General features: G+C 41.3%; 1 protein-coding gene and 1 long non-coding RNA gene across 7 annotated transcripts; one reads left to right on the forward strand and one right to left on the reverse strand.

The window, feature by feature from the left end:
• Nucleotides 1-9,651: 9,651 nt before the first annotated feature.
• Nucleotides 9,652-19,784, forward strand: LOC131140745 (uncharacterized). Of its 2 annotated transcripts, XR_009132458.1 has the most exons (6): nt 9,652-9,709; nt 10,142-10,251; nt 15,186-15,284; nt 17,083-17,262; nt 18,306-18,442; nt 19,475-19,784. It is a non-coding gene; the product is annotated as an uncharacterized LOC131140745 (long non-coding RNA). The 2 variants fall into 2 exon arrangements; XR_009132457.1 differs by lacking the exon at nt 19,475-19,784 and having other exon boundaries at nt 18,306-19,389.
• Nucleotides 12,523-108,745, reverse strand: meis2a (Meis homeobox 2a). Of its 5 annotated transcripts, none has more exons than XM_058091429.1 (13): nt 108,018-108,742; nt 107,509-107,735; nt 106,663-106,804; nt 106,515-106,565; nt 106,382-106,432; nt 105,782-105,931; nt 94,941-95,055; nt 66,062-66,204; nt 42,144-42,220; nt 21,935-21,993; nt 19,644-19,754; nt 18,209-18,308; nt 12,523-14,120 (listed from the first exon to the last, which is right to left on the reverse strand). In XM_058091429.1, the coding sequence occupies exons 1-12, from the start codon at nt 108,027-108,029 to the stop codon at nt 18,250-18,252; spliced, it is 1,197 nt and encodes a 398-aa protein (XP_057947412.1). In that variant the 5' UTR covers nt 108,030-108,742; the 3' UTR covers nt 12,523-14,120; nt 18,209-18,249. The 5 variants fall into 5 exon arrangements, with proteins under 5 accessions (XP_057947412.1, XP_057947411.1, XP_057947414.1 ...); XM_058091428.1 differs by having other exon boundaries at nt 66,062-66,207; nt 108,018-108,740; XM_058091431.1 differs by having other exon boundaries at nt 19,644-19,733; nt 66,062-66,207; nt 108,018-108,737.
• Nucleotides 108,746-144,179: the final 35,434 nt, after the last annotated feature.

Here is a 144,179-nt window from a genome sequence, read left to right on the forward strand (position 1 = left end):
TATTTTGTGGGTTACAATTTTAGTTAGTTTTACAAGTTTAAACATTTTTCTTAACACTGAATACATAATTTTGTCTGTTTGTCTAGATAGCTATCTTTTTTTGCAAGTCACTATAGCTAGCTCCATAACAGGATATTGAATATGTGGTTATGTATTTTTCAGGTAAAAAGTTCAGGTTTACCCACATTTTTTCTTAATGTGGCACATACTGTGTAACTGTTGATGTATATGTTTATATCGAGCTAGCTGGTTAGCTATCAAGTAGAAAATATATGTTTGGTATACAACTTCTCAACTTGGTCCCGGCATTGTAGAATTGCCTGGTACTGTTTGTCCCGCCTCTGTTACTGCTACGGCTGTTACAGCTCTGGTACTATCTGAAATCCGTAAATTAGCATTAGGCATTAGGCGTAAAAATGCCGTCTTTTGGAGGCTGCGTAAAACAGGCTTTTATCTCCACTGTCCCTAATCTACTTCACTTCCAAAACGGAAGCTAGTGCGACCTTAGAGAATAAAAATAAGCAGTTCTATATTTGTTCTGTGCACTCACGCAGTCCGAAAAGACACGGTATGTGTGCTTGAATACCACTGAGGTGTTGCTTGATTTGTTACCCTTAAACCTCTAACCCTTAGCCGGCTCCCATCCAGGCCTTGATCCCTCCACGAGGAGGCCACCGGGTCACTGCTGGGTCACCAGGCAGCCATGGCTTACCCTCCTTACCCCCCCTTCTCCTGGTGGTACAAAACAACTGTCCCCATGTGTCCCGTTAAACTCAAGCCTATTGCCTGCCCGTGGAATGCTTAGACATCACTTTATGGCTCCTGTCGGACACAAAAACAGGGCTATTTTACTCACACGGGGAAAATTCTCAGTTGAATACAACCAGAAAGAAAGAGAAAAAAAACAGCAGAATCAGTTCCTCTCAAGTTTGGAGCCTTCCTGCCATTGTTTTCCAAGATGGCTGTGGCACAAAAGAGGAGTCGGGGTCAGCTCCTATAAATTAGCTTGCGCACACAATGCCAACTAAATACTGCTGCTCTCAAAGCTCACTTCAAAGTCACGGCAGCTGACAAGATTCCACGACACAAGCACAAGTATAGAAAAATAGCCTCAGACTAATTATTTATAATAGCAGCTCTATGGGCGCTCTCCAAATAAGGCTAGTTGGCAGAGGTCATGTTATGGACATCCACTGAGGAAATGAGACAGTGTTTCTCTTTGAAATATATTTTAGTACACATTGGATATGTTACATTTTATTAATGACATGTTGTCAACAATGTCCATGTTATAAATGGAGTCAAATATTAATATATACCAGGGATCTCAAACACGCGGCTCACAGGCCAAATGTGGCCCGCAGGACACTAGTTTGAGGCCCTCGCCTTGATATGAAAGTTTAATGTATGGTATCATGTACCCAGAAAAATATATTACGTTTGATTAATGTTCATGTTAAAGGTTAAATAACTGTTAATAGTTATCCTCACTATCTGTGTGGAAGTGGTAAGTTTTTGGCTATTTAAGTTTAAAGGAAATAACTTGAAGGCTACCGTTTAGGCCGCTAGCTCTCTAGTTTGCGAGTTAGCATGTGTCTCAAGACCCTGCAGTTGCGCAATATGTTGTAAATAAAAAGAGTATAAATGTGACTATAGTCGTGTTTTGTCATGTCTACAGGGCTCTAATAATGCTTTGTTCATTTTAATCTGAAAAAAATAATTTGTCAACCCACCAACTATATGTGGTTTCTTAAGTTTTTATTATTTATTTAAAAATAAAAAGTAAGATATTTGAGAACAGTGGAATGTTTTATCAGAGCTTTTCTTGTAGAAAATTGGAACCAAAGCAACGTTTTTTTAATTTTTTTGTTTTTAATAAATGCGTTTTTTTGTTGTTGTTTTTTTTTTTAAACCTGATGCGGCCCAGTCTCACCCAGACTCGAGCTCCAGTGGCCCCCAAGTAAATTGAGTTTGAGACCCGTGATATATACATATATAAAATGGAATCTGGTATGCATTCTGTTAACTTGAAACTCCACACAGTGATGGCCAATGTGATGCTAACCACTCGGCCAGAATAAAAGACATTTAATTTATTTAATAACTAACTAATCACTTTCAAATTAGATGTTTTCCTTGCTGGTCTTTTTGATCGGGTTTTAGCAGGACATGCATGTCCTCTAAAAGACTCAAAGAAGGCAGTAATATAATGAGATAATATATTTAGCACAATTTTTGACTAAATTCTCCTGACACCGGATTGTTCCAATATCCACTATGGAACCTCTCAGATGTCCATCTTGGTTTCATGTTGTTGTTTTTTTTTGTTTGTTTTTTTTATGTCTCTTCAAGAAAACTGCTGAATAGCCCGTTGAGATTTCACACAGACTTGAAGCAAAAGGTTTCATTCCTCCAGCAGACCACCAGACAGACTTCCTCCACGCTTCTGTGTTATTTATGTGGAGAGAAACGCCGCTCTGTTTCTGCCCCAGGCAGCATGGAGCTTTTAGTCAGGGATCCTCTCTGCCAGGAAGATATCACAGGGTGGAAATAAATAAAAGTTTTCCTGGAAGAGCCAGAGGAACTGTTTTAAAATGGGGGCATGGGGCATGAGAACATGAACTGGGGGAATGAAAGAGGCCAAGTTTGACTGACAGGAAGAAAGTTTGACGGGAAAATGAATACCATTGGGTTAGCTCTATACTAATTATTAACATCCAACACTGTAGTTCCTCAAAAGTGGTTTACACCCGAATAGACGCCATGTTTCAATTATTGCACAGTTTTAATCAGTGTGCAGTATTAAATGTCATGTAAAGGCTGGGATTAGTTTTGTGTAAGCACCACAGTGTTGTGTGTGCGCTCCACAATGTTGTGTGTGTACACGCTACATAATATTGTGTGCACACTAAACAATATCATGTGCATGCGCCGCAGTGTTGTGTGCCAGCTCCACAGTGTTGTGTGTGCGCTCCACAATGTTGTGTGTACACGCTACATAATATTGTGTGCGCCCTCTACAATGTTGTGTGTGTACACGCTATATAATATTGTGTGCACACTAAACAATATCATGTGCAAGCACCACTGTGTTGTGTGTGCGCTCCACAATGTTGTGTGTGTACACGCTACATAATATTGTGTGCACACTAAACAATATCATGTGCAAGCACCGCAGTGTGGCGTGCCAGCTCCACAATAGTGTGTGTGAACGCTACATAATATTGTGTGCACAATAGTTCCACAATATGCACACTCTTTGCATGTTCCACAGTGTTGTGTGCACTCGCAACAGTATTATGTGCACATTCCACGATACTGTGTGCACTTTCCACCAGTGTGTTCATGCCCTGTGCACACTCCACAATGTTGTGTGTACACGCTACATAATATTGTGTGCGCCCTCCACAATGTTGTGTGTGTACACACTACATAATATTGTGTGCACACTATACAATATCATGTGCAAGCATCACAGTGTGGTGTGCCAGCTCCACAGTATTGTGTGTGCACATGACATAATATTGTGTGCACAATAGTTCCACAATATTGTGTGCACGTGCTGTGCATACCCCACAGTGTTGTGTGTACTCACTACAGTATTATGTGCACATTCCACAGTTCTACAGTACTGTGTGCGCACTCACAGTGGTGTGTGTGTGCTCCACAGTGTTGTGTGCACACACCAATTCCACAGTATTGTAATGGTAATGGTTTAATTTCATTTGAACATGCATCAGATTACAATTGAGTGCATCACATAATCAGTTCACGTGACAATATTGTGTTTGCGTTCCACATTGTTGTGTGCATGCTCCACAGTGTTGTGTGTGAGCCACAGTTTCACAGTATTGTTTGCGTGCTCCACAGTGTTCTGTGTTTCATCTCTCAGGAAGCTACACACTTTGCGATTGGCTACTCTGAGGCTGCCTAGGCCTTAGCCATTTGGAATAGCTTTGTAGAGATGTGCATGTCAATAACCTGCGTGCGTGTTCCACAGTGTCAAACATGTAAATTTTTAGGGTTACAGGACGTTATGAGCATTCAGATTAATGCCGCCCCCTACCTCTGGCCCACCTGCTTACGTGCAAGTTTAGATGACTAAAGAGTTTACAGAGTCAACTGAATCCGTGCCCAAGTGTTGCGCGTTCATTTTTAAGTCCTGGAATGCTTCACTCCATCAAATTAGCCCATACCCCCCCAAACCCCCCCTCGCCAACCAGCCTCGGTTCTTGTTTCGTCAATGCATTTTGTAATATAAAATATATATTACTATACTGTATTGAACTCCAGTTTTACTTGACATAATTTACTTTGTTGTATATGACACACTTTTGATGCTCGCTGAACTGAGGTTGCATAAGGTTGGCTGTGGCATATTGTTTTCCAAAATTTTACAAGCTTCATCAGCAGTAACATATTTGGACGTTCCTCCTATAACATTTGATACTTGAGTATCAATCCGTGTTTTATGGATTGAGTTTTTTGCTTGCTAATGTAACGTCAAAGGGAGAGTGGTTTTGTGGCAGGAACCGCAGGAGGGGTGACAGCCCGCACGGAAGCTGCATACTGCCAAAGTCGTCTACTCGAAAGGTCAACTAAATTCCTCCCGGACCTGCTACCTCTGCTTGTGTGGCATTTGGAGTGTGACAGGAGTGACCCACAAATAGTGGACCAGAGGGAGGAGGAGAGTCTAACAGTATCCACAGGTACTGTAATACTATATCCTCAAATGCCTTAGCATTATAATATTGACTTTCACACTGTATGTTGGTCATATTTCTGTTTGTTTGTTAGCAGGCAACTTCATATATATATATATATATGTGTGTGTGTGTGTGTGTGTGTGTGTGTGTGTGTGTGTGTGTGTGTGTGTATATGTATATGTGTGTATATATGTATGTATATATATATATATATATATATATATATATATATATATATATACACACACACACACACATTAATATATATATATATATACATTAACATATATATATATTATATATATATATATTATATATATTATATATATACATTTCTATTTGTATTTTGTCACTCTTGAATTACTTTTTATTAACTGTTTAATAACTGTTTTATTAACTGTTTACACTTGTGAAAAAATATATTTATTTCTTATTTCTATATATTTATTTCTTATGTTTTACACTTCAAGAGGACCTATTGTGCTAATTTTTCTGCCCTTTGTATTGAGTTGTGGAATTCTATAGAGAAGCTACACACAAAAACCAGCAGACAAAGCTTTATAGTTCTTCCAGAATCGGCACCTATTCAGCTGTGTTTCTTTGGATTTGGTGGAAAAACTGCCTGTTTTCCAAATGCTCAAACCCCATTATCTGAAACTGCATGCAAAAATACAACCAAATCAGATATTTCACTACAATTGCACTACAAAACGCCAGTGATAACCTTAAGCAAAAGGTTAAAATAACATGCTAGTACCATGGCTGTTTTACCCAGACATGGTGCTTCAGTTTGGTTCGGAATGATCGCATTAGCTACACACGGTAAATAGGTAACATCCACTCATACCCTTGAAGTGATTGTAGTCATTCTTTGCCATCACGGCCATTTGTTTGAATAGTTTCTAGTAACATCTATGTGGCAGTATCCATGCTTGAGCAACGGTGATTTGCGAGGACAGTGATGCGCCGTATTGGCAGTGAGTAGCCTAGCTTTTGCACCCCCATTCCTAAACCCAACCCTGCCTCCCCAATTTCACCTATTTCCCATGCAAATGTACGGTGCTTATCCAACTACAGGGTGCCAAAAATTGTTGTTTTTTTTTTGTTGTTTGTATATTAAAGAAAATATGTACCAAACTAATGAGAAATGTACTACCAGATGAAAAACTGTATGAAGTCATTTCATCAGCTCCACACTGCAGATTGAGGAAAAATGTGAAGACTCTGGGTGCGTTTATCATGTCATGTGACAACTCATTCTCAGCACCCAAAACACTGTGTGGCTGCATCGTCCTTGACTTGCTGCCAGCAAGTAAATATACAACTCTGTCCAAACGTGCCGGAGGTGTTGTCCGTGTGTTTGACTTATGAGATGTGAGCCCACAATGGATCGATTTTTGCTCTTCAATTTTAGGGGTCTGATGATGTCACGTTCGTAAATGCTACACGACTGCAGGACCCTGATTGTGGAAATGATTGCTGTTTAACTGTGTCTTGAAGCAGGTGAGGCAAGATACAAAGGAAGAACAGCATGACATCAGGTAGGGGAACTACAATAATCCCTCATTTATCGCTGTAAATTGGTTCCACACAAATTTCCACTACGTAGAATTTGCTATGAATATATAGAATATTTTTGCAGTTAGAGCACAGAAAACCTTTTTATGACTTTCTAAATCAAATTTTCCACATTATTAGAGCCCTCTCGACATGAAATAACACCCCTATCATCACCTTTACACTCATTTTACCCAATACAGTCGACATAATAATGTTGTTTCGTTTTAGCTTTCCATGGGTTACGGCTTCAACAGTAATTCAATCCTGCAATAAAAGCCTGTTGTTTTGTCAATCAAGTTTGGTGCTTGTGTCTCACCAAACATTACAATAGACACCTAGTGACCAGTGTAGAATACTACACATCATCTTTGAATGTACTGTATCTTATTTTAGTTGATTTGAAAATGCTTAATTTAGCCATTAAATGAAGTTTAAAAAGTTTACAGTGAAAAAATGTGAACAAGATGGAAGTCAGCCATCATCATTGTGCGGATGAAGGGAATGTAGTCCATGGTCCATCCCTACCGTGAACTCCAACACCTTGAGAACTTCTTATCTCGTTCTTTGCTGTAACCTCAGCACGTCCCACGGGGATCCCCGTCGGGTCACCTGGGTGGCGTGAATGAATGGCCAGGCCGTGATGTTGTCATCCGCATCACTTGAGCTCGGTGGCCCCTGCTGTAAGCACCCCCCCTGTGTTACAGACCCGCCATGTGCTTCTCCCACCGGCTCAGAGGGCGAAACCCAACGCCGTACGCATTCAGGTGTGCAATAAAGTGCTTTTCACTTTTCGACGACTTCCTGTCTCCAGTGGCGTCCTCCATTAACCCGAACAGACAGACAAGAGATGCTTTCTATTGGTTATCCCCCTCCCAAAGGTGGGCCACTACCTGGCTTGAAGATAAGATAGGGGACGCCGGCTGCCTGTCAATATTGCCTCATGAATGTTGATGTCGCCATTGGCGCTCAAGTTGGACTTGAAGTTGCACAGTGCGTTTATTGTCTACGAGAGATAACAAACCAAGACACTCCACCTCCACCACCCCTCCCAACTTTGCTGGCTACTATTTACTAGCAGCAGCTGTAGTGATGTGCCAAAAAAAGTTCTGGACATCAACCCTCGCTTTTCATCACTGCCGCTTCCGACTGCTAACAGGGATCAGCCCCGATTTCCCTCCCTCTCTTCTATTCTATGCCGCAGCAGGCTGGATGTTGGTGAGGTCACTCCTGGAATCATATGGCAGGAATTGCCCACACCCAAATCATCTAAGAGGCATTGTCACGTTCCATAACTTTGGATTTCATGCAAGTGCTTTTGAAAAAGTGTTTGCCGCCTTCCTGATTTTTTGTTCATGTTTATCACACTTAAATGTTTCAGATCATCAAAGAAATTTAAATACTAGTCAATGACAACACAACTGAACACAAAATGCATTTTTTTTTTCATGAAAACTTGTATTATTACATGAGAAAAAAAATCCACATCTACTACTGTACATGGCCCTGTGTGGAAAAAGTGATTGCACCGTTAAAACATAAATTAACAGAGAGTAATTGAGATCTATGAGTCTGGGTCTAACAGTCAGATCTATCAGACTCCAGCAAACAACAGTGAGAGCCATTATCCACAAATGCAGAAAACACGGAGCAGTGGTGAACCTTCCCAGGATTGGCCGGCCAACCAAAATGACTCCAGGAGCGCAGCGACAACTCATCCAAGAGGTCACAAAAGACCCCACAACACCCAAAGAACTTCAGGCCTCACTTGCCTCAGTTAAGGTCAGTGTTCATGACGCCACCATAAGAAGGACACTGGGTAAAAACGGCTTGAATGGCAAAGTTCCGAGACCAAAACCACTGCTGGGAAAAAATAATCATTCACAAGATCTTTGGGAAAATACTCTGCGGTCTGATGAGACAAAAGTTGACAAAATATGTGTGTCCCATTACATCTGGCGTAAAAGTAACGCATAAAAAGAACAGTAAAATATGGTGGTGGTAGTGTGATGCTCTGGGGCTCTTTTGCTGCTTCAGGACCTGGAAGACTTGCTGTGATAAATGGAAGCATGAATTCCGTTGTCAACCAAAAAATCTTGAAGGAGAATGTTCAGCCATCTTTTTATAACCTTAAGCTGGAACCAACATGGGTTCTTTAGCAGGACAATGATCCAAAACACACCAGCAAGTCCACCTCTGATTGGCTGAAGAAAAACCAAGTGAAGACTATGGAGTTGTCTACTCAAAGTCCTGACCTGAATCCTATTGAGATGCAGTGGTATCACCTTAAAAATGCAGTTCATGCTGGAAAAGCCTCCAATGTGGCTGAATGACAACAATTCTGCAAAGATGAGTGGGACAAAATTGTTCCACAGCGCTGTAAGAAACTCATTGCAAGTTATCACAAACTTGATTGCAGTTGGTGCTGCTAAGGGTAGCCCAACCAGTTATTAGCTTTAGGGGGCAATCACTTTTTCACACAGGGCCAAGTATGTTTTTTTTCTCTTCCTTCGTAATAAAATGTTTCATTTAAAAGCCGCATTTTACATATATATTTTACATGTCTAATGATCTGAATCATTTAAGTGTGACAAAAATGCAACAATGCAAACAATAAGAAATCAACCATACATGCAAACATATCTGTGGTTCTGAAATTATACAGTGCATAGCAGCTGTCTAGCTTTAGCATTTTGTAAATCACGTTGACATTTCGTACTTTCGCAGCTGTCGAAGCCATGCGATTACAATTATTGACATTGTTGGCATTTCCGTTTTGTTGGCACACTACACAGGTTAAAATAGTATTAAAAATGTATCTCAAATGCTGGGCCAGAGCTTAGCAACAGGTAGTAGAATTATGTATTTATTTATTATCCCATCCGTCTATTTTCTATATGCCATTTATCCTCACTAGGGTCACAGGGTTATTTATTATTGATTTGCTCAATCAATTATTAAATGTAATAAATTGTGTTAAAATATATTTGAAAAAAGTATATTTTTTCTATAATTTGACTTATGTCTGTTATATATTTATGTGTAATATTTTATTATTGTTATTTATGTTTATTTTTGTTATGTGTGTTCTGCACATTTTAGTTAAAATATGATGCTCTGGGTTGTTATATCTCGGTATCCAACATGAAATATTTAAAAACAGATTTATTGTGGCCAATGGATGCGTTTAATTGTATTTATTTGTAGAAAATGCTCCCAATTAAAAAAAAAACAAAACAAAAAAACAAGCTGCCAATTGAAAAAGGCCCCTTAGCCACATTTTGGATAGCCCACATCTAAATACAGTAGCTAGCTTGTAGTCTACTTTTAAAATACAATACAAAACTGGCCAGTATTTGTTTACAGCCATTGTTAACTTCCGGATAAAAGACGTCACATGGTGGTCAACACGTGACCGAACCCAGGAAGTGGAGCAATCCGACAAAGTGAGTATTTCAGTGTTAATTCCACAGCATATACCGCTTTTTAAAAAGATGTATGTATGTGTTAGTGTGTTAATTAATGTTGAAATTATTCAATTAATAATACAACAAATAATTTCGATACATGTTCGTGTAAAAAATATTTATGTCATAAAGCGATATATATATACATATATATAATGTAGAGGTTTTTTTTCGCCCTGTTCAGGCCTGAGGCTTTCTTAATTAAATCTTAACTGTTTGAAATGAAGGATTTAAATTGCTCAAGGCTTCAACACTACACTATTTGCCTCTTTTTTCTTTTAACTGCGCTTTATTTATTCTGCACCAAGTGGTCACTGCATGCCTTCTTCAAGCCGCCTCCCCGCGGCTGTGCTATATTTGACTAATTATCTTCTTTAACATCATTAACATTTCTATATTTTTTTTCTCAAGGATGGAGTGGGGAGGAGAGTGTGTCACTCATTTTTAAGAGGACAAGCGTCGGCGAAGTGTGAAAGGAAGGAAGAAAGAAAGAAAAAAAGAAGGCCTGGTTTCTTCAAGAGGTCAGTTAATTCATTTAATTAGGAAGCACACTCACAGAGGTTCGCTAAATAATTTAATTGAATCATAATAATCTGCCTCTTCTTCTTCTTCTTCTTCTTCTTCCCCCACACTATTTCTTTTTGTGTGCGAAACCTCTAAAACATATTTGAAGCGGTGCTTTTGTGCGTGGAGGAAATAACATCATAAATAATGACGAGCAAATGGTGCAGATGCACAGCTGCGGCATTCCTGCAGAGCACCAACAACAAAATGCACACAGGCAAACATTTAAAGGTCGGCTTTCTGTGCCTATTTTTATTTATAGTGCAGTATTTGGAATTTTGCATATATTTTGTAATTCATCCACGGGAACGTTGTGTGTGTAATTAATTAAAAATAATAATAAACAGGATGTTTTTAGCTAATCTTGCACAAAAATGCATTATTATTATTAACCAGATGTGCACTGCATCTTTTATTTTAAAGTTATTCTCCTGCAAAAGTCTGCCTTTTCTTCTTTTTTTGTTTTTTTCTTGCTATAATAAAGCATTTCTCCCTGGGCTTTATTGATCACTCACTCTGAGCTAATGTAATTATCCTCATCAATAGGGTGACTGCAGGGAGAATCATTATGTGGCTGACATTGATAAATGATCAGGCCAAATGCGGACCTTTTTCTCCCAGGAAGACCCCCCCGCCCCCCCCACCCACTCCGCACACACCCCTCAGCGCCCCCCACTCCCAGGCCCACATAACGTAGTCATAGAAACACCTTATGGTGAAGAAAAGTGCTGAAATGTTCAAATAAAATGGCGAACTAACCTCCCGAATTAACACATTTTAATTCTCCACCTTGTATGAAAACCTTGACTAAACAATAGACTAAAAAAATAGTGCTTTTTCTTGGATTTGTGGTGTATTGTAGGGAATTTATGTGGGTTTTTTTTTGTGCGGGTGGGGGCCCGCCTGTGACAGGGAGGAGATGAAGGGGAGGAGTTGTTTGGTTCGGCTGGATCATCCATCATTCCCTGTCAAGACACATGGGCACAAGGAAAAACAGCAGAGGCAATCTACCTTCTGTCTCATCGGGAAAAAGAGAGGGGGAGGGATGATGTGTATGGAAAGAGAAAGGGAAACTAAACCATTCATATTGAAAAAATCCACACCTTTTCCTCTTTGGAAATTATATTTATCGAATAATCGTAAATCTGCTTCAATTTTTTTTAATAACAAATGTGCTAGAAAGTGGCTAAAAACAAACAAAAAACTGGCATTTCACGAGGAGAAAATGTATTAAGAAGACGAGTCGTGCGAGTCGGAATAAAAACATTTTAGCTGCAGGTGTCAAACTTCCTCACTACAAATACTATTATTTATCAAATATACATACATACGGCAAAAATGGAGGGGAAATGCGAGCTAAATTAAACATGTACATTTCGATTTAGATATGTTAAAGGCTATTTACTTTCATAAAAAAAAATTGTATTTAAAAATGAACGGAGACAACCAAACCACGTGCTGCAAAACTGTGCAAACAATTTATAATTAAAATATATATTTACATAGAATTAGAACAGGTTAAGGGGTGGCATGGTTCGTTTATAATTTAAGGCCTTTAAAAAAACAATGGAACATGTCGGTTTTGTTTGTAAAAATGTAATTTAAACAAATAAACGTATGGAGTTTGAAAATACTCCACGTACGTCGTAATTAATTTTAATTATAATTTATTGAACGCCGTTGGGGTTATTTACGTGGGGAGGGCACGTTTAAAATAATTCGTACAGAATATTAAATAAATGAAGTAAATAAAAATAAAAAAGGCAGAGTTTGAAATGGAGTTTAAAGGCCGTCCTCGTGCCGGGTGTTGGTTTCTGTCTCGTGCGAGTGTGCCGTAAAGCAGGAAAAAGGCCTGTTGTTGCATCTGCAGTTCCAAACTCGGCCAACAGGCGTCGCTGCCAAACAGGCGAGGGTGCAGCAGCATGCTCCTGTAAAAACATTTTCACTGCTCTTCCTTAAAAACTCCAAATATTTTCATTTTTTTTAACTCCACGTGATTGACAGCTATTCATAATGCATGTGTATATTTTCCTGAGAGCTAAATAATGCTTTTTCCTTTTTCTTTCCATACACAACCACTATAAATTATAGTGGTTCACTTTTTTTTAAAGCTATGGTGTAAGAAAATGTAAATTTGTGTTAAATCTACCACAATAATAATAATAATAATAATGGAAAATGTGGAAAAAACACAAGCTAATCAGGCAAAAATGTACCCCCCAAAAAAATCAAAAAATGAAATATTTATTACAGCATTTGTGACTGAACACCTTTTTAAAACAATACGTCACAGTCCTCATACAAGTATTTTTAATGTATTTTTTGACAAAGCTTTTAAGGGAGACGGCATCTTATCTTCTAGTGAGGAACACGTGCTGAGAGGGGGGGTGGGACAAAGTAAAACCAAAAATAAAAGCAGGAGGAAGGAATTCATGGACATATACAATATCAATGCCACAGCAGATCTGAAACTAGCAAAAAACATTCTTTTTTTTCAATTGAGGTAAACACATAGAATATCTAACATGAAACAATTAATAGACTGAACTCTGTACGAAGTTTGTTACAATAGTCTCTCAGCTTTTTTTCTTCTTTTATTACCCCCTCCCCAAAAAGCATGAGTTTATAATTTAAGTGTTTTTTTTCTTCTTTTTTTTGGCTGCATAAACAGCTTCTCTTCAGTGCCGCAGAACCAACATGTGTACAGTCCGAGAGTGTTGATCTGCAGATAAAAAAGAAGCAGAGTGGGATGTCACTTTTTCTTTTTTTTTCCCCCCTCCCACTGTGGAGCTTCCTTCCTTCGCTCTTCAGCAAATAAGAGTCCCAGGTTAAAAAAAAAAAAAAAAAGTATAAAAACCAACACAATCCAGTGCTTGGGCAATTTTAACAGGGCAACATTCATTCATGAGCCTTTTATAGTAAAAAAAAAAAAAAAAAAAAAAAAGAAAATCTTCAGGAGAGATCCGGTGTCATCTAGTCAGCCTTTTCCCATCATGCCCTGCTCTTAAGGTGGGGTGGGGGGTGTGGGACAGGATCTGATGGCCATGTGTGGTGTTTTTTTTTTAGATGTTCCATCTTCTTCTGTTGTTTCATAATAGTGCTGTGCTGCTCTTCCAGGAGAGAAAATCCTAAAAACTAGCTCAGAAAACATAAAAATCCAAAGTTTTAACTTATTATCTATATTTTCATACTACAGTAGTAATAACTCTTGGAGTTGTTTCTTTTTAAAGTCTTCCAGAGTGATTTTTTTAAATGTTTGAAAGCGCCAAGACTGTGTTTTGTCCGCTCTTTTTTGAAAAGTTTTGAGTTTGCGTCCTCTGGTGTAGCAAAAAGCCCAAGACTTTACAAGGTGTCAGCTTGGTCCTCCACTGGGGTGAAAGTGTAACAAAACAAAGTTAGAAAAAAGAATTGTCACAGTTTGTCTGGAATTCTTCAGTTCCTTTTTAAGAAGAAAAAAAAAAGTCATCATGGAGGGACACCGCCGCCTTAGTCTTCTTTTTTTCTTTACATAAAAGCAGTCGCGGGCTCTCCCTTCAGGCGTGGATGTCCAGGCCCGCTCCTCCAGTGGCGGGGTCCATGGGCGTGAGCAAGGGGGGTCTCTGCTGCGCAGATACGGCCATCCCTGGGTGGGACGAGGGTCCTCCGTGCATCAGCATGGCGTGGTGGTGAGGGTGGTGGGGGTGGTACGTGTGAAGAGGAGGGGGTCCGTGTCGCAGCTGGCTGGGGTAGGAGGTCATCTGATGGGGGTTGCTGTAAGTAGAGGGGGCCATGCTCACGCCCATAGGACCGCTCTGAGGTACGTAGTCGCCCGGCACGCCTGGCAGACCTGACAAGAAGAAGAAGAAGAAGGCGTTATTTTATGTATTTATTTATTTTAACGTTCGTTCCTGCCAGCTAAAAGACACATTACTTCAGCACACTATTTCCAAGCTTTACGATGCCCAGTAGCATTGCGGTCAGCCACCATATTGACGTGCGTCGCGTGCCTGCCCCCTGCGGTGTTCAAAGAACATGCATGCTCGCTCTCACACGGGGGCGTTTGATTTAGGGTGTGCTCGTTCTAGGCCATCCAAAGGGCCGTGCTAAAGTTGGCTTGACTTGCGTGAGTGCACCCAACCTGGACATGCTGTATCATCTAATGCGGTGCTTCTCAAATAGTGGAGCGGGGGCCCCCTGGGGGGGAGCATGGTGTGGCAGGGCGTGACAGGCCCTCGTAAAATTTCTGCAAGGTCGGCACGTCTGATGGCATCTTTGTTCATGCTTGAATGACACTAGTGCCAGCAACTCGTACAGTGGTTTGTACAGATTCATGGTCACCTCCGCCATGACTGCCAAAAAACCAAAAACGTGAGTGGTGTGGGGGTGGGGGGGGGACAATATGATTTTATTTGTTCATAGGACCCAGAATTCCTGGCGGTACCCCTGCCACTGCCTTGTGTAATAGAAATAAACAACCACTCAGAATAAGCCACAAAGTAAAGTTGCAGTAATACTTGTGTATTGAATAGGAGTGTAGCAATTCATCTACTACATCATGTATCGATTTATATTCCTGAGTCAACTACATGGATCTAGTTGATCTAACATCGTTTAAAAGGTAATCAATCGATACTAGAAAATGCAGAAAATGCAGTAGATCAAAGCACAGCATGTTGTTATATGGATGTTTTTTTTTTTTTTTTAGCGCTATGTTAAACGTTACTCGATTCAGTTTTACCCGTCTGTGATGTCATCGCCACACATCAGCAGACAACATAATGGGGAGGATGGACGGCAGAGGACAAGCTGGCTAGCAAGAAATGATCAGGCCACCATTGTTGTCCAGTGTGTGGAAACACTTGGGTTTTTGCAAAGGCGGAGACGGTCTAAATAAGTCTCTCTCTGTTTGCAGGATATGTAAAGGCCAAGTGAAATACCATGGCAACACGACAAATCTCTCCAATCACCTACTAGGGCGCCTTGGGATTTCACGCAACGCTGAACGTCGCAGGTAAACCTACTGTTAATTCACCCTGAAGAGATGTTGGTAGCACTGTATTTGGATATGATTGCATTATGTTGGAAAAACAGGAGTAGCTGCTAAGCTTATTGTAGAGTTGTCGGTTGCATGTACTCTGCTTTCGGAAATACTTCGAAAATATTCAAACAGAATGTGAATGCATTTTCCATTATTTGTTGTTTACTTTTTGCTTTATATTCATAATTAATGTATACCAGATTCCCTTATAAAAACAACAGGGAAACTTCACTTGCACTGTCCGATATCCAAGTATTTAATTTGCTGAATCATTTCTGATCGTATCATTCTAAATGAACCAACATTGTCCTTGAATCGTATCGGCAACCTTAGCACTGAAGTGACGATGTGGAGTAGTGCGAGTTCCCCTAAAGCAGCTTTTTATTCAAGGAGATATCACAACATATCAAAGCAATCCCATTTGCAAATACAGTACATATGTCCTCTAGTGGCTGTAAGCAGTATAAAATGTACACATAAATACACAAAGGCACTGTTAGGATGTCATTACAATTATTGATATTCTCAGCTGCTACTTGTTGAGTTTGCATGGCCTTGGCCCCAGTGCGGCAGGTACAGTTGATTTTTTTACAGTGAATTTTACTGTACAGCACTTGTTAGCCAATCAGGTCTTTGAACAAGAAATGAAGGGTCCCCTGACGTGATGGTAGCATACTGGCTTTGCTAAGGTAATTGTGGTCATGTTTGCTGTAAAGTATACTACTAGATGCAGAGGATCGTGGGTGGAAACGGGAGCGGGTTGGTGTGGCGTTGGTAGGAAAAGTTTGGGGTCGGCTCTACAGGCCTGCACCTTCAGGGAAAGTACAGCGAGTACATGGGATATGTTAATGGCGGTGCTGGTTGTGGGGTCACACTGGAGCCAGGGGGGCCTAGATCTGGGCTGGGGTCTTGGGGGGGGCGGCCCGCTCTGTAATGTGAACCCCTGGGGGATTAGAAGCTGTAATAGGAGGGGAGAGGTCGCTGCAAGGTCACTAAGCATGCTCGCTCTCTGCATTCCTGCACCTTAGTACACTGCAATTAAGAAATTACACTGGAGGGCCCTTGTGAGGGGAAGAGGACAGAAAGGAGAGGAAAGGTGGGTTGGGGGGGGTGGGGGGACAGCGCAGACCTGAGATTAATGACCGATCTCATTGGCTGAGAGGCTGGGCCATTTTCCAATACTCCCCACTTGCATGTCACATCATTGGGAATGCACATATTTGTGAGAGCAGGTCTCTTAAAACCTCACTACCGGGGTCATAAAATAAATAAATCATTCAAGGAGGGGGGGGCGGCCGCGATGGTACCCCCCCCCCCCCCCCCCACCTTCCCCGCCTCTTATAACCTGGAGCAGCTCCTGTTAAAAGACCCAGCAGATGTTTTTGACACTGTAAACTGGTAATCTCCACTCTTTGGAAGAAGCTGCAGCCATTCCATTATGATGCAGACCGCCTCCTTTATTAACAAGAGTGTTAAAACCATGTGAGGACACACTGGACGCCCCCCCCCCCAGCTTGCATGCCTGTTGGCTGCTGTTATGGCACAGTGCTCAAGCTCAATGGCCGGCCGTAATTAAGTAGCAAATACGCCATATTGTGCGGCTGTGTAATCAAATCAAGAGAGAATAATATTCCTCTGTATTAAGCTATTAATGTAATTGGTCATGAAGCGGAAAGTGCTTGACGTAATTAAATAGTCTCAAAATTATACGAGCGCCCATATTAAGAATTAGCCAACCTGAGCTAATGTTGTCGCTGTGTGGCTGTTTTAGGGAACATTGCTTCCGGATTTTTCCAAGCAGAGATGAGGAGATTAGGAAAAAAAAAAAAAAAGAGAGTGAGAAGAGACAAGGACCGGAGGGGTGAAATGATCTCTGTCGGCGGAATGGTGTCTTTGACCCATCGGAAAAATCCAGTCGTCCATTTACATATAAAGAGTTCTTTTAATCAAGGTAAGTGCTATTATATTGTGGCTCATTGCGCAGCACAGTTTAGGTGTTAAGATAAATTATCCTCCGGAACCTCGGCCGCCCTTTGGGGCTCCATTTTTCAAATGTCAGCAACTGTGGTGGGAAGCGGGGTCCTGGATGGCTACCTCAATCAGGCTGCCTCCATTTAGTTGCATTCCTATGTGTGTGTGTGTGTGTGGTCCTTTAGCAGCTATGCTAACAGCTACATAAATTTAACGCAATGTCTTGTCTCGGGGTGCCCCACCACTACCCCCGCCCCCCTTCTCACTGCCCCTTAAATTGTCACCATCCAGTAAAAAATAATCAAAACACATCTCTGCTCAAAACAAACCCCCTCTTGTGAAGACTCAAGCATGCCACCCCCAGGCCCTTGTATATCTTGTTCTGGGAGCTGGGTGGGGTGGGGTGGGATGGGGTGTAATGTACTGCGGCGTTCCCATCTTTGCATATAAGATAATTTGGGCATCAATCCTTCCCCGGACAGATTTATGTCACTCGGAGGACAGTTTCACTTCTCCTTCTTTATCGCTTCACTGGAGCCTGCTTAATTTCCAACCCCCCCCCCCCCCCCCCCCCATCCCAAATAGCCCCATTCCCCAGGAGATGTTATTTTTTCCCTAAATGTCCAACATTTGCATCCTTGGCTGTCCAGAAAGAGAGTGATGGCGCTGTTGTGATAAATAAATGTCTGTCCGTCCTCTTGTTGTCTGGCGCCACAAGTCCCGTCCTCTCCATCCTGGGACGACCAAGGGGGGGGGCTTCTTTTTCTTTTTCCCAACTTAATTCATCCTTAACTACTCCCCATCCCTGCCTCCCATCCTGCTCCGATCCCATATATTGAGGTGGAAACATCAAAGCCCCAAGCCCCACGCAAGCTGGGAAAGAAATAAAAAAGACAAATAAAGATGACAAAGAGCCCAGTACTTACTTCCCCCTTTTTCTTTGCGTTTTTGCTTTACAAGACGGAGGTTACATGTAGTGCCATTGCCCATCCATGCCCATATTCATCCCCATTCCACTCATAGGCCCTGGGAAGAGGAGAGAAACGCCAAAGAGGAGTCAGAATCACAAGTGAAGACCAGACAGGGAAGCTTCAGATGGAAAAAGGACCACAGAAGAGGAAGACATGACCATTAGGGATGAGCGTTTGAGTGCCACCAAAGTATTTATTTTTGTTTGTTTTCTGCATATATTTTTATTGATGTATTTTTTTCATTTTAATTTGTGTAAACTGCTGCTCTTTCATAACTTTATTCTGAGTAATTCCAAAACAATTCCAAAACAATTAATGTATCTCCAACTCACAAACACGTCTTTAATCCGCTCGTCCTAGGAACGACAGTCATTGTCACTAGGTCACAGCGAGGTGCATTCATGGACACTGCCAAATATCACGTCTTCACGATGCGTGCATGCGTGGTCTAAATAAACAATAAGTGCTCGGAAATCCCAAAAAATACATCTACTACTCAAAACATGTGAATTCAACCTGAGCTACGTGATGTCTTTGAGCAGTCAATAATGCAGTTCAGGTGTCATTCAAACGTTCTGCTGCTATTAGAGAGACTGGCATTAGATTAGCTTTTCCCACGTTCGTGCTAGCTTCTTTTTAGCTTCATTTAAACTGTTAAAACATCCAATATACAGTATAATAACTGTGTCCTGTCACTTATGTTTCTGTTCACAAAATACAGCCGTGCATCTGCTGGTTGCAGCCAAGTCGTGCAATTGGTTGAAATTGGAATCATCAGTTTCTCAACAACAGTACATCCTGGCTATTAGCTATTCGAGTTATGCAAATGAGAAAAACTTAAAACCATAAAACCCCTGAAAATGTGCACTTTTGAGACTCTAAACCGTATAAGCTGTGCTCCTAACAGGTCTTCAACAACACATAACATCACGTCTTGTGAAGGCATCTTCTTGCTGGAAAATGTTACTTGAATTGATGTGTGAGACATCAATATTGATTACCATTATTTAATTTAGTGTATCCCCTAGTGTATCCAGCAAATGCTATACTTATCTATTGTAATTTGTATTTATTAATTTTATGGCTAGACACCTGTTGCTACAGACTGAACAGCACCTCTGCTGGTTGCAGACAAGTAGTGCACTGTATTTTTAGCGATCAGTTAATCAATGCATCAAGTAAAATTATCATTGATTCGATGATTTTTGGTCACTTTTGTAGGACTAAAGGAAGAAGGCAACAGAGAAAGTGCTGATATAGTGCTTGTGCAGCTCGTGCTAGGTGTTAGCGCTCATGCCACAGACGGTGTGGATGGATGGATCACTTTTGGAAGGCGTGTGGGATTGTGGGGGGTGGGGGGCCACACTCGACAAGCAGACGGGGAACTCACCGGCCGGTCGGATCCCCATGTGCTGCTGCCCGTCCAGCACGAAGCTGCCCATGGGCTGGCCCTCGGGACTGTACGCTGCTCCTTGACTCACTGAAGGATCAAGAAGAAAACCTGATTGTAGTCAAAACGCGGGCATGAGGAAGGGGGAAAGGGAGGAGGAGGACGAGGGTTTGGTTTGGGAAGGGGGGGTCGGGGGGGAGAGGCGGAGGAGGAGGAAGAAGAAGAGAAAACACACCAGACAATCAGCAATTGTCTCAGCTCCAGCCCAAACATACTGTAAGACATTGTGCTCATGTTTGTGGACTGCATTGGGGGACGCGTGGCATGCATACACACACACACACACACCATGACATATATCACAAACATTGTTCCCACACTACTTGATGGAAGGAGCCATGCGGTAAAAGTCTTAATTGCCAGAAATATGATGCTAAAAATCTATCTGCTTGTATTATCCTGTTTGGATTGTGGAAGAGAATTATCTTTAGATAATCTGCAGTCATTGTCTTTAGTTGGGATAGACTCCATGTACTGCATGTATGGGATGGAAAATACACAATTTGTTTTGCTAATTTCAAGCGTGCTAGTAAACAAAAACTAATTAGGATGAGGGTGATGGAATCATCCCAAAGGATAACATACATATAAATGTGTAGCAAATTCACATTTAATAAACGACGCCAAAAAAAAAAAAGACCGCTATGCATAACATTCAATGACCCCGAGTTTGCACAGCTGGGAATATCGAGAAAAGACGTCGCGGTTCCAACAACCGCCGTGAATGATTCTTTAAAAAATGATTAGTAGAATTTTTTCCATCTCACTTTTAACTGTTTAACTTTTTTTTTTCCACTTTTACACTTCTTTTTACACTTTAGAGTTAAGTGTAAAAATGTCTCTCAGTGGTGACAGCTTGACACTGGAATGGATCATTTCTATGTTTCATTATTTCCTATGGGAGAAATTTGAGGTCAAGCAGTACCTTTTTAGTCTAGAGCAGGCGTGCCCAAAGTGCGACTTGCGGCTGAATTTTTATTGGCCCTCAGCGCAAAAATAAAGTCAAAATATTAGGGAAATAGTGTCATAATATTAAGAGGGGAAAAAAGGTGTAATTTTACGAGAACAAAGTTGTAATTAAAAGGGGAAAAAGTATGTAGGTGAAAAAGCCTCTTATTAGTATCAACTTCAGTCTTTGTTTTTTTTTCTCATCTATTTTTGCTGTTTTTTTCTTCACTTTCTTCTCAAAAAATCATTCCCGTAATATAACTTTTTCCGAATAGTCAAAAGTTTTTGTTTTTATATTTCAGCTGATACAAAAATTACATTATTTTCATCATAATATTACAAAATTATTTTCTTTAAAATTATTTTTCCATGACTAGGATTGGCTGAAGTTGCCTGAGTGGTTAGTGTAACCACACAGTCAGAAGATTGGAAAGACCTGGGTTCGATTCTCTGTGTGGAGTTTAAATGTTCTCCCCGTGCATGCGTGGGTTTTCTCCGGGTACTCCGGTTTCCTCCCACATTCCAAAAACATGCTAGGTTAATTGGCGACTCCAAATTGTGCATAGGTATGAATGTGAGTGTGAATGGTTGTTTGTCTATATGTGCCCTGTGATTGGCTGGCCACCAGTCCAGGGTGTACCCCGCCGCTCGCCTCCAGCAAATCACAGAGCACATATAGACAAATAACCATCCACACTCGCATTCATACCTATGCACAATTTGGAATGTGGGAGGAAACCGGAGTACCCGGAGAAAACCCACACATGTACGGGGAGAACATGCAAACTCCACACAGATATGCCCAGGCAGAGAATTGAACCCAGGTCTGTACGGCCTACATTCTATCCACTCGTCCACCTGTTGTATTGTTATTGTTCCATTTTATTGTTATTGTTATATGTTTTGAATATGGCGCGGGCTGCACTCCTGAATGAAAGTCCCGGAAGTCCCGCCCCTTCCAACATGTGATTTGATGTAAATCTAGGAGCTAGATAAGTAGTTGAATGAAACTTAAAGTACTCTTGACTTACTATAGGAAATCTCCAATTAGATTAAATCACATTGAGAAGATAGCCTGCGGGGGTAACTTGAGGTAACTACCCCCCCACCACCTCCCCTCCTTCCACTCCTTTCTTTGAAATGAAACTGGGCAACAGTGTGCATGCAAGCAGGATTTGTTTTTTGGTTTTTTGGAAAGGACATCTTCACACCAGGGAAGGAAGAGGAGGGAGGAGAAGGGGAGGAAGAATAGAAGAAGACAAGTGTTACTGTACGTTTTTTACCTGCTCGATTTGACTGGTCAATCATGGGCTGTACTATTCTTCTCCTGGCATTAATGAACCTGGCAGAAGAAGAAGAAGAAAACATTCAATCACGGGGCTGAAGGATTGACGACGAGAGACACACACATCCAAACAAAACAGCAACAAACAAAAGGCCGATTGTGTGGCGACTTGGGAACCCAGTGAGGGATACTTTTAATGTTCCTTATGATGCCCCCTCCCCTCCTTCACTCCCTCGTTTAATAAAGCTTTTGATTACGTCGGGTTGCTACGGGCACCGGGGAGACATTCCTCAAGTATTAGTTGCAGAGGGGGGGACGCTCGCGGTGGCACATCCCTTTCTCCGTCCGTCTTTTTTATCCCCCCCTCGCAGACAGTTTGGCCCTGCACACGCCGACTTCCCTGCATCCCGTCTCCAGATCCTTCTTTCCAATCTTAGGATGTCCCTCATTGGAATTTGAAAGTAAGCTTTAATTAAGAAACACAGAGGATACAAATGGTTTCTTTCATTGCCCTCAATGGGACCCCAACTCAAGGGGGGTGCGCCCCCTCTTTCCAGCTGTCCAGAAATGAGGACCAGGCACGGAGTGTTCACATGGTATTGTTATGTCAGCGAGCCCATCAATTAGACCCGTCTGAAGTTTTATCACCGCCTTAGCAGCAAATAAGCTCCACACGCACACAAAAAAGGAACCTCGGGTACATGGAACCCAAGGGTCACATGGAGGTGAGTGGCAGCCGGGGGCGACCTTTTTAACTTGACGCCTTTTTAACACAAACTGACCGCTCGAGCCCGAGAAAGCTCCTTCATTCACGTTCATAAAAATGGTAGGACGGCCATGTGGTTGATATTAAAAGCTGTCCAGTTTTTGCGGTCCTCTGCAGAGAACGAGGGCCTCCCCCACAGCATACGGGGGCCTGGCTAAAGAGGTGGTCATTAGCAGAAAGGCAGTGCTGGAACCAATTTGGGTTCCTAATCCCCCATGAAGTCCTGATACCTGCCCGTACCTTCCCAATGGACCCTAAACACCCTTAATCTGCCCTCGTCCAAGTGACACGCTTAAGGAACAACAAGCTGCATGCTTGGCAAAAGAATGACAAGGGCAGGGCATCCACGGGGGCAGGTACACGGGGGGGCAACCAGCCTTCACGTCCCTCCCGGTGGGTGGCAAAGATGAAAGTATTCAAGGGATTTAGACACTTTAGGTGAAAGTCACATAGCAAAGGATTTGAGGCAAACGCCTGCAAGAGATGCTTCCAGCATGGCAACCCCCCCGACCCCCCCCATCTCCCCGTCTTTATACCATAATGGTTTCTCTCTAAAGACCCCAAGGGGGAGGAAATGTTTACAAGGTGTGCTCTTTTTCATCTGTAAGCGACAACAGAACATGAGGGAAAACTTCTTTAAAAAATTCTGAAATCAAATACTGCGTATAAGTATACATACATAGTTAAATACATAGTTAAATACATAGTTATAGTTATTGGCAAAGTGAAAATAAATAAGAATAAATAATAATACACGTAGCATGTTTGGCCAAGCTACACTGTATGTCACACACTGCCTCATTTGCTATTGTGTGCTTAACTTGTCGCCATGGCAACCAGGAGGCGTTGCGCCTGCACCAAGGGGGCGGTTTGGAGAATAAGGGGCTGTAGTGGTGACCAAAGAACCCCTGCACCCCCCTCCTTTTGGCCTTAGAGCATCTTTTATCAGAGTAGAGCAAAGCCAATTGGGCTTATCGAGGTCGGCCCTGATAACGCTGTTAATGGTGTATGCTTAGGAGAACAGAACCGGGACCAGCTGGGCCCACTGGGACTAACAGGGGCCAGTGGGACCCACTGATGGATGGGTGGATACGAGAACCCAGTGACTTGGGGATCAACCCGTAGCTTGACCACAGGGACTTCACTGTACCCCTGTGCTGTAAATCCACAGAACCAGAACCCCCCCCCAACCTCAAGTCCCCACCTTTTATTATCTACATCTGGTGGAGCTTATTACTGGCTGCCTCTGCTGACTGTTATAACGTATACACACACAGCATGGGAACTCCACGCTGTCTTCAAACAAATAATTAAAGGCAAGGTTAGGGGTCGTGTGTAGGTCATTCCTCGGGATACGCCGCAGAATGTGTACATTCTCCCCGGGAGAGGCTGAAATAGTGTTGAGGACGGATGGGGGGGGGGCGGCGGCGAGGGACTTCTTTAGGCATTATTAAGGTGAGGATGCTTCTGGAGTCCATGTGCTAACTCTGCTTTTCAAGCATGAGTGTGAATGTGTGTGCACGTGTCTCTTATGTGTGTGTGTGTGTGTGTGTGTGTGTGTGTGTCTCAGCACATTCTTTAAACATGAGCACCTACAGTAGCGCTTAGCATGCCCTAAAATGGCAAGATGCTCACATTGGTGCAATACATATGTGGCGAGACGGAGGAGGATCCTCAGGAAGGATTGTGTTTTGGCTGTGAAAATAACAGTCCAAGTATGAATGATGGAGCCAAGGCAGCAGGAGTCCACTTGACACCGGGTCTCCGCTAGGCTGGATCAACACAGCAGCCACGGCGACTAATATGGGCTCACACACGAGGGGGTGGCCTGTTAAGTAGCCTGGCGAGCACACAATGTTGTTTTGTGTCTCACCGTGCGTGTGTGCCAGAAGACTGTCTCCACAGGAGCGTGTGTATTTTTAATATTGTGTATTTTTCTATTCCGTCCACCGGCGAACCAGACTGCGTTTTTAGGTTATCGATATCTGACTTTCACATTTAAAAAAAACACAGTAAGGGGAAATATTTTTAAATTATGTTGCTTCGTTTTGGAAGATGAAAGTCACACACATTTAGAGAAAAAAGTCATATAAATAAAACTTATTTGTTCTGATATATTATATATATAATATATTATTATATATATAATTATTATATATGCATATAAAATGTATTTAATATGAGTAATGTTAAAAAATGTAATAAATATATATTTAATTAAAAAATATATTTAATATGAGTATAAATGTAAAAAATGTAAAAGTAAGATAAAATTACATTACATTATCATTACAAGATAAAATATAAATATGAATAATTGAATATAATTGTAAAAAAATGAAAGGTATGAAATAGAAGCAGTTATATTATATAAAGAACATATTTTATTATAGTTTTATAGTTATATAGGAAGTCCAAAAGACGAAAGTTGCAACATTTTGAGAAGAGAAAGTTATATAAAAGTTATAATATTAGGAGGAAAAGGGTGGAATGTCCCGAGACGGGACAAAAACAGACAGAAAACAGAAAAACATTTTACTATAACAATAAGAACAATAATGTTGTGCTATTTAGTAAAAAAAAAAAAAAAAACAAGTATTGCAAAGTTATGAGATGTTACGAAGTTACAAATGTTGAAACATTAGTGTAAATTAGGAAATTAGGGTAAGTCTATGAGAAATTCTATGATAAAAGTTAAAGTAAGTATATATGAAGAGTATTTATGTTATGCTAAAGTGTGAGGATATGAAACAAAAGCCATTCTATTACAGGAAACGTAATGCTGTGAGATAAAAGTTTCATTGATATGTGTAATAAAGTCTTACAATAAAAAAAAAACATGCATGTTACATGGATAAAGTATGTGCAGTGTGCATGCCTTGTCACGTGGTGCAAAAAATGGCGCAAGCATGCAGTAGATAGTCAACAAAACCGTGTGACAGCATAAAAAAAAGAAAAGTCGTGCTGTGGTTTTCTGCACGCTTGAGTGCTACTCTTGCAGTTTTTGTTTGTCAGGGCAGACATGTTTAGCATGGCTTTCTTCCTCTTTCCATCCCTACGCTCCTTCCTTTCTCCACTAAGTCGCCAAACTAGTGACCCCACTCCCGATTGGCTGGCGGTCTCCACAGCGATTGGCCCAGTTCTCTCTCTCTCCCTCTCTCCCTCTCACGTTTCTCCCTTTCCAGAGAAGGCTTGGTTTGGCATGATGATTTGTCAGCCAAGGAATGCTGACAACAGGAGCCAGTTAGTTAGCAGGTGTGGCTTGGGTCATTTCAGCAGAGGTACCACATGTTAACTAGCAGTGCTTTATCGGCATGGGAGCGCTAGGAAACTGTTTTTCATACGGCCCAAACACCAAAGAAAATAATACAATGTGCGGGTTTGAATCCATGTTGAATGCCAATGAAAGAAAGTCATTTGAAGAAAATACACAATTTCTTTTGCAGAACGTAACTTTCATAACAGTGATTTTTTTTTCCATACAGTAATTTTTTTCATACTGCCGGTTAGAGATGTCATATAGTTGTTATATTTTATATATTGGTATATTTCATATACCAAGTTCCCTCGTATTCAATTTATTTGTAACATCACGACTTTCTAAAATAATATCAGACAGGATTTTTATCATAATCTTTTAACGTTTATTTCAAACTAATTTGTATATTTTTTCCATAATAATAGCTGGTAAGATTTTTGTCCTAATATTGCAACTTTTTTTTAAATATTAATTGAGCTTTTGTCTCATAACCCTGACTTTTTTTTTTTTTACAATAATAACTGACTAGATTTTTGTCATAATATTTACGATTGTGTTTTTTTTTCTTGTAACGTAAATTTAAATAAATAAAAAGGACTTATAGGATTTTTGTCGTAATACTGCACCTTTTTTCTCCTCATAATAATAAGTTTATTCTCAAAATCTTTCAACTTTTTTCATAATAGCTGACAGGATTTTTGTTAAAATATTACTTTTTTTCCTCATTAATTGAGCTTTTTTTCTTGTAAAATTAATTTTAATATAACTTTTTTTTTCCAAATATTCAAACTTTTTTTTCACATAACACAACTTTTATAATGATAACAACTGGTCAAATTCTTGTCCTAATATTCTAACTTTTATCTCATACTAATTTACCGTTTTTTTCAACCTTATGACATTTTATTAGAATACAATATAATAATAACATTGCCACCTTTGTCCCATAACACTAAGACTTTCATGAGATACATTTCCAAAATGTAACTTGTATCAACATGCATGCTATTTTGGACTATTTTTGCCACTTCATGACCACAATTAGCGGAACGCTTACTTATCGCCTCGCCACACAAACAATCCAAGCTTCCACTGATTAAGTCAGTGAAGTATACAACAACCTGTCCTTTGAGCAGAAAGTGCATGAACACGAAAGCCTCAAGGGTCTCAGGTCTCCTGTGAACCATCAGATCTACTGTAGTGACAACAACAGGTCCCATCCTCCAACACGTAGCTAATACAGACAGCTGATAGGATGTATCATACATCGTCAGGCTTGGTTCCTCCATCTCTGCCCCATCAGTGCCCCCTTCGTTTGAGTTGCACACGAGGCGACGTCAGCAGGGTGAGCATGACCTCACCCCGTGTTTGATTTGGTGCAGATGTGAAGCAGAGCGCGGAGGCAGGATTTTTCTTTTTTTCTTTTTTTTTTTTTTTTAAAGGAAGGTTGAGGGCCCACATTTGGGGCAACTGCTGTGTTTACATAGTTTTCTCTCTCGCTCTCTCTCTCCATACTCTTTTGTCTGCCTCTCAAAGGGGGACTGTTTCACCTCTCCTCCATGGACTTTCACTGACCTGTTTTTCTAGCCCTTTTTATGACGCCGCTCATTGGCCTTTTGTGGCACCCCTGCAGCCCCGCAACACATGCACATTAGCATCGCTCCCTCTATTGCTAACACATTACTCCCTAAAATTAAACAACATACAAACCTAGCAAACTATTAAGCTTCAGAGCAAAAAAAAAACAGTACACATGTATTTGTGCTGCAAACAGCGGCGATATAACAAGCAGCTAATTAAAATAAATCAATAGCACTGCGGCATGCTTGCTCTCTGGCTGTGCACGTTAATGTCAGTAAACTGCTGCTATGCTATTCTGCTGACACCTTCACTCTTTAAAGGAAGATTTTGCCCATCATCCGAAATCCTTATGGGAGACACGGACACGTCTTCTGTCTGTCCCTGTTCTGTGCATTCTAAACATACTAAAAACAAACAAAAAAGCTAATAATGCATGTAAACACTTATTATGCCTATGAAGCCTTCTGGAAAAAGTCTCCAGAAAGCGCCAACGTGCATGTCAACCAAGCTACAGCGACATTGTTATTGTTATTGTTAACACTATTGACACCTCGCCGCACCACATCGGCAGGCTACTAGCCGGCTAGAGACTAGCTTCACCACACACGCATCAGACCACTACCAAAAAGGTAACGCTACATATTGGAGCTGCCGCCACTGCGGCCGTGTTTTTGTTTTTCAGCTTGGAAAAGTCAACGTGAATTGTTGGCGTTTGATTCTATGTTGCTATGAGAAATCAATGCGCCCAGGAAGGAAGTTCCAGTAATGATTAAAATGACCAAATACGGCAAAATACTATAAATATTACATGTTATTATGCTATAAAACCGTGAAAGAGAATGAGGACCTTTGAGGATATTTATTGCCAGAGATGGATGAGTTTTATTATATTCCAACTTTTTTACAATATAATTTCCTCCATTAAACTTGAAATTTTTTGTGGTAATATTTTAACAGATTTTTTTTATTGAGCTGTAAAATTTGGATTTTTTTCCTTATATTTTATATGTATATATACCCACACACTTATGTATATTTTTTACACATTTTTTTCCCCCATAAAATTACAACATTCGCTCCTTGTACTAATTGTATTTAAACCTTGTGCTAATGTCACGACAATGTATTTCCCACAATAGTATGACTTTTTGGCTGGGGGGGTGTCATAATATTGTGTATTTGTTCATTTTTTAAATAAAAAATATAAATGAACATAAGTCATATAATTGCTGCTTTACTTAAAATAAGTTTTTCCCTCATACATTTTTTTCATAAACTTCATTTTCTTAATACGTATGTGGAATTTTCCCCAATAATTCGAATAGTATTAATTTATTTATTTTATTACGAATTTATGATTATTTATTTAAAAAATAATAATTTATTGTGTCGAAACTCGTGACACTGAGTTTCCAGAGCCAACCTCTTCATTCAAGCTGCAAAGCTGCAAAGACACTGGTTTATCCCGCGGCCCACAAAGGCAGCATCCAGTGCTCAGAAAGGTGAGGCTGTCTGACAACACCACCAACAAGCTCTGACAACAGCAGTGTGTGTGTGTGTGGGGGGGGGGTGAGGGGACTTGACACGGCGTTCAGGCGCCTCTCATTTGACACGTTGCCCTCCTCCTCCTTCTTCTTCTTCTCGAAGACACACGATAGTTATTGTTCTTATCAGCTAAGGTGAAAAGAATGGAGCACGGCCAAGCCCGCCTGAGGCGTCAACACACCTGTATGAAAGAGAACTTATTGTAGCAACACAGCATGGCCGACTTGCCCCGGCACCGACAAATCTTCTCAGGAGAGGAGGAGTGGACTGACTTTTCTTTAACCCGGACCATCCCCAAATAATCGCCTTCATTAACCAAGCGGCCACCTCTCTGCCCTGGAATGTTTTCACCAATGTTCTTATTTTGGAATCCCACCAGCAGGGGATGGAGCAAAGGGTGGCTCCGCTGGAGGAAGAAAACACCTTATTAACGTGCAAAGGTGCACACACGTTGCCTTCGCCTGCCTTCCTTCCTCAGAGCTGAGGGACCAACAGCTTTGGCTTTCACCTCGTTTGAAGTCAGGCTGGAATCATCCCGTATGTCAATAGTAAGCACTCACTCGCCACCCCCCCCCTCCCCCCAAAAAAGCACAATACCAAGCAGTATTAGGGACTAATGTAAAAGACCGTACACCCACATATTAAAAAAAAAAAAACTAGTTTATTTCACTACGAGTTTTATTTACTACTTTATTTTTGTAAAATTACTTTTTTTTTCTTTTTTCCTCTAAAATAATCTCTCTTATTTTTACATGCAATATTATGATTATAATCACATGACATTAGAGTAATATAATGACTATTATTTCATGGTATAACAAGTGTTTTGTAACTTTTTGCTTTTTACTCCTAAAATAAAAATAATGACTTCCTCACATGATATTTTGTATTTATTGTCATAACTTTATCATCTTCATTCATTCATTCATTTTCTACTGCTTTTTCCTCACGAGGGTCGCGGGGGTGCTGGAGCCTATCCCAGCTGTCTTCGGGCGAGAGGCGGTGTACACCCTGGACTGGTGGCCAGCCAATCACAGGGCACATATAGACAAACAACCATTCACACTCACATTCATACCTATGGACAATTTGGAGTCACCAATTAACCTAGCATGTTTTTGGAATGTGAGAGGAAACCGGAGTACCCGGAAAAAACCCATGCATGCACGGGGAGAACATGCAAACTCCACACAGAGATGCCCAAGGGTGGGAACTTTATCATCTTAATTTTGTTGAATAAAAAATATTTTTATCATAATATTATGAATATTACAACAGTAATAAAATTACAAATAGTAATGTATTCAATTTGAAATATCTATGTGCATAGGATGGCAGCGGTCCACACAGAGATAAGATGGGCAGTCCAGTGCCATCATTAGCATCACTCCTCCTGGGATCAGGAAGGAGGCAACCCATTTCCTTCCTTAGCATCCAGCCTGCAGCTTCCCTGCTATCTAACTACTTGCTCTTCCTTTACTGTCTTTGTATCATCCTCCATCTTTTTCTACTGCTTGGTAATCGAATAAGTGGGTGTGCGACTCTGTGACCCAACCCCCCCTTCCCCATTCCCTCTCTCTCCTTTTTTGTCACATATCAAACAGGGTTGCTTTGTGGATTAGCAGTGGGGGGAGCCGATAATGACATGATAGCGGCATGATATTTCAAACAAAATTGAGTGCCAATTGCCGGCGTCGTCTCGGCAGCGAGGCGGGAAACAAGGACCATGTATTTCCTTTGAGTTGGGATCAAATGTCGCTCTTCTTCTCTTCTTTTACCAGGCTGTAATGGGCAGAAGATGTGGGGAGGGGTGGGTGTACATGCCTTGTATGCACACATAGACACGCATGATCCAGTTCTTCAAACCCAAAGTGGAGCTACAGTAAGCGTACAGGGAGGGGGGCAAGAGGTGCCCTGATTTATCACGTCGCCTCTTGGGTGAATGGATAGATGCCAACAAACAACAAGCGATTAAAAGGCCGCCCCTTTTGCCCCTCACCTACTTCTCATAATTACATCACTAGATGAGAACAGGATTTTTCCACACTGGAAGTTTCCATGCCGCACATTATTAGCGACCGCATGTGCCCCCAGTCATCGCTTTTAAAAATTAATACAGAGTTTCAATTGCACATAATTGCTTTGACATATATTCACAAGGCACTAACAGCAGCAGTAGCAGTGGTCACAAGAAAAGAAGGCACGGTTATAAATAGTTTGTGGAAGCAACTGAAGCAAAGCCAGGACTGGAAAGAAGACCACAGGGGCTCTGATGTGATGGTGGCCGCCCCCCCTAGGGGGGAAGCCTCTCTGATCGGTCCCGCCACTGAGTGTGTGAAGCCTCCTCTGGTCCTTCTTATGCCACAGTTGCAATAAATGAAAATAAATTGATGTGGCCCCTAAATATTAGGCATCTGATTTACAAAAAGTATTGGGACACATGGTTGGTTCATCTACAGGTGGTATGGAAATGTATGGGGGTGGGTGGTGCCCAACCCCGCCCCTTGATCGATTGCTTAATTGATACATGTAGCAAGCACACACCTATTATTACATTTTTTTTACATTTTAATATTTGAACTTGGGGCGGCACGGTGGTCTAGGGGTTAGCGCGCAGACCTCACAGCTAGGAGACCAGGGTTCAATCCCACCCTTGGGCATCTCTGTGTGGATTTTGCATGTTCTCCCCGTGCATGCGTGGGTTTTCTCCGGGTACTCCGGTTTCCTCCCACATTCCAAAAACATGCTAGGTTAATTGGCGACTCCAAATTGTCCATAGGTATGAATGTGAGTGTGAATGGTTGTTTGTCTATATGTGCCCTGTGATTGGCTGGCGACCAGTCCAGGGTGTACCCCGCCTTACGCCCGAAGACAGCTGGGATAGGCTCCAGCACCCCCGCGACCCTCGTGAGGAAAAGCGGTAGAAAATGAATGAATGAATGAATATTTGAACTTCTCTTTACGCTTGTATAATAATCCTACTTTTCCAAGATCTAATCTCTGAAGCTTAACCGACCGCCAGAAGCGCATGCATCACCGTCATATAAACAAGTAAGATGAATAAAAAGGTTATTGTTACCTTTGTTATTTTTAACAGTATGTGGAAAGAGGACAGGAGGACGTAGTTGGAATGCAAAGCGTGAAAAAGCGAGTTGAAGACAAACAGTGAGAGCATGCCTCAACAAAGAGAAAATACCTTGTAGAGGTTCATGGAGTTTAAAGAGCTCAGCCCGAGCAGGAGATCCTGTCCTCTCTGGCTATACACACACACACACACACACACACACACACACACACACACACACACACACCCTCAAGGCCATTCTGTTACACCTGGTCACCTTTATCCCTTTCAGTCCCCCACGCCCTTAGCCTTCCTTACAAACATACGCAGCAAGCATTTCTTTGTGGCTAGCACACGGCTCCCTTGGCTATATCTCCCTCAGCTGATAAAAGTCATTATTGCAAATCTACTCTGTCAGGTCGTCTGATCCGCTGGGGAGAAGCTCTGTCACTGTCATAAGCCACAGACAGAGGGGAAAAAAAAAGCCTAAACAGAATGAACAGTCGTGAAGATACATTCTGTGTAGCATGCTACTTTTCAACTGATGCTACATCAGCATTGAGGTTTAGTTTCTGTTGCAGCAAAAGGACTATAAACGCTGGAATATGAAGGCCAGGCCATTAGCTGGTAAAGAAACCAAGGCTGTCAAATGAACAGATTAATCAAGCATTTTGAATGAATTCATCATTGTAAGATTTTGAGTTGAAAAACAATGGCCTCTTACTAGCCTGGGATAGCCATAGCAGCTGAAAGGTACACCAGACCAGGGCTTGAGAGCTTTTCGAGTTTATTTTACAAGACACCCAGCACACACAACAGGCCTCTCCCAAACAATTTCACCCAGCCCCTTTTACCTGTGAAGGGCCAACCACAGTTCCCAATGAGAGGGTGACGCAAGTCCAAAAGGTACCCGATTTACATTCCCAACACCCTTCATATTAAATATAAGTCCTTCAGGAGTCCCCCACAGATGGGTCACTTCCTGTATATATATACGTATATACACTCACGTACCCTAACAACTTGGATTCCCCAACTACCACCCAGTCAATCCCCCCTCCTCCAGGTGGCACTTGGGAGAGTCCAATTGAGGTGATGTCATGGCGCCTCCATGTTTGTGCCACGACCAATCACCTCAAACAAAAGGAGAAACTGATGAGAAATTAGGAACAACACAAATGACTTCTAAATGGAAAAACTAACTAACTAAAGTGGCACTTAAACTTAAATGGCAAACAAATATAATTAAAGCACTAACCAAAATATATGTAAATAACTAAAGCCAACTATATACACAGAGAAACCGGACAGTGTAGGCGGGGCATACACCTGAAAAGTGAGGGAGGATTGGCAGCTCCCTCACAATCACCATTCCTTTTTTAATCACCATTTACAATTATGTCTGAAAAACTTGATATAACCGAAAGATAAGAAACAGAACAGGCGTGTACATATACAGTATTTGTATGTATTAACAGTGTCACCTGACGCTTACCTTGACTGGCCAGTTGTGTTGGAAGCAGTTATCACGGCCATGTATGTATTTTCGATGCTGACTAAGCACTTGGTTGTGGGATGCTGTGGGTTTGCAGTGTTGTTCTGTGTGAAATGCACTCTAAATACAGAATCTTTACGACTGTTACGGCTATTTTGCGGGATCTCTCTCTGTGTGAAACAACTTTTGTGGGGGTTTTAGCTGAAAACGTTGCGGTGTAAATGGCCCCTCAAGTGACAGAAAAGCTCCCATTTGTCCCAATGATCTCTAAAGCAAATGGAAGCTCATAAACAAGAGTCCTGACTGTATAGACTTTTGCCCTTTTATGAGCCGGGGACCCCTGTAAGAGCTTAGTGTGTGTGTGTGTGGGGGGGGGGGGGGGGGATGCTGGGATAAGCGACAAAAGAAGAAGAAGGAGGTACAGGTTAAGGCAGAGAGAAGAGTGACATCTCGCCTCGTTTGCGGCGGCCTCATTACCAAACAATACGGCTGTGAAATTGGTTTAATGACAAAGTCATAAAATTGCTATTCTGCTCACAGATGGCCCCCGGGCTCATGGAGGATTCTGGCAGGCTTACGTCGGCTGCCCGCGTGCATTAAGCTACTTCTTGTTCAGGAAAACACAGCATCTCTCTATCTTCCTGCAAATGAAAGAAATTAACCTACTTTTCCCTTTCCTCCCTCTTCTCGACCTCTCATCACCCCCCCCCCCACACACACACACTTCTCACCCTGCTGCTACAGAAATTAAGTAGAATTAAAGACAAAAAAAGACGAAGAAAAAGAAAAAGGAGTCTCACCCACGCAAGCGCAGCTCGACTTTATTTCAAACGCGCAGCTCTTGTTATTAAACGACCCCGCCAATAAAACCAAGCTGTTGAGGAATAAAGGAGCCAAAAGGTGCTGAGAAGTACAAAGACACCCCCAACCCCTCTCCCGTACCTCCTCCTCCATCGCTTTCTAATGCTTTTGCTGCAATACTTATTTCAGCTCTCTTTGCAGCCTCACACAAGTACATTTAGTAGGAAACGGGATAAAATAGGAAGCACTATATTACATTCAATTATCGACCGTATAAGCACGGCTGATATTGTGATGCACTGTACTTCAAATGGGCTGCCACATCATGCTATTGTTGTAATAGGGATTATGGTGTAAAATGCTGCTAATATGTTCATTAACTGCAAGGGGTTGGTAGTGAACCTAATTCATATGCACGGTTCTAACGTACCCCAACCGGGGTGTCCTCCAGTAATCTATTACTTTACGGATTGGCCAGTAAACAGATCAGCTAAAAAAATGGTAACTGTCTAATTGAATTAAATACAGGAAAAACATTGAAATGTTAAAATACATTGCATTTTTGAAAGAAAAAAATCCTAAAATTTAACAATATTAAAAAATATAAAAAATCAATAATAATAAAAAATAATAATATAATAATAATAATAAAATAATAATAAAATAATAACAAACAATCCAATAAATAATAAAAAAATATGAGAACATGCTGTAATAATACATCAAATCCAATTAAAAACAACTATATATTTAACTCCTGGGATATAATTACTGAGCTAAGTTTAGTCTCTGAGTATCATATCCAAAAAGCCAGTTTTGAAGCACCAAAATGGTTGGAAATTTTGATCAAAATCCATGAAACAGTTTTTGAGTTTCTGGATCAGGATCAACGGTTTGTGCTACACAGCTAAATTATCTTAAGTCCAGTCTCAGAATTTTTAAGTTATATCTGCAAAAGATCTGATCATCATGTTTGCTAGCTCCATATCAGTCTAGTGTCTGAATATTCTCATTCATGCAGGTCATTGTATTCTCAGGGCAATAAATCAATGGCAACCGTTCGATTCGACTGTTCGGGTTGTCTTTTTCAGACAACAACAACACATCATCAGTCGGGTAAACCTAACCTGTCTCCCACGGCCGAACCCAAGCTCACATTCCGAATTCATGGGTGAACCTTCCAGCGTTCCAACGCGATTTGTGCTCCATACAGTCAAGGTCAACAGTCCAGTTGCGATTGATGCTATGGTCTGAGAAAACAGTCTAGTGTTTTGGTTCCTAACTTTTGGAGGTGTGTTCATTGTACAAAGATGACTCAGGTCCAGATTTAAAGTCATCCTTTCATTTTTTTAGGTATGTTCCCAGAAGTCCCAAATCATGGTGGAAACTGGCCAAAATCTGTAATTTATAAACATTTTGTTATACATACCAATTTTGTGATATTTTCCTTGAGTCATATATCAACGCTACACACGACTAACCCTCAAACATACCCCGCCTGTGTACTACCTGCGCTGCACTGTTGTTTGTATGAAATTCTGCTAAATCCTCGGAAGTGTTAGTTTTATGGAAGTAACAACCTCCCACCCCCCCACCCCGATTGTTGACTCACACAGCTGCCGTGTTCTGACCTGCGATACACTCTCAAGTGTCTGATAAAGTGGGAGGGGGCACCATTAATCACATGGCACATATGCTGGCAAAAAGTGCACACATCAACACAACTGTAGCACACATTAGCATCAGCTGTTTAAAACTCCCCCATGGCTCACTTGCAAATGTGGATGGCAACAACTGCTGAACTCAAAAAATATATATAAAAAAGAAAGGTCTAATCTGCCAATAGTGTGAGTATGCCTCCAGTGGAGATGAAATGGGATTATTATTTGAGCATGGAGGAAAAACAGCCAGATCAAATGAATTTAGCGGGTGGGGGGGGGGGGGGGACTTGCCACTTGGGATCTGACAACAGAGTCAATTCTGCTAATTAACTGCCAATTAGCGCTCCCTAAATGAGAGGGATCATGATGCTCGTGTTGGCATCGCCACAGACTCCCCCTCTCTTTACCAGTCACACACACACACACACACACACACATTTAGGTGGTATATTTAGCAAAGCAGTAGGGGGTACAACATGGCTACTTCCCGAAATCCCAAGTTGTTGCCAAAAAAGACCCTGCCATTTCCATTTGGGTCAAAGTTAAGACTTGGAAAAAAGTAGGGTGTCTAGGAAAGGAAAGGAGGGGGAATCAGCATTGCCTCAAAGCTCATAATAAAAAAAATGGAAAAATGAGAGCAGGAGTCACCATTTTATGATACATTTGGAAAATATGAGTTATTATTATATATATTTTTTCATATTGGGCTCGCCCGCCAAACCAGAGGATCATAAAAGTTTCTTACTGGAAGCCTTTTTTGTTTGGACTTTATCTTGGCAGCGCACACTGCAAACAAGATGTGCACCACTGCAATAATGTTGAACCTGATAATGAGCTTTCTTGTACCTCTGCTCAAGTATGCACAATATATATGTACACTCATATATAAATAAAATAATATGAATCCAAATATAATATTTTTATAATACTGTAAGACTGTACATTTGTTGTTGTTTTTTATGTTTAAATAAATCACATTTTCATTCATTCATTTTCTACCGCTTTTTCCTCACAAGGGTCGCGGGGGTGCTGGAGCCTATCCCAGCTGTCTTTGGGCGAGAGGCGGGGTACACCCTGGACTGGTGGCCAGCCAATCACAGGGCACATATAGACAAACAACCATTCACACTCACATTCATACCTATGGACAATTTGGAGTCACCAATTAACCTAGCATGTTTTTGGAATGTGGGAGGAGAAAACCCACGCATGCACGGGGAAAACATGCAAACTCCACACAGAGATGGCCGAGGGTGGAATTGAACCCTGGTCTCCTAGCTGTGAGGTCTGCGTGCTAACCACTCAACCGCCGTGCCGCCCTAAATCACATTTTTTTCATACAAAATTATATTGATGCCTTTTCCTCATTTCTTTCCTTTGTGTCAGTTTTGAAATTTTCATAAAAATATCCCCCACCCTCCCAATACATGTAAGCTTCACACTTGATATTCATACAGTTGTGTAATCCTTTTATAGTTGTGATAATAATAATAATAACACTAACCAGTGTACTATGGCCTCCCTCAGGTGACTGCTGTGAGATACGGAGTCTATTTCATGTCATCAGTGGGCACAGGCTGCCTGGCGCCGTCGTCTGGCGGATATCCTTCCCTTATCAAGTGACCTGTGCTCCGACAGGGGGCAAAGGTTGGCCGAGAGCCGCCCCTGTGTCTTAATAACTCACTCATTGTATTCCTTTCTGCCGCTAATTACAGCCTCTCCCATGTGTGTGTGTGCGTGTGTGTGTGTGCGTGCGTGTGTGCATTCCCCCCTGGGCTGTAGAGACGAGCCAGAGGAGTAAAAATAGAGTGTGGCTTAGTGCCCTCTTTATTGTTATTAGTGCTCCATTGGCACAGCAGTTCGTCATCATATATGCCAAGAAGTGACATATTTGTCTTCTTCAGCTCACTGTGAAGACGACGGAATAACGAGCGCACTATTTCCTGCCTTTCTTTAGGCCAGCTTTCTTCTCCCATCATCTGTCACTGGTGTCATCTCTCAGGCCCGTGCTGCAGCTTGTCTGTGTGTGTGTTTATGTGATGGCTGCATCGCTGCAGTGGTAAATAACAGCGAATATCGTGCTGGGTTTGACGCAGAGACGCGAGGGGATACGGTCAGGCCCCATTTAGCTCCCAATGACGGCTGACCGAGACAAGAAAACCACACCACTCATTGTTAAGATATTGTCCTCTATTGAAGGCCAAACAATCTTACAATGTCCATCTCATTGTTTTGATTGTTAAACTACCACAAAAATTCAACATCATACTGTATGTGTGTAGCATGACAAGGTATTGTTGGGTAGTCCCACTAACTGGTAAACAAACAGCAATAGCTTTTTTTCTACTACAGTCCAACTGATAAACTTTAATCGTCTTCCTTTTGAGAGCAGCCCTACTGGATGGTAACCAAAGCACTAGAAGCTACTGTACATTCATGCGTATAAAGGTAAGGAAAATGTTGTCAAAGTGTCGGTCTATCCAAACAATAATAGAAACTCTACTGGATGACCAATGCATTACGACTTTGATGCATGTGTAAAAAACTAGTATATGCATAATCCTACACAAAATTATTGGAAAGATTTTGTAATAATAAATGTAATTAGTTATCAACTCCTGCAAATTGATCCAATTACACATCCTGTACGAAGTGTAGAACTGCAAACCGGCGGGAACTTTGCTATTCTTCTTTTTCACTGCAGTACTTCTTGATCTTGGCTTAAAACGTTTCAAAAGTGGGAGGACAAGAATCCAGAATCCAGAATCCACACCCTACACCCGACACCTATTATTGATTGGCAGTTTCTGCAAAAGCATGCCAGGGGAAACTTTGTTGTTGTTCTTTGACCAAAGCATTACAACATTAAATTTAACAAAAAAGAATGTGTTCAACAAAAAGTCATTTTTGGGTAATCCTGGTAATTGCCAAATAAAGCCCCCAAATGTCAACAGAAGCTTCACAATCATTCTTCTCCCTTAATCGTGATAGAAAGACACAGAACCAAAGCGTCCTTGTTGGTGCACGATGCCGTTCTAATATCTCAGTAGACTGTGAGAGAGCTGCCAGTGTCCATTAGAACACACACACACGATATGCACACATAGGCTGCCATTAACGGCATAATCAAGTAGCCGTCAAATAGTGGACTTTAACCTGTCCATGTACTTTATTAACACGGGACCTGCTAATGCCTACAAACAGGTGAGGCTGTTAAGCTAATGATGCAGACGGGAGATAGCGGCTCCAGGAGCCAGACAAACGGTTTCAAAGCGGTAGTGGGAGGTGGCGGTTGTGTTCTTTTCGGTGGTGTGCAGGTGAGCTGCAGGTATAAAAAAAAAAAAAAAAAAAAGGGAGGATGCTTTTTTGAGCTTCCACAGAGCAGCCTTGTGCCCTCGCAATTCCGCCAGAGGACAAAGCCCTGATTCAGCACATCCTTTCCCCATGGGGGGAGAGCGCTGGAAACCGAAGACAGTGACTATGTAACCCCCACCCCACCACCACCACCACCACAACCCTTCTCCATCCAGCACCAGCCCTCTGACTGTCTCTCTCTCCCTGTGTGTCTATCCGTCTTTGGCCCGTCCTGTTGGCAGCGGTAATGCATCAAAGGCAAGCACAGAACAATGCCAGGGCCTAGTCAGGAATTTGAAGGGCTTTTATTTTTAACAGGAATTTCGGACGGCAGTGGTCCGTCATGTCCTGGCTGGACTATCTGAGCAGCCACTTGGAAAGAGACACCAGAAAAGGAAAAGGAAGGGCAAATAACGTTTGAGGTGTGAAACCGTTAAGCTTCTCGTTAATTCACTCCTTGTAAACCGAGGGAGGAATACCGCGGACTCATCTGCAAACTTTCCAGTAATGGAATGCAGGTCATTCTCGATCCACAGACACATGGGACAATCTGTAATATGCATGCCAGACCACTAGTTGGCGACATCACAAAAGGTCTTTTGCACTTTGTAAGATTTCAGATTCCACTTAGGTGAAGTCATTTGTATGTTAAGTACAAATGCTACAATGCACTTGACATGTCGCGCATGTTTTGCCAACATTTGTTTGTAGTCTTAATTTTTTTTTATTTATTATATAAATAATTTTATATTTTATATTTTATTTATTATTTTGATAACTGTTCGTGTTAGCGGACCCTTTTTATGATGTTGCAAATGCATCAAAATCCTGAACTTTAATCCTGAACGCAAATTTGACCAAGCAGGAAAACCTTTGCAACTTTTCTTGTAACTTTTTGAACTTACTACCAATACAAACCCAAAAGTCAAGTATTTCATCGCAAAAGCATATAAACGGCCAGTGAAATCTTGTCTTGTCCCCCCCCCCCAATGATGAAATCGATGCTCCAATTTTCACTTACGTCACCGTCCCTGTTGTGTTAAAAGTTCTTATCGCTGGCTGACGTCTATTTTAGCTGGCATTGACTTTGCCACATGAATGAATATTCATATTAACGACACAAACACAAAATAAGGCAGATGACCCGGCAATTTTCCAACCTCTGAGGTCATGTCAAAGCCTTGACAGTGTTACAGAGCAATCCTACATGGTAAATGGACTTACTCCTTTACTGACTGATGATGCAGCATCGGGTACAGTATACTTCAACATAGTCACTGAAGAGCGAAAGATCGAACCAGCAACCGTCAAAGTTGGGAAACGACCAATCTACCACCTGAGCCATGAATCTGTCATCATATAATTAACTGATTATGGGATGCGCACACAATTGCGTTAACGACACGCTTTTGCTGGCACACTGAGACTCTGCTGTTAATTTTGCAGGATCTCTGTGTAAAAGCTTCTCCAGGTGAAATGTCGCCCCCATAAGAAGCAATGCACTCCTTCTAAAGAGATATAGCTATTGCTTTGTCTGTTTCCCTGTCAGGTTAGCGGAGTCTTTCTGTATTAATCACCATGACACAGGCAAGGCAACTCAATTTTCTGCTCCCGTAGGTAAGGTGCGCGGCATTGCCGGCCCGAGACGGCGGCACGAGGCATGAAAACAGGCAGCTAATCTTTGCTTACCGGTGTAATTGAAATGCTATCCACACTGTAGGGTGCAATAAAGTCTGATAACGGCGGGTTCCTGTGGCCAATTTAAGTAGCTTGACTTCCCCCTTTGGCTGGGAGGGAATAAAGGGGGGAGAGTGGGGCGGCGGTGGTGGGGGAGGTTCTGATAGATAAGGCTGACAAACCAAGCTAATTCTCCAGGCATGTTTCTCATTGTGATCCAGGAAAAATGAGACGAAAGAGAGAGGAGAAAAAATGAATCAGAGAAGCAAAAAAAAAAAAAAAAATCAATTGACCCTCGGGTGGCTTGTCGGCCTGCGCGTCTGATAAACGTAAAAGCTCGCTTAATGTGGGCCCGCCTGTACCCAACAGATAGAGCACTTTGTAAATGAACCCGCTTTGATAAATATATTAAGGAAAGCCGCGAATAAAAGGCACAGACTTGTCATTTGTAAATAGAAGCCCCCGCTACACGGAATTAGAATGATAAAATGGGGCTCCATATAATTAAGTTTGTGTAAGACCTGAAATCCGTGCAAATACCTTCCCGGGATGCTGAAAGGAGCCTGTCACTTCAATTAATCTGAACATCACCCTGAGAATGTACGTGGCCAAATTAAGCCACAGATAAAAAAAAAAAAAAAAAAAAACGGCGGCTAGTATTTTGATAAGTAATTCCTGTATCATTTCTTTGCTTGTGTGATCATTTTATTTAATCCACCACCCCCAGTTATGTGCTAAGCCGTCTACAAAGGGCCCTCACCGGCCTGGCCACCTTAATCCGCCGTAGTGTATATACCAGGAAGGGGGCGGCTGGCGCTGGTGCCGTCTTTTTGTGGGGGCACCGTTGGTACTGGGTTTTTTTGGGGGAGGGTGGGGGGGGGGGGGGGGGGTTGATGGCAGGGCGGGGAGGAGGGGTGGCTTATAATCTTCCCAGTCAAGACATAAAAACCAGAACATCCTTACATGCTGTAATAAAGGTGCTGGAGGTGCAAATGTGGACTCACCAGTTGTTTACTTGTAGGATGGTGAGACCCGTGTCTTGGGCTAGCTGCTTCTTCTGCTCTTCAGATGGGTACGGGTGCTGTGAAAGAAGAAAACACGACCGTTAGCCTTGTGTACTGGACATTTCTGTTGACTTTGTAATTACTTTGTAGGACGGTCATGTGATTAAGCATGCACGATAGAGGAGTCTTTGTGTCCATAACGCTTATGATTGGGCTGTAATCTGTACAAACCACTGTACGAGTTGCTGGCACCAGAATCACTCAACCCCATTGTACCAATTACAAATATTGCCATTATACCATGCAAATAGTCAAATATTCAAAAAATAGCGCTAAGGTCCTATGTCTTCCGCCATTGTGCCGCACCTCTGCCTGACCTCCACCCAACCCCGGCACTCCCTCAGCACCGTATAGCAAAAGATGCATCCGCCCTCCCATCAACACAAACACACACACACACACATATACAATTGAACTAAACCTGTCAGAGCTGGCCAAACAAGTTTGTCAAATGTGTCAACCTTCCTGATCCCCCTCATTCCCGCCCACGCACTAACAACGTATGTATGCATGTATAGGCAATATTTAACATACCTGTCTAATTTTTCATAAAATGACAGAAAAATCCGTGCTGAAATAAAACGGCTTTCTCTTTGGTCCAAACACCACCCATCCACAAAACTTTGTGAAAAGCCTTGATGGAGTCTATCTGATCCTGCTAACTAACTACTTTACCAACCGTGGAAAACAAGATCCCCCTCAGCAAAATTGGCATTTTTTTGGGACCGGAACAATTTTTTTTCCCTTGGCCCATCACTCATGGTCATCAGTCCACAATAAAATTGCTTTTATGGTTACGGGACGCTGTGATGCGACCGATGTGGTCTCCAATAGAGGGAAGATGGGCTGATGTATAAGTGGCAGGCTTTGGGGCTGCCCCGCAATGTAGCATGACAAAACAACAATGATCACCACTGACAGATGTCTTTAAGGGCCAGATTAGGAGTCGGGGCGCACGCAAACGAAACAAATGAGACACTGTTGTGTGTTTCTGCACATAGAGACACACACTCACACACACAAATATTCGTAAATTTGACACCTGGAAATCAGCACACACACAAGAATTCCTTTTAAAAGATGACACTTAAATCCTCCTCTATTTTCAGGTGGTTTCAAGCTCCATTAACATTCTTCCCCTTCAAAGAAAACACCTTCTTACTCTTCTGCTATTTTTTTTTTTGCCCTCCAGCCTTTTTCACCTCTTGCAAGGTCGCAAGGAGTGCCTGCTATAAAAATATATTTTCTATATTATTTTTTCAATAATTAAGAACCAAGAGGACACTGCCTGTCTGTATTCAACGAGGAATGTGCTCAATGAACAAACAAGACTCAGTGTACAGAACAAATAATAATAAGCCTTTCTGCACAGCAGGATTAATCTGATGCTGATATGTTCAATTACCAGCAACATAAGAGAAATTTTTTGATTGCCGGGTGTTGACAAGTCATTGGCTTGGGAAGAAAGAGAGCTGCTTCATTGCATGTGGGTGTGTTTGTGGTCGAATGGGAATTTATCAGAAAATATTCAAAAGCACTATGTTTGTACTGTATGCACGTCAGAAACTCCAGTAGGGACAATTTTCCTGAAAGTAAAACAATACTAGGTAACTCCTGAATATGCCAGTTTTATACCCATATTAGTGCATTACTACACACAATCTGCACATATGGCTTGGACTGGACCCGTGGTGCCCAAAGTGTGGGGCCGGGAGCCATTTGTGGCTGTGGCTGTTTTTTTATTGGCCCATGGCACATTGTAAAAAAATAAAATATTTTTATCATATTTAATAACATGTTAGCAGCAGAAAGTTATGTATTATAATATTAAAAATATATATTTTAAAAATATATAAAAGTCAAACAAAACAACAATCAAAGTTGGATTTTTTTTAAAAATTAGTTTGGGTACAAATTTTAAATATTATGCAAATACAGTCATAATATTATGAGAACAAAATTACTAATACTATTTAAAAAGAAAGCACAAATATTAGGGTTCATTATGCATGAACCAATCTATATCTAAATTCTTAAATTCTTCAGACTAAATTCAGGAATTATCAGTTAAATAACAAATAGTGTGGTGTAGAATAAGAGCTAGTGGTTTGTCGGACGACCTATTCATATAATGCATCGTATACCTGTAATAAGAGTGCAGAGCACCATCACTTCTGTGCTTCTCGGTGTTTTCACATTAGCTTTGACCTCGGTCACAAACCAGGCTGGCAAACACACTCACGCCCACAAATGTGCACAAGACAAACAGTGAAGATGACATGGAGGAGCAGCCCAGATTGGAAATGGGAGTGGGTCATTTACATTGTATTAAGGCTTCCTCAGCCTCTCAGATCCCATCATCAATCGCATGGTGTGTTGTATGCGTGTGTGTGTGTGTGTGTGTGTGTGTATGCATGTGCTCTCCAGCAGCTCAGCTGGACCAGCATCAGCCTGGTGACGAATGGTCTGAACAAACGAGGAAGATGTCTCATCAAGGAGAGTGAGGATGTTAAAGTTCCACGCATTCTCACACAGTGAACCACTAAAAGGATGGTCCAACTTTTCCATGAAGGAATTTAAAATGTTAGAGCAGGGTCAAATTGTTGCCTGTAAAGTTATACAAGTGTAGAAATAAGATGGCCACCACCAATCACTAGTGTGTACTGTATGCTTAAATTAATTGAAATCAATTAAAAAAAACCCAACAAACTATGATAAGAAGTGGGGCGGCACGGCGGGCGAGTGGTTAGCGCGCAGACCTCACAGCTAGGAGACCAGGGTTCAATTCCACCCTCGGCCATCTCTGTGTGGAGTTTGCATGTTCTCCCCGTGCATGCGTGGTTTTCTCCGGGTACTCCGGTTTCCTCCCACATTCCAAAAACATGCTAGGTTAATTAGCGACTCCAAATTGTCCATAGGTATGAATGTGATTGTGAATGGTTGTTTGTCTATATGTGCCCTGTGATTGGCTGGCGACCAGTCCAGGGTGTACCCTGCCTCTCACCCAAAGACAGCTGGGATAGGCTCCAGCACCCCCGCGACCCTCGTGAGGAAAAAGCGGTAGAAAATGAATGAATGAATGAATGATAACAAGTAACGATGCATATGGCAACGGTGGAGTGTTAGTGCTTTGAATGCTCCTCCATGTATTCCTTGGATTGTTCTCTTTGGAGTAAGTGTGGCTAAAAAGCCAAACAAAAAGCAAAACACACGCAAGGAGCTAATGATTTGAGGGTCACCAGATTGAGATCTCGTATGATGCGACTTTAGAGATGTGTTTTTGTGAAATTCTGGGTTTTTATTTATATTACATAACAAGTAACATCAAGTTACACATACCTGTACATCCATATGTTAAAGAAAACCAACATGAGCAAGCTCTTTGGCGAATGAGGCAAAGAAATGAAAAATTTTAGGGGTTTCACTCTAAGCCAGCCTGACACTATTGTCTGAATCCAACCTTCCCGCATCACATGCTAGTTCTAACATACAATAATTCTAAGATACACTCATCGACACAACACAGCTGATTTTTTTTTTTTTTTATGACTACAGGCCACCCACACATTATGTTGTGGCAGCTTTCCTTCAAGCTTGGAGCTCTGAAATCTCAGCTCCAAACACTGCATTTTGGCGCACACACACACAAACAGATGGGCATGAGAAGCCGGCCGCCATGGTGGGCCTGGTGGTTACGAGGCCACAGCAGCCGTGAAATCGGACAACGACTATTTAGACCTCTGAGTAACCCCTTCATGTTAATTGCACCAGGGTTCAAACACAAACATACTACATACAGTATACTGTGTATATATACTGTGTAGTGTATAGTGAGGTAAAAAATGCTTTGGAATACAATTTAGCACACATGTAATACAGACATCCTCAGAGTTTATAATCAAATCGACAAATGGCTTTATGAGCAGGTAGTTGGTAAGTGTTGCCTGTGCCATGACAGTAGCCATGCTTTTCAACTAATTATGCTCATATTTTAAATGTGTGTTCTTGTCAGTACCTTAAAAGTGTGTACCAAATTTTGTAGTGATTTCCCCAAACACCCCAAAGTTACAGTGAGTGTTTTGTAGAACACAAAAAGTAAAGATATGGGAGATATTTCAAGGTATGGGTCCAACTTTGAGGTTTAATAACAGCGCCGCCACATGGTGTATTCATGAGACAAATAATAGCACAAACAACACGGTAGGGGTGCATATTTTGACAAATTTTCACCCTTCTGTGTGCAGCGTGAGGTGTCCTAATTTTGTGTATATGTGCCTGTGAAGACAATGAATTGCATAGAAAAAATGAAGCAGTCTAACGTCTGGAGATGTCCTCCTCCTCCCTTGTCTCTAGAGACAATGGGACATGATTATTTAATGGATGGAACACAAACACACACACACACAGGAAGTATTGATACCCTCCCCTAGCAGTGAGCGTTGACCGATAGCCTTAAAAGCGGCCTGACCGCAAAACAGCTAATAAATAATTAGCAGGCCGAGATGAGAAGCTTCAATTTGTCGTGCGAGGCAGCTCGGATCGAAAACCGCTTCGTTAATTAAGTTAAAGTCTGTGCCGCCATGCTGACTCGCACATGTTGTGTAGCTGGAAATGCACAAACACATTAACACACACACACAGAGTATATAGTAGGTACAGGCTCAATTACAGAGTGTGATGTGTTCCCGTCTCTGATAATGCTGCATGTAACGGCCCCTGTGGTTGGAGCCGTGTACAGTAACCACATCTACCACTCCATGCCTATACATCACACACATTGGCCGCTAACGTCCTCAGACGCATCATTATCCGGCATTTCATCCAAGCCCCTTTCTGCCGCATCCCCCTCTACCCCCCACCGCAGTCGTTGACCCCTCCCACCCGCAATTGATGAATGACATCATCAGTGTGTGACATGAGTTATAGACGGCGGTCACAAGGTCGCCGTGGAGGAGCTAGCAAAAAAAAAAAAAAAACCTATTCCACGCTAATGACTCCCAGGAAATAGGTGGGCTATTGGCTGTTTACCCCGTTGCTGTAGTGATATGAAAAGATTTTGCTGCTAACGACCGGTGTGAAATATAGGTTGAGTTTTATTACCTTGAGCCAAGGAGGGTGTGCTTTCATTGCGGTTGTTTGTTTCTTCGGTGGAATCATTTCGCTACTTTTTGTGGGCTCCACTATATTTTGGGGACGCCAGTGAAGAAACTACAGTATTTTTAGGTAGGGATCCGGGATTGTTTTTTTTTTTTATATTATAATGATATTTTATGTGCAACACGTTCCAACAACGGGCATTGATTTGCTTTGTATTAAATAAAAGTAAAGCTTTCAAAACTACAGGATGTATGCCTGTAAAGTGGTGTACTGATCCAAATTAGGAATCCATCTATTTATTTATCCCTTTATTGCACTTTATATAACATCCAAATGCCAAACAAATGACGGCAGCATTTGACGGGTTTCCTCTCCTATACGCCTCCTCCCCACATGGCATCGATTGGAATCTTATTTGTTTTTAATCAAAGTGACTGCAGGTTGATGGTTATTATTCACTGTCAGAAATGAATGCAATCAAAACATGATGAATGACATTTTAATATGGAATCTGCATGCGCCATCCGAGGGGAGGGGAAGATTGGCACATTTAAATATGCCGACTCGTCGTTATTAACGTTTCAATTGGTCGGGCTGACAAATGACGCCGACTGAGTGAATGAATACTCGCAGATCAAAAAGATATGCTAAATATATATATTTTTTACAAGTCCGTCACGACTGTGTACAGCATTCTGTGCAAAATTGGACTTTACGAAAACAGTCAAGTGTGCAATCAGATGTCAAACAGACCGAGAACTGACAATTAACGCACAAATCATAATATGGATGGATTTATTTCAAGTTTTGAATTAACATAAGTTGGTCTGATTGACATCACAATGAAAAACAAGGTTTTTGAAAAAAAATTTTAGTAAGAGTAATTAGCAAAAGAAAACAAACAAACATTTTTGGGTTTATTTCATTTTTTACAATTTTAAGTTCTGCCATCAACTAATTTTCAACATCTAATTAACTACAGCTTAATGATTTTTGCGAACTATGGAGTCATTGACTTTTGGGACTGACTGAGTGAAAAAGAATTTAGTCCAATAAATTGTCTAATAAATTGCACCTTAATTAGTAAAACACACTGTTCCAATCATGTTTTTTTGCACAATTCCCTACCAAATTGTCACAAGAACACGTGATATGAAGCCATGTGACTCTGTGACTTCACTTACCCAGGCATAGGAAAGAGCTCCCACTCTGATGCCAGCCTATAAACCACCAACACCACATGCCAGCCACTGATAACAGCCAATGAAAGTGCTTTCATATCTCCGTGCACATTCAGAGCATACCAACTCCTAAATGAGTGGACTACAATCTTCATAGTAAAAGAAGAAACAAAACAGCGACCGGACAGGCCTGAGGCGTAAATGAGCTAAAGGAGCTGTGCTAGCTTGGCAGTGCATCGCCACTCTCCTGATGTACTCCTGGACCCGGCCAGGAGGCCTGTTGCCCTGCACCATTAATTTATGTCCACTGGTGATGGTGCAAGGATTTGAGAGACGCTACCCTTACACGAGAAGTACACTGGGTGAGGAAAAGGGGAGAGGGGGAGCGGTGGGGGCTTGGAGAAGAAAGGAGGGAGAGACGGTGGGGAAGAAGCACCCCCACCACCCCCGGAGGACATGCGAGACGTCGGCATCCGACTGTTGCGAGCTCGGCGAGGCTAAATAGCAATCACTCCCACACAATCCCAACGTACCTCCAGACTTACTGAGCAACAAAGAGAGAAAGGAGCGCTTGTTTTCTACACACAGTGAAGAAAAACGGTGGCATACATGAAAGGTACATCTGTACAAGTCAATACAAGAGCTGGATCTTTGGTGGAGAGCTATCCTACATCACCCTGAGAGCTGTTCCTAATATTGTGTTATATGTTTTATTATGACTTATGACTATATCTCTATAGTAAATGCAAATGCATAAAAAATGAACATTACTCTCTTTATTTTCTGTATAATTACACCAGGGATGGGCAAGTGCAGACTGCAGGCCTTTTGCCGTCTGCATATGGTCTGCAACATTCATTCATTTATTCGCGGGATACACCCTGGACTGGTCGCCAGCCAATCACAGGGCACATATAGACAAACAACCATTCACACTCACATTCATACCTATGGACAATTTGGAGTCGCCAATTAACCTAGCATGTTTTTGGAATGTGGGAAGAAACCGGAGTACCCGGAGAAAACCCACACATGCACGGGGAGAACATGCAAACTCCACACAGAGATGGCCGTCTCCTAACTGTGAGGTCTGCGCGCTAACCACTCGACCGCCGTGCAGCCCGGTCTGCAACATATTTTAAAAATTCAACTCAACAAAATTAAAAAAAAACAAAACAGCATTTTTCAGTATGTGGCCCGCGATGGAAAAAGTGAATTACATGTGAGATGTTCCTAATACTCAAGCCACCCTAGAAAGGATCAAAACATTGGTTATATGTATTGTAATAACATGTGTCAGTATGTTGCACAGTTATACAACATCAACAACAAATGATATCAGGTAAAAACAGAACATTACTATCTGTGTTTTGTCATTAGAGCAGGTGTACCTAATGTTGTGGCCCGGGAGGGATTAACGCATCCATGTATTGAAGCAGGCCAATACTTTTGTGGGTGTTTTGATCTGCCTCGTAGCCCAAAGCGTTAGAGATGAGCCTATTTTAATGATCAGATGAGGAGCAGTACCACCCCGCCATCCCTTACAGTCTCTTACAGTTTTACCATACGGAGGTCTCCCCCAGCAGCTATCGCTTTCTTGCTAACCCGTCTGGCCTCGTCTCAGCCCCCCCCTCCACACACACACACACAAATTCACCCTCCCATCTTTCAAAGCTTCCGCTCGAGCTTTAAGCCAGGTCCTAGAGGGCAGGAATTTGGCCTGCTTTTTCAGACCGGCCGGTTTGGCTTTGTTGTGGTAACTGCCCGCTTCAGGGGCACCCCGGCACTGCAGCACTGCTGACTCTCCAGCTCTCGGATCGCCTCATGTCTGCACACGACTACATTTTTAAGACATTTTTGCAGCCTAAAAACGCAAATGATAAAGCGCAGTATCGTTTTTACATGCCTGTGTACGCATGTGCAGTTATTTGTCGTAAGTCTAAAGCTCCTTTCACACAACCTTTTGGGATATTTAGGGAATTTAAAGGTGAACTGTATTTTTTGGGAATTTTGTCCATCATTCACAATCCTTATGTGAAACATGAACACATATTTCCTTCCCTTTTCTGTGCATTATAACACGAGAAAATGAGTTAATATGAGCTAGCTAACAACAATGACATTGGGGTAGACCTATTTCGACTATGAACCCCTCTAAAAAAAAAACCTCTAAACAATATTGCATGGTTTGATATACATGCTGTCATCATATATTAACACAGCAGCTTAGATATAGCAACAACACTTATAATGTCCGCTCTCATTGGGATGGCTGTGTCTTCCAGCACATGACGTGTTCTCCAGTCCTCAGGTAAAAAAATGCAGATGGCAAACGAGCATCTTGGTGAGTCTTTGTAGTGAAATTGAGAGCTAGATATCCACTCTTCCATCTGTGAATGACGCAGAGACTAGCAGTTAGCAACGCGTTGTGTTAGTCCACCAGATAGGCCGGCATTTTCCCACTTTTTTTTCATCTCGCTGTACTGCCTGAAAAGTACTGGCACAGAATGATGAAGTATCAAGTAGCATCAGTTCCGTGATGATGTTGTATCAGAGCCACTTGTGTGAAAGACTATAAAATGTGTTTTATTTTATCAAAGAATAATTACTTATTGCTAGTTGGGTACGACTTTGTTTTGATGCTGCCTGTAAAATCTGACATTTTTCTGTCAGTTTTGTTGCTGTTTTGAAGCTAATCTGGTATTGTTTACCTAGTATCAGGAGATTCGGCACAAAAGCGACAATATTTTTGCAGCATCTCTGTGTGAAAGTGGCTATACGCACACCAATTACTATTGTTGCCCGTCATAAAGCCATCGGTAGCAACAGCAAGCTAACTACTAAGCCACTGAATAAACAGCAGCGCTGTTTAATGACCTTTGCACACATTGTAAAATAAAGACAACAAAGCGATGATTTTCTCAACAGGCCTGAAGGGAGTTGAATGAAGAAGTTACATTAAAGTTTATCTGCATTAAGGTGTTTTATTGGCAAAAGGACTTAATATCTGCATATAGTATCTCTTTAAGTCTCTGTCCATTGTGTTCCGTGTTTGACTTGCCAATTCAAAGTAAAGAGGGGTTGATCTTCAGTTTAAATTGAAACATTCATTTGAGAGGAGGCGAGTGCGGGGGGTTTGCTGCTGCTCAAATAGAAGCTTCTGAGAGTTTCCACTTGACGGCTCTCCCTTTCATTGTGCATTAACTTAATGAGCAGAAGTATTGGAATACACAAGCAAAGCCTCTTTTAGCGCTCTCTCTCTCTCTCCCTCTCTCTCGCTCCTGTCTCTTTAAGAGTTCACATTCTCCAGAGAAAGGCCACGGCGCTCGAACAGCGAGCCTCGGGACACGACAACAAGAGCACATCCACTTACTGAGGACAAACAAGGACCCTACCCCAGCAACCCCCCTACATACACATACACATGCACACCCCCTGGGGCCAACTGTGGAATGTCACGCCAATTTAAACGATATCATAGAACATTTGTAATGTCAATTTTTTAAATGTTCAGGTCAAAAAAAAAAAGGCGGTAACATTTGTCCATTATAGCGCAGGCTTCCCCGCCCCATCCCTCTTCTGCCACAAACAGCTGCAGGGGTAAACTTCCTGTTTGCTAATGATGCTAAATGTGTTCAAGTCAGCCGTGTCAAATTTTGCCTCCCTCTTGAATGGGCAAGCTGGAAAGAAAGATTTGCTGCCTTGTCCTTCAATGGTTATGTCAGTGTGCACGCGACAATGGCAACATAGAAAATTCTATTGACAGAAATCGCACCAAAAAGTAAAACTAGATTAAAGGACAATTTCATGTGTAACCAAAGTGAACCCTATCGACAAAAACATCAGTAAGACGTAAAAACAGTTTAATATTCATGCTACTGTCAAGCTTAATGTTATACCGTTCCCGTTTACTCAATCGTTGTTTACAATCAGAAAAAAAACTAAGCCCTCTTTTCAATTGTCTGTTTCTACCGTCCAACAAAATACAACAAATCTGTCACAATCAAGCAAACACAAGACAACCATCGTTATTTGTATTTCAAGTTCATGTTATCAAAACAATTCCTATTCATAAAAACCTGCAAGAACACCTAAAACACTACCACAGACACAACAGTATTTCGCCATTAATTTATTTCCGTATAACAACATTTTCAATGTTTACAACCAACGAAGCATCTTCTGGTAGCCTCAGACTTTTGCACTGTTTCAGTTTAGATCTTGCATGCAAGGGAGCCAGTCAAGCCCCACCATGTGTGTACCTGCTATGCCTGAAGATGACATGAACATCTCCCCAGTCATCCTTTCATCTCTTTGCCTACAAGTCAAGGAGCTATCTCCTGTCATTGCTCAACACCGCACAGCTGGGGGGGCCCTCGGGCTTCAGTGTGCGGACTGCAAAAACCCCCTTGAGGATCTTTTCAAAAGATGAGCTGACATGGAAGTCAAAAAGAAGTAGAAGAAGGCTAACAGGTTGGGCTAATGGTGTTGGAGCATTCCAGCTGACCTGGTGCCCGCGTCTCCTTGGCTCGGTTCTTAGGCTCAATCCTGCCCGGGGGGTGGACTAAAGGGACCTTTGACCTGGCTGGCCCGCCTAGCCTAGCTACAGCCCTGTGGTTTGTTAGGGGCTTTATCCACTGACAAAGCAGGCAGGAAGTTGGCAGCCACCCAGCAGCCCCCATGGGAGGATGACCATCAGCTAGCTCAGCTTACTGCTCATTACAGGATGGCGGTGCATGCATGTGTGTGTGTGTGTGTGTGTGTGTGTGTGCGCATTTACGCTTTCTTAAATTGTTACTATTTAATTTAATGGCTGCAAGCTACAAATGTCCCCCATGCTACAAGCTAACCCGATCAGCTTATGCGTGTTAGCAGTCAGGCGAACACCCAGCCACACTGGACTCAGAGGACTTCGGCACACTTCGGGTCTCCCAATGACTTGCTCACTTCCCCCTCCAGCTAGCTAAAACATTAGCTCATAAGACGACTCCACTCTCGCCCTTGCCACTCCATAAAAGTCAGGTAATTAATTTATACACCTTGCCATTAATAAGGCTGATGAACTTTCACTGCTTAAATCTATTAAGTCTGGCCAGCCATGTCTAGAGCAACTAAAGGACTTTCCACTGCCAAAACAGCATGGTAGATTTTTCAGTTTTTTGGGTCTAGATCCGTCTACCAATCTGGGTGCAACAAGGGGTCAATGACCTGCGAGGCATGATGGCTTCCCGACTCGGAGGCTGTTGACAAGCGTCTGTGTTCTTTTCAACAACTCGTTGAACCACCCCCCTTACCACCCTCCATCTACCCCTTCCCTTCTCTGGAATGTAACACAACCGCTCGCTGAGGTAACCCAAGCGCCTCCCTCCTCATCCCATCCTTCATTTACAGAAAAAAAAACTTAGACAGACAGAAAAACATAATCGGAGGAAGACCATCTGTGGGTGTTGGACAGCTGTCCCCCATCTCCCAATTTCTTAACCTCCGTGCTCCCTCGTTCACTTACCATTTCCTCGTTTCTGATTCACTTCTAGGGCTCAGTGCCTGTGGAATAATTAATGATGCAAGGGTTGACCGGAATGCCTTGGTTAGCCGGTTTTATCTCAGACTGGAAAATAAAGGAGAAAAGAGGAAGAGAAAGACATAAACCAGTCAAGACGGTGAAAGAAACAGACTGTTGATAGCCGTTTCCCCCGACAAGCCTCAACCCAGTCTTCCCCTCAAGTCTAATCCACCATCCCCCCCTTCCCTCTCTCTCTCTTACTCTCCATCCTGATGGAAGGATTGGGGGGCCTGACCTGTCTGGTGATTGATGGTAATGTCTCAGGAAGTCATTTTCCCCGACAGCACCCTGCCGCCTTTCACCAGGCCTGGTGCAGAGGTGAGGCCATCACATGGATGCTTTTAACTCTCTGCTCGCCGGCTCACCCAGGACTTTCTGCACCATCTATCACGCTAACCTTCAAAACACCATCTTGTCGTCCCTGTGCACTATTAGTCCAGCCAATTGTCCCATTTTCAGTGTCACATCAAGGTTGAGAAAGTTTCGAGAACCAACACAATGGACAAAAAAGGAGCCCGTCCTGAAGTGGTTGCCCAGGTCTTTCTGTCCGTGTTACCTTGCTAACCGACAAAACATCATCTCGTCCTTCTGCACTACTACCAATTTCTATGGTTTCTGTGCAAGGTTGAGAAAGTTTGGAGAACACTGGAGAACCATTACAATGCAATCCTGAAGCACTGACGTCCACCCTGCCTAGGTCTTTCTTTGCTAACCTTCTTCGAGGACCTTCTTCGTCATTCTCATCGGGTCCCTTTGCACTAATTGTGATTGTCCTGGTTTCCATGCCACATCAAGGTTGAGAAAGTTTAAAGAACCAACATAATGTACACAAAAACAAAGCCCATCCTGAAGCGGATCTGCCATGTGGCCCCTAATTCAGGTTGCTGGGGATGGATCCTGCGCGACTCCATTACTGTCAGCGCTTACCACCTCCATTATAGCAATTAGGAGGTTCTCACACTAGGAATGCTTTGCTATGCTGCAGAATTGCTAACATCTGCCTGGTGCCGTCTCCAGTTGTCTTTTTTTTTCCTCAGAAACTGAAAGTCTCCAAGCGCTTCTCCCCACATTTGTTTTCTTAAATCGACTCATACTGTGCCATAAAGAGCTTCCTCTCTGTTTGAGTCCAAATAAACCTAAAATGATCCGTGAAGAGGCTCACCGTTCCCGCTTCCAATAGGCTTCATTAGTTTTTGATATCTGGCGCGGGAAAGGAGGGAGCAAAGGGGAAAATAGCATGAAGATAATCAATGGAAAGAGGCTCGCAGCCTATTAATCTTCCCCAAAGGATTGTGGGTTAATACGCGTTCTTGCATAGGCAAACACGGCTGTCTGCAGAACACATCTGTCTGCCTGGATGGGCTACTTAATGAAAACAGCCAGTGCCTGGCTACGGTGATGGATGTCGTTCCGCCGGTGAAAAACGACTACGCTCTCGCAGTGCACCGAGGCTGAGCTACACATGATAAGGCTCCATTCCAAATCACAGAGGGACCCAGCTGTGTTCCCCCCAGTAAGGTGGACAATGGGGGCGCAACGCATGGCCACCGGAGCGGGTCGCCATGGAGATCATATCAGTGCATCTTAAGCAGACTTGATTGAGGGAAGGAGAGAGGACGGGGAAAGCCTAGAAGACTTGTTGTACAGTCCGCAGATAAAGAGGAAGATGAAACTCGAGCCAACTGAGGTAGATAAGCAGCAAGTCATGTGTTGTGCGTCTATGCATGTGCATGTATGCGTGAGCCGGGACATATGTGCGTGTTCCGACAAGGTCTGAGGTGACCCCTGGTGTGGAGAAGTCCTGTAACAGGATCTCATTGCCGTCCGCGCGCTAGCGCTTCCCTCGGTTGTTGTGCTAAACAGGCCACCTGAAGACAGGATTAGCCCGCTGTGACCCGGCCCTAGAGGTAACCGAGACACAACAGCAGGGACAAACATGAAACGTACACTGTCACGTGTTGCACAGGGGGGGTGGGAGACAGGTGGCAGCAGGAGGAGAGGGGGGGATTGTAAATGCAAACAGGACACCTATAAGAGGATGAATGCAAGTAGGCTACAGTGAAGGTGTCACTACTGTTTGCTGTTGTCTAGTGAAAACAAAGAATCACAGCATAAGAGGATTGGGGCCAGCTAACACTTTGCCTTGGGTAGGGGACTCAGATTTGTTCCTGTATGGAAATGGATGCCCGTCAGCTTGTCGATGACTCAACAACACATAAAACTATGCATGCTGTGCTGTGACAAATGAGCAGCGCTTAATGTGCCAGTGATTATGCGGGGCTGTGGGTGCCCCTAAAACCCCCACTTTGAACTTGTAATTGCCCCCGGTTTTTTAGTAATGAACATTAAAGAAAGGGGTGGGGGGGGTGTTCGGAGATGTGTTGCTAATTACAGCTGTGCTTTTTCAGGAGTAGAAGTAGTAGGATGATGCTCTAGGACTGCCGTCTTCATCTAAATAATTGTGCAAGACGCTTTATGGGCTTTAGAGAGGTGCTTTTGTATGTCAGACGCTGCAGCCTTGGGGATACGCGGGAACACAGGATCAATATTCAGATGTGTTCACATATGCAGCCAAGCCCTAGATTTGTTTGAGTTTTTGTTTGAGTCCTTTCTTTTACAATTTCAGCTGCTGTTGAACGATTGGCACCGGGTTCTATTCCTTCTGCGAGGAACCTACGCCCGAGAAGATGTTTCCACCTTTTTTTCTAACCACTGACATGGCATCATCCCCCCCAAATTTTCCCCGTTAACATGGCACAAATTTCCCGCCATGGCTAGGATCTTCTTTCACGACAAAGCTGCAGGATCACTGTGTAAATGAGGCACATTCTACTCCTGGAACGAAGCCATAGTGCCACATTTCTGTTTTCAGAGGTACTATCAGAGCTATAACAAAACCGGGGCAAAGATTGCATAATGCTAGACCGGGGAGATACATTTAATTGAATCCAGAGTTGTGCTAATATCCTGCCATTGCTGGATTTACATAAAAGGAAAAGGTGTAAAAAATGTCTATGGGATTTCTGTGTAAAAGGGGTTACTGTGTCATGGCACCATGTTGTTGGATTTTGTCAATGTATAAAATTTATCCGTGATAAAGTGTCTTTAAAATCATCAGTTGTATTCCTAAAACATCCCCTTTCAGGAGGAGAGGCATTGTTGATATAGGAGGAAACAAAATATCGTCTGAAAAAAGGTTATGGTGCAGACAGGGTCCGCTGAGGTTCGTGGGTAAAAGAGCAACAAATTGACCGGCTCAGCTTCATTCTTTGATGAGGACTGGGACCTTAAAACCCGGTCTGTGCGGGAAGCAAAAATGATATCAATGGAAGGGGGGGGGGAAAAAATGAAAAGGTGAGGAAGTGGGTGGAGGGGAGAGGTGAGAACAAGAGACATTGCTCCCAGTTATAAGGACTCCACTGTGCAGGAATCCTCAGAGCTCGCCTCTGGACGGAGCAGTGGGGCAAAACAAAAGCATGCATTAGAGAGGAGGTTGAGGGAAAAATCACAGGGAATGGCAGTTTTGGGATTCTGGATTCCCATGACAAACCAAGCAGTGAAGCACAAGGTCTGTTTTTGATTTTACTGCAACCCTTTCTCTTCCCTCACCCCTCCACTTCCACGCTCAGCTTTCCTCCCTATGTATTTTCTCCTTCTCTGGGTGTGAGATGCATATCAAAGCCGGATTGCAGATTCTAAGCGGTCCCCAGCATGCGGCAGCCACAACCTTTCCCCACCAGGGGGTTGCTTAGTTAGGCTAGCCTGCAGGGCGGCACCCATCCAAGGTTAAGGGGTAATTTTAAGGAAACCAAGTCTGAGATGTGAAACCAAAATCCGCTTAAATATTTTGCTTTGAGCTGGGGCAGACGAGCTAAAAACACAATCCTGAAATCAGCCATCACCATCTTAATAACTCTTTTCCACCAGGGGCATGTTCTGCTATCACAGGCTACCTTGCATGGTCTGTTATTACACATGATGTCATTCCCTTGACGAAAGGCAACCAAATTTTGTGTTATGACTACATTAGTGGTGGATTGTACTGCTGTGCTGAAAGCTGGGAAATGTGGCCCTCTCTTACAGTCTAACATTGGAGTAAAATGGTGGAGACATATTTGTTTGCAGGATGCCTGTTTGTACCAAAAATCACAGGCAGTTGTGGCAATATCCAACCACCGTTCTGTGTAAAAAGCAAAAGCTGCATTAGCAGGACATCTCTACAGCAGGAGTAACCAAGGCAAACAAATCGCTACTCCTGCACAACAATAGGAATCTAACTTCATGCATGAGTCAGGCTGCTATGACGTCACGCTATTTATGCATCCGAAGCGGCTGCTGCCATCCCGCCTACACAATCCGAAGTGGAAACGCAAGCCAAATCAATGTTCCAAACAAAACCGCATGGTGAAAACGTGGCTTTGTGCTCGATGGAGAGTAGTCCCCACAGCGTGAGGACTCAGCTTGGGAGGTCTGGGTGAGGTTTGTCAATACAATGTTGGCACACAGAGCTTCTGCAAAACATTTACAGGCATGCAGCCCGCACGAAGGTGAAAGACCTCATTTCGAAAACCATACAGATTTTACAAGTACAGTTATGAAATATTAATACCGGCGACCAGTGCATTCCTTTTATACGATGAACAGAGAACATATGCTTTCAAATGCAAATGTAGTCAGCCATTTTGGTTTGCAGGAGTCATTTTTGGGGCGATTTTGGGCATTTCCAAGATTGTACATGAGCAAAGACCACCGAGGGAATGAAAACGGAACGTCTCAGGCAAAACAAATGGGTGGGGCTAAATTGCAAAAACAGTGAGAGTTCTCATTTGTATTGTTTCTTTCTTTATTGTTGTCTAACTGGAGATTGCTTTTTCTGTTCTAGGAGTTCCCGCCCCTGTGACAATTGGTTGGAAACAACCATTTTCCCGAAACACTCTTCATTAAACAGTCTGCATTAAGTTGCAAACAGCAGGAGTCAAAATTAACCCGAAGGAAGGTGAAGGAGGAGTTGGAGGGGGGTAGCGGGGACAGGGAGGATTATGGCAGCTTTCCTTGCATTTCCACATACACAAAACATATGGGGCTCATACTGGCAATAGTTTATATGCCAGGGGATTCCACGTAGGCTTAGGTGGCTTTGAAGTGGAACTATAACAGATCTGGATTAAGCAGCAAAGTGTAAAGGTCTGTTGTTGGAGCATGAAACACACACACTCAGGCTTATTACGCTGCAAGAATGAGAGCCGCAACCAAAGAACACCATGCACAAAGCATCTTGGAATACAGCCGCAGAGTGGATGTGGCCTGTAATATAATTATACAGCCTGTGAAAATGCGACATCTAAACTGTCAATCTGTCTTCACCTCTCTCCTACAGTATAAAGTACTTGTTTGACATTTAAAGGCAATAGAGTATGATCTCAGTGTTCTTCTTGCAAGAACAGATGGCAGATGCTGAGCAGCCACCAGACAATAGCGAAGGAACCTCCCTCCACGGTCTTCATCAAACACTCAGGATGCAAACTCACTTGTCTAATTGTCGCTAATGTCTGGTGTATAAACAAACTCACACAATGCACTAATAGTTGCACATTTTGGGCCAACCGATTGTGGCCCAGGTTGCCATGGGTGACTGGAGTGCTGACTTTTTTTGGGCTCTGAGGCAAACAAGCACATGACAGATTAGTGTGTGGGCCTCCTCCAGGCCTCCACCTCTGTGACCTTTAGGAGCTTTGACTTCAAGCCCTAAAACTGCTCCCTTTTTGTCCTTTGTCTCCTCTCCTATCTTCATCTCAGAGATGTTAAACCGCCGGGCTTTTACAAACTTCAGCTGTGTTCATAGTTGGTCATTTTTCAGGAAGAACTTTCCAAAGTGTTTGCAGATGTGTCTCCCCACTGGTTCCACACAGAAGGTCCACAAGAATTTTCAAGGAAACAGTGGCCTGCACAAACAACATGACCACTCCTTTCAAAACTCTTGCATCATATGGCGATAAACATCCGTTGCCAATGCCTGGCCTGGCCTGGCCTGGCTTGGCCCCATGTCTTGTGAATGACCTGAGCTGCTTGCCTCTTTTATGTGCATCTATAAAAGGGCGGTTGAGAGAGCGGCTCCCATAGGAGGGCTCGACCTGGCGATGACACCCTGTTGTCATGGAGACTAATTCTATGTTGGGCTGGGATCGGGAGGTTAGGGGAGGGGGGGGGGGGGCATTGTCACTAGTGTATCTAATGATGTTTGCAGCACAATGCACTCATCTCCTCACAGAGTGGGATGTGTCCTCACTTGGGTTAATCATACGAGTCCTGTCTAAAGCTTTGGAACCGCTGACACAAGGTTACTGTACACATTTATTTTTTTACAATTCAGAATACAGAGGAACCAGTGGAATGACCAACATTTTCAGGAAATTCTGCTTTTAAAGTCAACTAATGTTTCCATGGGTGTACTCACAAAAGTTTTGTTTTTTTTCATTCTAATCGGTTAACTTCTTTTTACACTTAAAAGCTCATGACCATATCACTATTTCACTATAATATTAGAATACATAATTAATATCCATCCATCCATTTGCTACACTGCTCGTCCTCAAGAGGGTTGCGTGTATGTTGGAGCTTATCCCAGCTGACTTTGAGCTTGTTATAAATAATGTAAGAAAAATATGTCATAATTACAGTTATGATAACAGATGATTAATATGATGAAAATTAGTAATGGATTCTTTCTTTCGGCAATACAAAAGTAAAATAATGAATAAATACAATGGCAGTGATAATAAATATACACCTTAATTTAATGTGTTGCCTTCAAAAAGTAAGTAAAATATTTATTTGTCTAAATTAAGGTTTTTATGGTTCCCTTTTTCATATCATATAGTCAGTAGCAGACAAATTCTGGGTCCGATGAAAAAATAAATTATATGGCACCTAAAATAGCTTTTTTTCGGCTTTTTCCTGAATACGAAGTCACCACAGCGGATCTTTATGATTCACATACTGATTTTTGGCTTGAGCCCTTGAAATTCTGGATGCCCTTCCTGACCAATACCAGTGATGCTTATTAGTGGTGATTCAAACCTGAGGCATCCGCACCAAAGTCCAGAACGCTAACCACTACACCACGGCATTCATCATAAAGTCTAATTAATCCATGTGATCGGTATCGGCCAATTTCAGTCCTGGATGATCGGCAACATAAAGCCCTGATCAGGTATCGCTAAAATGAACACATTACAACAAAATACCAGTACTGACTAAAGCCATTCTACTCAATGATGTTTCCATCATGCATACATGTGCACAACATCTACAAGCACCGTTTCTGTGCGACAGTCCAAGACTAAGGGATGTATCACTTTCCTGTCAGGGAACCCAGGGGACCAATAAACCTGGCTTAGCAGCTTAACAGCATTCCCCCAAACACCCAAGCCAAAGGGTGACCCCCAGCACAAAATCTGGAGATCCTTGGTTCTTGAGAGGGGCTACCATTCGTTGCACCATTATTTGTTGTTGTTTAGGATTTTTACACTAAGCTCAAAGACAAGGACAGAGAACCAAAGAGGTCTATCTCTATATCGGACTACTTCCTGTTTTCATTGCGAGGCTAACCCTTGTCTTTACAGGGGTGAGCAAGGGCCAGTGGGGTCTTGCACAGGGTGAGAGGGAAGGAAAGCCTGGGGCGCCAGGGGGCTAATTGTGCATTTTATCCAAACAAAAAGGGACTATCGGCACTTTTATTCACCCCTCTCTTCTCTCTATAACACAACCACAGCACATCCATGGCTTCCTTGCATTGGGGGGTGCAGTAGCAGCATTTCCCCCCATTTTACGCTCAAGTTTACCTTTCTGATAACATAATCTCCCTGTAGTATTGAAAAGCTTATACCAACAGTCTGGGATTTCCCTTCCTCTAATGTGGCTGGAAGACATCCAGAACTTCATGGGGACGCAGCAAGGGAGGGAGGGGGTGGTATTAGAGAGAGAGCGAAAGAGCAGGAGGGAACGCTGTGACCCTCATCTGCCTGCTAACACCGGCTGATCTGTCCATGCGGCTCTTTGCCAATTACATATGGGGCATTTCAGGTTGCCACCTCGCATGCTCTTGACTGCATGGACATATGGAGTCAGGACTGCAGGTTCTGATACGCATGTGATGCAACAGGTTGTCTCTCAGGGTCCACAATAGGATTAGAGACCTGCTGGTGTAGAGGACATGTCATAGGTGGCCACCTGGGATAGGCTCCAGTGACCCTAGTGAAGATAAGCTGCTTATTCTGTTTTTCTCTTAATATTAGGACTTTATTCTCCAAATATGTTATCTTTATTCTTGTAAAAATTACTCCTCTTGTCTTCTATTTTGCTGTGTTTTAGAATGTCCATATAAGGAATTACCAATTTCTTATTGACCAATCGACGGACTGCATTGTGATTAGTAGCACTGTTTACCTTAGAAAGGGGCATTTGAGTACATTCCTTTTATTAAAAATGTGTAAAATTCATTATTTTGTAAAAAAAATTAACTATTCCAACAACAGAGACAATCCTCGTCAGTGTTCTAAACTCTGGTTTCATTTCAAAAGGTTGATAGCTGTCATCATGTTTTTTTTAGACAACAAACTCATTGGATCAACAGCGCCTCTGCTGGTTGCTGCAAAGTAGTGCTCTCCATTTTGCTTTGAATGCTTCGAGAAAGGATATACATCAACAGGTGTGTGGTATACAAAAGTCGCAACGTCCCGATGTCGTCCTCAGTTGTGCTTTAGGTAAATAACAGTACATATTTAATCGACTAATCATTTCAATATCCGCTCCCTAATTTACGGAACTTCTCCATTCAAAACTAAAGAGAAACGGACTGATTGGTGGAAACGGGGACCTAATAAATAGGGGCAAGCTATCCGATGATTTCTCCCAAGAGGTCAAAGTACAACACGGTGGGGGCAATTTTGTTTTACTGAATCCAAAAGCCAACAGTTGTTACGATTGGCCTGTGGGTAAAAATAGGGAGGGGGTTGCTGTTCAAATAAGGTACGGGAGGGGGTGCGGGTAGTAGCCCCCGTCCTTTTGGAGCTTTTCAGAAAGACGCGACAATGGCTGGATGTTGAGAACATATGTACAGAGACCCCCGTGGCTCACAGAGCTGCATGCTGCGCCCCCCCTCCCCACAAAAAAAAAAAAAAAAACAAGGCGGCTCCTTTTCACTCCTCACCCCTCAGTTAATGAATGGCAGCAATGACAGAATGCCACTATGGACCATTCAAGGTGCCAAAGTCCCCCAGTCCCCCCCTCCTTTGCTCAAATGCATCCAGCAACGGCAAATACATTTGCTTAACAAATTAAAAGAAAGGCGAAAGCAGGCGGGCTGATGGGAGTGTGTGTGTGTATATACATATATTTGTGTGTGTGTGTGTGTGTGGGAGAGTTGATGGGTGGGAGAATTGGATGGCAAGAAGAGAGAAGGGGGGATAATTCAATTAGTCCTCTTCCTTAGTGAAGAAATGAAGAAAGGTTAAAAGGGAGGGATTATTATTTGTACAAGACAAACCCGCGCTTCACACAAAGGCAACAAATAAAGATTGGAGAGAAAATCTACAATTTGGGGACCTTGAAAGCACCCTGAATAAAAAGAGCCCCCCAAAAACTTGTGTCTATTGGTCTCCATTGGGCGCACCTTTCAATCCCTTCTTTCTAATAGAATTTAAAGCAATTCTAAAGCTCTCACTGCACCATTCTCATTTGAACCAGAACTTGAGGACCCATAAGTTGGACATGTGGATGGGTTAGTCAGTCAGTTAAAAAAAAAAAGAATATGTGCTAATAAAAAACTCCCTTATCCTTTATTTATTTCCCAATTCACAGCAAATGTTAATGTATTTTTGATATGCACACCAGTTTTTCCATACGTCGGTGACATACTTTCTGCGTATTTAAATGCTGTAATTTATTAAATGGCCTTAAGTTGTGAGTGCCGTTGCTCTTAAAACTTCTATGGTAGAGGTATAAATGAAATTGAATATGATGGTGCTCTGCCAAGTCACAAGGGGTGTTATGAAAGAAGCGAACACACCAAAAGCTGCCAAAAATGTGAGAACTGTAAACTTCCCTATCCACATTTTTATTCCGATATGCACCAAATTTGAATGGGTTCGTGTTATGTACTCGTACCATCTCTCCACAAAGTTTGACGTAAATCGGTGTTGTTTTTGCGTAATCCTGCCAACTATCTAACAAAACAACACCTGTCGCCATGACGGAGGTAATCCTGAATGCCCTGAAATCGTGAGTGCTGCACAGTTTGGGCGATGGCTCTCTAGTCAGGGAGCGAGTGAGGTTTGAACAGCTGCAAAGTCATTTTGATAATGATGAGAATAATAAGCAATAAGTGGGGGCCGGCGAGGCTTCGGAGGGCTTTGCTGTTGCAGCTTCACTGCTCCTGAATAGATAAAAGTGATTAAAGCACTCCTGATTATCCCCTGACCAATATGTAATGGATTTACAGCCCTTTCAATTAGTCCATATTTGCTGGTCACTCATTACTTGGGTTTTTTTGTGGAAGGGGGGGTCATGGGGATTTTGGTGTGTAGGGGGGGATTAGCTGACCCTACAATAAAGACCATGACAATAAAGTCTAATTTCACTGTCCTTTACTGCAGTGTCCTGCTTGTGTGTGTCGCATGCTGCTGCTGTAATCTGACCTATGTGGTAAAATCAATACAGCCTGATGTTCTGATAATGTACTGACATCAGTGAGGGTCCGGGGGTGGGGGGTGGGGGTTCAATCCTCGCTATGCTTACAAATAGACAGACTGACAAACACCGGTGTCTGATTTCACCGAGCTGTGTCACATCATCAAGTTTAGAACAAAACAAAACACAGTGGAGCATCTAAAGAAAGTCGTAATTTAGTCACAGTCACTTTTTTTGAGTGGGTGCGTATTAAAGGCATAAAAGAAACAATGTACTACAAAGATTTTGCAAGGTTTCTATTACTATAACAAAATTACTCAAAGTTCTTCACCCACATTTTTCTTTCCATTTGCACCAAATTCAAATGGTTTGTGATAAAAATTCTTCATGATAGATCAAGTTAGACTTTGGAACAAACTATTCAGTGTTCACAGTAATTCCTCATGTATCACGGTTATTTAGTTTCAAACCCGCTTGAGATAAATTAATTTCCGCAAAGTAGCATTTCTAATTTACAGATCAAATATTTTCATTGTTTCAGTGTAGAAAACCTGTCTATGACCTGTCTAAATACAGTTTCTAAAATGATGAAAACGCTCCAGACATGAGAAATCACTCCTTAGAGAAGTTACTTTTACACTCATGTTATCGAAAATATGTGATATAATGACAGAAAATAAGACATAAATAAGACAATAACATTTGCGCTTGTGTGTGTTGCTGTAAATGTGTTTCGGAGCCAAGTAGGGACAGACAGAAAGTGACGTGGGGGTTCAGAGTTATGTGGGCCAACTGTAGTTTGTTGGGGGATATTTCATACCATCAACAAAAGTATTTGTGTTTTAGTTAATTTAGCTATTTTTATGCTTGAACATGCTTAATTAGCAAAACAATACGTACAGTTCATTTAAATACGCATGATTTATTAATTAATGTATTTTGGAAACCGCAATAGTGGCGAGGGATCACTGTATATCCAGTTTCCACTGTACTTTAGGCAACAAACCAGACAAAATTCTGTAATACAAGACAGAAATGTCCTCATTACTCAACCAGGAAGCAACATTTTTCCTTTTCCACCTGAGACAATGGTGCCAAACAATGGCTGTGCATCCCCACATTGGATGTCACTGTTTGCCCCTCGCATTGTTGCAGGGAGTGTGCTGAGCAGGGTAAACAGTCCAAAGTGATTACACTGACCAGGTCACTGCGCACCTCTGACAGTTGGCTGACAGGTAAGTCACTCCTGTCAGTCACTGCCTTGCAATGTGACAGCTGTGTTTGTGTCCATAACTGAATAATAACAACAAAAATAATAACAAAAAACTGACCGTGAGATGCTGGAAGAGCCACGCCCTCATGATATTGGTGGCCACCTTGGGGAAAATGCCTCGTTTTTTCTGCCTCTTCTTATCCTTGTCTGGGTCGTCGTCGTCGCCTGTGCCGGGTGATGCCACGCTGTTGTCTAAACCATCTCCTGGACGGAAAACAAGGCCTGGGTTAAATAACATCTCATAATCTAAAACATAAATACTGCACAGGCAACTAAAGCTTGACTTATGAAGGATGGGATAACCCGACAAATACCACACTTGATACCTAAGAGTGATGCTAAAAGCACGCAAGCCGGGGCTCAGTGAATTTTCCAGAGAGAATCCAGTGTTATGAATTGAAGATATGAAGGCAGGGGTTTGGATTTAGATGGCCTTAGACAAAGGCCTGTGCTGAGTGAGGGGTTTACACTGAGACCGGGCCGCTGTTGTTCTATAGCCCACAGCATGTACATGGGGACGAAGGGGGGTTAATCACTGTGGTTTTATGGTTGGACACCAGATCTACAGTAGGAAGGAGGAAAAAGGAAAAGAATGAAGGAGTACAGTAGAGGCTTTGGACTCATGTCATTAATTCAATTACATTTGCATGCTTGACATAATGTTGGGCTTTTTTTTAGCTTGTGAAGAAAGCCAAGGCAGTCGTGCACACATGAAGTGAAACACTGCCCAGCAAAATTCCACAAATATGGCAGACAGGCTGGAAATATGCAGCACTTTACGCAAAAATATCGGATTTCCCGGTCTTGGTAACACTTTTTCTACATAGTTTAGCTCATCCTTATCAACCTTAGTTAGGTGCAACTTATATATAAAAAATAATGCCATCATTATTATCGACAGCAGCTATAGGATGCGCTAGGCTAACGACACAAGAAGCATTCAATGGATTTTGTGATGCAGAATGAGATTGAGAGCTTGGTGAACTTTTTTCTCGTTAGGTTGTGCGTTGTTTTAATCTATTCAGTGGATTTATAACTGTAAATGCATCACGTTAACATACCTGTTTAGCCTCTAGTTCTTGGTGCTATTGTGTAACTGAATAATTTTACAGATTAAATGTCTATTGTTGAATATTATGAAATAAATGTGAAAAATCCAGTTCCTCTTAAAAATAGTACATTAAGTCCCTTCCGCTTCCAGAAAATATGTATTTTTGCAACAAAGTTCCATACTTTTTGTGCAAAATCCAGCTGAATTCTTGTGCATAACCGTATCATTTGGGACATTATTTTATGCAACATGCATATTTAAAGTATGGATGTGATTTGAGGTGATGCACCGTTGCACTTCAATGCACATAATGGACTTGTTTGCCTCCACTCCCCTCCCTTGCAGCTACTCCACCCTCAGATTAGCATGGCAAACCGGCGTAAGCTTGGCCCGCATTAATGTCCATCAGTGTTTAATTCCAAGTAGGAAAACAAAACAAAAAAAACAGCATTCCTCTTTAAAAACTGAAGTTTCCATTTTTGTGTCCCCTTTTTCTTGTTCCTCTTTCCCCGTTGCATTAATTGTGCATTAGCAAAAAATGATTTACTTTTAACAGTCCTAGTTATTTTTTTCTTGCCTGCGGGCACAGATGCCTTGAAAGCCTTCCTTGAGGGCATCTAAATTATGTATCTGAAAAACTCCTCCACTAAGGCCGGAAAGGACCCCGGAACATTCTTCAAATTCAAACTCGCATGTCCGCCCGTTTTTGGAGAGGCGTCAATCACAGCCACCTATAGGAGCCTTAATCTGGCATAAATATTTGAACTAATAACCTCACTGGTTCTGTAATCAAATGCAAAATAAATGAAGAATACAAGGACAGCAGGAGCAGCAGGGGCCCCAGCTCCTCCTCTGTTTCTTTTTTCCCCCCTTTCTGTTTTCCTTCCACATCATTAGTGCAGAAGGCGAAAACAGAGAAGTGCCGACTTTGCACTCCGTGTGAAGTTAAAGAAGCAACAGCCCCTCTGAGGGACATATGGGAACACAGAGGGGACGACCAGGGAGGTGTTGTAATTGTAGAACGGACATTCATTAGCGGCCAATGCCGTAAATCCCGCGCTAAGTACGAATCCTTGTTCAGGAAAGCCTAAAACAATAAACTGGGGTCTACTCCGACTGTGAAGGGAGGGGAGGGCTTCCTGAGAAATGCGACCCACGCGGAAGTCAACATGAAGCACTGTTGAATTTTAAACACCCTCTCCCTGTTTGTTTGCTTTTTTGTGTGCGTGTGTTGGTTTTCCGACACAACTTTTCAAATCGCCTCTCCTGCTGTGAGCGGTCAGGCCTCCTCCGGCGAGAACGCACACAGTAGCCAAAAGGCTGGCAGATTCATTTTATTGACGTTTCCATTTTCACTGCAATGTGATAGCCTTCGCCACCTAACCACCACCGCCCCCTCCGGCCTGGGCCATGCAGGCCTGACCCGTGCGTATTTACAGAGTGACCTGTCACTTCATTACCCGCTATGCTTGTTGCCTCCTGTCTCGGGCTGTGATGGTGAAACCGGACTCTGAGGCTGTTGGCTCCTCCTTACATGGAGGTCACAGTTTTATTTGGAGTGTGTTCAAATTTAGTGTTCCCAAAATGATACCTAGAGTCACTCAGTTTCTTTGTTTTGTTGGAGGTTTTTTACAGTGCATGCACTGTTAAGCCCAAAATTATTGATATTCACTATGTAAATGTGTCATATAATTAATGCAATCTCTCCTACCACCAGTTATTAATGATAGTGGGCACCACACACAATACAAATACAGTAATGCCTTGTTTGGTTTGGTTCCAGACCCGGCCGTGATAAGTGAATTTCCACAAAGTAGGATTCCTTATTTATAAATATGTTGTAGTTAGAACATAGAAAACCTGTTTACAACATTTTAAACATGTTTTAAAATATTATTAGATCCCCCCCCCAACCTTACACTGGTATTACCCCATATAGTAGACATAATAACAGTAAACAAGACATACTGGACACAAATAAGACATCACTTAGACTCTCACATTGGAATTGGGAGAGAGTTCTCTGTTGGTTTTTGTGGACAGCCAACGTCCTGTTGGCTATTGTCACATTTTTTTATGGAAGAAAATACTTAAATATGCATATTATCTTACTAATAATAGGCCGTAGTCAACCACAAAAAAAAGGATAATTGATTAATTTACTTTGAAACGCAAAGTGGCAAAAGACGAGTGTTAACAGAACAACTCCAAAGAAGTCCACAGTGTGATGACTCACGCATGCACAAATACATTTGTGCAAATCGTGTGTCATAATACGATGATTGATGTGATCTCTCCTCCCACCGGTTATTGATGATATCGGGCACCATGCAAAATAGAAATAAACAGAACAACTCAAAATGAGTCAAGGTCAAACATATAATTCATGCAATCGCTCCTCCCACCAGTTATTAATAATAGCCGCCACCTTGCATAATACACATATATCGTGACTCTAAATAAGTCCTACAGTATGGAGTCCCACAGTATGATGAACTGCTCACACGTGAGCGCCCAACTGCAAAACACACACAGAATACAATCAATGCAATCTACCTCCCACCAGTTATTAATGATATATGCCACCTTGTTAATAGAAACAGAATGACTTCAAATAACCCACAAAACTGCAGTAATGTGTTGTACTATGAATTCATAGTGTGAATGTGTACACAGCCCACATTTGGGCCTGGCTGAAGAGTAATGCGGATGGGGGCCAATGGGGGCCAGGGACCCCTAGGCCGGGACAGGAGAAATTATGTTAAGGGTAGGGTAATCGCATGCCATTTTATATTGGGACAGAGTACATCTGGCAATACATGATGTATTTTACTTAGTTTGGCGCGTTAGTTTTGCACACCCTGTCCTATGGGATACAATGTGGTTGTCTACGGCCATGCATTTATAGTTATGAAAACAAATATCGTGCAAAAAAACAGGTGGCAAAGACAAAGAAGGATTGGGAAGGAGTAGTAGAAGGGAAAGAATAAAGAAGAACTTGCAGAGCCTCATTACATCTAAAGGAGAGCTGGTGCTTTGCATCCACCCCCACCTCCTCCTTTCTTAGGAGTGAGAGAAGGAACGCTGCAGGGCAAATTGTCCCAAACGCTAATGGCTTCTGACTGTTCCCTGGCAACTCTGCCATTCTAACCTGTGTGGATGTGCACGCTGGGAAAAAAAGTAGGGAGAAGTGGGGGGAAGAAAAAAAAAGTGTAGGGCAGAGCAAGGGGGAAGCGTCCCATCATCTGGCCATGTGACACAGATGGGGGTTGGCTATTAGGAGGCAGCCAAAAGGCCTCAGGGAGCTGAGGTGCTGGAGTGTAGCCCTAGGCGCTTTTGGAAAAGCAGCACCCTTGGAGACAGAAAAAAAAAACCTCCCTTCTCCCGCTTCGCCCCCCCTCGTTCCTTCTTCCTTAAACAACTGTTAAAAGTTTTGTGCAGATATCCATCCATGTAAATACGGTCTAACAACACAAGGACAACAGCTAGCAAACAACAAGAACACATTCCACACTCATATATGCATTCCCTCTCAACTCATCCACCACTGGCTAGTTATTAAAAATGCATCCACATACAGTATATTTCTCTCTGTGAGTAAATTGGTCTCAGGGCTGAGCTCATTAACAAGTCAAGAAGACTGTAAACACGATGCAACTCTTGCTTAGCTGTTGTCGGCACCATCCAGGGGCTCACCTCGGAATTCTCTTGCACAAAGAATTAGGGTAGCTCACAATGTGTCCCACTATCAACGAGTGGACCACGGGGAAAAAGGGGCGGGGGTTAGGTAAGGGATGTTGCAATGACTGCATAGATCATATCCAAGGGGGTGGGAGGCACCCTGTGATGCACACTAGGCTAGTTTACACAGTCACGGGTAATTCTCAACCAATCATTGACATGTCAAAAAACAAGTATGAATTTATATGTTTTTTTTTTTTGTTTTGGTCATTCATGTAAAGTGTAGGCATGCATTAGTGCGTCACGGTCAAACCCTGCATGATAATGTAAACTCCGGATTGCATTACATAGTTATGTTAAATTTGACATTTTCTGTAATTCCACCTTTTCAAATAGGCTCAAATGAAGAAAATCCTTCATTCATTTTCTACCGCTTATCCTCACGAGGGTCGCAGGCATGCTGGAGCCTATCACAACAGTCTTCGGGCGAGAGGCGGGGTACACCCTGGACTGATTGCCAGCCAATCACAGGGCACATATAGACAAACAACCATTCACACTCACATTCATACCTATGGACAATTTGGAGTCGCCAATTAACCTAGCATGTTTTTGGAATGTGGGAGGAAACCGGAGAAAACCGGGGAAAACATGCAAACTCCCCACATAGATGCTCGAGGGTGGAATTGAACTCGCTGTGTGGCCTGCGCTCTAACCACTAGGCCCCCGTGCAGCCCTTCATGTGCCTTATGAAATGGAAAATCCTTAACACAGTGGTCAGGAACTTTTCTGGCGAAAAGAGCCATGAAAGCCAAAGCAGTGGGAAAATCTGAGAACCCCAGCTTGGCATTGTCATTCGAACGCTAGAATGATGATGTCACCGACCCACCGCCGCCTCATTGTCGTCACATGACCAGAAGTGAGCTTTGACGACAAGTCAGGATAATATCTGAATATTTGGACGGACATAACTCACCTCAGTCAACATTCTCCTGATCCGTAATGACTTGAAGAAATAATTCTACTTCTCGTACACGGAATACTACGGACTAATGTGCATCTGTTATTTCTTCTTTTATGGTTTGGAGTGTCTGCGTGCCTTATCACAGCGCCACACATAGGTGTGCTAATCCTGCAGGATGCTAATCCTTTTTTCACCCCCCCCCCCCAAAAAAAAAAAATCCTAAGAATTTTCCCGTGTGAACAGGGCCTTGGTTACATCATGATTGTTTCCATGTGACCGCCGCCAATATCGCCATCTCCTGGCCTGGCATGCATACTGCAGCACAGCAGTTGAATGAATGGTTCAAAAAAACCCACACTCGGTAATCCACTCCCCCAAGACAGCCAGTGGTGCTTTTACTATTCATACAGCTATACTGAGTAGTCTTTACACAGGCTTCAGATGTTGTGCTGTGCAATGACTCTGAATAGTGAGAGGCCCCCGGTGTTTGTTTCAGGCTAATGAAGCAAGAGTGTTGAGGCAGTGGCTTATGGAAGCGGTGCTTAAAGTGACTTATTACAGAGGGGGGCCCCAACCTATGCAAACTAGTCAGGCGTGGTGACGATAGTGGAGTAGATAGCCAGCTAGGAGCTATGTTGTATAGGGGTAGCTCTTTTTTGGCATTATGAGCGCGCCATAGCAACCGGACCCCTCCCTCCTCTCCTTCCATCAACATCCTATTACAGCACCTCTAGCCCTGCAGCAGGCTCGGCCATAGAGAAGGAAGAGAAAAGAAGAGAGGGATTTAGGAGCCTCCCTTTTACCTCCTTTTTGGACCAACATAAGCAGCATTTAGCACATTCACCCCTCATTCCCCCACAAATGGTAGAGACGCTGTAGGGGATCCCGCTTTTGTCCGTCTCGTTACCTCCTTTTATTTACTCTGGATTTACGGAGGGGTCTTTGCCGCCTTTGGGACCACATTCTCAAGAGGCACATACACGGGCGTGCACAGAAGTGTTCACACTAAAGGAATGGCCAAAGATGTGTGTTGGTTTACACTGCCTGTAGCTATAAAATCATGCTAGAAAAGCTTCATATACAGATACAAACAAATGGTATCAACAATAAGTTTACACTATACCAGCCTACACCGATGGCACACTTCAGTTTATTTTTTTTTAAACAACAAAACTATTTAAAAAAAAAAAGATACAGGCCAATTGGCAAATTAGAGATGTGACTTGACATAAGAAAAGTGGGCCAGGATATTAAGAATGTTTTTGCAGTGGATGATATATGTACTTTCCATAACCTGCAAATCCAGTAAAGTTAAATCTTTGCCTTTTTGAAACGTTTTGGGTAAAGACAACAAATTGCATATTGGATTGAAAAAGCTGCAATATGCATGGCAATATGACCATAGTAGTTGGTGATGAATGCGAGACATAATATGACCCCACTGGTTTAATTAGCAGTCTAACATTATGTATTTTTGGGCAAAGTTGGCTTTAAGATGTTACACAAAAATATTGTAAATATTTTGCAGTATTTTTTTTCAGACATGTTGGGTAAAGACGACAACATTTAACAAAAATATCTGCAAACTCAATTCAAAAAGATGCAATATACGTACATGCCAGACCTCTTGTTGTCTTTGTCTTTGAGAGGTTTCCACAACAACATCAAAACAAAAGTATGTTAAAAAATTGAAAAGTTGAAATATGCATGCCAGGCCACTAGTTGGCAATGGATGTGAGCGGTTCTGAGCACATATGCCAAAAAGAACCCTATGGTCCGCCATTGTTTTGGTTGTGATGTACTCCCGCTCTAATGCTTTTAGGCTCAAATGAAAAAATTCCTTCATTCATTTTCTACCGCTTATCCTCATGAGGGTCGTGGGGGTGCTGGAGCCTATCCCAGCTGTCTTCGGGCGAGAGGCGGGGTACACCCTGGACTGGTCGCCAGCCAATCACAGGGCACATATTGACAAACAACCATTCACACTCACATTCATACCTATGGACAATTTGGAGTCGCCAATTAACCTAGCATGTTTTTGGAATGTGGGAGGAAACCGGAGTACCCGGAGAAAACCCACGTATGCTTTGCACCACGCATTCATCTTGACAGTTGTAGCGTTGTTTCCAGTCTCCAAGATGCCATTTGTTGTGTAAAAAGGATTAGGTAATATTAGGTCCAGATGAATTCATGGTAATGGTCATGGTTTAATTTCATTTGAACATGCATCAGATTACAATTGAATGCATCACATAATCAGTTCACAGTTCCACATGTCCAAAAGGAGTAGGAAGAAGCAAAGCTTATTAAATCCTACCCATCCATCTGGTACTTTTACAATCAGTAACTGTTACATTTGTTCACTTCCTGCTTTCCATAATACAGTTTAAGGGTTTTTTTTAATAATGTACCTCGTACAAGTACGAGGTGATATGACCATACAATGACATTATGTGTACCATAGTAACTGTCAATATAGTGATATACATATATAGCACATCATGAGTGGTTCAAGACTCTTCATCCATGCATGGCAGGAGTGTGTGTGTGTGGGTGTGGGGGGGGGGGGGGGGGGGGGGGGGGGGGGTTAACACTGATTATTTCCTGATCTGTGCTTAAACAAGCGGCAGCCCCTCGCACTGGACCATAAAACAACAGCTTAGTAAACAGCGAGCATGCTGACAAATTGGTAGCGCTCGGGCCGCAGTCATTAACAGCCCTAAAAGCTGTCAGAGCAATTACAACAAACTCTCTCCTTCAGCAAGGCTCCCTGCCAAACTCAGATGTCGCTACCCACCTTCTCTGTGCCGCACCCCCCTACTCGGCTACACCACCTTCTACTACCACCAGGACCCTGGCTAAAGGCGAAAGAGGCAAAACCGCCACTTTTCCACCCCTCTCTCCTCCTCCTGAAGTCATCAGAGATGTGGAGACAACTTCAAACACAGCTGTATGTGCATCCTGGCGGTTACGACTCAGCGGCTCCTCTTGCATGAGAGGTAATGTGCAGTTGTCTTCCCCAAAAACACATCATTAAGTGTTCCCTTAATGAAGTGGAATAAGAGCTTCTAATTAGATGGGTTTTACGTGTGAGGAACCGAGGCAGTCAGGCAGCAAGAAAGGCTGGAAGGGTTGGCAGGAGGGGTGGAGGGGTGTAGTTGCTCAACAACTCCTGCACCTCCCTACTCCACCTCCTCTAAGCCCCCTAACCCTGCCATCAGGCAGATATCTCTCTGTCATCCCTGGAATGCCGGAGATAAGTATCGCCTCTCCGCCGGTACAAGGCCTCTTTTGCCTCTTGCGGGCTCAGCGGTGACCCCGCCAAGAACATCCCTACTAACCAAAGAGTTGGAGGCGAGGGGGTGGAGTTGAAGAAGGAGTTTGGCTTTTTTTCAACTTTCAACACCAAAGTATGTGCATATGGGCATATGTTTCAGCTTCTCAGAAGTCCATAAGGTAGAGGGAGGACTTCAGCATGGTCACCACTTGCCCAATACTCCATCAGAGCTATAACAGTCTGCGCTTTCCATACAGACACCTGAGATGAAGGAGACCACCCGAAGCATGCATCCTCAGCTTAGTTACAGCTCTAATACTATCTCTAAAGGCGGACAAAGGCCTGGTATGTTTTGTTTCCTTACTCAGTTGGTGCCGATCATACAGAATAGCATCACAAAAAATAAATAAATAAACGTAAAGGAGTTTAAGACTTCTTCACAGCAACACCAGTTGTCATTTGGGAGCAGAAATTAGGTTTCTAACTACAGTCACAACAGACAGTGTTGTATTGGGACAACAGTGCTATCACACAGCCACACACCAGGAAACATGATTGGGGAAACATGTGGAATTTTGAAATTCACACCACTGACCCGACATTGTGGACTTTTCTTACATTACCTCTCTTGTATCTCAGAACACAAAACAGCAACATGCAAAAAAAGTCTGGGTTTCCACACGCCTCTTTCGCAACAAGATTTAGCAAAATTGATGTAGTGGTCTACCCTTTTCACACAGAACCCAGCAAAGGCAGAATATTGCTACAACGATACATCCCTAATGCTGCCCTCTGTAGCATGTCAGTGCTGGTCACACAGAACATCAATAAAAGGCAGGAACAAAAATCTTTCTGCTGTTTGGTAGCATAAATCAGGCTTCTAAAGGCCACATCACTAACCTCTTTCATACAGACATCCCGTAAAATGGTTGTAGTAGCTCGTCTGTGACTTTCATACAGAACCCAGCATAGGCAGGATATTGAGGATAAGATAACTAGATGGGTCGGCTATGATACTACAACTATAGAGACGGAAATTGCCAGGTTGACTTTGCTCACCCATACATGTCGGTGTAGTTTATACAGAACAGCCACACAGGTAAACAGGCAGAACAATTCCAGCTTAAAAGCAGTGTGAAAGGGTCTTGCATGACCTGTTCTCTCTATTACCTCCATAGAGGAGATTAGTTCTTAGTTAACAGGATTTTCTGTAATTATATAACTAAATATAAATATATATTTTTAACATTAGAGCTCTGTAGACTTAAAATAAATCCCCTATAGTCACCTTTAAGTCCCTATTACCCAATATAGTAGCCATAATAAGAGAAAATAAGACATTTAAGACGTAAATGAGACTTATGTTTATGCATGTGTTGCTGTAAATGTGTTCAATTTTTATTATTTTTTTTTTAATCAATGAGCGGTGGTGAAAACGATGGAAGGAGATGAAATAAAGACGTGTTAAAAGCAGGCCCTTGCAGATGTCAGGAGCTAATTTGCATGGATGGCAAAGGGCTAAATTGCGGGGGAATGGTTGAGGGGTGGGGGTTGGGGGTTCACTCTACACTCTGTATGGGGAAACTAATAAAGGGAGTTGTGATGCCCATGACTGCCCCTCACTCAGACGACAAGGATCAGCGGCTAATGAAGGGCTTCGGGTAGAGCCAGCAGACATTTCACACTCTGCGACTCATGAACAACTCCACCCTGTTTTCTTGTCTACAAAAAAACAACAACAAAAAAAGACTACTGCGCATGAAATCAGCTGTACTCCCGCCATAATGTTGATTTTCACAATAGAGCCTGGAGATACTTGCATGAAATATTAAAGCATGGGGAATCTCCAAAGCAAGCAACAATGGTCATTAATGCAACAAGCTGCTTTAAAAGGTCTTTTTGTGTTGAAACAAGGCATAATCGATTTTAAAAATTGGATAAAAATATATCTTTGCAGTGGAAAAATGTACTAAAATCACAGAGTGGTACAATTTCGACCCAAACAGGTGGACGTCCTGATGGACAGTGGCACCAAAATGGGCCTCACTTTCCATGTCGAACAAAAGCGTAACTGCATTAAAAGGTTTATAAATCAACAAGTCAACCATCAGATTCTAGTCTTCTCATCAACCAAATGCCATAAGTTTTTTTTTCCCCTCTCCTCTCTCTCTTCTTTTTTTTTCGCTCTATGAATGTCCTGGAGGCAAAGGAACAAAGCGAGCAGAACTGATTACTGCGCTGTTGCCCTGCTCCGCCAGTCTAAACTCTGTTTGGCTTCCTAATGAGCTCACTAAAAAGCCAATTCATCACCCATAACCCCCCGCTCAACCTGCCTTGAAATCACACCCCCTCGCCCAAGTCCAGGACAGTCCCTCTAACAGACTTTTTAGGCTGTGTTGACAATGTGAAGCAGAAGTCGTGAAAACACATCCACGGTGAATAAAAAACCCACCCATGGTAAATCAAAACTACAGTGAAAGCGTCTATGGTGTAAATATGGTACATTAGAACTGAATAGACCATTAAATAAGGAAACTTGTCACATGGAGCCACTGGAGAGGTCAGCTTAAAACTGATATATATTAATACTATATATAGCACAGTGCAAAAGCCTTAGACTAATTTTATTGACATAATGCTTCATGTTTTTGCAATTTGTAGGATTAGACAAAATATTCTACAGCTGATTTCCACCAAACTTTGAAGAGCGGTGGTGCATGGACGGAGGAAGAATCAGTGAGAATTTTGGTGAGGAGGTGGATAAATGAGGTAATAACAATGACGCCCCCTTTTTTCCCCAATTTTGTTACCCTTGGTGAAGGTCTGGGCTCTCCTAAGGGACATCCAGCTACAAGGGGTCATGAAAGCAAAAATCATTTGTGCACTGAAAGGATATTATCAATAAGGGTTACTTGAAAATACATGCCAAAAAAATATCAGCTGTAGTCACTAAATCGGAAATAAGCACTGCACTGCGAACCAAGCCTCACTACAAGCAGTTTATTGGCCTATTGGTCACCAGTTTAGAGTATAGCCTGCCTGGGATTGGCTCCAGTTATTGCTTTTAACCGTTAAAATATGATGATTTAAAAATGAGGTAAGGAGAAGTGTCAAAAGGTGACTGGTTTCTGTGTAAGTATCTTGTAATATCACTTTATTTCCGTAATATTTTGATTTTAACTTTTTCAACTTTTCTCCAACCGAATTGTCCAAATATTACAACTTTAGCTTTGTTATTTTCTAATTACATTACAACTTTAAACCATGTCTTTTTCTTTGAAAAGTAAAATTGACCTTTTTCTCTCAATATTTTGACTTTATGCTCATGAAATTACAGCTGTTTTTTTTCCATTTCTACAGTTGTTTTGTGAATTTTGCAACAATTTCAACTTTCTTGTTGTATTTTTTTCTCATATTATGATTTTATTCCCATATCATAACTTTTCCCCCAACCAATTTTTCTAAAGATTACAACTTTGTTTTTATCGTCATATTACAAAAACATTTCTCTCAATATTTTGACTTTATGCTAATAAAATTACAGCTGTTTTTTTTTCATTTCTACAGTTGTTTTTTTGAATTGTGAAAAGATTTAAACTTTCTTCTTGTATTTTTTTCCTCATAATATTATGATTTTATTCCCACAATATCATAACTTTTCCCCCAACCAATTTTTCTAAAAATTACAACTTTGTTTTTATCATCATATTACAAAAAAATATATATTTTTTCTTAATACTTATATTAATATATACTTAATATATACTACTAAAATAACGATTCTCTTTAGATTACAACTTTCTTCTCCTTATTCTTTATTCTGGTGAAATCACTGCAGATTTCATCATTTTTACTGGTGGTGTTTTTTGTTCAGGTTTTTGGTGAATTATATTTATACTACTATTTCTACAAATTAAAGTGTATTAATTAATACATTTTCCTATGATACACATTCAAGCAAGATGAAAATGGTAATATACAGGTATTTGCTGGTAAACAACTAGAAACGCAAGGGAGTAAAGAGGGAAAATATTTTGATTAGGTGTAGGCTAAGAGCTGGTTTGGAAGGTGTGTGTGTGTGTGTGTGTGTATGGTCGGACAGCGTAGGCTGGCTGTAAACTCCCACAGTTCCTCATTACACCGAGTTGAAATGATCCTCCCGACACCTGAGCTGTAACCAAGAGATTACAGAATTGATGAATCCTCCCTTTAAAATGCAGCTGTTTTATTCTGCTTTAGTAATTAATTCTTTTTCCGATAGCGTATTGATTAAGTGTAGCCCCTGATAAAGTTCAAACCCAGCTGGATCCCTGCGGGGACTTTGGATCGGGCCCCCGCTCTGGAGAGTCAATGAAAACTTCCTTCTTCCTCATCTCTGCCTGCATCGCTCTCTGCCAGTGCAGTTTAGCCTCATAAATTAGTCAGATCCGTCAGCAGTAGAGGAGTTCATACATGCATTGTGTGCTCGCCTGCTGCTGTGTTGCTTTAATTCCATCACAACCATAACACTAGCACACATGCTGTTGCCCATATCTGCAGGTCTGAAATAACTTGTCCATAAACCATAACACAATGACATACTGTACATACAGTACTCCTTGGGAAAGACATTTTTACATACATACAAGTGAGTCCAGAGCAAGGTTGTCTCTATCTGTTTCTCTCTGGGGAGTCAACTAGCAGAGAAATCCGACTTGGGCTTTTACGAGAGGGTCTTGTCAAGACCCCTCACCTACTAGCGCCTTTACAAGTCAATAACCCGGTCCTGGTGTCCGCCACCGGGCCTTGGCATGAATTCACCCCAATTTATAGAAAAGCTCTGGGGGCAGTAGGGGGCGCTATGTCTGTCCTCAAAATATTTTAGAACAATACACTTTAGTAGGGAACTGTACAAAAAAATAATACTTCCAGCCTGTAAACATGTTGAGTTAAATAATGTCACAATTTCTAAGTGATCCGTGCTAGTAGTATGGAGTATTGTGCAATAAAATGCAATTCTTTTCATGCAAAAAGTGTACCCTTTCTACTAATTACCACAATATTTTATGTGTTTAATAATACTAAATTCTCATGACATACCATTGAGTGAGTTGTAACTGCCGGGTAAACCCATTACTAAGTAGATAAATAATAAAAAAGTGAGTGACATATAACTATATAGGACCACAGCATCGCGAAAGCTATACCATACCCCAAAACATCAAAGAAGGATGTTGCATACTACTACAAATGAATGAGTTTTGTTTACGGTCTAAAAGTGACTTCAAGTACATTGTTACTGTCTTGGCTTCCTGCTACGATGGACCTGACTTCCGATGAGTTCTTTTACATCTCATTTACACAATGTTATAAGTTCCAGAAGAGTAAAAAGAAGACACTCTTCTCTCCTCTGATGCCACTAATTAGCATCCTCAGCCTTTTGAAGCTCTCCTTTCTTTCTTTTTTTTTTTTTTTGTGGTTATTGACGTTTCAATTCTCGCCCCTCGTGCTCTCATGCAGCAGGGCCAGCTCGGCCGCGGCCCGGTAAAACCCCCGCCCCCCTTCTGCAGCCCTCACATCATCTCCCTACGAGAGGCAATCAAAGAGAGAGGCCCTTAAAATACAATAATGAGGGTGCTCCAAAGAACAATAAGTATGTACTGTACACCAGAGGAGAGGGAGAAAGACGAGTGTGGAAGAACAGTGATGATTTCAAAGAGAGGACTGATAGCTGCATACATCCAACCAGCAAATTGCATGGACATACACACACACACACAGACACACACTATAACAGGTGCTTTGCATCGCAGCGCCAGAAGACGGGATTCCCCCCCATTCTTGCCCTCTGTGGTCTTGGCTTCATTTTGACTTCCTTTGGACTCATAAAGGATGTAAATGATCTCATAGTGGGGGGGCAAAGGAGGAAGAGGCTATGAGGCACAACAATCATATGACACTGCCGTGGAAACAGGAGTTCAGAACATTTTTCGACTGTAATCTTACACGCAGATTGACGAGGGAACAGTTTACCAAGGCTAGCCAAGTTAGCTAGGGAGGTTAGCATTATTCATATAGGGTCTACATTGAACAGACATACTGTCACTAATATTAGTGACACTCACATGAGGATAAGCGGCATAGAAAATGAGGGGGATGGAAATAAATACAGTACATTTATGTGGAAAAACACCTTTTTATGCCGCTTATCCTCACTAGGGTGGCGGGGTATGCTGGAGCCTATCCCAGCTGTCTTTGGGCTTGAAGTGGGGTAGAAATCATTATAACATAATTATATGTCTCTACTGTGATTGGTTGGCGACCAGTCCAGGGTGTACCCCGCCTCTCGCCCAAAGACAGCTGGGATAGGCTCCAGCACACCCGCGACCCTCGTGAGGAAAAAGCGGTAGAAAATGAATGAATGAATGAATATATGTCTCTAATCGTGTCAGTTTGCAAAGGTAGCATTATGAATGTGCATATGTAACGACAGTAGTTGTTGTTGAGTGTCCCGTAGGCCATAATGTGGTGTATATAGACTTAGCTTCTCCCCCCTACAACCTAAAGAGCATTCTTTGCAGGGTCACAAGGTCAGGCTTCACAGATGTCTCCTGCAGACACTCACTTGTCTAAACATTGCATCCCTGGGAGTAAGCATTCATACTAAACAATGCAGCTTTGGCCCCCCTTCCTCATGCGCTGGAAAAAGTTAAATGTTTTCCTTTTTTTCTCTCCATCCTTTTTTTTTTCATTGTTTTTAAGCTTGAATGCAACCATAGGGTGAGTTTTTTTTCCAAGGTGGAGTCCTCTTTGATAATGCAAAGAACGAACACGTTATCAGCAGATAAGTGGTGTTTTGTGCTTCATTCTTTTAAAAAACACTCCCCGTCTCCTTACGTTTCCTGCAATTGTTCAAATGGGGGGCCTTAGTCATCCTCGGCAAAGATGCTTTTTTTTTTCCTTGACTACCAGGAAAGTGGGAACATGTATTGATAATGGTTTGATTTTTTTTAGGACATGCTTAACAAGTAACGTTAAGCAACATCATGTTTACACTCGCATGATTCAACATGCCTGAAAAGGAGTAGGAAGAAGCAGAGCTTATTTCATCGTATCGCATCGCCCACATGCCTCAGCAATGTTCACTTCCTGTTTCTATTTTTTTTTTAATAGGGAGAAAAAAAGAATTGTATATACCAAATATATATTTCATTATTATTATTATATCAATAATGTTATTATATTATTAATATATGAGAATAATACATAAAATATAAATAGTACCTAAATAAATAAATACATATATAATACATAAATACATTTATATAAATACAGACATTAAGTATTAATGTAAATTAATTTAGTTAATTCATTATGAATTGTCGTGGAAGCCACACTACACAGAAAGCAAAGAAGTTTAAATGACATTATTTGAACATTTAAAAAGAAAAGGATTCCTGTACTTTCATTAAAGGAGAATCAGCTCTTTTTTAGTAAAAGGGAGGAGGGGAGGGGGTGGAGCATGACACACGAGAGAATTTAACATGCGCTTCAAAACATGCAAAAGTGTGTAATTGGCACAGCCGCACTCAGCCCTGCATATATCTTCTCTCTTTTTCATCTTGCCTTGTTCCTATATTTCTCCCTCCTGTGTTTAATATTTCCCTCCCTCCGAACATCTCCTCTCTTATTTTGCAAATTGATAACCCTTTTAAGGGAATTACGGCAAATGCATAATGAAGGTTTGCAGCCCTGCAGCCAGCATTTATTTCGTTTGGCATGCCTTTTTTTTCAGCACATTTAGCCTCTGCGTTCCTTCCCGAGTGTTCACAGCTTGGGGCATGTAAATAAAAAATTATCCCTGCTGACTAACGCGGCTAATCAAAAATGCTCATTGGAGTTGCCTTTCACCACTAATGGTGCATACCTGAATGCCCAATAAGCCATGAAAGGCTGGAAGGAAAGTGATCAGGTGTGGAGACAGCCTTAAAAACTAAGTTACATAAAATTGCTTGTAATAGTCATTAAATCTTACATGCGCAACTAGAAAATGAGCTTACCCTTCCCTCCAAAAGCTTTGCATAAACGTGAAAGATGAGCACGGAGAGGCACAACTCAGATTGTAACGCACTTCCTTTATCCTCCGCCCACTCTCTTGGAAAGCACGATTAACTATGGCGCTCTATCTGTAGGGGAGAAAACGCTTTTGCATGGCCTCGTTTGGAGTACAGAATATGCCTCAGCTGTAAATGACATTTGCAGTGCCCCCTATGGGTTGTGGTCAAAATGCTTTGGAAGACATGCTAGCATACATGCAATACCCTTAAAGTTTTATAATCAGGACACAAATGGTTATTGACTTATGGACAATTTATTGTTAAAGTGATAGTTCCGATTTTATGGCTTGAAGTTGGATGACACTACCCACTTTGTGTCCTGAACCAAGTTCTGGTTGTATTTTGGTGCTGAGGAAAGTAGTTCCAGCTATTTGCTGGGGAACAGTTAAGTAAAAAGTTTGGCTTCTCAAAACAAGATGCGTTCAACAGCATTAATTTTGCATTTGCATCACAAAAAAGCCTACTAGAAAGAAAAAACTCACTTTGGGCTCCCGCTTGTCCATTGTTACGCACATTTGTTTCACCGGTTTCATAGTGTTTACTGCTGGGATAGTGAAAGTAAACACGTCTGACTATGAAACAAGCAATGGCGACCTTCCTTTTAGCACAAAGCCAAAGGGATATATCTTTATGAACCACAATACGCGGATGCCGAACTTCATCAGTTGGAGTTCGGTGCTACTGCCATAGAGTTCGGTGAAAGCAGTGCTAACTGATTAGCTAGTTCTTACCTGTGGTACTGGGACAGCAGAACACGTCTCTGTCCTGCCCGTGTAGGAACGTAATCCTCCTCGCAAAAGTGTTCACTGCACACACAAAGCTATTTCACCATAGCCAATTGTAATAATTGTAATAATAATAATTTTTAGGCCGACTTCCTTGTTGTCACAGCCCGGCTAATTACAAGTACGTAACATTTTTTTAAACCAACGTAGATCTCGCCTCGCGATCTGCACATCTAAACACTGAGAAACACGTACACAACAATGGACAGGTGGGAGCGCAAAGTGATACGACGGCATAGAAAATAACGCAGAGCGATTTGTGAGGTCTGATTTTTTTTGCAGTAGGCAAACATATTATGCTTTTGAACGCATATTTTTTTCGAGAAGCCAAACTCTTTAACTATCCACAGCAACTAGCTGGAACTACTTTCCTCAGCACCGAAATCCGACCAGAACTCGGCTCAGGACACAAAGTGGGGAGTGAGTCACTGTTGATGGACTTCACTGCTATGGGGGTGTCATACAACTTAATGTCAAAAAAAAATCTGAACTAGTGTTAGCTAGCTACAAAAACAAAAACATGAGTGTCCGAATTTTTTCACGTCTGTAAAGCCCTCAGTCCCAGTGCTGCCTTTTTTAGGGGGAGATGTTGTGATATGGTTTGGACATTGGGGAGTCAAGGGAGGGAGAGATTAGAGAGCCAAAAGGGAGGCAGAGAAAGGAAAGAAAGTAAAAGAGCTCAAGGCCCATTGGTCAAACACAAAAGTGCAGAGCAGGAGAGGACATTTGTAGTCAGGGTTAAACTCCATATAAGCGCACCTTCAAATCAGAGGGGGGCTCGATGTAAGCTGGTTGAGGGGGGGGCTTTTGAGTCACCCCACAGGTGTTCCTTGGCCCCTGTAACCTCGCTCTGATCCACAATGAACCCCAAGGTTGCCAGCGACACATCAGTCTCCTCCTCTATTTTCTATTACATTCCCGCACGCGTGCTTACACTCTGTGTAAACACACAAACACGCCGCCAGACATATAAAAGGGGGCAAAACAAATCTGGCGAGGACTGCAGCAATTGGATTATCACCTCTTAAGGGCCGACTTCTTGGCTGACCCCCTTGGGGCGAGAGCGCGCTGAAACAAAACTGAAAATTTCCTGGGAAAACACTCCACCTCCCCCTTTGCTCTCGCTCTCTCTCTGTCTCTCTCTCTCTCTCTCTCTCTCTCTCAAGGACGGGAGTCATCCCGGTGAAAAAATACACAGGAGGCAGCGTTAATGGACGCCCTGATGCCCTTCGGGGCTCCAATCCCTTTTAGGCGTATTACATCAGAGCCTTCTCATCGGCGCTCGAGTAGCAGCAACATGGCCGTGTAAACCCACGGTATCATCATGACGTCCTCGCAACCCCACTTCCGCTTCCTAATTCAAGTTAGGGAGTCAAACCAGTCCTAAATTTTTTACGGAAGTATGGCCAGAAAGTTATAAATATCAATCCAGAGGGGATTTCCACTACGACTTTTTGGTTGTTGTCTACGTTTAGTCCATCTAAGGCAGCACATTCAAAAAATAGAGTTGAACAAGAGAAGTAAAAAAAATGTAACGTGTGCATTACATTTGCTACAAATTTGAATGTTGTTTGAACTTTTACGACATCAAGAAGCATGACATCGCCAAGAATGTAAGCAACTCAAAATTCAAGGCACCTGGAAAACTTACATGAAAGTGAATGGAGGACTGGAAGAAGCCAATGTACTTGTTGTCAAAGACATCAAGAAATGGACAAATATTGATGATGTCATCTCGACTACAATGGAAATTAAAGACTCCACTCACAAACCCTTGATGCAGCTGGAAGTCAACAACAATCACCAATAACAACCATAAAGAAACATATTTAAAGTTACCATCCACTAATTCTAACTCATTCATTTGAAATAGTAAGAAATTATTACTTTTTATAACTTTTATGAAATTGTAATCATATTTTATCTTTATTTTTCAATGTATATTTCATCGGACTGTAATCATGTAAATGCCTGTATCAGAAAGTTAGCTAAAGTTCAATCGCTGGTTAATCAAATTTCCATGATTTCAAAATATAACATGCTTTGCATGATTACTTCCCTGCAACACCGCTTCCTCCCCACTTCTTAATTATGGTCTCTGCCACGACGGAAAAGGGGGGGGGGGAAACCGGGAAAATTCTCAGAATGACACAAAACACCACACATTCTCCTCAGCCGTTGTCGGAATAATCTTGCTAATTTCTTCCCCATGTTCGCCTCTATGATATTAGTTTTACACATTAGACTCGCACCGCCTTTCCTGCCTTGTCGGGTCTGGATGGGAGGGAGGGAGGTTGGCTCGGGCCTGGAGGTGGAATATGGGGGTGATGGAGAAAGTGAGTTCTCTTGATAGTCTTTTGTTTGTACTAACGTGATCTATCAGAAGAGAACAGTGGGTCGGAAGAACGATAGAGAGGAAGAAAAAGAAAGAGAGGGAGCGGAAGGGAGGAAGGAAGAATGGAGCAGAGGGAGCTGATCATTCTCTTTAATCACATTTTGGATGAGGGCCAGGTAGTCTGCGGTACTGCGAAGGGGCGAAGGAGGCGAGGAGGAAGGGGAGTGGGAGACATGGAGGAATAAGTGGGAAGCGAGGAAGGGGGATTTCGATGTGTGTCTGTGTGTGTGTGTGTGTGTGTGTGTATGTGTGTAGCCATTCCCGTAAATGCCCCTGAATGCTGAATCCAGCAGGAATCTGGTGTTAGAGGCAGAGGCAGGGCAAGATCCATTTTAAAACTATGTGCATTAACTATACTTTTCCCCATAGATTAAGCACTCCACATGAATAATTTAGCCTCTCTTATGCTAATGGGATCATGAAAGTAGAACCCCCCCCCAACCCACCCCACCATGCCTCCATCCACCACACCCCTCCCTGTAAACGTGTTTTCACCCCCTCTCAGCTTTCAAAGATAAACGCCAGCCCTTCCCAACAAAACCATCAGACAGTGTGCTTCTGTTTACTCACTAGCACAGGGCTAGCATGTACCATGTGCAGTCACATTGTAGAACTATGATTTAAAAAAAATGCCTCTTAATAGTACGTAGTAGAACGGTGTAGTTCAATGTTGCAGTGTAATTGCTTCAAACTTCCACTAATGCACAAATGATTGAGTTGGGAATAGCCTATGAAAAAAGTTCATATGCATTGCAATTGGTAGATATTTTGTTGGTGAATGTCTAAAAATTTGGGTAAATTGTTGTTTTTTGTTACGGCAAGTGACATCGGTCATTTACAAAGTAGACGGTTTGGTGGTCAAACAAATCAAAAGTCTAAAATATGATCGGAAATGATGAATCCTGGCGCAAAACTATGGAATCCAACCATTCCACTTTCTCTGCATTTTCCGCTTCGATGCAACACACTGGTGCTGTGCCATGCATGCTATTTCCATTCATATTTTAGGTTGACTTCCGAGTTGTTTAATTGCCGTACCAACTAAACTGGCGTTCATTCAGTGAAAAAATACCTTCAAATTCTGACGCATACAAACTTTTTTCTGAGTATTTTCCCGAGGCGTCCATATTTGTCGGTTTATGCAATTTCAGCAATGCATGAGTGTGTTGTGTCATTTCAGTAAAACATTAACAGTTTTTGGCTTTAAATATGCAGTCAAATAAGGATGCCTGTTTTGTGAGTATTCCATAGGACATGCTACAAAAAAGTTCATTAGCATTTACTATTAGTAAATAGCTGGTTTGAAATGTTGACAGAATGTACTGAAGCGATTTTGTGTAACGGCAAACAGCATCTACAACTTGGACGTCAACCTCTAATATTAACAGAAATAGTATGCATGGAACGGCAACAGTGTGTTGCATCAAAGGTGAAAAATACACAGATATTAGAAAACCAAGAAATTGTGGGGTGACTTAGTTTTGCGATTGGGTTCATATGTAATATAAGTAAAATGTACTGAACTTAATAGATAATGGCTTGAAATTTGACTAAGCAGTCAAATATTGAAGTCTATTTTAGCAAATATTCATGCAAAATCCTGCCAAAAATGTAATTCACATTGACATTAGATTGTTGCTGAATGGTTTTAAAAAGTGGAATTTTTGATGATGTTTAGAATTTGGGATGTTGGGGCCGTGAAAAACCTTGGAAGTTGATCGGCAATATTAACGGAAATAAAACAGAATAGGTGTGTTGCATTAAAAATTCATAGGCAATTTTTTGGTCTACTTGGTTCATGTGTGATTTAAGTAAAACATACGTAATATATTTTTTGGCTTGAAATTTGGCTATGCAGTCAAACGTGGAAGCCTATTTTGTAATTATTTCATGGGAAAACCTAAAAAAAGTTCATCTGAATAGAAATTAGGAGATAGTTTGTTGCTGAATATTTCTGAAGTTTTGGCAAACTGTAGCATTTTTGTGTAACGGCAAATGCCTTTGGTCATTTTCAACTTTGACGGTGCAGTTGTAGAAAAACTGGCCTACAATATTAAAGTATTTTTTTTTAAACTTCTTAGTAGTCATCAGAGGTAAAGCTACAACTTTTCATTGTTCATGTACTTCTACAACTTATTTTGGGGATCAAACGAGATGAAACAGACCATACTTTGCCTACCCCTGCTTACAATCTTATCAAAATTCATCAAACTTTTATGAATGTGAGGGTTACACCTCTGATTAATTGTATTTATGTGATTTCTGATGGCAACTCTGAACAAATATAACAAAAAATAACGATGTAGTGCTTAAGTCGAGTATACGTCACCGTGATTGGTGGGAAGGGTCACTATTCCATCATGGTCGTTTACACATATTTACAACCCTCACAGGCACACACATGCCTTTCTGTGTGGAGTTGACGTGAGGTGTCGAGCGGCGGTGTAAAGATTATCAGTGCACATGCAGCTGGGAGTGAGAGCCATGAAACAGCAGGGCTTGGCTCTGCTTTATTGTTTATCTGTTGTTTATGGGCCAGTGTTCAGCTTTAATTACGATCCTAAATTAAAGCTTAACAGGCACTTAGAGGCAACACACACACATCCAGTATATTTTACACACCTGCGGATGAATATCTTCCATCACTGTGTTGCAAAGGCCTGGCGACACTACTACCACCAAGAGTGACCCTGCTGGTGAGCAACTGTAAGGGAGCCTCGTAAGTACCCACCCCCCCGGCGAGGGCCACCATATCCTCTGCACAAATGTACCGCAACTCCGCACTCTTATCTCCCATCCCAACACTCCCCGGGGAGCCCATCTATCCACAAAAGCATAGGGATTGTTCAATTGCGGAGAAAATGTACAAAATGCTTTCTCCTCTCTTCTCCTTTTTCTTTCCACATGGACGGCAGAATTACACAGAAAGGGCTCTCAAGATGTCAACCAGGATTTGGTCCTCATGCATAGCTAACAGCCGCAAGTGTGGAGGAAGAGAAATGTTTCCTACCTTTCGGGATCAGCGCTGACTGTGTTTGTCAGTAAGACACAATTACAGACACCTTGCACATTCATCAAGTTGAACTCCCTGCAAGTGATGTCTCTGATGTTGGCCAGATAAGCTTGGGCGCCTTCCAAAAAGACTGTTAATCAAAATGATGTGCAGGGCAAGCATGAGCCGCTGAGTTTATTGTGTGCTCGCATGCCTTCTGAAGCCGTCTATATCCACTTCATGTTTGTTTATCTACGCAATAACATCGGGGAGTCACTCTCTTAGGGCTATGTGCGCACACACACACACACAGGGGTGTTTTGATAAATGTGTGTTTTGTTTGGTCATAGCAACAGCACCTTGGATTGTTCAAATCACAACTTAAACACAGGAGATGTATTTTGTATAACATGTTCATGTACTGAAATAGTGGAATATTGGAAATATTCCAATGTAAACAAAAGAACATGGCTGACGAGAAGATGGCATTTGCTTTGTCAGCTGCAAACTCAACATGTTGGTCATTTGTTGAACTACATTTTACAGAATAGGTTCTGAGAGAGACGATAGATCCACACACAGCAGTGTCCATGCAGAACCGGAGGCGCTAAATGTTACTACTGTACTGTATGTAGTAGAAGTACTAAACACTCATCATAGTTATATGACACAAAGCCATATTTGCCAGAAGTTTAACTGCCATCCTTGCTGACTTCTACGAGCGAGTGATTCACCTTGCTTTACTGCTCGACAGTAAACGACTCCTCAAGGAGGGGCCGAAACACACTTGCACGCTTGTTTAATTGTTTTTTGGCATGGCTTCAGAGCGACGCTCGCAAGCAGAGGTGGTGAATTGCGCTGGCGGCGGGCATCTCGAGGAGGTCACGCAGCGGATAATTTAGCTTAATTGTTATATACGCCGACGAGAAGACGAGGGAAGATGTTTTTTTCACATCCTTAGCGAGGATGGCCAAAGTTAGCAGAAAGTACGGTGGCCTTTGTGCACTCCTTTTGCTTTGCGGCTGTCTCCCCGTCTACTCTGATCCTCGCCGTCACCCCTTTTAACAGGGGCCAAGCTGTTAAAGACCCCATTACTGCAGCCCAGCACACTATTCGCATTTTCTCTGCGGACTTCAGAAAGAGAGCGTGGTGCAAATTTTATGTGGGAATTTATCAACGCTAGGAAGGGGGGGGGGGGGGGGGGGGGGGGGGGGGGGGGGCAGGTGGGTCTGTCAGAATGGAAAAGGGCCAGAGTCGGGAGTCAGCGAGCGCTTCAAGCGTTAACGTAATTGCAAGAATGTGAAAAATGAGGCGGCGGGGCTCCCGAGCGGAGCGAAAGGTCATAGCGCGGCTCGCACAAAACAACTGGCTGGAGGACGGCCTCATTAGACCATTAAATCTGCTGCCCCCCCTCACGTCTCTCTACTTCCCTTTGACTCATGCTTTCCCTCTCTCCTTACAATTCTCTTCTTCTTCTGTTGACATACTGTAATATTATTATTATATTCAATATATATATATATATATATATATATATATATATATATATATATATATATATACACATATATATATATATACATACACACATATATATATATATATACATATATATACACACACACATACATACAACTACTACAATATTTTCTTACTTAGTTTATTTATATGTGGCTATGTGGACCTTATGATTATTATGATTATTGCTTCTATTTATTAAAACAAAAATATGTCTATGGAAAAAAAATCAGAAAAATGTCTATTTACAGATAATTATAAACAAATTATATATATTGAGCTATATTAAACAATATTTTTTTTTTTCTAATGAGAAAATTAATAATGGCACATGTATATGTGGGTGTATGTATATAATTAACATATAATAATCAAAAACAAGGTGAATTAAAAAATATTATTTATTATTATTATTATTATTATTATTACATGTATTAAATAAATATATATGTGTGTGGAAAAAACTTTCTGGGGAAAAATGTAACCCAAATATTTACTTCCCTAAGGCAAATTATTGCTTATTTTGATATTTGTTTCTTTTATTTCAGTATTATTATTTATTATTATATTATATTATTATTATTTTAGTAGTAGTAGTACTCGTAGTGGTAGTAGTAGTGGTGGTAGTTATACAGTAGTTTCATTAATTAAAGATTTGTGTATGGAAAAAAAAATATTTTCAAAAAATAAATATTAAGCATTTAGTATTAGTACTAATACAAAATAATAGATTATTACATTTTAATACTTGCAGTTGAAAAATACTGCATATAAAATAATAATAATAAAGAAGAAGAATTAAGCTTAAACTTACTGAATTTGTTTCAATTTTATACATAGATGTATTATTATTATTATTATTATTATTGTTGTTATTATTATTATTGTTATTATTATTCTAATGTCATGCAATGTTGTCTTATCTTGGCTCAGAGCACAATGCCGTACCGTAACTGTCTTTGGCAACGTATCGATCGGCTGTTACTGGATACGGTGCGGACAGGAGTCGATAAGTGCTCTGTGGATTACAGGTCACTTGTACTTATGTGTGTAAGATAATCAATAGGCAGTGCATTTGTTTCTCTCCTCCCTGCTGTCCACCCCCCTACTACCTCCTTCTTGTCTGTGTCCTTCCTCCTGCAGCCTTCATCAGATGCTTTTGTTTTTAAACACTTATTGCCGACTTACTATGAAGGAATACATCAATTTTAGCTTAACTGTTAAGTTGCTGAGGTTGTTCTGCTTTATACGGTGAAGTAGTTGACATGGAATCAACAGCGCCTCTGCTGGCCGCACCCCAGTAGTGCACCCTTCAAGACATGATTAAACAGCATCTGCCCTAGCTTGGTTAACCTTATGGAGTTATTACAACATTTATTTTATATAGAAATGACCAAAACTCCAAATCGACCTCATATAGCTGGTGAGGAAACACCAAGCCAAAAGCTAAGTAAAATGCATAAATAAAGCCATTAAATTAATCCAATAAATGAAAGTGAAATAAAATATATTTTAAAAATATTTTTCCTTTTTTTTGTTTAATCAAAAACTGATTTAAAAAATAGGCATTTGTGTATTTTTCTCTGCTCTCACCAGAAATGACTAAGGAGTTATACAAAATATGTAAACCAAACTCACAAAAAACCCTGAAAATGCATAATTTTCCCACTCCATTTTCAATATATGAGATAATGCTGGGTGGGAAGACATCAAGCTATCGCCCCTCCCTACTGCCCTGCAACCCGACTAGGCGACCACAGAGGTCTGTGGTTCAGTAATGGTCCATCTAAAGAGGAGAAGATCGTTTCAAAACCGGCTCTACCACAGAGCAAAACCATCCATCAATACATTTGATCACTTATTGGCAAAACGATAAGACACAACAAGCACACTCCCTCCTGATGTAGTGTGTGTAACACGTGCAGTGTGTGTGTGTGTGTGTGTGTGTGTGTGTAGACGACGTGATGAAATCTCATGCAAAAGCCTGGACACTGCCAGAAGGCACACGGAAAGGAGATGACTGAAAACGGGAAAGGAAAACACGTCTTCTCTCGTCTGGGTTTGGGCCACACTCTCATGTGATAAACAATTTTAGCCCTGCGAATTGGACAGAATGCTTTTTGATCATGTCAGCATTGATGTGGAGCGTGACGAGCAAATCAAGACAAATAGCTGTGACTGGCGCACACTATCTGTAAGACATTCCAATACGTTTGTTTTGAAATGCTTTATTCCTGTTTGGCAGGTTGTGTGCTAGATAACACTGAGACATAATTAGTTCTGTTGAACTTAATGTGTTTTTTTTTTTTCCCTTACACCAGCAAGAACTGGCAAGAAATACGCCATTAGTCACCAGCTTTTGTTCGGCTCTCAAAATAGCAACATTTCTTTTTTTTACTGTGGTGCATCACTTGGGGATGTTTGACTGTAACAGTGGATAAGCGCCTTCATTTTGAGGTGTGACTGTATTTACATGGATGCCAGTTAAAATAAGGGATAATCCAAATGTACCCGAGGAAGGAACTGGCTCACGTTTAGACATCAATGTTAAAGTGCAGGCATTGGGTGATTAGAAAGCCCTGCATGTGTCATAGTGACATACAGGGGAACCTCTGAGGGCCAAATAAAGAACAGCTAATCTGTTTCAGGGTCAAACTGTGACCAACAGAAAACCTTGACAGGCAACTTTTAAAAATTACAAAAATATAATACATTTTAAAGTACAACATATCTAATAAAAATTGTTGAAATAATTTTGAAAAAAGGCATAATGTGGTGAGTGGTGTAGCTTTTTTTTTTGTATTTTTGCTCATTGGAACTCAAGCGTAAAAAGAAGTGAACCACTGTTCATATTAATAAAAGTATTATTTTTGGCCCATGGCGCTGTTCTGCCTCATGTGTCCCACATTGCGATGGTTTAAAAATTAGTTGTGATCCTCGCACAAGTGTAAAAGTACTGCTACCAAACAATTTTAAACGGAACTTTTCAAAACAAGCATAATGTTGAGTTGTGTAGCCTCATAACCATTTTCCACATTTGTGTTAATTATAACACAAGTGTAAAAAGAAGTTCACATTCAGCTATAAAACCCAAAGTCCTATCTTGAATGGCCTATGGCGCTGGTGTGCCTCATGCATGTCTACTAGCGATGTTTTATGTGATTTTTTTTTTCCAAAAAGGCAGCTGAGTTGTGTTGCCTGAGCATTTTTTTTACATTTTTGTTAATTGTCAAATTCAAAAAAACAAAATGCCCAGTTTTTTTCCCAGATGCAAGTGTAAAAAGAAGTTAACTACTGAGCAGCTCAGTGCCAACTTCTCTAAGCTGTTTTCCCAGACAATTTTAAATTTAAAGTTTTCTGACTCCATATAGCAGGGCTGTGGAAAGTGTGGCTTGATACTTTTAATATAATATTATACAATTATATTATCAAGTTATATTATTAGATTAGAAAGTTGAAATATTAATAGAATATATCAGAAAAGGTACTTTATGAGAATAACATTGGAATATTAGAAGGAAACATATAGTAACCTCATATTAGTAGATTAAAGTAGAAATATTCAAGAATAAAGTCATAATAGGAGGAACAAACTTTCGGGAAAATGTACTTTGGGGAAAGAGGAGTAATGTTAATAGAAAAAAGTCAATATATCATGAGAATAGTCATATTAATGAGAGTAAAATATATGTACAAGAAGAAAGCTGAAATATTTGGAAAATTTAAAAAAAACAGCAGAAATGAAAAAAAACATTTTTTTCTGAATAAAAAAGTATGCAAATTTACAAGAATAAATTCCTAATATTATGAGAAAAAATATGTAATTTAGTAGCATAAATTTTAAATATTTACTTTTTTTAAATCATAATATTATGAGGAACAAAAAATAGTGGATGAAGTTGTAATTTTGGAAAATTAGGCTCAGGGGGAAAACAAAAATAGGTGTAATGTTGTGGAAATAAAGTCAAAGTATTGTGAGAAGAACATTTGCAGAACAATGAAACATTTGCACAATAAAAACCATCAGCAAACGGGGGAGAAAAAGAGCAAAGACTGAAGTTTGTACAAAAACGTTTTGCTTGCTTTTTTTTCACCCATCTCATTCATCTGATATACATTTTATACAAATATATTCAATGTCTTTGCATGAAGTATAAGTGTGTTTGTTTGTTGCTCACCTTGTTCGCTGCTGTTGTCACCGCTCTGTGACGCGTGTCCCCCGCTGGAGGGTCCCGGTGTGCCGGCTGAGTGTGTGGAGGTGGCGTCATCATGGTCTCTCCATGACGCGGGATTCTGAGTTGGTGTTTTTTTCAGAGATGAAGTGGAAAGCGGTATCCGTGCGTGCGTCCATCCACATTCCCCATCCGAGACCGCAAAACCAGGAACGGTGGGAGAGCCGGGAAGAAAAGAGAGAAAGCCCATATGAGTGACATGTGTTAAAAAAAAAGAAGACGAAACAAATGCACTAAAGCAGCTGGCAATAAGTCAAAACAATCAAAGAGGCTTCATTAATGCATGAGAGCAAAACGCTTTTAATGCTGCTCTGCAAGAGGAGCTCTGCTGACTAATTGTCTAAACACATATGGCGGCTTTTCTTTCTCTTCTTTCTTTTTTTTTTAATATTATTGTAGCACAACCAAGCGAGACTTCCGTGTCAAGTGCGAAATACAGAGGTAAAGGAGTCCAAACACACCACAGCCGCCATTAATCATTACCGCTGTCAGAAATGAAAATAAGATATGACAGTGATTCTCCTGCTAATCTGCCAAAAATGTGTTCACGCCCACAGAGGCTTGCATGAAACACACACAGGCACAACCATGACATAATAAAAGTGAGAAGTATAAACATGCATACATGCTCACTTTTATATTTTAAAAAAATGACAGAGGTGGCATCAGCCAAGGTTGAACAACAACAATAATAATAACAGCAGTTAGTGGTTGATTGCACCCTGCTAGCTTAGCCGCTAAAGTGAAATACGGCATGTGATAGAAAAACCATGACAAAAATAACCACACACACACGTTTATAAGCGTATTAATAAGGGTTCTAACATCATTAGTTGTGCTTGTTCCACTCCAGCACTGTAGGCGTCCATGACAAACTGGATGCTAACATGCTAACTGCCAGAGAAATAAAGCTATTAGCTCACCAAATCCCAGCCATGTTTCAAAACATAACCGCATCAGTAAAGGTGGCTGTTCTGAAAATATCAGAAAATATCACCAGAAAAGGGACAAAACCAGCTTTTTATGACAATTTTTTGTGTTTTAAGACAGCTCAAATATCTAAACAATTATACCAACACAAACAATACAAAAATGGGTTGTTTTAAGATAAAATAAGCCTGGAAATTCCAGATTTAATACAGCAGCAAAAAGCACAAAAGAGCATGGACAAAGTCATACAAATCAAGAAGTTACATACACTATTTACAGCCACGGTTATTGTGCATGATTTTTGAAGCAGTTTATATGATAGACTCTGACAGCTGCAGGAAGGAAAGCCCTGCGATATCTCTCTTTCCCACACTTTGAATGCATCATACAATTTACCTCAAAATAATTACTTACAAATGTAGCACCATGAACTAATTATTATTTTCACATTTCGGATTGAACTGTGTGTGTGCATGTGTGTTCACGTGTGTGCGCATGCGTGTGCTTGTGTTAAGATTAACTTCTGCAGGCTACACTCCTCCATGCGCTCTCACTTCCGCCTTTCTGTCAATGTATGTTTTTCCATTTTTTCTGCCACCTCAAGGCTGTTTTTACGGCTTACAATTGCGCTGAAGTGAAATGCATTAGTGGGGAGTTGCGTCATCACCTTTTATTGACATATAAATACATTGTTGGAATCGGGCGTTCAAGTTTATCAAAACAACTAAATATATTTTCGGTATTGAATGAGTTAAAAATGTTGTAATACTTTTTTGTTTAAAATGAGTTGTGCCAAAATGCTCAACATTTTAGCAGCTAATGTGTAATAGTGTACAGATTAGACTCTAAAGTGTTTGCATAATCTTGCTATTTAGCAGCTCGGGTGTATTACGATATTTTTTAGAAAATTAAATAAAATGTAAAGTTGAAACTTTGTTAGTCAAAATGTGTCAATGTGGTGAGGGTTTAAACAAAATAAATTACGTAATTAATTGAATATAAAATAATTTATAAAATAAATAATGTATTTAATTACATTAATGAAATGCATTCTTTATGCTTTGATATGAAATACACCACTTTTTTCAAATTTACCAAACACATTAGTTTTTCCCCGGAAAAAAAATCAGTGGTTTTGCACATCGCTACTATTGGTAAAACAACCTAGTGGAAACACCCATTTTGAAATTTTGAATGAACTTCTACTGCTATGAAGGTTGTACATTTGATCGGACCCAGGTTATGGTTGCAATAGTTCCACCTGTTCCACCTCCAGGACTGCAGATGGCAGTAATGAGCATTACAAACTGGTTGCCAACTGCAAACTAATAACAAATAGTGTCTAGGCTGCTAGCTTAATAGATAGTGTGTAATAGTACTTGTAAGAGAAACCAATCAGGAGTCTTTATTTTTCTAATTTAAGATAATTGTTAATATCGGTCGTAACAAAGAGCGCTAGTCCGGTACCGTAGGTGATGATAATGCGCATTACATACATGATTATGTCATTGATAATAATGAAGAGGCTTTATTCCTCACTAAAATTGAATGGCTTCTTTGGGTTCTTGTCACCTATCCTGATGGTGGAAATCGAATAAACTGTTTCTAAAATAGCCACAAGTAAACGTCCAGTTTTCTGCAGTTCATTTACTCTGTCCCTTCCCTCCTGCCCTGTCGGAGCCCACAAGGAAACGGGTCCACTCCACTGGTACAGGAAAGGCTTTATCAGTGCCACATGACGGCAGACTTGAGGTGGAATTTCCTTAGACTGAAAAGTCGATACCGTCGCTTGTCGCAAAAAACCCAAGTGCTTGGTAACTCAAATGTGAGGCTGGCGCTGCAAGAGAATGAAAACAAACACGGCCTGCACCGAGGCGTCCCGCAATCTTTAAGCCATTTCTCAGTACACGCTATTCCTTTGACACGTGTACGCATATGAAAGCAAGGAAAGGACTGTACACACTATGTAGCAACATCGACCAAGAAACACTTTTTTTACACCAGTTTGTCTAAATGGAGTCCCGGAGAAGACGAGTGGCTGCCGGGCTCCCCTGGGTGCCGAGTCCTCTGCTGTCTACAGCGAGGACCCTTTTATCCAAACACAAGGCCCTTGAACGCTGCCTCCCCCGCCTGCATTCAAGGCCCTCTCAGTGTCAGCTGTTCACCGGATGGCGCTCAGGCTAAAAGAGCTGAAAAAAAAAGAGATGCTCAGGAGAAGAGGAGCAACAATAGCCCCGTGCGGGGGTTTGCGGCCCACCAGAGTGAGCCCATGGGGGGAAAGTGTCGGCGCCTCAGTTCACTTTCTGGGCCATTGATCGACAAATGGTCGGATGCACTTCAGTAAAGGCTGTTGTTAGGGAGTTCATACAGCTGCTTTCAAAGTCAATTTTAAGTACTTTCAACATCACTTTGGAAGGGTTTCCGGCTTGTTATACAACACAAATCTGCACCTTAAAATTGTTATTTTACCACAGACGTGGGGGGGCTGGCTCAAGTGGTAGCCTCCCAACATGAAGGTTGTGGAGTCTACCAAGTATCCTTCGGGAAAATACTGAACCTCCAGTTGCTGGAGTTTATAAACACGGGATGTGTCGATATATACGAAGGAGAATTCAAACATAAAAATTATCATTTATAGACTTTTCATTTAAATATGTTTTAATTTTTAAAAATATTGTATGGATGAAATTCCTTCCATGTTCTATGCCGCTTATTGTCAGTAGGGTCGGGGATGCCGGAGCCTATCCCAGCTGTCTTTGGGAGAGAGGCAGGGACACCCTGGACAGTTTTTGGTTCCTGATGCTACATTTGGGAAAGGCTGCTATAAAAACAAACCACATTTATCAAAATAAAAATAAAAGAAAAAAATCTATTGGTATTTATTACATTTATTATATATATTTTTTATTTTTGCTGTTTTTAGATAATTTAAAAGAAAACACCAACAAGTTTTTTTAATTCCTTTCGAAGGATTATTTTAACAAACAAGTTTCTCTCAATATGTTCTCACTAAATGACTTTGAGCTACTAAGGTTTAAAACTATTATATCCCTCTTTCTGAATGTTCTGACCGCCTGTTTCCATGCCAGTGCACCGTATCGCCATAGATGTAGCTCAACATCTTTTACACAACAAACTAACTGAATCAACAGCGCCTCTGCTGGTTGCAGTTGAGTAGTGCACTCCATTCTGCCCCAATTGATAACCCTGCAACAAACCAAATTTGATCAATTTATGGACTACAATGCAAACTGATCTGCATATAAAGAAACATTCCCTTGATGGGAATATTGTAGTTTCCCACTTAACACCAAACTGCCTGCTAAATGGTTCCAAACTCAACATTAAAATTAAAGCATCTCCCAAGCACCCGTGGGAACCGAGCATGATACTGTAGCTCAAAGCATGTGGGACAAGCTCATCATGCTTCCCAAAATACTCCACTTGTGTCTCCATCACGTGAGCGAGGGAGGCTTGCGTGTAATTAAGCAGCGCCGGGCTCGGCGTGGAGAAAACGACCGGGTTCGACTGGAAGGAAGCTTTCTCTCTCTTCCCTCTCTTCGCCTGCCAGCCAGAGACAGCCAACCCGCCTTAATGCAAGAGCCCAATCGATACGACTTAATTTAGCTATCATTGCAGGGTAATGTGTCATTTTTAATGGCGCTGGCTACTGAATTAAATTCAAAGACACTGCAGTTAATGGTGTTAAAGGGAATGATATTTGTGCTAGCCCGCAGCTTTATGAGGCCCTGTGAGATAAAGCTTTGTTTGCCTCCTATAGACCACAAAGCAGGAGCAGCCATTCATAACAACAATAACAATAACATGGTGGCTGCACACTTTCACTTCTTTTTTTATTTAATACCTTTAATTCACCTGCAATCCATAACCCTGTCTGCGAAACACATCAAACATCACAGCGGCTGCATTAACTTTGTGCACTCAACAAGGCGACAAAAGCTTCTCCTCCATAAATTATTTAAAAAAAGGAGAGGCGGGCGGGCGGGCGCATCATCAGAAGATGTCGTGCACACACACACATGCGCGCACGCTCAAACATACACAACAAGCGTTTTGTCGCGAGCCCTGTGGGTGTGATAAAGTTCAAACAAGTTGTGCGTGTCAGCCAAATAGTCAATCTACACAACAACACTGCAAATATAAGAAAAAGAAGCGGGGGAAAAAAAGCCTAGAGGAGGATGTTAATATTCCCTGAAGAAAGTCATAATTAGGCTCTTTGCTAATTGTCTTAAAGGGAAAGAGGAAAAGACACAACAGCACACACATTATAAGGGGATAATTATGCAAAAGTAAGATCTCAAGGGGACGACTTTTTCTATTAGGTGGCCATAGTATATGACAATATATGTCATTTATCAATCACTATTTAAAAGGGTGTTACCTATAATTTAGTTTTTCATTCATCTTAATTTATTCATTTGTGTTTTAATTAATTAAAAAAAATATCTATTTGTCTATTATTTTCGCTTCGCTTGTGGGGCGGGGTTAAATAGACTCTGCTTCTTCCTACTCCTTTTCGGACATGTTTAGTTGAGCATGTGTAAACATGTGACTTGTTAAGCACGTCCAAAACAAATAAACTATGCCCATAATTAATATAATGATGACAAAGCATGGGGACAATATGGATTATGATGGATTCAGGCGGAGGCTATAATCCCCTTGTCTCTTATTTACAAACACCTGCCTCACTTTCCCGCCTTGCCTGCATCCCTGGGAATTTCCAATAAAATTGATTTAGTGGCATCATTGAATTTCCCTTCAATTCCCCTGAAAGCTGCAAGGGAATGAAAAAAGAAAAGGAAGAGAAGGGAGGGAGGGAGGGAGGGAGGGAGGAAAGGACTTGTGTCTTGCACGAGAAAGGCAGCGGGGATCCCGATGCTGATCATGTACAGAACCGCTGACACGCCAAACACACACGAGGTCATAAATCATACCTGACATTTCAAGATGCATCTTGCTACACGTTATAAGCACGGGAGGAAAAATGTTAATAATTACATACAGCTGCTTTAAAGGGGGGGGGGGGGTTGTAGCCTCAATTGAACAGCTGAGTCTTTACTAAAACCCTCAATTATGAACAATCATTTGAAAAAGGCCTTCATTTAGTAGTCCATAATAATAATAATAATAAACACAGTTCGTGTGGACTGACGAGACGACAAGCATAAAAAGAAATGAATGTGGAAAGAGGAAAATCAATTGATAAATGATTAAATAAACGTGATTAATGAATTGCTTTATATTTTTATGTGTGTGATCGCAGCATAAGGAGACATGCTCCTACTATTTGGAATGCCTGGTCAACCTATGAGAGGAACTAAATATGAGGAACACATTCCAGTATTGACGCAGTGCAGTACTACACCAACACAATCATAAACATACGTCTCTTTTAAAATTTCAATGCAACTCTTGTATTCAATTGGAACACACCACAAATTAAAGTCAGCGGATGTACCCCTAAATAAATCCACGCATCTCTAGAAACTTATTGTGATGCTCTTGGAAGGATGGGGGGAGGCTTACCAAAGGGGTTATTATATATTGACCCTGATAGTCTTAAAAAAAAAAAAAAAACGAGTGCACATACTGTACATACATGCATATTGTACACAGTACACGACCTCGTGGCAGCTGCGTTGCATGCACACGCAGCAAGGCGGGGTGGGAGTCGTGTTCACGGTGCAACAAGTGAGCAAAGGCGCTCTCTCGCTGTTGCAGCCATGATGATTAGATATGACTCCCAACAGGCTCTCGCAACGCTAATCAAATAGGAAATGTAAGTCTAGATGGGCCGACACCGCAACACAGAATGAAGCTGGATAGAAAGTGTGTTTTTTTTTTTTTTAGTGGGGGTTGTTTGTTTACACGGCAACAGCATTTGGGAGCCTGGAAACATTTGAACACAAGGATTACAGTTCCAAGGCTAAAAGCTGTAATGTTGTAGCGTTTGTGCTTATAATGCTCAGTTATACTGTATGCCACTGAAAAACACAGGAAGACATGCAGTTGTCGCCAACTAGTGGTCTGGCATGCACATTACAGTGCTTTCTGGGATCACTTTAACAATAACCCCTTTCACACAGCTTGGAACAGACGGCATTTTTCCACCTTTATTTTCTTTTCACCATAACAAGATGGGACACCACCTCTGTATTCTCAAATAGTGGGAGCGCTGTCAGGGCGGCATAAGGGCAGGGAATAGTTTCAATGTTACTGTAGATCTGCCAACATGTACACATGTATTGTACTCAACATGACATTTGACTCTTGAATACACTTGTGTGCTTCATAGCTTCCCATTTTGTAGCACTTTCCTGGCTTCAGTAAAATATATAGATACTATCAGTATGGTGGAAAATATCCTGCTTGGCTGAGTTCTGTGTAAAATGCACAGGTGGATAGATGCCAGATCTTTTGTTACGACTGATGCTCTGATAGATTTCTGTGCTAAGGAGGCTAACATTGTTCACATTTTAACTTGTCATCAAAGCCCCTGTCACACTACCTATTAAAGCTGGCATTTTTCACCTTTTTTTTGCCCCCCAGCTTCTGAGAGCTGTAACAGCCTGTGTATAAGGAGCATTCACTTCTCCCACCATTTTATGTTGAAAGCCATTGTCTGACAAGTCATCTATTCATTTAAAAGATTGTGGGGTGCTGTGTTGCTGTGTGAAAGCGCACCCAGTTGCGGAAATATCCTGCCCTGCTGAGTTCTGTGGAAAAGGCACAGGGGAATAAATGTCAGATCTTTTGTTATGACTCTGATGCAGGATTTCTGTGCAACTGGGGCTAACATTTTTCACATTTTTACTTGTCATTTAAGTCCATCTCACGCTGCCTATTAAAGCTGGCATTTTTGCCCCATTTTTTGCACCGCAAATTTGCCAGCTTCCAAAAGCTATAACAGAGGCGATACGCCGTCTGTGTATAAGGAGCAGTCATGTCTCCCGCTCTGTTATGTTGTTGTCATCTCATCTGATTACAAGTGGGATGCCGTGTTGCTGTGTGACAGTGCACACGTTTGTGGTAAGTTCTGTATAAAAAGATGAGAAAACGTCTGTGTAAAGGGGTTAACAATGTCATGCAAACATAATGGAATTTGCCAGCTTCTGAGGTAGTATCAGCGCTATAACAGAAGTAGGATCACGCTTGTGTGTATGGGAATTCCACAATGTCGGAGTCCGAGGTGTAAAGTTTAACACCCGACACTCATTTCTTCAGTCCTGTTGTATTAGAAGCTGTATTTTATACGTCACAGCAAACACGTACAGGCAGTATGTGGCATTTTTTCTTACTTGTTGCAGTGTATACGGACTTTAAATCACTTAGCACAGACGAGACTGGACCAAAGTGAGCTCGCCGTGTCTTGCCTGTTGCAGAAAATCCAATGTCAACATTTTTTTAAAACCCCTCCTCCTATTTTTTTTCTCTTCAGCCATGCAGCGTCAAGATAAGCATGGGAGCTCCAATTTACCTTCAGAACAAATCAGTCTGAGAGTACATTTCTAATATTTTGGTTACCTCATTTAGCATGCACATCCAATCCATTGGGCCTGATAACATTCACACTTGTTTAATTCTATTTGTCCTTTGCTTTAATTAGATGTCGCGCATAAGAGAGGGAGAATTTGATTCATTAATTAAAAGACAAGCCGATATTTTACCCCCTTTATCACCCTCTGTACACGTCTCTCGTTTAAGGGGTTCATCAAAAGAAGAAGGGAGGGGGGGAGGTGAGTATAGTCCTGGGTGGGCTTACATGGTAGAGACAGTCACCAAAATCAACACTGTCAGCGAAGGCCTCATCCCCTTTGCCTTTCTTGCTGAAGCATAATCCAATCATCCCTAAGACAATGCTGCATTCAAGTGTAAATAAAAGTGCGCTTTTTGACTGTTGAGAAGAAAAAAAAAACATGAAAACAAGCGTCCTTATCATTGCCACAACTTTCCCCACATGAGACGGTAGCCCGAGGCCAGGGGAGATGGGTGGGGGTGCGGGGGGGAGAGGGCTGTTAAAAATGCAGAGCAAAGCAAAGAAAAGTGGACGTGACTGCGGCTAATTAGCATATCTAACTATTAGCTATGCCTAAAATGGGGACAGAAATTAATTAGGAAATGGAGACAAATGCCTAATGAAGTCATTCAATAAATAACACCGAGACAAGAAGGGCAGCAATAGTTGTGTTTTTTTACATCACATCTAATTAAGCAAAAATAATGTTTATGGTCACCTTTTTAGCTCCGCAGGCAAATAAGCAAGGTTTAAAAAAAAAAAAAAAAAACTCAAAGTGGGTGCAATAAAAAGTTCATGGGTGCCACAACAGAGGAATAAATCCCTCAAAGTTCAAACACCTAACGAGGTGGTCAGTCCAAATGGCCGCAAGATAAATGATGCATCACTACTTCTTTTTTTTTTTTTGCTGTTGTTGTTTATTGCTTGCATTTATGGGCATATCTCAATTACACAACCGCTTTACAGTGAGGGCTAATGAATTGTTAATAAATAGGTTAATAACGATGTTATAAATGTGCTATGAATTGTTAATAAACATGAAAATGAGTATGTCACACAAAAATTCTAACTATTTTGACTTAAACATCAGTAAATTTATAATAATGACCTATAAATAAATTTTATTTATTTCACAAGTACCTTTTTTTGCTGTGAAAAATCACATTTGTTCTGCTTTAAAAGCAGAAAACATTGTGACTGTATTCATAACAACAATAGAGCAGTATAATATAATGTATTTTATGCTCCATTTTTAAATGGTTTCTACTCCCTTATAATGACGCGTTTAGGTCACCATATACTCTCCGGTTCCTTCCTAGCCTTTTAAATTGCAATTTTCAACACTTTTTTATCATTTTGAAGCGACACTGCACACACATGAAATATTGTGATTGCCACCAGTTGCTATTTCATCCCTGCAATACTATTGACAACAACAGCATCTGTGCACAATATCGCCAAGCTGACCAAACGACACCGGTGTGCATGTCAGCGTGTGAGTGTCTTTGTGTGCATGCCTGTGTGTTTATTAGGCCTCTAGCCAGAGCCAACAGATGCATGCAAGCATAACACTTAAATCCATGCGCCACAAGGAACAAGTTGCACCACATAAGATGCGATAACTCACAATTAGAATAACACTACTAATAAGAATAATACACCATATGTGTTTATTATACCCCACAAAACAAGATGCATCTTCAAATTTAAAGCCCTGCTTGCTGCACATATAATTGAATTGAGCATTATGGAGCCTTCAGCCATGAAAAAAAGAAAAGGTGGGGTACAGTGAGTGGAGCCCACAACACTGCAGAACAACAAAAATAAAATATAGTGATCAACAGGAACAATTAAACACATTAACATTAGCAGAAGCATCATATGCAATATGAACTTGGCATTGATGCTTAATGCAGTTCAATGCACGCACGCACACACACACACACCGAACGTGCACCTCTGCAGTGGAAATCCATAGCACCTCTGCGTGGAAAGCCCCCATTCTTTCTTTCTTTTTATTTAAATAGTGGCCTAAAGCGAAAGCTCAGCCTGCCTCCCTGCCTATAACGCGTAATAGTGTTTCCTTAGTGCAACCGTCAAGTACACACAAACACATGACTGCACCCCATCAAAAGACTAAACAACAATCAAGTCTATTGTGGCGCATTTAGCTCTTTGACCCCGCATCGGGGCATCGGCACACCGCAGCTAAAGAAACGAGCGCACACTATTCGAATCGCTACGAACAATTACATTAGCGGTGCGTTAAGTGCATGCAGCCAAGAGCCGGGAGATAGAAAATGTTACGTTCACTTACATGATCGGCGAGGTTCGTCGACGAGCCAGATAACTCTTCGTGGTCCGATTTGGAGCTCCCATCCCGCTCATCGATCACTAAATCTATTGGCATTTTTCCTTTCAAACAGCTGATGTACCGATGGCAAAAATTGTCGCAGAGCTCGTGCACCTTAAAGGAAGAAATTGCAACATTTTAATGTCATTTTTTGGTGCAGGTTGAGGAGCAATTAAGCGGAATTAGGGCGGGGGGTTGGGGACGGGGGATGTCATTAATCTGTTCTAAAGAATAGGCAAACTGTTGCCTTACTTTTTTATTATTATTGTTCTCTGGAGACGTGCAGGAGCAACAGGTTGAAAAAAAGGGGGAATGAATTAGAGATAAAAACCGAATCAAATAAAAATAGAATCAAATCAAACTAAAGTGGCAGCAGCTGAAAGCAGATCTGCATGCAGGATCAATAACAAAGAGGCTTAATTGAGCACATTTGAGCTGCTTAAATAGCTGCACGCCTGCATTAAATATGAACATTTTACTTCTAAACACCGATAGAGATGTAATCCACGAGTGTTTTTTCCTCATAATTTCACACTAAAGCATGCAATGAATGCATTATTTTACCTTTTCTAATTCCAAGAGGTGAAACCGTAACACTTGTATGGCTTGTATCATCTGAAACGTATGACAATGACATTTGTCATCCAAAGAAAGCATCATTTTTAACCACAAAAATGACAAAAAAAAGTGAACTCACCAAGTTATCCAACTCTGGATTTGATGAAAATAAAGGTTTTTCTGCCCGGACCTGAAATGAAACAGTAAAGAGTCAAGTTTTGCATGAACTTTTATAAGCGATTAAAAGTCAATGTAAGTGTTTTTTGTTTTTTATAGTGGATCTGAACCTGTTTGGCAAACACCGCGATGTCCTCGTTGAAAGAGTCCGAGGAGCATACGTCTCCCCCGGCCACGCCGGGCTCTCTCGGCGTGCACGTCGCCAGCTCGCACTTCTCGAAGACCAGAGCGAGCAGAGGGAAGAGGGGATGCCTGCAGAGGAGCGCGCAAAGGCGGGTTAACGACACGGAGCATGCCGGTAACTCCTGGAGGGGCAAGCATGCATCTATGCAAATGCTTTTTTTTTTTTCTTTTTGCAGAGTATCTGTTTTGTACCACTTAATGACTACATAAAACTTCAAATTTTGTATTATTTAAGGCTGGAAAGTGTAGTTTTTTCTATCACATGTTTTACCATAGCGACGCAAAGGCGACAGCAAGACTTATACGGAAATATTATTTTATAAAGAATTAGTCAAGTGTGGGGGGCGTTGACAGTAGAAGACATAATACAATTATAACAAGTAAGCTTCGAGTCATTCACACACATAACACTTTGTGTAATAAAATAAAAGTTGATCCATGTGTCCGTATAGAATAATGTTATATTGTGTAAATTATTGGCACAATCCGAACATGCATGCCTGCGTGTACGCCTTTGCACGTTTAAGGCTAAACTATTAAAATAATTACATGATTGAAATATTGAAACACGCCGTATTTTGCGGTGTATTCACTTCATGTGTGCAAAACAATTATATAGTAAATTGTGTTTTTTTTTAAAGGAGAAATGATAAGAATGTATAAATGTGACATTTAACCTATGGAGTTTGCTGCGGTTAAATAGTGTTAAAGTGCATTTTAGGAGTTGCGGGGAAAATAAGTTGTAAAAATGGACTCCTGCATGTAAAGTTTACCCATAAATCTGGTCCTTATCCCTCTTTAGGACGTCGTTGACGGCCGAGCCCATGCTGGTGGGCATGACGTTCGGGTGGGGAGCGTGCGCTCCGTAGTGCTGGCTGGCGTGGAGCGGCGGTCCGTGGTTGAGGTGGTGGACCTGGGGGAGCGGTCGGGGAGCGTGCGGGTCCCCGTACATGGACGCCGAAACGCCGTCCATACCCCCGTAGTGGGCCAGCTCATCGTACTGAAGGAGCACAAGCAAAGGGGGAGAAGTCAGCGAGGTGCATTGTTACTTTTTGGGTCTTTTTCGAATGGAACACCGGGGGCGTCACAGTAAGGAGTGTTGCGATGTTTTTTTAAAAAATAATGCACGGTATTACCAGAAACATTAGAAGTGAGTTAAAAAAAAGATGTTTTGGAGTGTGTCCGGTGGAGGAAGAAGGCTTGCCTTGTGGAAGGAGCTTGCGCAAATGTCACGCTACTTTCCACAGCGTGGATGTGTGCAATGAAATGAGTGGGACCTTACCCTTTGCGCCATCAGGCTGCAGCTCCAATAAACTCCTTAAAATGTGTTATTTTTCTCCACTTTTGTCCTGCGTGGAAAGAGAAAAAAATGTTCCAGGTTCTTCTCGCTTTCGATTAACTTTTTATTATTATGTTTTTTTTTTCTTAGCGAATTCTCCTATTCGCCGCTACACGCTGAAGTCGTCGCATCGGACGGTCCGTCTTTTTGTTTACAAAAAGAAGCAACAAAAAAGTGGATAAAAAGTCAAAATGTGAGGTTACAATGGGCCCAGATTGCGAGTCAACTGTCGCGTCTCATGGCTTTTTGCCACTCCAGCTGTCAATCAAAGCCAGAGGTTGTCAAGGTAATGAATGAATGACGGTTGGTGATGATGTTCAAGTTTTTTCTTTCTCCTCCTCTCCTCCGCGTTAGTCCGTTTTCATCCGGTAAAGTCCGGCCGTGCGTCTTCCTTGAAATGTCTGCTTTAATGCTCGTCCCGTGTAGTTTTCAAGAAGACACACACAAAAGTGGGTGGAGAGAAAGGAAGAAAGAGGTGGGAAAATACAAAATATTTGGGAAAAATAAGAAATAATAAAAAAATATGCGTAGAGGTAAGGTGTCTCCAAGGGTCCGCGGTGAGTGTGTGTCAGCGAGTGTTGGCAGCTTGGCGGCTGGCTGGCTTCTAGAAACACACACCGCCTGCCTTTGGATGGCTGACTCGCAAGCGCCGAGCGGTGGGCGAGTGCAATGACGGATCCCGGAAGTGGCGTGCTGGCCCCAGCCAGTGGTGGTGCTGCAAGTGTGTGTGTGCGTGTGTGTGTGTGTGTGTGGTGGGGGTAATAGACGGGCACCCTCCCTCCCTCAAAGAACTCTCTCCCCACCCACCCAAAATACTTTAGCGTGCAATGAGGATGGACAGCAACACAACACCACACACTTGCAACATACTGTAAATATTATATATGTGCTAAGCTCTTATTTTCACTTCACATTCATAAACCATGCTATTGGACCTGCTGGGACTCTATCACTGTTAAAGTGTAGAAAAACCTGCAAAAAAAGTTTGTAGAATGTATAGGAATGACTGCAAAAGTCATTGAAATCTCCATGTTTAGTGACTTATCTATGCAAAGTGGTTATGATGTATTAATTTTAACTCAAAGTTTTGGTAAATTGTTGTAAAAAGTACTAAAATTACTACCAGCATGACTGTCAATGTTTTGAAATGTTCACCATTTCTATTTTTAGTGATTTCCTTTCAAATGTGGTAGATAAAAATCCGCTTATGTCAGATTTTGATGTTAAAATAGCATGGTTGCAACCATTGAAGAGATGATTTTGACTCAAATGACCCATGACCCTAGTGAGGATAATCAGATGTACATTAGTTTTTATATTGTATAGTAGTTTCCTTTCAAATGGGGTCAATAACGATCATCCTGTGGCAGATTCTGACATTACATTGTCGGAAAACAAAAGTACTAATAGTATGGCTGCAAACATCCTCAAAAGTCATTGCATTTTCCATTTCTACCGACTTCTACATGTAACATGGTCAAGATGATGGGTGTTAACACAAATTTTAATGTAAACATTTTCAAACATTCACTTTTTAATATGTTTTTTTAATTTTTCCTTGCAAATTTGTCCAATAAAAAACATCCTGTGTCAGATTTGATATGTTAAATTCTAGAAAGTAGTACTAATAACCAAGTTTAGTGAGGTCTGTGTGTAATGCGATCAAAAAAGATGATGTTATATTGTAGTCAAAACTGTCAAAACTAGTAATAGTATGGCTGAAAATGTCGCCAAGCTTCAATTTTTTCTGACGTTCTTTGAAACATTGTCAATAAAAATGATTCTGATTCATTTTATGACACTAAAGTCTAGTAAAATGTATGCATGCATTCATTAAACACCTGATTGTGATGTGAAATGTAGTAAACATGGCAACATTATGGCTGCAAATGCCCTGAAAAGCTTTTAAAAGACTCCAGTTTTTAGTGACGTTGAGTTACATGGTCATTTTGAGTCAAATTCTGATTTATCTCAGAATTATAATTGCAAATGATTCTGATGTTGAACTGCTGTAAAACAAGAAAGAGTTTGGCTTTTTAGGTCAATAAAGATCATGCCGACTGAGCGCCTTTTTTCAAATTTGGTCAATAAAGGTGATTCTGGTTCAGATTCTGTCCGTAAATGCTATGCCTGTAATTGTTAAGACAGCTAATTTTAATGTAAAAAGTCTCTTGATCTGATGTCAAAATGCCAATAGCCCAGATGTGTCCATTAAAGACCTGATGTTGATGTTAAAATGTAGCAAAAATAGTATGTGGCTGAACAAGGTTTCCCAGAGGATTAACTTCTTCATTTTTAGTGACTTCCTCCCAAATTTGGTCAGTAAAGTGCATTCCGATGAAGATCCTGATGTTAAAATGCAGTAAATAGCACAGATGTCTTCATTAAAGACCGACTTTTGAAGTTCAAATGAAGTAAAAGTATAGTACAAGTAAGGCTGCGCAAGATGTCACATAGCATTTATAGTACTTGACGACTCGGTCATATAGAGACGCTACTGATGTTAGAATATGTAGTACAATTTGATGCAGATTGTCATGCAAAACTGCAGTAAAATCAGCATGATGGACTGTAAAGCTTTTCAAGTAGCATTGACTTTTTTTCTTTTTTTCGTGTTGACTTTTAAAACTTGGCTGATCCGGAGGACGTTGATCCAGATTTAGATGTTACATATCATAAACGTATGGCTGCAACTTATATTTTTACATAGCCTTTAACTACAACTGTGAATCGGAACCCAAATTGTGTGTAAAGTCATTAATTTGGACAAAAAGTCAATGGAACATAAAATGGGTACATCGTTAAGAGTGCTACTTTAGAAAGTACAGTTACCACGGTAACCATAAGTGAGGCTCTTTTGCACTGCGTACAACTATTTGTGACAGTGTGTCCCCATGACATATACCCCTATTACTTGCTATACTATAGTTCTATTACAACCAATACCTCCATTTCTGCAGTTACTGCAAATTACCCCCCCCCCCCCCTTTTTTTCTTTTTTTCCAGTGTTCCTCTCCAGATAGGAACCCTCAGTGGTCAATTATCAAAGCATGCCTGGGGATCATCAATCATGAGAGGAGATTGAGGAGAAGGAGAGGGAGGAGCATGTTGAAGAAGACCCTCCAGGAGCTCTTTAGGCACAATATACATGACTTTTAATAGCGGGCCAACGTGGATGCAATGGCGGTTGATGGTGGAGTCTTTTTTTTGTGGAAGGTGATGATGCAAATGAATCATTAATACATAAAGGATTAAGATTCAAGAAGATAGGTGAATAACTAAATAATAATAAGGCACATTTGCTGTTCTTAAATGACAACAGTGATGTTTGTTGGCATATATGGGGGGGGGGGGGGTGGTGTGGGCTCGGTGGTGTGGGTGTGGGAAGTGCAAAGGAGTGCAGCAAGGCTTTGACAAACGGCTGTGTGGACATTTCAAGCAGCAATTCCCCGGGAAGGAGCTCGCACAGAGGCAGAAAGAGAGAGAGAGCAACAACAAGACGCACAGCCACTCTGCAAAGCCTGATTTTTTTTTTTTACATTTCTATGCAACTTTTTCCCCTGATACCTCCCATTTGGATTACACTGGTAAGCAAACTGGTAAGCAAATTTTTTTACATGCTTTTTTTTTGGAGTGCATCATTTTCTTAAATAAAATAAAAATATACATTTTTGTAACGTGCAGTTATGGTGCAAATACGGGATGTGATGCGACTCTGGTGCACACACACCACCCACCCACCCCGGAGATTGTGAGCAGCCAAAAGAGCGTGTGAAAACACTGGAGGTTAATTATGCGTGTCCAATGTACGGCTTTCCACGCACAGGCATCATACCTAGCAGGGGGAAATGAATTAATAGTACTCAACACTTAAATAAAAAAAACAACACAACCTATTTTTGTTTAAAAGTGTGGATATTTATTAGTCTTAAACACGTTTAGCGTATGCAAATGTGGATATTTAATTGGCCTTTTAATATTCAAAGCCGGTTGTTTTTTTGTTTTCAACATTAAACCAATGTACAGTATGGAAATATGGCTATTTATTTGTTTTTTATAAGCATTAAACAAATATAGAGTACTGAAATCTGTCTATGTCTTCGTTTAAAATACAAAGAGTTTATAGCGTTGGTGTTTATAGTGCTAAAATCTGGTGACTATATCGTGTCTTTTTATTTAACCCGTTGATACTGTGGAAATTCTATTTTGTATTTTTATTTAAATGCGGAAAATGTGTGGTTGTTAAGAAATAAACTACCTTAAAGTATGAAATCCATTGATTTAAAACAAATTAAAGCAATTTACAGTATTTGGATATTAGTTTTACAGCATTTTTTGTATTAAATAATTCCTAGGAAAAAAGGCTGAAGGCATGAAACAAATATAATATACAATTACAAATGAATCATTTCCCCACAGCGACTCCTTAATGTGATTTCTTTTCACAATAACATCAAAAATGCTCCACTCTTTTTGGAGTTTTAGGGTATTTTTCCCTAAGTAAAGCGATTGGACGACATTAACAGACGCTAAAATTTCATCTGCTGGTGTCAAATTGAGGTCAGTGGAGGGTTAAAGCTCTCCATGTCCGTGTGGGACATGGCCAGCTGCGTTTGGACTCATCAAGGGGGTGTGGAGGGGGGGCACACGTTTAAGAAGAAGAAGGGGAAGGAGAGGAGGTGTGCGTGGGGGTGGGGGGGGGATCCGTTTCAAGGAAAACACGAGTGGGACAATCAGCAAGCTTTAAAGATCCTCAAGACATCCTGAAGGGAAGATGCACCCCCCCCCCCCCGAATTCTCCTCACTTTTTTGTCTTCACTAAATATGCATTGTTTGTAGATAAATCCTCCAGGAACAAATAAAACAGCCATAATCTTGCTTGTAACTCCTTTTCTCCACTTTGTTGAGATTATGCAAATGAGGGAAGGGTTGCACATAGCTCACGTGAGCATCTTTATCTCATTTAAACCCACACAATGTAACTTTAGTTATACTTTTTTTCGGTGCTATTTATGAGGCATAAATAACAGATACGCCCCCTCCTCTATACCACACCAACCCCCTTACACAACTATTTAGCAGTGCACCTGAACTCCCGGTGACCCCCACCGGTGCTATGTAACGACGTGGTTTGAAAAAGTGCAGCCGGCAAAGCAAGTCAAATACTTGCAAAAGTTTCGCGACTCACTGTAAATTCTTTCAGCGCCACTCTTGGAGAAGCTTGAGCACACAAAACAGCACATTAGCAGGCCACGGAGGGATTAGGCGGCCCTCTGGCGACACCTAGCGGATGCAGGCCTCAGCCAAGCGCCGCAGACGCCGAGAAATAACATTAAAACAACTATAAAATGAGGGAAAAACAACAAAATGGAAGGTGTGTAGGGTTATAAAAAGATTACTGATTTAAATATGGTTTTAAATACATAAACACTGAAATGACAGTGATTTTATAAAGCGTCTAAACCAAACGAAATGAGATGAAAATGTCATGATTTTGTTGCTGACGACAGAACGATACAGTGCAAACTTTACTAACGCCATTAGATGAATTAAATATACATTACCCCTATATTTCGATTTCGACGATGTATACATCGTCAGTATTTCGTTTATTTTCCAATATATCACATGCTAATTGTATTTTCCTGCCAAATAAATGCACATTCGATGCCCTCTAATTATGTATACTAAATACAAAACAATACAGTACATAATAACTGATGTGGTAAAAAAAAAACCCCAAAAAACTATAAAGGTGCTATTTTGCCACAGGTGTATGTCTCTGTCTGTCACACACACACACACGCAAGAAATACTAAAAAGGTACAAATGCATGCAGAAATAATAAAGAGTACAAATGTATTGAACAAAAAAACTGTATTTGCTGCAGAAATTTAATATTTCAATTTATTTACTGGCTACTTTTACCTGCAAAAAAGACACTTTTGATTGACATTGTCAGAGAGTTATTCATTTACAATTAAGATTAAGATTAAGATATGCCTTTATTCGTCCCTCAGTGGGGAAATTTGTATTGCACAGCAGCAAGAGTACAGAATCAGTTAAGCAGTACAAAATACACAATATAGAAAAATAAACAATATAAACAACCCAAGTATTAACAAAAATCAACAGTTTTCCCAGAGTTATATACAATACAGTATGTAGATAATATGAAACGAGATGAGATATGTAACCAGTCTATACACTGAGATCCTGTTAGAGAGTTGTGTGTACTATCATATTGATATTTAATGGTGACTCTTCCCCATGATATAAGTGAGCCTCCTGTGTGTGTGTGTGTGTGTGTGCTGTCCTTAGTGCAGCTCACGGCTGAGATTAGTCGTTAACGCCTGTGTGTGTGCACCAAATACTGCTGTAATGAGCTTGTGTTTGTCCCAGAATACCTGCAGAGTGAGTGTGTGCATGCAGTCAACATAATCCCAATTCCACCACCAATTCCACTTTAGAAACACACATAAAAAGGACATTTTAATATAAAATATGTTATTGGATGGCGCTGTAAAGTCAGAAGTTGGTGTTAAAGGAGGGTGGGGGTGGGGGGTGGTGAGGAGTTAATAGTGGTCACCCTCTTGCTGCGCCTCTGTCGCTCATCATTTATCAGGCTTAAGGGGGCTTAAACAGGCCGAGGCCTATAGGACCACCTTTTATTACATTGCAAACCCTCTCATGCCTTATCTGCATTACAGGAAGTGCACGTGTGGACTTTAGGACATAAAAGCATGTTCAATATTAAAAAAAAACATTTGGCTGTAGAAGAGAAGGGAGGGAGAGGTGAGAATATGGCTTCAGGCACAGCAAAGATCTTATTTAATTGTACTACTTCTGGTCCTAGTATTGGAATGAATGGATGCATTCATGAATACACGTTACAGTGTTTGTGTTGTCTTCGCAGTAGCAGACGCAGCAGTACGTTTTATTTTGAATTTATTTCAGTGTCTATGAAGCCGCTCTTACATTGTACAGTATGTGATTTTTCTTCAAATTATTCATTTATTTTATTCATTATGGTATTTAATATGATCATTTTACTTCATTTTGACATACTTTTATTTTTTCTTTCTTTTATTTGACATCTAAAGTTGTCATTGAGGCTACAAAATCTATTGTTCCATTTCATAAAATAATAAGTATTAACATTATTATTATTGTTGTACGTTTGTTTATTTTATAAATTCAGTGTCCATGAGGACACAAAATTATGTATTATGTATTATTATTATATATTTATTATATATTATTAGATTATTAATAATATAATAAATGTATAATATGTATTATATCAATTCAATGTACACTGTGCAGTGTACAGTGCACAACTAAATACATTATTATTATTATTATTGTCATCATCATTATTATTATTGTCATCATTATTATTATTTATTATTGTTATTGTTGTTTTAAGTGGCAGTAATATAAGTATATATTTTTTCTTTATTATTTTAATTGAATGTATTTTATTTTCCATAAAAAGTGTATTTTTTTCAGTCTCCCAGCATCCACAGGGCCACTTTTTGCCGGTTGTGGTACTGCTTCCCTCCAAGGAGAGCTCATCACAGCTCAGCCAGCCTGAACGCAGCTGCACACACACACCTACTCACACACACACACACACACACACACACACACACACACACACACACACACACACACACACACACACACACACCTACAAACACACACACAGTGACACATTTTGATATTCTAGTCACACAACAGAGTAAACACTGTGCTCTCCCATTCAATAAGTATCATTGACAAGGGTCCATATAGCCTCACATGAGCCTAAACACTGAAACAATGTGCACACAAAGACTGGCTTGTTGTTGTTTAAAGTAAATATGGTAACTTGTCCATGATGGTGACTATTCTGTATGTTGTTCTGTAATGGAATTAAATGATTTGCATGAATAGGTTCCCCGGTGTGTGTCTCTTCTTGTTTTGCTGCATATAGACACATGAAGTGAAAGGAGTGCTATTAATTGCGCTCTCCTTGATGCATCACTATGGCAACCGCTAGCCTCATGCTTGCATCAGTAAAGTCAAATGTAGACATTTGGAAAGAAGGAAAAAATCCTCCTCCGCTTTCTATTGTGGTCATGATCAAGCGTGGTCGGCAGGTAATTATCCGGCCCTGTCAAGTCGAGCCGCCGCAGAGAGTGAAACATCGATACATCAAAAGCGTCTCGGCGCTGATTCACCAAAGAGACGAAGAAGATCTGAGAGGCGAGGAAGACCTACAGAGAGGAAAACAACAACGTCCCTTGGATAAATACGGGGAGACAAATATGCCGGGTTGACTTGAGGAACAGAATATTTGCTTGTACTACATAGCCCGCTTGGCCATTGTAGCCTTTAGCGCTGATGATGCCGCTGCTTCCACAAGGAGTTTCTGCAGTACCAGAGATGCCTTTTGGAGGTCAAAGGCCAGGAATGAAAGAAATCGGATTCATCTGACTGCTGCTTTACATTTTCTGTCACACTGTTGATATTATGATTTTACAGTGGAAATAAACAGGAAGTACTCACCAATCAGCATTCACCCTCTTTCTCCCATTGCCTCACCAATACTCACTAGCCACTCCATTCGGTACACAAGGGCATGTAAAACATGAGTTTAGCAAAATATGGTTGCAGTGGTGTACAACTGCAATATATCATACAAAGAGCTGTTTCGAATCTAGCGCAATGCCGATTGTTTAACACAACATTATTGTTTAACATTGTTTAACACTTCCATTTGTTCCTATGAGAAATCATCTAAAAAGAAATAATGTTGGCATAATAAAACAATGTTGTCAATCACAGCATTTTTAAAGCGTCTGACAATCGTAAAAAAAGTTATACTCTATATAACCCGAAATTAGGTAACTGATGATGTGTATTTTGAGGGATTTTTCACTGAAAAATTTCAGTGCACGGCACGGCGGTCTAGTGGTTAGCGCACAGACCTCACAGCTAGGAGGACCAGGGTTCAATCCCACCCTCTGCCATCTCTGTGTGGAGTTTGCATGTTCTCCCCGTGCATGTGTGGGTTTTCTCCGGGTACTCCGGTTTCCTCCCACATTCCAAAAACATGCTAGGTTAATTGGCGACTCCAAATTGTCCATAGGTATGAATGTGAGTGTGAATGGTTGTTTGTCTATATGTGCCCTGTGATGGCTGGCGACCAGTCCAGGGTGTACCCCGCCTCTCACCCGAAGACAGCTGGGATAGGCTCCTGCACCCCCGCAACCCTCGTGAGGATAAGCGGTAGAAAATTAATGAATGAATGAATTCATTTTCAGTGACTTCAAATAAAACAAAAACAAAAAGCAATCTTTATACACTAGCTAAACCGAGCTGGTGATTATTGTAGATTTTCCATTTAATGTCATATGTGATGTCATGAAGTTTACAGAGAATAAGATTTTTTTGTGCAACTCTTGAATTCAAAATTTGAGCACAACGTTTGGTCAGTTACACAGCTCTCCTTGGGATGGCTGTGTCTTCCAGCACAAGACATGTGCTCAAGTCCTCAGGTAAAAATGCTGACCACAAACAAAAGAGAAACATAGTGAAATTGAGAGCAAGGGGTATCCACTCTTCTCTCCGTTCCGTCTGTGAGTGATGCCGACACTAGCTGCTAGCGAGGCGTTGTGTTACTCCACCAGATAAATATAGTTTTTCAAACATTGGATCACATTTTCTCTTGACCGGACGCCGGTCACCGAGACCCCCTTCTGGAGCCAGGCCTGGAGGACGGTGCACGATGGCAAGTGTCTACACCCATTGGGTCCAGCCAGGCGTAGCCTCAAGAGGCTCCATGGGTCCCCAAAGCGGTTGGGTGCAGAGTGAGCTGGGTGGTTTGGATGCCTTCCAGACGGCTCCCTGGGGGGTGTTCATGGCACGTCTAACTGGCAGAAGGCCTTGAGGAAGACCCAGGACATAGTTGGAAGACATAGTCTCTCAACTAGCCTGGGAAGGCTTCGGGATCCGCCGGGAGGAGCTGGACGAAGAGGATTCCCTGCTTGGATGACCTTGGATAAGTGGTAGAAGATGTATGGATGGATGGTGTTAGCTGCTACAATAACAATATCGCTCTAGCTTGTTTAATATAAAGTTCAGTTATGGAAAGGGAACACTGTTGGTGTTTTTTGAGGGGTTTTGTGTTAGGGTTTTAGCGTCAAAATAGGTAGGTCCCAATGACATGCATTGGTGGCAAGTTCAAACTAACTTGTTTTCTCTCGTTAGAATACAAGAAACGGAAAGAAATAGGTGTTCATTTTTCACATCAGGATTGTGAATGATGGGCAAAATTCTCCCCAAAAGTCCAGTTTTCCTTTCAGGCAACCCATTATCCTTATTTTTCAGCCCTCTGTGTTCAGTTGTTGACTTCTATATGGCAGCTATACACGATAACACCCACAGAAACCTTTCTAGATCTTCCAAAATCTGCACCTATTCCAGCTAATTTCCTTGGATTTCCAAAATGGTCTGTTTTAATTGAATTGAATTGAATTTGATTTTCTCTGCACACACCCACTATGATTGGTAACACTTACTTCCGGGCTACTTTCTAATTTTGTGGGTATAGGAGTCGATAGTAAATGAATAAAGCCTTTGGAGAGCTAACTGAATTTTTAGCTGAATTTCCTGGGAGCCATAGCTAACAACAGTAAACAGAGCGAAGCAGAGCTGTGTGAGGGCAGTCCTTGAGCAGATCTGGCCGAAAGTGCATGCCCATATAAGGAAGTCCTTGTGCCTCTCTGACACTGGGTTCTCTGATCGATCGGCCAGAGATCGGTATCGGCCAATACCAGTAAAAAAGCACGGTATCTGTATTATTTATAGTCCTTAACATGCGATTTGATTCTTGAATATGCTTGTATACTCGCCATGTTGCGTTTTCCTGGTTTCATTTTTAAGTTCAGTCTGTACAGTACAGATAAATGAATAAATACTATCGGGGGGGGGGGGGGGGGTGCAGAAAAATAATAATAATATAGAAAATAATTCAGAAGTGCTGATTTAGTGTAAGTATACATCATTATTCCTGCTAAATGAACATGAAATTATACAAAGAAATATCCTACATGAAAGTACAACAGTACCTCCTCCTACTAGGTGAGAGCGTGTAATGGCGCATTATGTAATACATTTTCATGTCAGTATGTAATAATGCCACATTTTGGAATAAATTTCGGCGTATTCTGTAATAACTTGTTCCACACTGTAAAGGTTATTATAAAATGGGTGAAATCTATCTAAATCTAAAATACGGCATTACTACATAATAATGTAAATATTTCATAATTTTTTTCATATTGCACCATTATTACATAATGCAGCATTACAGTCTATTCAGTCAATTGTTGATTTTTTAATTCGTTAATACTTGGGTTGTTTATATTGTTTATTTTTCTATATTGTGTATTTTGTACTGCTTAACTGATTCTGTACTCTTGCTGCTGTGCAATGCAAATTTCCCCACTGAGGGACGAATAAAGGCATATCTTATCTTATCTTATTTGTGAGCTGGAAGGTGCTTGTCACTGCCGTCAAATGCATTAAAAGTCAATGAATTAATTTGACTGCCAAGATGGAGGTTTATACACCCAAGCTCACCAGGAGATAATCAGACTTTTGCACCAATATATGATAACTTTTCCTGGATAAGGATAGGGTGCATGTACTTCAAATAAAAGCACAAATGTCTTTCAATTTATTCATTCATTTTCTACCGCTTTGTCGCAGGGGCTGCTGGAGCCTATCCCAGCTGTCTTCGGGCGAGAGGCGGGGTACACCCTGGACTGGTCGCCAGCCAATCACAGGGCACATATAGACAAACAACCATTCACACTCACATTCATACCTATGGACAATTTGGAGTCGCCAATTAACCTAGCATGTTTTTGGAATGTGGGAGGAAACCGGAGTACCCGGAGAAAACCCACGCATGCACGGGGAGAACATGCAAACTCCACACAGAGATGGCCGAGGGTGGACTTGGACTCGGGTCTCCTAGCTATGAGGCCTGCGCGCTAACCACTCGATCACCGTGCAGCCTCTTTCAATTTATGACAAAAAAGTATTTGAGAATGCTAATACCATAAAAAAAGCTCAAAAGGAGTCAGTGCCTCACCAGCCATGAACCTCATCGAACGACACTATCCACTGTGTACGTAACATTTGTACAATGGTGGCTGTTATTTTTATATGACATAAATCAGTATAGTGCTTCGGCAAAGCTAGCTTTAATTGGTGTTGGCGATCCCAGTGACAACCGGCATCAAGGGAAAAGCTCACTCGGCTCCCCTCGACTAGAGGCGCCCTGGGATTCAGGGCTGAGCGTGGAGAGCTCGCACCTGCAATTTGACTTTGCCACAAGGAAATGGAAGTTGAATGGGCGACACCGTGTTACAGCAAATATAATGCTTTCCATGAGTCTTTGAATAGTTGGAGGCGAAATGGCGGCGGCGTAGACAATGTTTGAGTGTTTAATGCTATAAACACACAAGCTTCCCTCCCTCTGGCACATGCACGCTCACTCTCTCTCAGGGACACTTTGCATGTAAATATTCATACAGAGACGAAATGGGCTGGTATTAATTATTAAGCACAGGCAAGACTCGTCATTCGTCATCGTGCTATTTTTTTATATGCTGCACCTTAAAATGAACCTTTCTATGGATCCCACGAAAATACATTAGGGAATAACATTAAATCCTCGACAGAGTCCATATCATTCCTTCTCCTGGGGGCTCCAACATTTCCAGAATGAATGTAAATCTTTACAGGTTATTTCTTGTGCGAGTTCCTGTTAACACACACACACACACACACGTGTGCGCACAGAGGAACTTTTCAGGTGAAGTGCATCTGCGGTTTGCGGTCCATGACAGACTGTCATGTCTCACGTAGAGGTGGAGGCCCACCAACGAGAGGCGGTCTACGCCAAATACGATCCTTTGCAGGAGAGAAGTGGACCTGTGTGAGAGTGTGTGACGTCGGAATGGAAAGGTAAAAAGAGAGTATCTCAATAGTATGTATGGACACGGGAGGGGGGGTTGTTGTGTGGTCAAGGTGTCAAATACACTGTTTGTCTTCCAGTCTCGTCATGGTGATACATTAAGAGTCATTTTGATGGCTTACAGCTGCATTTTTAGAGTTTTTGGCTTTTAGTAGTGGGGCATTGCTCCAGATATAGAAGTATTCCTTCCCTGGGTCAAAGTGACAACCAGGCCAAATGTGCAAGTGGGGCTAGTCAAATGGGCAAGTCACACAAAATAAGTGTAAAAGGTAGCTAACCACTGTAAACCACAACAAAAAACCCCAGTAAACCAGATTATTTAACATGGGTAATGAGTGACACTGGGTTTCGACTGCTAAAACTGTCACTAAAAGCCAACAAAAAAGCAAAATGGTGTTAATCCGTTGATGCTGGCTAAACTGAAGTTGACTAACAAGGATTTGTGGAATTTGCGCTACACAGTCACAAAAGACGAGTTTAATGTTCCCAAATGAGAATTATAGGTTATCACATGGTTTGATACTGGGCATGATACTGGGTATGATACTGGGCCTGATACCAGACAAACCATGTGATGATCTTATTATCACATACTATTTAATCATGAGCTTATTATCACGTACTATTTAATCAAAAGACCATTTTGTTTCCAGAAAATGGAATGTTTATTACATGTATTATATCTAAACAGTGTAAACACAATAATTGCAAAAATATTTCAACAATAATATTTTATCAACAGTCTTATCTTATCAATGTCTGACAATTAAAGTTCCATTAATCAAGTTTGGGGTTTTTGGTGACTGGAGAAGCACTAAGCACTAAGCACTCGTGCGATGTTCTCTGATTGGTTGTTTCACGGGCACGATACCAGAGCACGCTCTGAGTGGACAGCTACGGGGGCTGATACTGGACATGGTTAAACTCTATATTTTATCAGTATCACTGCCCTGGCCTTTGACACAGTATCATTTCGCCCTTTTCCTGTATCATTCATGGGCGGTTTCTAGGGTACAGGGCCAATTAATACTGTAGTATGTGATAAGTTGCTGTACCATACATGAGGCCCCTTTCACCTGTATAGTCTTCCCCTGACTGAATATAGTAAGTGCCACAAAATGAACCGTAACAAAAATGGGAAAAAACCCAGACGGTTGTCAAACATAAGACATTGAAAGGTCGGGGAAAGTTTTATTCTCTGATAAAGAAACTTATTGCATGACTAGGAGATCCTACCTGAGAGGTTTTCCACAGGACTATGGAGGGGGTACTATCGTGATCCGGGGTGCTTTTTCCTCCAGAATGGAGGCTCAGGTTGTGCAGGAGCGTCAAATGGTAGATAACTGGCTATGTAGAGATTAGGGATTTTTTTTCAGATGGTCTTCAAATTTTGATCAGGGGTGTATTCTATTATTCGTGAAAAGTGTATTTATATATTATATACTATATACTATATTTATATCCCCCGCGTCCCCTTCGCTCCTCAGACTCCAACATCCTGGCACTCCTCTGTAAGACCAAACTCCGAACCTGGGGAGACAGAGCCTTCTCCATCGCTGCCCCCACCGTCTGGAACTCTTTGCCCCATTTACTCCTTGCTTGCCCTGACCTTCCCAGTTTCAAAAAACAACTAAAAACCCACCTCTTTAAATCTGTTTTTAATGTCTAACTTTTTATACCTGATTGCTGTGCCTCGCCCCGCTTTTACTCATCTATTAACAGTGTATTAACTAATTAATGTTGTATTTTAACGTATCTTTCACACTGTTTACTTGTTTTTATTCAACTCAATTTTTCTGTAAAGTGTCTTTGAGTATTTTGAAAAGCGCTATACAAATAAAATGAATTATTATTATAAATTATATTATAAATTATTATTACTATTATTATTATTGATTTTTAAATGAATGTATTTAGTCAGATAAATGTTTTGTTCAAGGAGGTATTAAAGGCTTGTTTTCTTATCATTGCAATTGCATTACTTTTTTGGGGGAAAAAAATCGTACTGAATTCTCATGAGAATGTCCTCCACTGAGGGGTGATGTTCATCATTTGTGTTGACAGCGGTCCAAATCAAAAGGGACACTTGCCATTCTGTTAGATCCAACCCCCCCTCACAATTCCATGCCGTAAAAAGTCGGGCGCTGAATTGAATTAACAATTTCCCCAGTTGATTTGGCCCTTTAAAACCCTCATTACACACAAGCATTGTATACATTATCAATCCCTCGGAGGAACAAGGAGTCTTACGCTCATCTTATCACGGCCAACTTGTAATATTATAATCAATTAGTACGGATGAGCTAATTGTCCAATCTCTCACTTGCTAATTATCCACGGAAATAGAAATGGGACAAACCGATGCCCCATTTTTTTTGTTATAATATAAAAGGATGTGCCCATTGAGCGAGAGCTTTTGTTAGCATGGTGTGTTTCTACTCGTCAATATGTATGAGGCACATCAAAGGGTGCACATAGAAAAACGGGGCCGGTGCTGAACACGTTTCCAATCCGGAATATGCAAATAAGATGGTTCTCATTTCCAGTTTTAGTGTTTGCATAAGACTGCTTCTTGTGGCACTTACAGTACGCGTAGCCTACAAAACATGCTGTCCTTTGGGATAGTTTATTTTTAAAAGCCACACAAGATGGTTATAAGTACGCTGCATTTTAACGCTTTTGACAACAAATTGACGCAGATTAAATGTGCCTTGCAGCGCTGTGGAAGAATTTTGCAGAATTGTTGTCATTCGGCCACATTGGAGGCTTTTCCAGCATGAAGTGCTGCCACAGCATCTCAATATGATTCAGGTTCAGACATTGACTAGGCCACTCCAAAGTCTTCATTTGGTTTTTCTTCAGCCATTCAGAGGTGGACTTGCTGGTGTGTTTTGGATCTTTGTTGCTGCACAACCCAGGTTGGTTTCAGCTTGAGGTCACCAACAGAGAGCCGGACATTCTCCTTTTTTCATTTTTTGGTAGACAACAGAATTCATGGTTGCATTTATCACAGCAAGTCTCCCAGGTCCTGAAACAGCAAAACAACCTTAGACCATCACACTACCACCACCATATTGTACTGTTGACATGATGTTCTTTTGTTCTTTTTGCGGCATCATTTAACACCAGATGTAATGGGACACATAATTTCCAAAAAGTTAAACTTTTGTCTCGTCAGTATTATTTCCCAAAGGTCTCAGGTGTCATCGTGATTTTTTTTTCTGGCAAAAACAAGGTGTGCCTTAATGTTCTTTTTGTTCAACAGTGGTTTTGGTCTTGGAACTCTGCTATGCAGGCCGTTTTTGCCGTTTTTGTGAGGCCTGCAGCTCTTTGGGCTTTGTTGTGGGGTCTTTTGTGACCTCTTAGATGAGTCATCGCTATGCTCTTGGGATAAATTTGGTTGGCCGGCCACCTCTAGGAAGGTTCACCACTGTTCCATGTTTTTGCCATTTGTGTATAATGGCTCTCACTGTGGTTTGCTGGGGTCCCAAAGCATTAGAAATGACTTCATAACCTTTTGAGGACTGATAGATCTCAAGTAATCTATTAAACAATTAAAAAGTGTGTTTGTTGGAAGTAATGCGTTGTGAAAGTGTAATGTAAAGAGGCAACATTTTATTAAAAATCTTTGACAAATTCTGAATCATAAAGAAACTGAAAAACAAATAAAAAAAACCAATGTATTTGTTGCAACACCCACATGCACTGTCCAGTTCAGGAATATAAAATGAATGTTATGAAGTTAAAACAAGCTATTGTCGCCTGCAGGAGTTGGAAATAAGTATCTGGATATAAAAATATATATATTTATTTGCTTCTCTCGGCTTCTTTGTTCTGAGCTGTTGTCAAATTCAAAATTTCCACCTGCCTTTCCATCTGCAAAGAATATATCCCGCTTTCTACTCTAATATTCACTGCTTGTTAATTATTAAAGGTATGTATTTGAATTATAAATATACTAGTTATACAGACGTAGGCAAAGCAGGCATATAGCCCCGGGCTAAATTCCTCCATTAGCCATTATTTTCCAGTCTGCTGTCTCCATATGCCTGCCTACTGTTCCGATGTCATCTCCAAAAACACGGAGGCATTCCTTTGTACTCGCCTACCCCCCCTCCCCTCTTTGGCCACCCCCAAAAAACCCTCCCCCCACCCACCCTGCTTTCACCCACCTCCTCCATACATATGTGTGCTGCCTCCTTGAAGTAGGATGTCACACTTGTCTTAAATATAATGAATCACTCTCTTCAAGGCATCCCCCGGATCCCAAACACTCCCTGCCTCGTCCTCCCGCGTTTTTCCAGCCTCCCTACGTGTCACAAATCATCTGCCGTGAAGGGCTCGCCGCTAAATCATTAACAGTGTCAGAAAATGACTGGGCCACGACTGGGAAGAACCCCGAGATGATGCGGTGGCGGCGGCGGAGGAGGATGGGAATATTGGATGGTAAACAAAGAGACGGCAGCCTTAAACCTTCTTCCCGTCTTTGTTTTTTTTTCCCCCTTCTCATTCCACCTCCTTGGGATTTCCAAACAACAAGAAAGAAGTGACGGAAAAGTAAAGAAACTGTCAAAAAGTTTATAAGTCGCCAGGAATACCATCTTTCCTCATCTCCTTGTTCTTTTTTGGGACATAGAATCCATGTGTGCTCAGCGGGTCTAAAATGTGATGCAATTTTCACATTTTTTGTTGCTGTTCTGGATAAGCCTATGTGGCTATTTCCCGGTCTTATGGGGTGGTGTCAGAAACCTCGTTAACACAGTGATGCTCTCCACCAGAGTCGTAATACTCTAAATCCCTCATTTATTTGTCTGTGCATTTCACACAGAACTCAGCAAAGTGGGTAATTGGTTGGATAATTAGATGTGACAACTGCAGTGTCTGGTGTGACCTATAACGTACTTGTATAAAGTACTTCTTAAATGATTTAAGAACAACAGGGTGAGAGATCACTGAATGCTAAACTTCAAGGGAATACTCTTTCACGCCATTCCACGCCATTCCACGCCATTCCATTCCTGGCACTACCTCCAAAGCCGGCAAATTGGCAGGACAACTCAAAAATTAACCCAGGCAGATGCAAACTGAGGTTCCACTGCAGTGATACAAGTGTGAAGCTCTGTGGCTTGATAAAGTGGTACTGTTCACTAATCATTAACATCCCAACCAAAACACATAGGTTCCACCATAGAATTAACCCACAAATTCATGTAAACAAAGTTTCTATACTGCTCATCCACACCAGGATGCTGGAGCCTATCCCAGCTGTCTTTGGGCAAAAGGCGGGGTACACCCTGGACTGGTCGCCAGCCAATCACAGGGCACATATGTATAGACAAACCATTCACACTCACATTCATACCTATGGACAATTTGGAGTTGCCAATTAACCTAGCATGTTTTTTGGAATGTGGGAGGACTTGGCTAGGTTTATGTAAAAGGCACAGATGGTCTAGGACTATTTTCGGGATCTATGTTTGCAATGTTGGGTGGCACAGCGGTCGAGTGGTTAGCATGCAGACCTCACAGCTAGGAGACCAGGGTTCAATTCCACCCTTGGCCATTTCTGTGTGGAGGTTGCATGTTGTCCGGGTACTCCGGTTTCCTCCCACATTCCAAAAACATGCTAGGTTAATTGGTGACTCCAAATTGTCCATAGGTATGAATGTGAGTGTGAATGGTTGTTTGTCTATATGTGCCCTGTGATTGGCTGGCGACCAGTCCAGGGTGTACCCCGCCTCTCGCCCAAAGACAGCTGGGATAGGCTCCAGCATCTAGGTGAGGATGAGCAGTGGCTCGGTTTGTTGGGTGGCACGGCGGTCGAGTGGTTAGCATGCAGACCTCACAGCTAGGAGACCAAGGTTCAATTCCACCCTCGACTATCTCTGTGTGGAGTTTGCATGTTCTCCCCGTGCATGCGTGGGTTTTCTCCGGATACTCCGGTTTCCTCCCACATTCCAAAAACATGCTAGGTTAATTAGCGACTCCAAATTGTCCATAGGTATGAATGTGAGTGTGAATGGTTGTTTGTCTATATGTGCCCTGTGATTGGCTGGCGACCAGTCCAGGGTGTACCCCGCCTTTTGCCCGAAGACAGCTGGGATAGGCTCCAGCACCGCCCCGCGACCCTCGTGAGGAAAAGCGGTAGAAAATGAATGAATGAATGTTTGCAATGTCAGTTCCTTTTCCTAAAATTGTTTTGCCATCAATGCTACACAAGCCACATTTAAATCATCGCCCACCAATGCCATCATCCATCAAAATTCAAACAAATTTTCATTTCATTTTCCACCACTCTCTTAAGAATCTAAAAGGATGATGGATAATGCATGAAGGGAAAGCACAGTGGTACTGTTTTTAACCTTGCTCAAGCCATTAATCCGCTTTATACCCGCAAAGGTAGTAAAGGAGACAATGAATTAGTCATTAAAGTAGAGGTCAGTTTATTAGAATTCCTGATTGAACTGTAAAACCGCTTCTCCCGGGCTGCTAAGCAAGGAATCTGAAAAACCACACAAACCACAGAGGGCTCGAGAGATATTGTGGAAAACACGTAGTTGAGCAGAGGTAAGTCACCACTTGGTAAAGATTTGACCAAAAGGACACCAGTTTCCTGCCTTAAAGGTAATGGTAATGGTTTTATTTCATTTGAACATGCATCAGATTACAATTGAGTGCATCCCATAATCAGTTCACAGTTCCACATGTCCAAAAGGAGTAGGAAGAAGCAAAGCTTATTAAATCCTACCCCTCCATCTGGTACTTTTACAATCAGTAACTGTTACATTTGTTCACTTCCTGCTTTCCATAATACAAGTTTTTTTTTTTTTTTTTTTTTAAATAATGTACCTCGTACCGAAGTACGAGTGATATGAGCATCCAATGACATAATGTGTACCATAGTAAGTGTCAATATAGTGATATATATAGCACATCATGACTGGTTCAAGACTCTTCATCCTTGTATTTAGCAAACATCAACTGCTTGTATTGTTTCTTGAATTGGCTCATCGTTGTGCATTGTTTGAGGTCCTTACTCAATCCATTCCATAGTTTGATTCCACATACTGAAATGCTATGGCTAGCATAACGTAGTCCTAGCATAGAAGTGTTTCAAATGTACTTCTTCCCTGAGATCATATTTCTCCTCTCTTGTAGAGAAGTATTGGATGACATTTTTAGGTAATTGGTTATTTTTAGCCTTATGCATTATTTTAGCTGTTTGACTAATTAACTATATCAGCAAGTTGAAGTATTTGTGATTTTAGAAATAAGGAGTTAGTATGTTCTCTGTAGACAGCATTATGAATTATCCTTACTGACCGTTTTTGCAGTACATTTAGCGAGTGAAGATTGCTTTTATAGTTATTAGCCCATATTTCCACACAATAAATAAGATACGGTAGAACCAGAGAGCAATAAAGAGGAACTGTAGTTATGAGGCTACGCCAAAACAAGGAGAAATTATTTTCCATACATATTTGTATTGTTTCAAGGAGTTTTAGCTTGTAAAGACTTATTTTCTGTTTAGAAGCCAAGATGTGACATCACAGACATGCTAGTATTAGCTAGGAGTCCATCAAAATTAGATTCGGAGTCGTGCTGTGTTTATGTAAATATGTGGGCCTATAATACGAAGGCAGTCAATTATCATTATGTGTCACTTTATGTTTCCCTTGCTTGAATAGTTGAGGTGTGCACGAGTGTGACTTTACTGTGAAAACTGAGAGTGGGCTTTTTAAGCTGACCTACCAGGAAGACCATCCATCACAGAGGAAGACAGGTCGGAGCGGCTGTAAATCTTCATGTTTTGTCTATAGCACGGCAATTGAGTGCTCCGTTTAGGGAAAAGGCTCAGAGCAGCCACACCAGGTGCTTTGAGGCACGCAGGGGGCTCCCAGCCTTGACTTTCACTGTGGTGAGCTCTTGTTTCCACAGACAATCGGTCCCTATTTAAAGTTCTCCTGTTATGCAAAATGGGCTTTTTAATGAAGTCCCTTGTCACTTTGTGCTTCAAATTTCATTGTGTCACTCTGTTAGTAGGTTTCAAAAATATATTAACAAATAAACCATGCATATTTAAGGTAATTTTATGTATTGTTTACCTAAATTAAGCATAAATGGCTAAATGAACTAAAATACAAATACAGTTTGGTTTATAACGGTTAATTGGTTTCAGTCCCGATCATGGTAAGTGAATTTCCACAAAGTAGAATTCCATGTTAATACATGGAATATTTTCGTACTAACAGCATATAAAACCTGTTTATGACTTTTGGAATGCTTTTTTTCACCATTATTACAGCCATAAAAACATTAAATAAGACCCCTATAGTCACAGTTACACTTTGTTTACACCACATTGCTAATGTGCAGGCTAAGGTAAAGGTTATATGGCATCAATGTTTTGTGTCATCACTGACACCTAGTGGCCAGAATACTCCATATACTGTATAGTATACACACTGTATAAGAACAGCTTCTGAGCTAATAGCATGTAGCTTCATCTTCTTCAACACACAAAGCTATTTAATGAGGACAATCGCAACATAGCGTTCGCTGTAGTGTACTTCACAGGAAACGATTGGAGTTTTTATTGCAGTACAAAATTGTACCCTTTAGGGACGCTGATTCCATCAGGTGATACCGATCAAACGGATTGACTAGACCAGTGGTCTCAAACACGCGGCCCGCGGGCCAAATGTGGCCCGCAGGACACTAGTTTGAGGCCCCCGCCTTGATATGAAAGTTTAATGTTAGTGCGGCCCGCGGAAGTTTGATATGGATGCTGTATGGTATCATGTACCCAGAAAAAATTATTACGTTTGATTAATGTTCATGTTAAAGGTTAAATAACTGTTAATAGTTATCCTCCCTATCTGTGTGGAAGTGGTAAGTTTTTGGCTATTTAAGTTTAAAGGAAATAACTTGAAGGCTACCGTTTAGGTCGCTAGCTCTCTAGTTTTCGAGTTTGCATGTGTCTCTAGACCCTGCAGTCGCGCAATATGTTGTAAATAAAAAAAAATTGACTATAGTTGTGTTTTGTCATGTCTACAGGGCTCTAATAATGCTTTGGTAATATTAATCTGAAAAAAAAAATTGTCTACCCACCAACTATATGTGGTTTCTTAAGTTTTTATTATTTGCCGTTTTATTATTATTATTATTATATTTATTTATTACTGATTGATTGACTTTCTTTATTCTTGATTTGTTTATTTATTTGTCATCTTATTTTGTGCAGAAAAATAAAAATTAAGATATTTGAGAACAGTGGAATGTTTCATCAGAGCTTTTATTGTAGAAAATCGTTTTTAATAAATGTGTTTTGTTTTTTTTTGAAAACCTGATGCGGTCCAGCCTTGCCCAGACCCTAGCTCCAGTGGCCCACAGGTAAATTGAGTTTGAGACCCCTGGACTAGACATTTTTCGGTCGCCATTAGACAATTCCAAACTAACCGCATAGCTTGTTTGTTTTAAAAATAAAATGTCACTGTGGTAAAAAAAGGCACATTTGGAGGAGCTCATCGTATAATTTTACCTAGCTAGTTACTAAGCTGCTGCCGTGACCAGGTAGGCAAAGCGTGACCAATGCAAGAGAAGTCACTCACCAATAGGTGAGTGATCACAGACACTAGCATCGATTGGCATAGTCTGTGTCAAGCTATCAAACAGAAACCAATGAAGTTTTACAGACTAGTGGTGATTCTTAGTTGGGAAGATTTAGGTGAATGTGTATATATATTTGAGCCCGGCAAAATTGGGATTAGAGGAAATCCAAAAGTCATTCAAACTTCTTTAAAACTGAAGGAAGTTTTCCCCAATGATGAATGTATGCATGTAAACTACTGTGTGAGTTATTTTAATATCACATTAATCTAAGCGTGTCCACTATCACAGCAGAGACGGGACTAAGACCAAGAATTGTGCTGTGCAAGTGTTGCATCCTGTTGACTAGATTTTGCGTAATGGCGCTTGCTCCCAGCAATGAAAGCACACCTCCTTGGTGAACGTAAAAATAGCTCCAGGACAGACGACATGACAGCTATGACATTACTCCCAGGCTGCAGTTAAAAAGCAGCAGACAGAAGAGTTATTTTGAACGGCCATCACCACAGTCTGACAATGTGGTCTTGAAATACCCCACCCATAAAGGCTTACAATTTGGAGTTCGCCCAAAAATTTATGGGAAAACCGAACATGAGACATCAGCTCACATTATAATTACATGTTGTGCTTTTTCTTTGGCTTACTAAGACATTAAAAGGTGGCAGTATTGAAAAAGTGGGAATACAGTCAAAGTGCAGTTTTGTTAGTAATCCGTTCCAAAATATTTGATGAAAAACGAAATACAGTGAGATTGTCATTAGTGTCATTAAGACGGTCCAACTGTAACCACAATGTACTCTAACTGAATACATATTTCCTCTTTAAATCTGTTTTTAATGTCTAACATTTTATACCTAACTTCTGTCCCCCGCCCCGCTTTTACTCATGTTTTAACTGTGTATAAACGAATGAATGTTGTATTTTAACGTATCTTTTACTCTGTTTACTTGTTTTTAATTCAACTCAATTTTTCTGTAAAGTGTCTTTGAGTATTTTGAAAAGCTGTATACAAATAAAATGTGTTATTTATTATTATATTTCCTGTGAGAAATAAGACAGTAAGTTGCCTGTGAGAAAATACATGTCACAAAGGCTAATTCCTCAACTTTACAGAGTGAAAAATGACATTAAAGTAACTATTGCACAATATTCCACAATCTGTGGGACAATAAATTTGAAAATGCACCTGCATTGTTTTATGATTTGGTTCGATAAAAAAAGGTTATTTTTCCAGTGATATGTAACCAGTGTTTAATTAGTTGTAGTTAGCAGTAATTAGTTGCCTGTTGGGAAAATATCTGACTATGATCAGAAGCGTTAGGTAAGACTCAGGAAGAGAGGAAAAATGACCAAGATACATAATATGAGTTTTGCTTAGGCAGTGTATTCCATATCATAAACCCCATAACAACATAACAACTACAAAGAAAGAGAATACAAGGTATATAGTGACAATTACGATACAAAGTTTAAGTGCTGAAGGTTGTACCTGATTGAAAAGCCATTCAGTGGGTGCTATTTACAAGAATATACAAGTATGCAATGTGTGAGATTCACAATGAATCGCAATGAATGAGAACAATGTGTTGTATATTAAAACATTTTATTTATACTTCATATATATATATAATTATATGAAAGGGTAGTATTAAATAAAAAATATATAGTATACAAGTGTATATAAATAAATTATATTTATATATTTATTTAAATTATATTTATTACAAATTTCACTTGGGTTACAGATATTTTTCTCATTGTACTTTTCTTACATTATACATTTTTCGTCTTCACAGTTAGCAGCTCTCCATTCTTTAAATTGACATCACACTAACTTCTCTTTGATTTGCATGGCTCTAATGTGCCGTCATTTAAGGAATTTCTACCCAACAACCCAAACCCCGAGTGCTTCCTCGCTGAACCGAGACCCCGCTGAGCCAATGAGCTTCAACAAAACGGCACTCGATTGCCCGGGTTTAGCGGCAATGATCCTGGAATAACAAGGAGCATATTGCACCATCAGCGCTGAGGCTTCGAGGCAGAGCTCAATGACTGTGTTAACGATGTTCTAACGACTTGGCAGGGCAGGTTGACTGTAGGGACGGGAGGGTAATATGGCAACAGAGCAGCATTCCATGTTGGAGGAATGTGGAAAACCAGGCGGTCATTCGATAATATTCTCATTAACAGAAAAAAAGCCGAAAATGTGACTCTGTTTTAAACTCTGATTCTAATACCAATGACATATTGAACAGAAATAAAATAACTCCCGTTGATGTACCTCAACTTTCTTTAAACAGAACAAGACAAGATTGAATCAAAAGCGTCTCTTTGAACATCCAGCCGTTAAAAGCAGCTAAAGTGGGAATTCAAAATGTTTGTGACCTGACCTATTTAGTCCCAAAGTCCGATGTGACTACTAGTACAAGAATACATTTTGCCAGTCTATACAACAATCTTCAGACGTGGTTCCAGCCAAAACAGTCTGTTTTAATGTATTCCACCCATGGCCCGCCTCCAGGCATGCCCACTGCGCTTTGGTTGGTCACACTAGTGAGTAGTTCCGGTTTGTGCCATTTAAGAATAAAGTTTTCATATTTGGATTTTTTTTTAAGTACAACAAAAAAGAGCAAGTCTGGGGTTCGTACTAACATTAAATCTAATATATGAAATATCAAAGCAGCAGAATGTGTCCTGAAAAAGTTTGGGCACCCCTTAGTCCATGAAGTAGGTGTATAGTATCTGCTTGCATATAAGTCATTATCGCGTATTGTTACCACACATCCGTGTCAATATTTTGAGTGGAGCACGCATTACTTAGCACGACACTGTGCATAAAACACTTTGACACTCCCACTAATTGCGTGCGACTTTTATCAAGCATGGAAAAATCAATTTCAGGCAATATCCGCTGTGAAGACACCTCATCAGGCTGTCCCTGCCAGATGCTGGTGGCAAATGAAAAAGACCAAAAAAAAAACCAAACAAACAAACAACCCCACAGAAACGAAGAAATAAAGTTCATGTTTTGATGATGTCAAGATATGACAGGCACCAAAACAAAGAGAAGCCATTGTGTGTTTGTTTTACACAAGTCCTTAACCACAACATACAACATCTGTCACAGAGAAGCGTCTGTGATGTGTGTCAGAATTGGAGCAAATGGTGATGTATGCATAACAATGTACTCATATGCATGCATATATACATACGAGGTACATGAGAGACTGTGCATACGTAAATGGAAATATACAGTACACTCACCTACCATTACAATTCAACAATAGATATCACATTGTAATAAGCTTCACTATTTATGGAGTGGGAAAAAAAAACTTTAAGTTGACTATTTATTTATGGTTTTAAATAACAAAATACTATTGTTCCAGTTCAGATTACATTGATTTTATGGAATTATTGCACATTAATAAAAAAAAAAGAACCAAATAGAGTTTTGTGTTTAACTTATAAAATGTAAAACAAATAAAAACAAAATCTATATCTAGCTTTAACTTATTTGCATGTACATTTTAAAACAATGATGTTTTATTAGATTTTTTTATTTGATTTTCATTCATTCATTCATTTTCTACCACTTTTTCCTCACGAGGGTCGCGGGGGTGCTGGAGCCTATCCCAGCTGTCTTCGGGCGAGAGGCGGGGTACACCCTGGACTGGTCGCCAGCCAATCACAGGGCACATATAGACAAACAACCATTCACACTCACATTCATACCTATGGACAATTTGGAGTCACCAATTAACCCAGCATGTTTTTATTTTATTTTATTTTATTTTATTTTCTAACCCCTCCCATATCGGGTTAACATTGCTAGCATGTTAAATGTGCAATCCAGGTTTACTGTCAGCATAAAAGGGATAGTACATCCCGATAAATTATAAATATACTTTGTCAGTCTCTCTCGCTCTTTCGTTGTCGTATCCTTTTCGCGTAGTAGTGCAGCCTTTCAAAACCTGTTGGGGAATGTTGATGGTTGGCTGTCCAAGCAGTCCAAAACAGAAGCTGCAGTAATTCTACACTTAATCAAACGTACTTAGACGTATTGTGAAACTGTGATATTATTTTCTAATTCACTCGTCTACGTCACTCTAATGTATTTTTTAGTCAAAATGAACTGTATCACTGTACAAGCCCCAGGGTTCAAAGCGTGAGAAAAAGTTTAGCCAGTCACAGCACACAACTATGGTGCGTTTAAGGTGCTGGAGAAAGTGTGAAAACCCAGTGCTTGACGGACAATCTTCATCAGTGACGCATAATTATGTAAAAATAGTGGGCTTTCTGCAGAAAAAAATCACTACTTTTGGAGGGAAAAAATGTACTGACCAAATATCTGCAAATTTCCACGGCCGTCAATTCTGAATTCTGAAGGGATGTCTTTGTAAAGTCCGAATTTCTTGATAAATTTTTGTGTGTTGTGTCCAATAAATGACATCTGTGTGCCCCTCTTTGCATATCCTGTACATGAGATAATGATTGCCACAGTACCAGGGTACCAGGTCGCATACATGCTCTACATATCTGCTGGTGTGCGACCACCACTTATGAGCTCCAGGCGCCTTGGGAGTTCACATAATGTTCCTTTTGCTGGTAGAAGACAGCTTGATAGCTGTCAGGGACGGGGAAATGGAATAAATGACGAAGGGGTTTCCGCTAGGGCGCCTCGGAGGCGCATTAGGGAGCCTCGGGATCCCAATTCCCCCAAACACGGGATGAAGAATTACTTTGTCAGCAAGTCACAGGTTCACCCATCACTGTCTAATGCGCGCCTTGATTAATCCAAAGGATGGAGCAACATTACGTCCCATTCAGGGTGATGCTTAATTGCCTCCGTCATCTATCAGCCTAATGGTGGTGCGTCTGCTTGCTTGGACACATGGTGGACAGGGGACACATAACGGCTCATCTCAAGCTGGAATAGCTGGATAAATGGCAGCGGCGGCGGTGGTGGCGTTGCCTGCAGCCCCGTGTTTACATTCACATACAGAGTGTCTGCGAGTGTTAATGTATGTAGATTTCATTTCTGATGAGTGATTATTTGACTGCTCATTTTGCCCTGAGATTTATGGCGCTCTCTCTATCTCCCGACTGCAGCGGCACGCTTATCTTTAATAAAAGAGATGAGGACATTAATCAGGTTTTGTCGGCGGGTCCTTACTAAGACATTAAATGCATTGTATGGGGTAAGCAAACACGCTTCACATCCTTCGTCGCTGGAGAGTGAGGGAAAGTGTGTGTGTGTGTGGGGGGGGGGCCTCATTATATTTATCATAATTTCACATCTGCTGTTTTTTAAGCAATGTACCATGAGCCCATAAAGTGTATTACAACTGTGCATAAATTCAGCTGATTTGTGGCTGGAGTGGCTAATTCTTTGAGTACATTCTAGAAAAACAAGCACTGAGCCCTGAAATTGCGATTCCATAACGGCTTTAAATTACCGACTGTGGAGTCTCGAACTTGCCTGATGCGGTGGCGGGTGTGTTATCGCGACGGGGGTGGAGGAGGGTGGATACGAAAGACAATAAAACCTGGGATGAGTGAGCCATATACTCAAACAAAATAAAGCCAGATAGGTTGCGACATGATGAGAGGAAGTAGCTATCTTACAACCATGAGGTTAACCCTTTTAACCATGAGGATGCATTAAAAGGGAGACTCTAGTTCTATTTCAAGCACACATTAGAGGAGGGGTCTCAAACTCAATTTACCTGGGGGCCACTGGAGCTAGGGTCTGGGCAAGACTGGGCTGCATCAGGTTCCCCCCCCCCAAAAAAAAAGCATTTATTAAAAACAGTAAAATATACAAACTTTTTCAGTGCTTTGGTTCCGATTTTCTACAATAAAAGCTCTGATAAAACATTCCACTGTTCTCAAATATCTTCATTTTTATTTTTCTGAACAAAATAAGATGAAAATAAATACACAAATCAAGAATAAAGAAAATCAATCAATCAGTAATAAATAAATATAATAATAACAATAAAACGGCAAATAATAAAAACTTAAGAAACCACATATAGTTGGTGGGTAGACAAATTGTTTTTTTCAGATTAAAATGAACAAAGCATTATTAGAGCCCTGTAGACATGACAAAACACGACTATAGTCACATTTATACTCTTTTTATTTACAACATATTGCGCAACTGCAGGGTCTTGAGACACATGCTAACTCGCAAACTAGAGAGCTAGCGACCTAAACGGTAGCCTTCAAGTTATTTCCTTTAAACTTAAATAGCCAAAAACTTACCACTTCCACACGGATAGGGAGGATAACTATTAACAGTTATTTAACCTTTAACATGAACATTAATCAAAGGTAATAATTTTTTCTGGGTACATGATACCATACAGCATCCATATCAAACTTGCGCGGGCCGCACTAACATTAAACTTTCATATCAAGGTGCGGGCCACATTCGGCCCACGTGCCAAGTGTTTGAGACCCCTGCATTAGAGTGTATGGATGAATGGATGGATGGCAGCACAACAGAATCATCCAAGACTGTTAGAATTAGATGAATATTATCATTATTGCTAAGGAAATCCCTGTGTTCCATGGAAGAATACTTTGAAAAGTAAAAATATATATATTTTTTTGTGGTCGTTTGAAGCTGTTATCATAATTATACAGTGTCACCTCAGTTTTTGTTTTTAATTCAATGCAAAAGATCAGGCAAAAACTGTACACACTTTGTTGTTTTTACTGCCCAAGCTGTATTGTACACTTGTATGATTACTAACAAAAGTAATAATAATCATACATTTTATTTGCATAGCGCTTTCCAAAATACTCAAAGACACTTTACAGAAAAATTGAGTTGAATAAAAACAAGTAAACAGAGTAAAAGATACGTTAAAATACAACATTCATTCGTTTATACACAGTTAAAACATGAGTAAAAGCGGGGCGGGGCACAAAGTAAAAGTAATCAATAAGTAATCAGTAAGTAAGTAATCAGTAAGCAAAAGTACAATAAACATTGATTTCCGCCCCCTCCCCCCCACCCCATGTTCACTACTCATAAAAGTGTGAGCAATTTTAGGTAATTTAGTTTTATTCAGTTACACAACATCTTGTCAAAGCATTTTCCTGCTGGAAAATGTTGACTGAACTGACTAGGTGCCCTCTGCTGGATTTTTGCCGCAGCTAGTTACACCAAACCACTTTCTATTGAATGAACCACTAGTAAAACTAATTATTTAAAGCATTAAAAAAAACTCTTAATATGTGGTAGAGTGAATTCCACATATGCAACTTGGTGGTGGCGACATAGCGATGCTAGAAAATAGCTTTGTTGATAGGAATGTTGGATCGAATTATACATGGCACAAAAACTATAATTTATTCAGAACCTCGCTAACTGGCGCTGTGTACCAGCTTGGATGAATATTTTAAGCGACTATCCTTTTTCCATTGTCACTGCACTCTACTTCTCCGCTCAGTCGTTTGTGATCAGCTTGAACGCAAGTGTTTTCATATCAGGTAAATGAATATCTTTGCCACAGAGGCAGCATATTCGAGTAGGTGCAGAGGAGCAATCACGCAAAGCAAACACAAGAAGAAACAGAGACATGCTGGGTAATAACAAGAAGCTTTCAGTGTGACATGCGCTGTGTGTATGGAAACACTTCAAGTATGAGTCGCCCTTTGCTTTGAAAAGTTCCATCCATCCATTTCCTTCTGGTTATCCGGGTTCGGGTTGCAGGGGCAGCAGTCTCAGTAGGGAAGCCCAGACTTCCCGGTCCCCAGCCATCTCCTCAAGCTCCATTGGGAGGACACCAAGGCGTTCCCAGGCCAGCTGTGAGACATAATCCCTCAAACGTGTCCTTGGTCTACCCGGGGCCCTTTCCCGGCTGGGTATGCCCGGAACACCTCACCAGGGAGGCGTCCGGGAGGCATTCCGACTAGATGCCTGAGCCACCTCAACAGGCTCCTCTCGATGTGAAGGAGAAGCGGCTCTACTCTGAGCCCCTTCCGGATGACTGAGTCCTCACCCTAACTTTGAAAAGTTATCTTTATCTATGTTTTGAATACTCTGCACCGATGCTGTCACTCTTTAGACGGCAAACTAGTTAAGTCTGAATCAACAGCACCTCTGCTGGTCTCAGTTAAGTACTGCAGGCCTTCACAACACCACACACAGATCTATTATGCTTTTTCCAGTTTTCTGACCTATAAATGTAGTTAGAATGTTGCATTCTAATGTTAAACGATGCCAAAGTTACAGATAATGAGGTTTACCCATTTGAAAGAAGTTTGGAATGGCTCAAAATGCTGGGTTTCAAAAGGCGTGGTAAAACCGTTCCATTGTGACGTCACAGAGGGGCGGACTTCCTTATATGGTTCATAGTTAGGAAGCACCTTGGGCATGTGACCAATCACAGCGGGGTGGCCACGCCCGTAGGCAGGTCGTGGGTGGAATAAATTAAAACAGACCGAATTAAGGTTTTAAGGAAGCACATATCAAAGGAAATACAGCTGGAATAGGTGCAGATTCTGGAAAATCCAAAAAGTTTTCTGTGCGGGTTATTGTGTGTAGCTGCTCTATAGGAGACCACAAGTCAATACAAAGGGTCAAAAAGTGAGCATAATAGGTCCCCTAAGATTGATTATTTGTTATATTGCTACTAGGGGTGTCATGATTAGCATTTTTGGGCTTCTGATCCGCATCCGATTTTATTTGGCCACAGATCTGATCTAATATCTAAATACACAGCATACACACAGACAGAGCAAGAGTGTTGCCTCCTGAGGCGCAATGCAGGGGGACGTAGTAGAAGTGAGGAGGGAAAAAGATGCTTACAAAGCTTAAATGTCACAGCCCCCGTGTGGGAATCTATTCCGTCTTTAAACCAAATCAGCAAGGTGAGCCCATCAACACGCACAAGCCAAAATACACTTCATTCATCCATTTTCTACCGCTTTTCCTCACGAGGGTCTTGGGGGTGCTGGAGCCTATCCCAGCTGTCTTTGGGACTGGACTGGTGGCCAGCCAATCACAGGGCACATATAGACAAACAACCATTCACACTCACATTCATACCTATGGACAATTTGGAGTCGCCAATTAACCTAGCATGTTTTTGGAATGTGGGAGGAAAACGGAGTCCAAAATACAGTTTTTTTTTCCAAAATTGTGGCAACGCAACAAACCTCCCCTGCAAAAACATGCAGTTTTCCTTTGGGAATAAACTACACGTGGAGATGCAGAGCCTTCGTCTCGAGACGTTTGGTCCACAAAGTAAATACTATACAAAATTATGTCACAGAAAGTGTACTTTGCTTCAAAAGAAATGCTGCTCTTTAATTCAGTTGAAAAGCCAGCATTTTGAGAAAAGCTGCAAATGTTTGACAGACAGTACGAATGAGAAAATAAGAAAATGTCACAAACGGCAATTCACAGTCACACAATTCGTACTCAGTCGTCAGTGGTATTGAATGCAGCACTGCTAGTACTACCCCTTGAAATTGTCATTTTGCAAACATTGAAAGTGCTGTAGGACTATTTTCATTTACTATGTAGAAGCTTTGTTTACTTTCCGGCCTGCTGCAAAAACATAGCACTTTATGGCAGCTGCCAAAAAAGCCGTAAAGATCAGGTGTGTTCACCTTCTGATCAATTAAAAAAAAAAAGGCAAAAATATCCCAATCCCAATACATCTCTAGTCTATGGAATGTGTGTCTATCACTAGTGTAAAATTCAAAATTTACAAGGACACTACAAAATATAAATCATACAAAATAAAGTAAAACCTTTCTTTTTCAATATGTACCAAAATCTTTTGAACTAAAAACCACTCTTGAAAATAATATAGCGTTTTTATAGCACACTATTCTATATGTTTACATTGTTTATGCCATTTTGTGTGTGTTTGTGTGTGTGTGTGACAGGACAGACAGGCAGCTCAAAACATCATCTTTCCTGGCGTGCAGTGCCTCTTTATTGCAACATGCAGTAACAGCAGATTTAATGTCTATAAAATGTGTTCATTAGAAAGTTATGGTTAAGAAATATCGAAAGTATACCCCAAAGTGTCATTTTTATTGTAAACGAGCAGGATGATATCATCTAAAAAGGACGTGATCATATTCAAGTCTTGTCCTCCAGCATTATCTGGGAGCTCATAAAGAGATGAAATTTAATATGATGCTTTCAGTCAATTTAATTGAATTTTAATTGCCACTTTGGACAGAAGGTTTAGATCTAATCAATAAAATATTCAACTTTTGGGTCTGTCTTTTGGGTCTGCAGCGCATCCAGGAGTATAAAAATGCATGTTTATGAGCTCCAGCTGCAGAACCAATATCATATATGCAGTTTGAAAAGAATGTGACGGATAAATACCAAAGCCGCTGATTCTATTAATTACGTTGCGGTGTGAAGAGCAGTCGGTCACCTTCAAAAAGGAAAGCCCTTTTTAATGTGCCGGAGCTATAAATATTTTCAAATGTCACACCTTAGGAAGATGGCGTCAGGCCAGGGCCGGGGCGATAAATCAGAAGCAGGAAAGAAAAGATGGCTCTTTGGTATTTTAGAAATAATTACTAGCACAAAAGGGGTAATGAATTATGCTATGCATTACACTAAAACACACCATTAGGAGAGGATTAGTTTATAAAACGGGTTGGAATTACTCTGGCTGAATATCACCCATTTTCCGCTGTCATAATTCATAGATACAAAAAAAACATGATATGATAACAACGTCAATCAATGCTAAATTAATTTATTCTGTGGAAATGAATCCAAAAACACAGAACAAAACAGCGATGGGTAAAATAATTGAATGAACTGACGTCAATCATTGTCATTAGAGTGTACTACTTGGTTCAACCAGCAGAGGCGCTGTTTATTCCACACTGTTTAAGTCCACACTGCAAGTCAATGTACACGTTTTTGCTCATATGTAACCTGTATCTAATTTTTATCGTGTCTGTGTGACAGTGATTGTCTCATATGTGAATATCTATCCGATACGTGCGGGTCCTGAATCTCGAAAGCCGTGTTTCACCATGCGAGAGTTGCTGAGTTTCCTATGCAAAATAATTAGGTTAAAAAAAGTCCTAGAAACTGCGACAAATGCTCCAGGATTTAGACCGTTCACTGGGGACATGGTCTTCCATAAACACACATTTGTGCATATGCTGGACACATTGCATTGATATTACACACAAATGACAGTCCATTTTTTTGAGGGGGGGGGGGGGGGGTAATGTGTACAATTACATAAAAAGATCAAATTTGAATAACAAAATCTGAATTGCATATCATACCTGCATTGTGAATGTAGTCTTAAGCAATTTGCAGTTGGGGTGTCCCGCAGGGTTCAGTTCTTGGTCCTTTGCTGTTTTCATTAAATCTGCTTTGACACATCTGTTTTTTGCATAAACATTGCATTTTATTGAATTTATTTGAGATTTTAAGTTCAGAGTTCATTAGAAACCTTTGAAGAAACGGCTACATTCAATAGTATTAATAAAAATTTGCACCACAAAAACACATTTTTGTTCTTTGGCTTTCAAACCTAAGCTGATTTTGTTTTCCTAGGTTTTAATTTCTATTTTTTTCTATTTTACTATGTTGTTCTTGTTTGTTTGTTTGCTTTACAACGTTACAATACTTGTGATTGTGTCAGGGATCAGACAGAACGAGGACCACACGAGCGTCACAGTTCAAGCTGTTTATTGAAGCTCCAGCAGAGATCAGGAACGAGTCTTTATTCGGCAGAGGCACAGGCAGGGGTCAGGCGGGGATCGTGGTCAGGGCAGGTCAGGTCGTTGTGGCAGGTGGTCAGGACAAGGCAAAGGTACCGGCAGGGGTCAGGCGGAGATCGTGGTCAGGGCAGGTCAGGTTCTGGTTCTGGAGTCAGAGTCGAGCTGTGGGCTGAAACAGAGAGCAGAGCTTCGTGCAGGCTTGCAGACGATCCGACAAGAGGCACTGAGTGGGGGAGGCTTATGTAGAGCAGGCAGGGCAGGTAATCATTGGCTGCAGGTGTGCAGAGTGTGTGTTGGAGGGAGCTGGGTGTGGGGTTGGCTGGCCAGGCAAAACAGCGGGAGAGACTCACCAGGAGGAAAATAGTATGGGGAGAATGGCTCATGACAGAACCCCCCCCTCAAGGGACGGCTCCTGAAGTCCCCCAAAGCTGGTGGTGCGCTAGAATTCCTCTGACAGGTCAGAGTCGGCTGCAGACTATTGGGGTTCAGGTGGTCTTGGCTGGGTGGCCTGGCGAGGTGGGCGGCCCCGTCGAACGGCAGGCTGGTCAGGATGCTGCTGATGGAATTCTCTAATGAGAGTTCGGTCCAGGATCCTGTTCGATGGCACCCAGCTCCTCTCCTCTGGACCGTAGCCCTCCCAATCGACGAGGTAGTGAATGCCTCGACCCCATCGTCTGGAGCGGAGCAAGCGCCGGACGGTGTAGACAGGATCTCCATTGATGAGACGAGGAGGAGGGGGAGCAGGTGTCGGGCGGACCAGTGGACTCTCCTGGAAAGGTTTCACTCTAGAAACATGGAAAGTTGGGTGTACCTTCATGGATCGGGGAAGTTGAAGTCGGACTGCCGACGGACTGATGACCCTTTGGATGGGGAAGGGACCAAGGTAGCGAGGAGCCAGCTTCTTCGACTCCACCCGAAGAGGCAGATCCTTGGCCATCAGCCACACCTTCTGGCCAACCCGGTATGTTGGTGCTGGGGCTCTCCTGCGGTTGGCACTGGTGGTATAGCTGCTGACCGACTTGAGGAGTGTAGCACGGGCTCGGGACCAGGTTCGGCGGCATCTGCGTGCATTGGCTTGGGCAGATGGACAGGTGGCCTCTTCTTCCTGACTGGAAAACACAGGTGGCTGGTAGCCATAGACACACATGAAGGGTGACATGCCAGTAGCAGAAGAGATGAGGGAGTTATGGGCATATTCGATCCATGTCAACTGTTGTGTCCAGGCTTGAGGTTTGCGAGAGGCCATGCACCTCAGTGCTTTTCCTAGCTCCTGATTAGCTCTCTCAGATTGGCCGTTAGATTGGGGGTGGAAACCAGAGGTTAGGCTCACAGTAGCTCCTAGGAGATGGCAGAACTCCTTCCAGAAAGTGGAGGTGAATTGTGGCCCTCGGTCTGAGACAACGTCTCTTGGCAATCCATGAATGCGAAAAACATGGTCGATGACCAACTGTGCAGTCTCTTTGGCAGATGGTAATTTAGGTAGCGGAATGAAATGTGCCATTTTACTGAATCTGTCAACAACTGTAAGGATGACTGTCATACCGTTAGATGCAGGCAGGCCTGTGACAAAATCCAAAGAGACATGGGACCAGGGACGAGTGGGCACAGGCAGAGGCTGGAGTAGTCCGGCAGGAGGCTGGTTGGTGGACTTGTTTTGGTTGCAGGTTGGACACGCTCGCACAAATTCCTTGACATCCCTCTTCATCGAAGGCCACCAGAAG

The sequence above is a fragment of the Doryrhamphus excisus genome, chromosome 13 (genome assembly GCF_030265055.1).
Source record: "Doryrhamphus excisus isolate RoL2022-K1 chromosome 13, RoL_Dexc_1.0, whole genome shotgun sequence".
Lineage (NCBI taxonomy): Eukaryota > Metazoa > Chordata > Actinopteri > Syngnathiformes > Syngnathidae > Doryrhamphus > Doryrhamphus excisus.

What these genes read in the sequence shown, in the direction of transcription:
- meis2a (XM_058091432.1), bottom strand. An exon ending in GATAAGGACCAGATTTATGG is followed by an intron (nt 106,805 to 107,508) that starts GTAAACTTTACA and finishes GCTCCTCTGCAG; the next exon opens with GCATCCCCTCTTCCCTCTGC. An exon ending in CATGGGGATCCGACCGGCCG is followed by an intron (nt 14,121 to 19,643) that starts GTGAGTTCCCCG and finishes TCTTCTTGTCAG; the next exon opens with GTCTGCCAGGCGTGCCGGGC.